The following is a 111665-nucleotide window of genomic DNA, read 5'->3' as shown; positions in this document are numbered from 1 at the left end:
CCCCATCTCTCTTCGTCGATCTTCCTTGACATTGTCATTGGGCTTGAATCTCCAGACACGGTTGTTTTTGTCACGCCCCGTTCCGGAATAGCACCTCATCGGCCTATCTCGATACGACACGCGACAACAGCCCAACAACAACCAGCTACTAGCAATTCCAAGAATAACTAAATATTGAAGTTTAACAGCCACATTTTATTTACATCTCAAAAATGATTGTCATTTACAAACTACAGCGGAAGTCTGTCAAGAAATAAACATAACCAACTATTATCCAAATAAAAAAAAAACTAAACTAGGCAAATATCATCTATGGGCTGGGAGACAAAGACTCTCTCAGGCCTCAACCACGCACTTCTCAAGCGAGTCACAATAACGCAAAATTTGACCTGTAGTGGACACCGACCTATACCTGCAAAACTGGAACCCCAAACGAGTTCCAGGAGTGTAAATGATACATGGATGTTGTTCAATATAGACAATAAATCCAAGTTCATCATTAATTAAGCATTAAGCAAATAATCGACACAAAGTCACTAGCTCGACACAAAGTCATAATTTTGGCATAAAGCCATCGAATCGACACAAAGTCAAAGGCACGACACAAAGTCCGACCGTTGGCCATTGTTGCCCACCGACACGAAGTCACAGTCCAATATTTCAAATTCAATCCAATTGAAGAACATCTATGAATCGAACACTCACCTCGGTCTCCAACAAAAAGAAAACCAACGCAGTCACTCCCTACGTGGAGCTGCGATACTCGTCCTCGTCTCCGAACCTAACAAATATTCCGCACATATGAGATCAAAGTTTAATTCCAAAAGCAAAGAAGTAAATTCACCAATTTGTACCTCAAAGCCAAAAATCTCACAAACACACACTTTCTAGCAGAACCATTGATCGAATTCTGACTATAGCATTCTATTGGTTTAGGATTAGACTTCGAGACTATAACCATTAGAAAATACACTCTCAGAACATCAATCTCAATATAAAATTTGCCCTAATTGGAGTCCGAATGACCAAGATACGTTCAAATGAAGTTACACATCTAAAACAGAAATCACAGTTCCAACAGAACAGTCCGCGATCGAATGCTCATTAAAAATCACATACTCAATCTTTTCCAATAATTCCAACACCAAAACATCACCAATTGATCAATGTGTTTGGAAGCACTAGTTTTTATGAAAACATTGAATTAGAGCTTCCTATTGGCACCCTCTTGCCCTTTTTGGTAGAAGTTTACACTCAAATGCATGAACGATTGCCTATATGGCCAGTATAATGAAGGGGAAATTGCAGAACAGTGGAAAGAGGGGTAAATATTGCCCAAATCATGGACTAGTTTTTAGGAATTGCAAAGTCATGGAAAGGAGAAAATTATTTCCCAATACATGGTCTGGAAAACACATATGGACAAAAATACCCCTCTCCCTCCTTCCCAAAACACGCAACTCTCCCGCCCCCAAATCACATCCAAACCCTAGCTCTGAAACCCCCCCGCCCTCCCTCTCGCTGTTGCTATCTGTAACCCATCCCGTTGCTCCTCTCTATCCATCTCATTACTCCTTTCTCCTCCTCTCTCTCTTGCCAATCGACGACCAGCAATTCCCCCATCTCTTTTCGTCGATCTTCCTTGACATTGTCATTGGGCTTGAATCTCCAGACACGGTTGTTTTTGTCACGCCCCGTTCCGGAATAGCACCTCATCGGCCTATCTCGATACGACACGCGACAACAGCCCAACAACAACCAGCTACTAGCAATTCCAAGAATAACTAAATATTGAAGTTTAACAGCCACATTTTATTTACATCTCAAAAATGATTGTCATTTACAAACTACAGCGGAAGTCTGTCAAGAAATAAACATAACCAACTATTATCCAAATAAAAAAAAAACTAAACTAGGCAAATATCATCTATGGGCTGGGAGACAAAGACTCTCTCAGGCCTCAACCACGCACTTCTCAAGCGAGTCACAATAACGCAAAATTTGACCTGTAGTGGACACCGACCTATACCTGCAAAACTGGAACCCCAAACGAGTTCCAGGAGTGTAAATGATACATGGATGTTGTTCAATATAGACAATAAATCCAAGTTCATCATTAATTAAGCATTAAGCAAATAATCGACACAAAGTCACTAGCTCGACACAAAGTCATAATTTTGGCATAAAGCCATCGAATCGACACAAAGTCAAAGGCACGACACAAAGTCCGACCGTTGGCCATTGTTGCCCACCGACACGAAGTCACAGTCCAATATTTCAAATTCAATCCAATTGAAGAACATCTATGAATCGAACACTCACCTCGGTCTCCAACAAAAAGAAAACCAACGCAGTCACTCCCTACGTGGAGCTGCGATACTCGTCCTCGTCTCCGAACCTAACAAATATTCCGCACATATGAGATCAAAGTTTAATTCCAAAAGCAAAGAAGTAAATTCACCAATTTGTACCTCAAAGCCAAAAATCTCACAAACACACACTTTCTAGCAGAACCATTGATCGAATTCTGACTATAGCATTCTATTGGTTTAGGATTAGACTTCGAGACTATAACCATTAGAAAATACACTCTCAGAACATCAATCTCAATATAAAATTTGCCCTAATTGGAGTCCGAATGACCAAGATACGTTCAAATGAAGTTACACATCTAAAACAGAAATCACAGTTCCAACAGAACAGTCCGCGATCGAATGCTCATTAAAAATCACATACTCAATCTTTTCCAATAATTCCAACACCAAAACATCACCAATTGATCAATGTTTAAGACTCATGTTCACCCATGTTCACCCAGCATCCTAAACTTAAGGAATTTCACGAGGAACACAAATCAAAAGCTGTCCAGAATCCCAGAACTTCCCAAAACCTAAACTTTAACTAAAAAACTGCTATAATCTAGAAAGAGTCACGGCACAATCCATACATTTTCAGAAAGATATACGAGTCTAATTTCGGAATCAAGAAACGGTGCGTAAAACCGATACCCGAGCAAAAAGTTATGCCCGTTTTTCCAACACGTGTCTGTGCTGTCTGCACAGACGCGAATCAGACACCAGTTCAGTCCACGAATTTTATAGGCCAAAATACTTCGAGTTATTTTTTGAAAATTTAGCACGATGCAATAGACTCACAGATGAACATTCAGGATTTATTTCAAGATTTTGAATTGCGAAGGAAATTTGTTTCTAACCTATGAATGCTGATTTTTCTCCTAGATTTTGAGTAATGTATATATCCAGTTGTCCATATAACAACTTTTACCATCATAAGTATTGGCCCAAAGAGAGCACCAAAGAGGGCGTGTCCCTAGTTGTTACTGTTATTTGGTGTGTGGATGCTACTGCTGTCTCTGTTATGGCGGCTGCTGCTGGTGCAATCAGCTGCAAATTGTTGTTCTGCTGTTCTGTATATTCTGTTTTGGCAGCTCCAATCTCCTATTTGCTACAACCTGTTTTGCTATCACGCCGATCATATTTTCTGCTGCTGTTTCTGATCATTTACCTCAGTCGATGCTTATGTTTGCAAATGAAAGTAGTTGATGCCGATGTTCGAAATTGCATTGCATTGTCTTCTTCCATTAACAATGCAATGCAATTTGGCTAAGTCTGCAATAGTTTTGGCTGGCCCTAGGAAACTAAGATGATCTGAAACATATTTTCAAGATTTATACTTCACAGGTTGCTTATTATGGTTTTATGTGTAAACTTCTTTGTTTCATGTGCAGTTATCTCTATGATGGTACGTTCAAAGGCCAAAGCTAGGAAATCAGTAGTACCACCTATGAAAGTGCAGGTCAAGATGGGTGCAAAAGTTCACGAGGGAAGTAGTTCACACCAGAAGCAACGGAAACCTAGTTGTTTCGCTGTTTATGTGTGAGTTTTAATAGATGATATTTCATGTCTTTTGTTATCCCGCTTACGTATTGACCACTGAATCCTTGGTTAAATGCAGGAAGGATTTTACTCGAGGTCTAAAGGCAATATTTGAAGAAGACAATATAATAAAACAAACAGAGGTTAGGATTGAGGGATGGAAATAAATTGTATTTTTTTTATCAGTACCATTTTTAAATCTCGTCTATGATATTCATTTCCTATGTAGGTGATGGCAGCCATGTCGGAATGGTGGCATGAGGGATATTTGCGAAAGAAGTACGACAAAACCTATTCTGGATCAAGCAGTGACGAAGAGAATCATGAGGTCGATGTGAATGATGAGGAATCGAGTGAACAAGAGGGCGACAATTGTCCGCCCCGTCCAAAGAAGAAGAAGAAGAAGAGTACAGGGGAGAGTAAAAAGAAGAAGAAAGTGCCGGTATGTCAATAACTAGCGATGCTTTGTACCGTGCTTCCATCCGTTGAAATGCTTAATCATGGGATTTCACCTTTATGTGCATTTATGTCCATATATAGGTAGTTATGCCTTTCAATATGTATCCTTTTTCATTGTGGTCTTATCCAATTTGAGTTGAGTCCCACTTTAACACAACTACTTAATTCATTACCACAAATCGCTTTTTGATTGTTTTAACATGTACATGTTTCATACTAACAAAATTACCACCCAATACTTGCTATGTGTGCTACCTTTGTGATAATGAAATTACTACCATGCTAATATAATTTTCCGTTTGTTTATACTTACAGCTTATTATAAAGACAAGGTGTTCCCCTAGGAAATTTGTTTCCTTGATTGATCAATTGACTCAAGACCAACGTGATGCAATCAATGCATGTAATCCATTCCATTCATTACTTCATGTGAAGTGTGGCCATATGCATAGAGTTTTTGCTATGCATTTGGTCCAATGTTTCAATCCAGAAACCTGTAGCATCGAATTTAGGAGGGGCCTAATTGTTCATATTACTGAAGAAGATGTTGCAAGAGTTTTAGGGATGCCAATCGGGGACACACCCGTGCCTACGGAATGCCTTGAATTACACAGAACAAAAATTGAAGAGGACTTTAAGGGAGGTTTTAAGGGGATTGAAATCGTGAAATTGGAAAAAGTGATTAAGGAAGGCGCTACTGATGGGAAGTTTCATAGGGCTTACATGCTATTTACATTAGGATGCTTGTTGTGCCCCACCACAAAGGAAGTTGCGGGGAATAGATTGTTCCCTGGGGTGATTGCCGACGACCTTGAAACCTTAAAGACGTATAAGTGGCCGGCCTTTGTGTTGGATTGGTTGGTGAACGAGATTCGAAATTATAAGGTTCGGGTAACCAAAGGTCGTGGACGGAAGGCGGAAGGAGTTGGTGGTAGTCTGTTCCTTTTGATGGTATGTTTACTTAATCTTTTGTAGCATTCTATTTAACACTTTCAATAACAATATTATGGTTTATGTAGGAAGTTAAAATTTATGACTGATTTGTTTTGCAGGTCATATATTTTGACTTACATCCGTTGGATGTTGAAATTGGGGAGGAACCTGAGCCTCCTATTGGCTTATGGACAAAGGAATTGATCGATATTCGCATTTCCAAAGAGGCGGAGGACAAGCCAATTGAGGATTATTTTTTTTCTCAGTTCCCGCCCCATAATTTGAAAAATCAGGTGATGGCATTGGCTTAGTTTAAATATTTCATATATTCATGGTTCTTATAGATTGCCTCAATTAGTTTTCACATATGCTCATATTTTGGTTTATCTTATACCATTTCAGATATGCATTGATATGTACAAAGATTTCATGCGTCAATTTATGAATAACTTTAAAAGGTTGCATGAAATGGATGCTGCTATGGGCGAGCCTGTCGTTGGAAGCCCTGTTCTTCGAAGCCCTCAAGATGGTTCACGGGCAGAACCTGTAGAAGATGAAGGCCATTCGCCACAATTTAGTCCAAATTTTGAACTACATGAATATGAGGACCAGGGGGAGTGGGAGGAGGAGCAGGGGGATCAGATTCATAAGGGGGACAAGGGGGATCATATTCAGGAGCAGGGGGATCATATTCAGGAGAAGGGGGATGAGATTGAGGAGGAAGAGGAGGTGGGCGGGACATCGAAAATCATGGATGGGTCGGCGTCCTGTAAGCGAAAGCAGGAAGCGGTGGCGATCTCAACTGATCCCACAAAGAGAAAACGTCGAAGAAATGTGAAGCCGAGCCCATCTATTAAATCTCCTTTTGTTGCACAACCCTTCGTCAAGACAACAAAATTAAAGGAAGACGAAGAATCAGTCATTAACTATCTTATTAGGGGACCGACAAATGATTTAAGGTACCTTTATCTTTTTCGCGACATACCATATTACTTGTAAGGGACAGACCATCGGTTACATTTCTGAAACCATGCTATCTCTTTCCCGATTTTGGTATACTAACAAAATATTTTGGCATAACAGCGAGGTGTTGATCCGTATTCAAGGGGCAAAGTGGCCTCTTACTCGCAAGGAAGTTGCTCAATCGTTTAAACCGAGGGGCCTTGTGTCTAATATGGTATGTTCCATACTTCAATTTGTGTTATTTGTGTCATAACGTTGAATAACTGTCATACGCTGGACTACACGTAGGTTATGTACACTTTTACGGATTGGCGAATGCTGAAGGAAAGAGCCCATGCGACCAAGGCTCATCCATCACGACACATTTTCTCCCCAGCCTTTGCGGTAACATATCCTTCTTATTATGGTTAAATTTTTTTGTTTTTTGACTTTATTTCTGATGTATTTCAAAAAAAATTTCCCCAGTCCAATCTACTTGCAAGTGAAAGTGACAAGTACAGCAATGTATTGCGGGATGATTGCGACCCTAATAAACTAGGTTATGACTTGTTAAAATGCGACATGGTACGTAACTAATCCCAATATATACCGTATTCCATTGTTTATGATGTGTGCCCCAATGTTATTTTGACTGAATGGTGGCCTATTATTTTACAGCTTTTCTTGCCTGTGCTTGAAAGTGAACATTGGTTTTGCGTTTGCATATCCCTTGTTGAGTCACGCGTTTTTATTCTTGACTCAATGAAAAGCGCGGGACAAAACTTGGATCAATTGGACCAAGTTAAAATTTTAGTAAGTTGTCGCTCGACCTAATGCTTTATATCTTGATTGGCGCATTTTATATTATACTTACAAACTTGTTTTCAATTTCGATTATAGCAAAAGAATCTTTTTGCACTCCTGAAGAAGAGATGTACGCGAAGTTCAAGAAATGATTCCCGCATATTTGAAGTTCAATATGCGGATGTGGCACAACAGACAAACTTGTTAGTCATAACTTCCTTGACTTGTGCAACTTATTTTGTCATTCTTTTGGGCATTGTAGTCATGTCTTTCAATTTTGTTTTTGTAGCCATGATTGTGGAATTTATGTCATGAAGTATGTGGACCGTTGGGATGGTCGAACTTATCCTTCGACTGAACTTCATGGAGGTCAAATTCCAACCATTCGTAAAAGGCTTTTGCTTCATCTTTTCATGGATGAAGCAAATAAGGAAAGAGACTCCATATTAAAACTCATCCCAAGGCGATAAACGTAAGCATATTACTCTTACTTGTGTTTTTATAGTTAATGATATAATTGTTTGTAACTGTGAGTATATTGGGATGCTATTTTATTTCCATTTCTGAGGTCTCGATCTCGACTGGATTAAGAAAGTTGGAAGTCCTTACTGGTTCGAAGAATATGAAAAAAGGGTAATTCAAACAAAAAGGGATCCTGAAGTAAATATGTTATTACCGTATTTGTTTTGAAGATGTTCACATTGTGTTCAAGAACCTCTGCATGGACATCTTATTTCTGCCCTTTTTCTGAATGCATTTTGCATGTTTGAAAGGTTGGAATATATGTGCGGATAGGATTTTTAGCTAGGAAGTACATAGGTTTTGAAACCTTTGAGGTAGCAGATTTCTATGTTGTTTTAAACAGCATATAGGGTTGGGTTTTATATATGACACGCTCCATCAAAGTTGCTTTCTTAACGTGTGTGAAAATTAGAAATAAACTTGGAGGGTACGTAGATTGTCTACTATTCCTCGTAGACAACCGTATCCCTTTGCAGTAGCACTCTGGGTGTCCCTTCCTTAGCTTTACGGTCGAATGGCCATTTACCTTTTATAAAATGATGAATCTAGATGGGATATCCATGTTACGTCGCCCTTTTACCAAACCCCCAATGTCTTAATGAAGATTTGTTTCGGGAGAATGAGCATTCCATTCTTGCTTAGTTCCATTGAACCAAAGGTTGGCAATATTTATGGACCGAGCTAGGACCTATGTTCGGAACTTACATGAATCCCTTAATTAGGTTTACTTGTGAATGATAGTAGTTGCTTTGTACAGCCAATTTGAGTTCAGCGAATGTCTATGCAGATCCTATGCTATACCATTAGTTAAGTGAAGGTTGAGTTCAATTTTCATATTCCTATTGCATGAAACAATAATGGCACTATTCGTTTGTGTCCATCACTTTTCACGGGTTTCTAATTTGTCACACTTTTTATGGTTTTCGTTTTGTGATATGTTATTCGACAATTTTCGTTTATGTTTTTTCTTTGTTTCCCTAGCTACATGGACTCTCAAAGATGTATCATTTAGCCTTGCCAATATGTCATTGTTGGAGATTATGGGGTATTGGTGGTCAAATTCATGTAGTTGATACTCATGTGGATTGTGTGCAGGATACGTTGAAGTGATTTTATGGGTTCGTGGGTTCCTTATTGTCTATATGGTGTAACTGATTTGCTACCCAAACGGAGACTCGGTACTTCTCCTTTGTCAGTTAGGTTAATGCACAAATACAAACCCCCCAAGCAAATGCAACAATTTTTTGAGTTGTAAGGTGGCAATACATGTGGATGTGGATGGGGACAAATACTACAGTTTCATATATTCTTTTGTTATGAATTGCGACATCTTATATAGCTATTGTCCCATTGTCTCTTGTTGCTAAGGTATTGATGGGTAAGTACGGTAAGGGGAAGGAGTTTTTGGAGTGTAAAGCTAGGCCGGGCTGCTCTTGGGGGTGGAGAAGTATTATGTGGGGGCTTGAGCTTATTAGAGATAATATTGCTTGGCGAATTGGGGACGGGGAAAATATAACGGTTTTCGATCACCAATGGATTCTGGGGAGTCATAAACCTTTTATGGAAAGAAGGCATTTGGGCCTTAATAATTTCAAAGTTCGGGAGCTAATTATTTGGGACTGCTTAGAGTGGAGAAAGCCTTTGTTCGAGGTGTTGTTTCCGAAGGAACTGGTTCCTAAGATTTTATCCTTACATATTCCTAAAGTTAAAGAGTTGGACGAAATGTATTGGACGGGTTCCAAAGAGGGGAGTTTTAGTGTTAAATCAGCTTACTTCATGGCTGTTAACCTTAAATGGGGAAACCTAGAAAGGGCGGGAGGGGTTGTGAATTGGAAGAGTATTTGGGGTCTTAATTTGCCTCCCAAGTTTGCACTTTTTATTTGGAAGGTATTGCATAAAATTTTCCCAGTCAGGCAAATACTTGTTCATAGGGGTATAGGCATGAATGCAATGTGTCCGGTTTGTGGTTTGGGGGAGCAATCCATTGAACACTTGTTTTTTATTTGTGAGACATCCAAGAGGTTTTGGAGGGCATCTAATTTGGGGCTAGATTTTTCTATTGGAAACCCTCTACCTTTTCATGTTTGGTTTGACCAATGGTGGAAGAGTGCACCTCATAAATATGTTATTATTGAGTCCATTACTATTATGTGGTTTATTTGGTGCAATCGAAATAATGTGGTTTTTGGACGCAATCAAGATTCATTGCAGCACAGTTTGGGAGAGGTGTATCGAACTATGGCGTTGGTGGAAAGGGCTATGGGTGGTTCAGGGTTCAAGGATGGAATGCGGAGACAGTGGGAACTTAATCTAATAAAAGGGGCATCTCCATATCATAAAAGGGGGAACTTAATCTCATAACAAAGACACATATGTGGATCGATAGAGCGAGGGACACGGTTAAGAAATCAGAGAGGGGATATGACAATTCAATGGGCCACCTTGTCGTGTATATGGTGTAACATTTTTTCCTGACAAGAGGCAACATATTTACCTGACAGGGCAACTTTATTTCATAAAAGGAGCTTTATAATTTCATAAAAGGGGCATCTCCATATCATAAAAGGGGGAACTTAATCTCATAACAAAGACACATATGTGGATCGATAGAGTGAGGGACACGGTTAAGAAAACATAAAGGGGATATGACCATTCAATGGGCCCCATTGTCGTGTATATGGTGTAAATTTTTCCCTGACAAGAGGCAACATATTTACCTGACAGGGCAACTTTATTTCATAAAAGGAGCTTTATAATTTCATAAAAGGGGCATCTCCATATCATAAAAGGGGGAACTTAATCTCATAACAAAGACACATATGTGGATCGATAGAGCGAGGGACACGGTTAAGAAAACATAAAGGGGATATGACCATTCAATGGGCCCCCTTGTCGTGTGTATGGTGTACATTTTTTCCTGACAAGAGGCAACATATTTACCTGACAGGGCAACTTTATTTCATAAAAGGAGCTTTTTTATTTCATAAAAGGGGCATCTCCATATCATAAAAGGGGTATCTTAATCTCATAACCAAGACACATATGTGGATCGATAGAGCGAGGGACACGGTTAAGAAAACATAAAGGGGATATGACCATTCAATGGGCCCCCTTGTCGTGTATATGGTGTAACATTTTTTCCGGACAAGAGGCAACATATTTACCTGACAGGGCAACTTTATTTCACAAAAGGAGCTTTATAATTTCATAAAAGGGGCAACTCCATATCATAAAAGGGGGAACTTAATCTCATAACAAAGACACATATGTGGATCGATAGAGCGAGGGACACGGTTAAGAAATCAGAGAGGGGATATGACAATTCAATGGGCCCCCTTGTCGTGTATATGGTGTAACATTTTTTCCTGACAAGAGGCAACATATTTACCTGACAGGGCAACTTTATTTCATAAAAGAAGCTTTATAATTTCATAAAAGGGGCATCTCCATATCATAAAAGGGGGAACTTAATCTCATAACAAAGACACATATGTGGATCGATAGAGCGAGGGACACGGTTAAGAAAACATAAAGGGGATATGACCATTCAATGGGCCCCCTTGTCGTGTGTATGGTGTAACTTTTTTCCTGACAAGAGGCAACATATTTACCTGACAGGGCAACTTTATTTCATAAAAGGAGCTTTTTAATTTCATAAAAGGGGCATCTCCATATCATAAAAGGGGGAACTTAATCTCATAACAAAGACACATATGTGGATCGATAGAGCGAGGGACACGGTTAAGAAAACATAAAGGGGATATGACCATTCAATGGGCCCCCTTGTCGTGTGTATGGTGTAACTTTTTTCCTGACAAGAGGCAACATATTTACCTGACAGGGCAACTTTATTTCATAAAAGGAGCTTTTTAATTTCATAAAAGGAGCTTTTTAATTTCATAAAAGGGGCATCTCCATATCATAAAAGGGGGAACTTAATCTCATAACCAAGACACATATGTGGATCGATAGAGCGAGGGACACGGTTAAGAAAGCATAAAGGGGATATGACCATTCAATGGGCCCCCTTGTCGTGTATATGGTGTAACATTTTTTCCTGACAAGAGGCAACATATTTACCTGACAGGGCAACTTTATTTCATAAAAGGAGCTTTTTAATTTCATAAAAGGGGCATCTCCATATCATAAAAGGGGGAACTTAATCTCATAACAAAGACACATATGTGGATCGATAGAGTGAGGGACACGGTTAAGAAAACATAAAGGGGATATGACCATTCAATGGGCCCCCTTGTCGTGTGTATGGTGTAACTTTTTTCCTGACAAGAGGCAACATATTGACCTGACAGGGCAACTTTATTTCATAAAAGGAGCTTTATAATTTCATAAAAGGGGCATCTCCATATCATAAAAGGGGGAACTTAATCTCATAACAAAGACACATATGTGGATCGATAGAGCGAGGGACACGGTTAAGAAAACATAAAGGGGATATGACCATTCAATGGGCCCCCTTGTCGTGTGTATGGTGTAACTTTTTTCCTGACAAGAGGCAACATATTTACCTGACAGGGCAACTTTATTTCTTAAAAGGAGCTTTTTAATTTCATAAAAGGGGCATCTCCATATCATAAAAGGGGGAACTTAATCTCATAACAAAGACACATATGTGGATCGATAGAGCGAGGGACACGGTTAAGAAAACATAAAGGGGATATGACCATTCAATGGGCCCCCTTGTCGTGTGTATGGTGTAACTTTTTTCCTAACAAGAGGCAACATATTTACCTGACAGGGCAACTTTATTTCATAAAAGGAGCTTTTTAATTTCATAAAAGGCGCATCTCCATATCATAAAAGGGGTATCTTAATCTCATAACCAAGCCACATATGTGGATCGATAGAGCGAGGGACACTGTTAAGAAAACATAAAGGGGATATGACCATTCAATGGGCCCCCTTGTCGTGTATATGGTGTAACATTTTTTCCTGACAAGAGGCAACATATTTACCTGACAGGGCAACTTTATTTCATAAAAGGAGCTTTATAATTTCATAAAAGGGGCATCTTCATATCATAAAAGGGGGAACTTAATCTCATAACAAAGCCACATATGTGGATCGATAGAGTGAGGGTGGTTGCCATAATAAAGCTTGGTTTAACTACCCTTGGCCAACACCATCCCGAGCAAAATACCAGAGTCAAATTGCCGCACGCTAGCTGAACCAAACATTAACAGCAAAGCTACAAAGAAAGAAATAAAATAAACTACTAAGTTAAGTCCTAATATATTACTACGACTACCACCTCCCTCTCATCTACTCACTCTCACTCTCCTCATCATCCTCCTCTTCCGAGGCCACTCGAACCCATTTCTCTTTCCTTCTATCATCTCTTAGAGGCTCAGTCGACCCAGCGGCCTCCTCATCTTCCTCCGAAGTGGTTGGCTGCTCATCCTCCGCAGTTGGGACATATGGCTCATTGGTGAACACCCCAAGCTTTGCAGCACAGTACTTGAGATACCTCATGAATTTCCCCTCTTTCCTCTTTCTCCGCCGAAGGTCTGCCTTAATCCGAACTTGAGCTGCCCGAATAGCCTCACAGTTGCTCACTATTATTTCATTCCATTGCTCTTTTCGCTCAGCGCCCTCCTTTGCCTTGGGTCGAGATGGTCCAGCTTTCAAAGAAGGACGGGACATTTTGGAACTTTTTCTCTCCGTGACCTTGGAAATGGCTTTAAAGCATCCGTGATGACCCAGATTATCCCCCTTCTCTTCTTTCACTCCAGCTTTCTCACACATCTTAGTTATCATGGCCGGAAACGGAATATTGGCATTTGACGGTCCCTTGTCCTTAAAATCGGCCATGACGTCCCAAATCTGAGCTGCCCAATCTACTTTCTCCTCTGACCGGCTAAACACAAACAACAGAGTTCCATCATTAAGCGAGGGAGTTGGTTCCGAGCCGTGAGGGTTGAGGTTGAAGTGCACAAGCTTGTTAATTAAGCGAAATGCAGGTCTCAATTTACCGGAAACAAACTTATCATTTTTATAGGAGTTAGGTTTATCAGTGAGTGCATCCCTAATTTCCTCAAGAGGGTGAAACCATGCCTGACTTGGGTATGTGACATCTTCGGAGGGTGGGCGTTGGTACTCGCTGCCCATATAAGTGGCTATTGCAACAGGGTTCACGACTATTGTTTTTGAACCAATAGTAGAGGTAATGTGCTTTGATTCCCTATTGACCACCATATTTGCGTAAAAATTTCGAACGACACCATCACGAAAGCCAGCAATAGGTTTAAAGAAAAAGTGAAGGCCTTGAGCTTTAATTACCTCAATGAATGGGTCGCCAGTCAAATCGGCTTTACGAACCCATCGCTCACAAGTTACCCCCTTCTTCTTCACTAATTTCACCCAGTCGCGCTTAGCACTCTCGGCCTCATCTAATTTCTGTTTCTTCTTTCCCTCCGCTACCCGTTCCTCCCGTTCCTCAACCTCACCCGTTGCTGGTTTGAGAATCGTTGGCCGGCTGCCATCCCCTCGATAACTCTTGTGATACCCACGTTTCTTGCCCATGATTGCCTTAACTATAGAAATCACACAAAATGAAACACAACCCAAAACCACGAAATTCCAACACTGGGGGTTTGGGTTTCGAAATTTATGGAGAGAGGTTCTAGTTTACCTTGTTGGGAGAGAGAGAGAGAGAGAGAATTTCGGACTGATTTGAGAAAGCCCAACTCGAATCCTTGCAATTAATGTTTGGAACTTGCTGATTTAGAGTAGGGCTTCCAGATTGATGGGGTTTGGGGTGAGATTTGGAGGATTTTTAGATGAGAGAGAGCAGAGAGAGCAGAGAGATCATTTGGGGTTCCATCGGGTGAAACAGGAAAAAAAAAGAAATAAGGGTTTGTGTTAATAGTGGGGCTGGATCGTGGGTGTTTTTTTTTTTTTTAAAACTTTTCCAGCGGCTACGGGTAGCACATTTTTGGGCTACGGGTAGTAGTACCAAAATTTCCAAAATGCATAGGTTCTAATCCTCGGCTACAGGTAGCACGTTTTTCGGCTACGGGTAGTAGTACCAAATTTTCCAAAATGCATAGGTTCTGATCCTCATCTACAGGTAGCACGTTTTTGGGCTACGGGTAGTGACTGGGCCGATTCTGGCTTTGTTCCTTCATATACCGGATCCACTTCGAACCACTTGTAGCACATTCACAACACTCCCAAATCACCTTACAACATTTAAGCACACCTTTCAACCACCATCCAAACATCCGGTTCCCTAACTTTTTTTGCTGACAAGAGGCAACATATTTACCTGACAGGGCAATGTAATTTCATAAAAGGAGCTTCATAATTTCATAAAAGGGGCATCTTCATATCATAAAAGGGGGAACTTAATCTCATAAAAAAGCCACATATGTGGATCGACAGAGCGAGGGACACGGTTAAGAAATCAGAAAGGGGATATGACCATTCAATGGGCCTGATAACTGTCGTGTATATGGTGTAACTTTTTTCCCTAACAAGAGGCAACATATTTATCTGACAGGGAAACTTAATTTCACAAATAGGGCAAAAAAATTTCATAAAAGGGGCATCTTCATATCAGAAAAGGGGGAACTTAATCTCATAAAAAAGCCACATATGTGGATGGACAGGGCGAGGGACACGGGTAAGAAAATAGAAAGGGGATATGACCATTCAATGGGCCCCCTTGTCGTGTATGTGGTGTAACTTTTTTTCATACAAAAGGCAATATATTTTCCTCACAGGGAAACTTTATTTCATAAAAGGAGCCTTATATGTGGAGTGACAGAGCAAGTGTCACGGGTAAGAAAACATAATGGTGATTTGACCATTCACTGGTCCCAATAAGAGACTTGTAGTAAGATTCTCTGAGACCTATTGAATAGCTGCCACCGACCTTAATCTCATAAAAGGAGCCACATATGCGGAGTGACAGAGCAAGGGTCACGGGTGAGAAAGCAATAAGTTGACATGGCCATTCACTGGCCCACCCTTGTCGTCTATATGGTGTAACTAATTTTCATGCACAGGGCAACATAATTTCCTGACAGGGCCACGTAATCTCATAAGAGGAGTCACATATGCCGAGTGACAGAGCAAGGGTCACGGGTGAGAAAGAAAGCAATAAGATGACATGACCATTCACTGGCCCATCCTTGTCGTCTATATGGTGTAACTAATTTTCATGTACAGGGCAACATAATTTCCTGACAGGGCCACTTAATCTCATAAGAGGAGCCACATATGTGGACAGACAGAGCAAGGGTCACGGGTGAGAAAGCAATAAGCTGAAATGACCATTCACTGGGCCCGATAAGAGAGTTGTAGTCAGATTCTCTGAGACCTATTGAATAGCTGCCAGCGACCTTATTTCTCATAAATTGCAGACCTTGAACACACCAAATTGCAGAGCAATTGTCATGGCCCTAATTCAGAAAAGGGAAAAGGAAAGGACCTTTGACTGCCCCCCTTGTCATGATTATGCTGTAACTCATGGTCATATACAGGGCAAGTTCTTGCCCTGTATGGGCAACGTTATTGAAAAGACAGAGCCACTTAAGTGAATTGACATAGCAACTTTGACGGGCCCCCCTTGTTGTGAAAAGGAACGTTTGAATTATTACAAAATACAAATTAATTATGTTGCCGTATGTCTTCTATAAATGACAATACCACCTGGTTGAGAAGTCCATAGCCCTTTTCTTTACCCACATTATTCACTGGCCCCCCTTGTGGTGTATATTGTGTTAAGTTAATTTCGTACACGTGGCCCAAATATTTTCCAGTTGGGGCAACTTTATTTGACAGATGGGGCAGCTTTATTTCATAAAAGGGGCATGTATTTGCATAAACGGGGCAACTTAATTTCTTAAAAGCAAGCAGACAATTTTCTTCACCTATAAATTCATCACACCTTCTCATAACTCATCAAACAAAGCAATGCCTAGACAAGGAAATCCTCGAATCCTCCAACACGATATTGCTACAAGTGCGCCGTTAGAGTTTGAGGTATTTCCAGGGTGCAATCATGCCCACCTTATTACCTTGAATTACACTTTCAACGAGCTTTACATGGTTCTACAAATTTCCCCGGAATGGAACGGAGCCAGGTGGCATACAATGAAAATGGAGACTCGAAAATCAAAGGAGCAAGCCGATGCTGATGTCCGCTCGATGGTGCAGTGGGGACAACATCACAACTTGCCTGACATTCCAAACGATCCAAGTATGCAAATAATGGTATGGGAATGTTGTGGGAGTACAGAAGAGGAAATCATTCGCACGGTTCGTGCATTTGTAATTGTTCACGACCCAGACATTGTTGTGCTTGTAGGGGCACCTCACATTGAAAACTGCCACAGGAAATTTGGTCCTTCAAGTGAGACGCTATTTACCAACGTTCACTCCATGCGCGGCGAATTCCATGGAGATGTTTTGATCCCCTATAAGAGCTACAAGTTTGAAGTGGAGCCTAATTGGCATGATGGCAATGGGTTCGATGTTGTTGTTAGTCACAAGCGGTACGACTTGTTCATCACCCAAGTGCTATCTTAGGTTGAAAATTGAAAGAGTCATGTCTAGTTATGATTGTAGGTTATGTTAAGTTGTTGTACCTTGTTGTTTTAACCATCGTGGTTCTCAATATAATAGTTGTTGTCTTAAATTGAAAGTTCAATTAAATGTCTGGTTCAAAGTGACAACGCAGTAGAAAACCCAGTTCTCCTTTTCAAATGTTTAGACTTTAAATTTGTGTTCATATGAAGATTGAAGGCCTTCGGCGAAGAGTTCCAGCTTCGATTGAAGGAATGTCTTTACTTTTTTTTTTTAATGGCATTACGTCCTTTTTTGGTAGTTGCAGAAGCCTTCTATATAACTATTATAGGTGTTACTACCAGACCAACAATTGCGGCAGAAACACTCATGGCTTTGCAGTGGAGCACATGCTGTAAGGAATATAGATATAGTCATGCTTGTATATTGTAATTTAAACTTTTTATGCTAATTTAAATCCTTCATCACAGGAATACCAACATGAAACTCCAACTAACAAAACCTAAAGAAAAAACTATTATGAAGAACACTGCACGTTTGGAAAAAATCGAAGGAGAAATCTGGGTCTAGAAATGAACTCCGTGCCAACTTCGCCATCTTTTCCTTCAACCGCCGGCAGCGTAATCGGCTCCAAAAACCCACCACCTCATACAGCAGACTTTGCAGGATAGGTGGAAAGGCGAACATGAGCTGCCTTCATGAAGAATCTGGGGATTGTGATGACAAGTCAATATAATAATGTAGATAGCCACATATAAACAACTTCACCTGAAATTCATACAGAAGGCAACATATTTTCCAGAAGAGGCAATTTAATTTCCAAACAATTTACCACATATGTACACTGACAGAGCAAGTGTCACGGGTAAGAAAGAAAACAAGAAGCTGAAATGACAATTCACTGGTCTGCTTGTCGTGTATATGGTGTTACATATTTTCATAGACAGGGCAACATATGTATCCAACAATCCAGGATCCAGAAACTGAAAAAGTTGCTCCAGTATAATGCTTTCAACACACCAGATAACAAACACCACATATTTATGATCTCGGTGAATGAACAAAATTCCTCAAAACACAATTTCATGGTTTAAAAGAAAGTGTAAGCCGGAGAGTGTTGCTCTGCAAACTATGTTAGGGAGTGTATCATCTATCAGCTCACTCCTGCCCAAAGTCGAATAGAACCTCCTCCGACACATCAAGAAACTCTTCAACCTCGACTTCCTTTGCCTCATTTCTTCGTCACGGGCTTCTCCATCCCTAAGCCACTGCCTATCTGATTTCTCTTCTTCGTGTAATCGCTTCCACTCCAAAACCCATCTCTCCCATTCTTCCTTCAACATCTTCCACTTCTCACGGTCCTGCTTGCTCAACAGCAGCGACACGTCCTCCGCTTCATACTTGTTGCTGTGGTTCTTCAAGTTCTTGGCAATCTCCTCCTCCTTCTCTGGGGTCAAGAAGGATGGTGGCCTTGGACGCCACAGGAACTGCAATGATATTGATATGCAGAGAGAAATAAAGTCTCTTGTAATCCTCGTAAAGTCTCGTTTCATGTAATAAATACAATTTCTTCACCATGTGTGTGCGAAGGAAAGATGGAGGAAGGAATAGATGAAAAAAAGAGTTGCTTGTAACATATTTTGCAACCTATAACTGAATTCCATTTCTAATGTTGAAAAACGTGTTAATTTATAGTGAATAAACATGAAATCGGGTCCAATAGATCAAATAGTGATGGGGGTTTTCAATTGATTACCCTTCATACCAGTATGTTGGAATAGAAATACAAAGCACGAAGCGAAAATCATACATGAGGATATTATATCAGACATCTAACGTGCATATAATGATGAACATGAATTTCCGTTTGACCGGGAAAAAAAAATATAATGATGGACATGAAAAAGAGAAAATCATGCGAATTTCGCAAACAAACGCAGAGGCAAGACAGAAACAATACAACACAAAAGTAAATTTTCCATACACCCAATTAATTCCAAATCCGAAAATCTATAAAACGAACTCAACAGTCAATGTTGCAGTTTGGGCAGTGTAGGTATGGTGGTGTCCGTAAAAGATTAGGAGAAGAAGTAGATATGGAGAAAAAGAGGAGATAGAAGAGTGTTTTGCTAGTCCAATGATAAAAGAAACCAAAGCAAACTACGAAAAATGAAAAGTGAACTTGACATCTAAAATCTCTCAAACAAATGAACCAATTGACTTACCTATTCAATGGTGTCCACACCATTTCTTTCTCCATTTCCTAAAGCATGAGGATTCAAATTCCCATTGTCCTTGCTAAGAGAAGAAAACTGTATGCACAAACTGTCTCCCCCATGACCTCCAGCCAAAATCCATGTTCCCCAATTTTCAAAAATACCAAACTGATGACGTAACCACGTCAGTGATTGTTTTGTTTTCGTCCATTATATAATGAGATCCATTTTTACCTAAGGTAAATCTACAGGGTCATGAAGACATCCAGGACCAATTGATTTTCACAATTAATATGTCATTACAAGCAGCAGCACATGCAACAATTAAATGAAACCATGACATGATAGAATGTTTCTTTCGCTACTGATCAATGTGAGAAGAAAGTAATTCAACCAAAGCCAGCACAAACATTGGGGTTGGCTGCATGATAAAACCTATCAAATCAGCTTGCAAAGCCATATCAGTAAATATGGTAAAGCAATATCCTAGGGAAATCGAAGGCAGTCATGTATTACTAATTACTCTATCTACAACCCCAAAGGATAAACGTTGCACAAGCAGATCACTTTTTTTTCCCCCCAAAAGCTTGAAATCTTACTTGAAAGAAGTGATCCTTTAGTATGCGATATAGAAGCTTTCCATTAAAAGACCGGATGTTGAAACCATTTTCCATCTCGTGAACCGAAGCAACTGAAGTTGCAACATACCTGAAATCACAAGGAGATGACCTTAAAAAAGACAATTAGATGAATTTATTTTAGAAATAAAACAAATATTCTATCTCCACATGTGCGTCAAAAAATAAAGCAAGGATTCTTTGCGCTTCTTTTCACTTCAATTCATAGGCAAGTTTTTTACCAAGCCCGAACTTGCCAATTGACTTTCATCACCTCCAACACAATCGTAACCAAATTGTTCCTAGAAATTACCTTTCAGTTTGATCCCATTCCATATCCGTTGCCATGAAATGCTCAGGTGTTGTCATGGTTTCAAGGTCATCAACATTGTAGAACTCTAACTGTCCATTGAAGTCCTTCAACACTGAAAGTAAGATGAAACGTCCAGCTGGTGGCCAGTATAGACCATTAGCCTCCTTTCCACTAAGAGGAGTCAGCTTTGAAACCTGGCCAGAATTATGAGTGCTACGCATGGAGTAGAAACTAATGTCAGGCTTACGGCTGTCACCGTGAATGACAGCGAATCTGTGGACCTTTGGTTCCCAAGCAAATGCAATAATCTTGTCATTTTTTTTGCTCTAGCTCCAAAACCTCAATGGGTATGTCCTGTTCCTTGATGCGGAAAAGCTCAAAGCCAGTGTATGTGCTCTTCTTAGTTGTTGTATACCGGTCAACCTTCACAGCAAGGTACTCTCCACTGCTTTGCCAATACATTTTGCAATGACTAACACTGAAAAGATTCTTCTTCCTCAACTCCTCTTTGCCAGGGATTTGAAGGACACTCACCTAAGAAAACCATGCCAAGTTAATAAACTTCCAGTATTCAAAGAAAGAAAAAAACAAGAAGAAAGGAATATGGAAATGAAACAGCTCGACTCACCCTTGCAAGTTGGTTTCCTCCTCCAAGTTTAGGAACAAAGAATGCAAGAATTGGAACAGTAGGCGACCAACTAATGTCCATAACGTTTTCAACCTTTATGGATTTCTTGTCAATAAGAGTAAAGGTGTCTGTTGCATATACAGAGATAACACTTTTACCAATTCGGGCAAAATACTTATCCTCTTTTCTGCCACCCCATCTGCAAATGACAGTGATACTCATACATGAGACAAGTATGAATAACAATAGCCACAAAGCATCCATACAAATCAATGAAATTTGGAATGCACCTGAAAATCGACCAGGAAATGCCGCTTACTGCACCTCCAACTGCAAACTCATCTGCACTTCCCTTGAAATCTCTCATAACATTTCCAATTCTCACATCGAAGATATTTATAACCACCCTCTAGAATATGAACTCAGATTAGGGGTGCCTCACGAAAACAATTCTTTGTAAAAATTAAAAAAAGAATAGTAGTGGAGGATAAAAAAATCTTACACGAGTATCAGGAGGATTGCTTGGTTCATGGCTGCCGTAAGTCACAAAAAATTTCTCACAAGTATAGATAAGAAGACAAAACTAAGTGATTATAGCAACTCAGTTGGCATTTGTAGACAGGATCAGGCTTCAAGTGTCTTGCATCATTCCACAAAACTTCAGTGTCTGAACCATAATGAATAACAAACTGCTCTCTAGCCTTCTCATCAGTAAGCCACTGATGCAGATTTTATTGAAAAGCCATACAAGCATAAAAACAAGAGTTAGAAATAGAAAACTCGAAATACATTATGCAGGCCAGTATACAAGGGGAGAAACACAAGTGTGGGCAAGTTTAAGAGAAAATGGTGGATTGTGACTAGTTAGTACGAGTACCATCCGTTCTTCCACTAGTTCGAACATAATTCTAACCAAATTCTTCCTACAAATTACCTTACAATTGGATCCCATTCAATATCCATTGCCATGACATGCTCAGGTGTTGCCATGGTTTCAAGCTCATCGACATTGTAGAACTCCAAATGTCCATTGAAGCCCTTCAACCCTGCAAGTAAGATGAAACATCCAGCTGGCGACCAATACAGAGCATTAGCCTGCTTTCCCTTCAGAGTAGTCAGCTTTGAAACCCGGCCAGATTTATGAGTGCTACGCATGGAATAGAAACTAATGTCAGGCTTAGGGCTGTCGGCGTGAATGACAGCGACTCTGTGGCCCTTCGGTTCCCAAGCAAATGCAATAATCTTGTCATTTTTGTTCTCTAGCTCGAAAACCTCAATGGGTATGTCTCGTTCATTGATGCGGAAAAGCTCAACGGCAGTGTATGTGCTCTTCTTAGTTTTTGTATACCGGTAAACCTTCACAGCAAGGTACTCTCCACTGCTTTGCCAATACATTTTGCAATCACTAACACTGAAAAGATTCTTCTGCCTCAACTCCTCTTTGGTAGGGATTTTCATGAGACTCACCTGAGAAAAGCATGCCAAGTTAATAAACTTCCACTTTTCAAAGAAAGAAATAAAATAAGAAGGGAATATGTAAATGGAACAGCTCGACTCACCCTTGCAGGTTGGTTTCCTCCGCCAAGTTGAGGAACAAAGAGAGCAAGATTGGGAATAGTAGGCGACCAACAAATGTCCATAACGTTTTCAACGTTTATGGATTTCTTGTCAATAAGAGTAAAGGTGTATGTTTCATAGACAGAGATAACACTTTGTGAGAGTGTACCTATCATCCGGGTATTGCAAAGTTGGTATAATATCCAATGAAACAAAGTAAGAGTAGTTAGTAAGGATAAGGAAAAAGAGTTTGACATTTGTGTGAGTGTACCTATCATCCCGGTATTGCGGATTGGCATGTGCTACGGTTGTGCCCTGGTTCGCGACATCGGCTGCAAAAAACTGTGCCCTTTTCTTGTGTTTGTGACTCAATCCTTCTCTTTTTCGGTCGCCCTGCCGGCCTTTTCACAGCGGGGGGATGTAAGAAAGGATCAGTACAAGAAACACCGTTGTTGACGTTATTATCATTCAGCTCGTTCACAGCCAAAAATGATGATGGACTAGGCATGTCATGCAACGGCACTAGGGACATGGTATTATCATATATCGCCATTTGCATCTCCTTTTTGACGAAAGGATCCACCATGTCATAAATACAAAAACCAGAGCTTTGAATAGCACGAGTAGCATGAGCGCAAGGAATTCCGGACATCTGCCAAGCAAGACAACTGCAATGCCGAGGGATCAGCTTGATTGCATAAAGTTTTCTAGTGTCATTTGCGACAATGAACTCGGTAGGCGAAGAGTTTCGATGCGTAAATTTCTGAGCATATTCTTGAGACTTCTTAATTTCCTTCTCAATTTGTTTGCCAACCGGCAATTTCCATTTCCTAACCTCGGTATGCTTACGGAGCAACAATTCAGTGGTCTTCGACACATGTCCCGTCATAAATTGTATGATGTCCAAATCCCTTAATGGCAATATCCAAGAATTGAAACATTCAGCAAGGTTCGTGTACATCTTGTCCCATCTCTTGTAAGGGAAAAAAGCATTAGACCAGTGCTTTGGATTGTTATCTTCCACCCATTTTGATAGATATTCCGAAATTCCATACAACTTGGCTAAATGATACTTGAATGAGTCTTCCGTCCTTGCGTACGCAATATCATTAACCACCTTTAGAGCCGTGTTTCCTCTTTCAGCTTTCAACCCCTTTGAGCTGGCAAACTTGCTAAAGTTTTCCTTTAGGTGACGGAGACACCATGCATTACAATCCCCGCCAAAAACCTTTCTTATACCATTGAGCAAAGAAGTATTCTGATCGGTGACCAAGACGACTTGACATCCTCCAAGAACTTCCTTAAGATTAACCAAGAACCATAACCAGTCTTCATCATTCTCACTAGACACAATGGCATATGCTAGGGGGTACAACCCATCGTCCACATCATGTGCACTAGCCGATAGAACGTGGCCCCGATAGTATCCGGTCAAGAAACATGCATCCAATTTCAAAACTGGCCTTAGATAACCTGATCGGAATGCTGCAATGGAGCAACCATAAGAAACAAAAAGTTGCTTGAACTTGGCTTCATTTGTTGACGTCCATATTGCCCTAGTGTTTGGTATGGCTTGAACAAGCCGCCGACACATCCATGGGACTAGGTGGAAAGTCATCGAAGGAGGTCCTGTGATGGCTTCCTTAGCCTTTTCTTTCGCCCTCCAACCTTGACTGTAATTCAGACGACATTGGAACACATGCTCAAAGTCCTTGCAAATATCCCTCGGCAAATATTCAGGCTTGTCCACAATTCGGTTTTTGAAAAGCAACCCCACTTGTTTACTGCGAAAGGTCAACTTATAATTACTAGCATCTTCTGCATTGTGTAGGTGCTCATTCCTTAACATGATGACACGAACCAAATCACTTGAACCTTCACATTTTGCAGTTAGCTTCCAAGGACACCCTGGTACTTTACATACCAATCGATAGTAGGCTCTACTATTATCCAAATAAGTGAAGCTGAACTTGTTGGATGCAGCAAATAGTAACACTGATTGCTTGAAAAGGTCGGGGCTTTCAAATAGTTGACCCTTCCCAGTTAAAATCTCATTTGCATTGTCCGGCAAGTATGGCACCAACCCCATCTCTTGGCTACAACTATTGGTCACCTGACTGGGAGAAGGTATTGCCAGTATTCCTCCAGGCGAGCTACTATTGTCAGTGACCATCGATTCCCTAACAAAATAAAATATACATGGTTATTCAAATGCACACAGATAAATAATAACTGTAAATTAAAATGAAACATCCCATCTAACCTTGTTGAATTGTAAGCGGTATTGTGGATAGGGTCATTATTCTGGCCTAAATCTTCTACAAATAAGTCGACATCATCTTCGTTCAAGTGGAACAACATTGCAACACCATTGTCGTCATTCAATGTTACATACTTCGTCTTGTCCCTCTTCGTGTTGTAGAAAAACATTTTACCTTCGAAATTAATGTGAAGGGCACCACAAACCTTCTCACGTAACTCATTGAGTTGACTTCCTTCCTCAAGTAGAACTGCTACACACATCCCACCGTTGTACAAGAAGGTGCCATTGGCATTTACCTTCCGTTCTCCGCCCCAATAGCAAAAACTTGTCAATGTTTTATTTTCCCTATTCTCCATACCTAAAAAGACAAAATATAGAGCATACATTCTTAACAGTCTAGGGCATACATTCTTAAATAGAGAGCATCAAAAGTTCTTACAAGGAGTAACATTAGGTGACTTAAAGAGCAACTATTTTATTCCCAGGAAAAAACATGTTACCTAAAATGTAAAGGGACAGCCACATTTCATATAGAAACAAGAACCAGTGAGTTTAAGAAACCAGTGAGTTAACTGCCCTTAAGAAACAAGAACCACATTTCATATAGACCAACACACCCTTGTAAAGGGACAGCCAACCAGTGAGTTAAAATTGAATTAACTGCCCTTAACAGTCTAGGGCATACATTCTTACATAGAGAGCAGCAAAAATTCTTACAAGGAGTAACATTAGGTGACTTAAAGAGCAACTATTTTATTTTCAGGAAAAAACACGTTACATGACTATCACAACAAGAACGAGAAAATACAAAGTACAACAGCAAGAGTACACCACCAGCCTCCATCCATTGCCCTCTCTCCCTTTCTGTGACTTCCCTCCCTTCCTGTGAACTCCCTCCATCCATCTCTAGCCATGCATTCCTCATCCTCATCCTCTTGAAACACTCTAAATGAGTACCCTATTGATCATTTTTTCGTTGACAAGAGTGTAACTGCTAGAAATCTAAAGTATCTACCATGAAGTTGTGTCCATGTTTGAAGTGCTGAAACTGAAGTAATTATTGTGTCCTAAGTTGTGTCTGTGTATAAAATTTGTGGCTTAAATTGCAATGAAATGATTTCACCACTACCTTTCATTTTTTTGTGCAATGAAATGGTTTCAACACTCCAAAATTGGAAACAAAGCTGCATCTAAAAACTGTTACAGTAAAGTGCATCAATCAAAGTGCAGCAAACTATAGCAATCATTGCAAATCAAAGATGAAACTCAAATACAGATTCATAGCCAAATACAGATTCAGTAGCTATCAAACAAAAGTAGGTTCAACTAGTTCAAATTCAACTGTCAATAGCTACAAAAAAACATACCACATTCTGGTTCTGCTATTAGTTACAAACTTCTACATTTGTGTATGTAAGAATGGTGTGGATTCAACTGCCGTTAGCTACAAAAATTGTCCATTGCAGCCAACTCCTCTCTTTAAGCCTTCATCGATCAAAATTCAAGATTTGTGTGTGTAAGAATGGTGTGAATTCAACTGTCATTAGCTACAAAAATCGTCCATTGCAGCCAACTCCTCTCCTTAAGCCTTCATCGATCAAATTTCTGAATTTGTGTTTGTAACAATGCTGTGGACTGTGGAGTTATGAGTATACAGAGTATGACACAGACAGAGAGAGAGAGGGGGGAGGGTTTTGTGCGTGGAATTGTGGATTCAGATTGACCAACACACCTTTGTAAAGGGACAACCATTAAAATATAGGTCACTGCCCTTAACAGTCTAGGGCATACATTCTTACATAGATAGCAACAAAAGTTCTTACAAGGAGTAACATTAGGTAACTTAAAGAGCAACAGTTTTATTTTCAGGAAAAACATGTTACATGAGTTAGAACGAATTATGGATGACAACACATTGTTTTTTTCTGTTGCAGTCATACTATTGTGCCTTGCACATTGTTAGACTTAGAAAGTTCCTAATTTGTTCCATTAGTTGGAACGAATTATGGTGCTAGGACATTGTCAATGGAAAAAATACTTGAGTGAAGGCCCTCAAAATGGTTTGCTTGCGTTGTTTTCACATCACTATAGAAAGGAGAAAACTTATCCCAAAAGCTAACAACTTGAACAAGAACCATATTTCATACAAACCAACACACCTTCGTAAAGGGACAATCATTCAGTGAGCTAAAATATAGGTCATTGCCCATTGCTGATAGGAGAATGAAACACCCACAATATCCTACGTATAAAATATAGGTTATTTCTTTCTCTTCAACAATTTATCGAGCACATGTTATGCATGACAAAATAGGTACCTCCTCAGTCTATCTTTCAGAGAGGCATTTTTCGCTTAAAGAAATTGTACTTTACTTTCTAATGAAATTGTTTCATTAATCCTATCAGTTTGCTGTTGGAAATTGGGGCTGGGCTCTATTTTGAAATTTGAGAAATTCCTCAAAGCCATTTTGGTTGCGTCGTTGTAAACAGGGGAATCTTGTTTCATATGGGTTGTATTTCGCCAGCTTTAGAGTTTATCTTGTTTAAAGACTTGTCTTGAGCAGTTTGTTCGTGTATCGTGACACTTTCCCAAAAAAAAAAAATTGGTTTAATGGAAGAGAATTTGGGTATGAAATGAAGAGTGAAAATTGAAAATGTCAAAGTGTGTGTCATGATTCAGGGAGTATAAGCAATAATGGCTAGGAGAAATATGATGGGGTCCTGTGGGGTTTTAAGGACTCTTCTGATGGTACACTTTTCTCAATTAGGCCACATGGTCTTTGAGTTCTATTTTGTGGCATGGGGGCCAGTTTGACCCACCTGGAACAATCCCCTATCTTTTCTTGGGTCCTTGTAAATTTTACTCGGACGAATATCAACAGAATTTTTATCATGGGTAAAAATTTAAAAATGGCTGCAATTAACCAGACAAATTAACTAGACAAATGAGCATGGAAATTGTTATGTTGTTCCACAGAAAAGAGAGAAAACTGCAAAAATAATTGAAACACCCAAAACATATACGTACTAGATGTGTACGATGTCCCTTGGTCAAGGAGAAGAGATTGCTTCTCTGCGGTGGAATGGAGAGAGTACTGTTGCTACAGAGAGATAAAGTGAGAGAGGAAGAAGAGGTGAGGGAGAACGGTCTTCTTCGGTGGAACGGAACCCTCCCCTGCCGTTCTCTCCTCTTCAGTAGCAGCGTACAAGGGAAGGATGGAATGAGAGAACAGTGGCTGGGATTCAAAATGGGGAAACTTATTAGGGTTTCTTTCATCAGGGGCATATTAGTCATTCTAGGTTGACCTCTCCATGTATGGGAAATTATTTTTGTCCTTCTCATGTCCAGATGAATTCAGCAAGAACTGGTCCATCACTTGGGCAATATTTGCCCTTTTGTCCACTGTCCAGCAATTTCCCCTTAATTCTACTATAGCGTTCCACCCAATTTATCAGACCCACTTCTACGCTTCCCCCTTCTCTCTCTCATCAACAGTGGCAACGGCAATCTCGAAATCAACCACTGCGAAAGACGAAAACCCTAGAAGAACCCCCGACCAGCCACAGCCACCCCGCCCTCAGATCCTCTACCCGCAGACAAGGACGGTGGCGATGAATCGAAGCCCTCGGCCGTGAAGGAAATTGACGAAGCGAAGAAGGACGACGCCGTTTCTTCCGTCCAGAAGAAGATCCGACGAGCCATGTGGTTCGGGATGCCAGTTCAGCTATCTGAGGAAGAGAAGCGTAATTCTTGAGCTGAAAGGTAGTTTCTTTTTAGCTTTTTCATTTTTTTTATAAAATTTCTTCAATTATCTATTTCGCTTTTACTAGGGTTAGGTAGTTTTATGACTCTTTCTTGCTTTTTTGTTAGGCCGTTACTCTTATGAGATTAGCCTAGGGTTTGTGATTGTCTGTGTTGTTGAAATTGAATTCAAATACGCACTAACTGTCTACATGTGTTGGTATTGACTAGGGCAGTAGGGCTACTGCACGAATCGAGCTATTCGCACGCAGCTCGACTCAGTTATGAAATCGGCTCGTTCAGGTTGTTAGTAACCGAGTCGAGCTCGAGTTTTAAGCTTGTTCAGTAAACGAGTCAAGCTCAAGTTTTAAGCTTGGTTAATAAACGAGCCGAGCTTGAGAGGCTTGATTATAAATGCTCAAATCGTTTGTAGCGGCTCAGCTTGGCATGCTTGGCTCGTGTGGTAAACAAACCAAGCTCAAACACCTTGATATTCGATAATACGAGCCAAGCTTAAGCTCGATTATTTGGGCTCGATTCGAGCTCAAGCTTGACTAGTTTTGAACGAGCCGAGATCAAACACGGAAAAGCTCAGCTCGGCTTTTTTGCAGCTATAATTGTCTTACATACACATTTTCAGCTTGTTTGCAACTGTTGCCTTTTGGTTAGGAGATTCGGGATTTATTTTATCCATATGTCTTTAGGATTTGATTCAAGTAGAGAGATGCCTAACTTGGTGAAGGCCCCTTGCGACACTTGGAATGGTGTGTGTCCATTTTTGTGGGAAAAGCAAGAGGAAGGAGTGGTACACAGGTCCTCTATGTATTTTGTGGTGCATTTTCGAGTGGAAGGATCGTGTAGATCTTTTAAAGGGATCAAAAGCTCTTTGACTAATTTGAAAGGAGGCCGATACAAAAAAAAAACTAATTTGAAAGGAATGGTGGTGGTGGCATGGTGTTTAGAGATGATTGTCCATTTGTTTTGGACTCATTTATAGAATTTTGGGGAAACTTGTACATCCCTGTCAATTTTTATGGGCTCTAGTATAGTTGCTTTTGGTTTCGTATGTTAACAAGGTTGCATGGCTTGCGCCCTTCTAGCTGTTTTGATATTTATAAAAGTCTCGCTTATTGGGAAAAAATTAACATAATGTTTGTCAATTAGAAGGAATTCATTCTTGAGGGTTGAGAAGTATGGCCTATGGGTGGCCTTGAGCCTTGTCAAAAAACTGTTGGAATTTAGTATTTTGGGGTTGAAGTTTAAGTGCAAGGATATTTCTTAGTGGAAGAGGGGCGTGCCAAGTAATGTGGACACTAGGCATCAGAGCTGAGCTGTTAATTGTAACACACTTTAGTTAGTTTAAAAGTTTGCAGTTCAATTTACTAATGATCTGATGTATATATTTGTAGGTTTGGAACCATTTCTGCCGTACAAGGATCTGATACATTGAAGCAATCAGAGGAGCACAAGAGAAAGGCTAGAGCAGAGAGGTTTGGTTATGCAATTCCTCGTCGTTTCATTACAGAGGACATTCTTCTTTTTTTTGTCTTTTCTTTTGATGTATATATTACGCTTTTCAGCTGTTTTTTTTATACTGCTTTATGTGTTTAGGTTTGGGCTTGCACAGTCTGTGACTGCTAATGAGGAGGCAAAGAAGAAAGCTAGGCTTTCCAGGTTTGGAGCAGTCCCAGCAGTCCCCAAGGCAAATGCACAGGAAGAGGACAAAAAGAAAGCTAGGGCACTAAGGTGTGCACCACTCTCACATCTCTACTCCTTTTACTAGTATCTCTCTCTCCATTCCTCTTCCCCACTCTGCATCTTCTCATTTCAAAACTCTCTCTCTCTCTCTCTCTCTCTCTCTCTCTCTCCATTTCTCTTCTCATAATCAAAAAATAAAAAATCCATTGGGTTAGATTGTTGATGCGATTTGGTAGCACCATCCATGAACTCTTAATGTTTTCGTGTAACATTGCATTCACTCAGTCACTTCTGCTTTGATTACATCGACACTGGTCATATGGGATTGTACAACTGGAACTCCAATTAGAGAATAGAGAGCTTCCGATTTTGGAGATCAAGAGAGATGAATGGCCCAACTGCATGTCTTGCGCTTGAATTTGAACACCTAATAATAGTTTCTGGGGTTATCAGAATCAAGTTTGTTAGTCTTTGCAGATGCAGTTTCTGGCCTCGAGTGACCACAAACGATCATAGCTACTCAATTTCACATAAGACTTTTTTGTTTTTCTCCATCAGTAGATAAAAGTCTTGAATAATCATGGGAACTATTTTTTTGGCCCCATGTGTACCTCTCGAGTCTTATTTCTCTACCAGGTTAGGCCACCATCTTCTTTCTCCCTGACCCCACACCAAAGGTAGATGAAAAAAGAAAGAAACAAAGATGGAAGAAAATGTTGGTTGGGGTGTTACAGTTTGACTGTTTGTTAAACATAACTATTATCACTCTCAATTGACTTGGATCATAGTTGAGGATATTGTGCATAAATTTGATAAAGTGATGTGGACTTTGTTGAAATGCTTGATATACATTTTAAGCCCTATTTCCTAAAAGCTTAAGATTTTGGACTCCTGGTAACTTAACACAAAGCTCAGGTTGAGAGAGGTTGAGGGTTCAAGTCTTTCTCTTTGTATTTGTTCCCTGTTTACATTCTATTGCTCATGAGGGAGGTGTTGATTAGCTTGATATACAGTAAAAGGATAGATTATGTTTCCCTTTTGGTATCTCCTCAGGCAGTTCTTCAAGGGGCAAATAGTAAAATTAGGCTAAAATAAACACTACAACAAATATGGGTTTTAATAGCATTAATTGCTATAAGTATCGATCGACTGAGTGAACACCTTCAATTGTTTACATTTTCAGTTTCTCCTATTAACGAGTTTGGATTGGAGAGTGGAGCTGGCTTTTCTTCTCAACAGATGGTCGTCTTGTGGGAGTTTCTGTTTCCTCTTTTGAATAATTTGGAAATTAGGTGCCAACACCAAAGAGCTGTGTACTCTTCCAGAAGGTTAGAAGGTCAATTTTTTGATGACTGCTAGGATCAAAGTACTTTTGGTTTCCTGATGAGATTGCAATGATTAATTTAAATGCGTATGATGTGCTCTTTTTTTTTTTTTTGGTCTCTGGTCTAAATGACATTTGGCTTATGCATTCTTTACTGTTGTTAAACTCGGTCTCGGTCTCAGAGTCATACCATTAGTTGGTGTCTAATTTATTCTCAACTTCTCGTTTATCTACACTGATTCTCTGATTACAAATTGTGGTGGAATTTAGTTCTCATATAGTCATATGCTGTAGCATGTCTCAATGATACTGATCTAAGGTTTATTCGGAGTTATAGGGGTCGGGAGTTTCTTTTATATCTATTTATGTATGTTCCTTGTTTGTCAAAGTTTCATGGGAATTAGAATCTTTACATTCGGAGAGAATAATCTTTTATCAGTTTAGTTTTTATCATTCTCGCATCTGAACTGGTACATTCTTGCATGAATCCAAAGCTGAAATGAAAATTGGTTTTACCTACTTTCAAGTAGACTGTGTTATGGTGGCCGAAGTAGTGCTGCTTTTCCAAACAAGAGTCCTGTTTATGCAGTGTCCATTTTGACAATTTCTTGGGAAAAAGCTTTGAAGATGACCTGATGTGGAGAAAGTTAGGAAATTTGTTATTCCTCTTCTATTGTACTTTTAGGAGCTCCCATAGCAAATTATGAAAGAAAGCCAAGCTCAAGAATTTTGGTAGGCCATCAGGCATCAAGTACTAACCTTTATTACAAGGTGACACTGGAAGCTCTGCGATACGGTTGTAATACTAGGTTGAGATGGAATGGAGGTAATCATGTTGTGATGTTTGATTGTGTTCCTTTGAATAGTTTTATCTTGGACTAATTGTTGTTTGGCAGGGGAAGCAAGGTTTCCATTATGCATTGATTCTTCTTATTCTTTAGTACTTTTCTTCTTATTCATGGTTTTCTCACATAAAACAGACTCATTTTCCTTTGTTTTTGTTCCTGATTTCAAAGTTTGGAAGGAGTTATAGTTGAAGATTTAGACAATGGCAGTCAATTGGTACACAACAATGGACAAAGATGGCCTCTTCAGGTAACCAATTTAAATTAATGTCACTCCTAGTATCAGTTTCATGATTATTGTACGTATATGTATGTGTTGTGCATTGTGTTGCTTTAAAATTATTTTTGTAGTTAATAGTTTTTACATTACTATTGTGTTAGTTTGAATATTTCTATACTTGCAGGTATGTGTTCACCTTTGGGAGCAAGCCGGTATAAACTCGGTAAAGAAGTAATCTTCAAGCAAAGAACATCTCCACGGGTGAAGAATTGGGGTACTTGAATGAAATGTCTGACTAGTTTAGGATTTCATTTTATGGAAAGGGAGATTACATTAGTGTTTTTCTAATGAGTAATTATTTTGAATCTTCAATGTAGTTTGTGTTGGAAAATTATTTTCCAATCTTTATTGTAATGAATCTTCATCTAATGGTTGAATTATTTATTTTAAATTGACATCATTTCGCGTTGGATGTTTTTGGTCTTGAATGCAATAGAAAATAATAGTGAATTGGTGTTGAATGTTATAAAAAAAACAATATTGAATGAGTGGCCGGTGCAACGATAAATATGCTATTAAAAGAATCTCAAACTTAGCATGCAAAAAATGTTGTTAAAAGTATTCAAAACATAGCACTTAATGAATGCTATTAAAAGTTTATCGAAGACAGCGTTCAAAAAATGTTATTACAAGTATGTTAAAGACAGTGTTCAAAAAACGCTATAAAAAGGTAGTATACCATAGCATGCAATGAAAGCTGTTGAAAGTCTTGACTTTTCATAGCATCGGCTAATAAGGTGTTCTTCGGAACGCTATCTATGACATTCAATAGCGTTTTTCGCATGCTATAAAATGTGATTTTTGTTGTAGTGGCAGGTCTTAATGTAGCACGTGCAGGTTGGATCAGCATGCAGTGACTTGATCAGTGCATGCTGGTTTCTTCCTGCACACGACACTCCAAGACGAGGGCCTTCTAGTCTGTTTAAACTCCTACAAGAGTCTTTTTTCATCCTATACCAACTGTTTCAATAAGCGAGCATGCCATCTATCGCATCCTACAAATTTATTACAGTTTTAATCCCCTTGAACTGTTCCTCCGCCCTAACTGGCTAAAAATTGATTAGTGAGAGAGCATCGCAAATGTTTTATAAATGCCCGAGTAGAGACCGATCTCCAGATTGGGCGAGAGGGGTGCCTTAAAACGCTTCCTCTCTCGTAACCTGGGTCCCGAACCTCAGATATCAAAGTGACGATGGACCAGTCTACAAGCCTTTTCAAATCAAATAATATACCAAGCGTTTCAAATTCGGTTCCTTGGGTGGCGGACCTTCAAACCCAAGTGGCGACTCTGAATTGAGCGTTTCGCTGTGCTTCCGAAAAGGGGCCCACCCACTTGTCGCGATGCGATTTTTGGGGCGTGTGCCCACAGTGGGGACTCTATTGGGGACTTTCTATATTAGTTTATACTTGAAAATTAATACACTTAAGAAAAATCCCGAAAATCTGTCAAAACAGTGAGCTTCGCGCTGCTGAAGAACTAAATGATTATTGAATAGGATCCTCGTATCCGACCAATCCTAACTAGGACTTTTCCAATTGTTCGCTTGTGTAGTTTTCTCCAAATATCGATTAGTAAAGTGAGCCACATTTTAAATGGCATTTGCAAACATTGCGATTCTTTCTCATTAATTAAACTTTTAGCACCTTCATGTGCATCGATGTTGGGTAGCCGCATTGACATCTCTTAATGTTAGTCGATTCAAATAAAGGATACACCCTCGAAAAGAATTCTGAGGATGGCAGCGTCCGAACATCATGAGACAGACTCGTCTTTAGTTCTAGAGTCTAGGTGGACACTGACGACGATGACATTTTGAGGCCATTTCACCGAGAAGGAAAGTGCTGAAGGGAAAAACCAAACCTACTTGGGAGCATCTATCGGGGCTTTTGCAAAGGCTTGCAAGGCTTGTCACTCAATCAGATACATCGGCATCACTAGTAGGTTCACTGTTACTTTCGAGGCCATATTACCTTCCTTGATCACCTCAAATGGCGGGGCAAACACAGTTGGTTGAGCTAGAAAAGGTTCTACAGGAAATGAGCCAGAAAATGGATAAACAAATGATTATGTTCGAGGAGCTGATTGACCTTTTACCTCCGCTATGTCAAGGCCGGATCTGGGGCTAAATGCCACTGATGCTTGAATTCGAGAACCTCCACAACTCTACCACGCTCTTGCGTTTGGAACCAAGCTGTGCTCAAAAGACATGTTCAAAGATCTGGCTGAATTCCATGAGGCTAGAACTCACCTAAAGGAGGATGCTGGATCCTTGTCCGAAACCAATGCTAAAGGGGAGGACATGCATAGTGATAAGATCAACCCTAAAGGCAAAAGAGTGCATCCTGTTGATGGCGCAATGTTCTGCAGTTGCAAAGCAAGCAAAGGCTGCACCTTGAACCCTCAATCCAGTCGCAGGAACCAACCAAGGATTTTCTCCCACTTCCCGGCACCTTTGTCCTTAGTTTATGAGAAGCTCCTCGAAGCTGGCTTCCTCAAGCCACTCCTTCCATCCCCTTCACCTCGAACATTCCCGACGTCCTACAATCCAAATGCCTATTGTGCTTTCCATCAAATGCCTGGCCATCTCACCAATGCCTGCTTCCGCCTTCGACATGAGATTCAAGATCACATCAATAATGGCACCATTCAAGCTCCACCCCCATCAAAGCCCAATGCCATCTCCAACTTTATGCCTCAACACGATTCTAACCCACATGTTAGCCAGATATCCCTCATCTCCACTCAAATCAAACCTAGCTCTACCATATTCAACCCAACCCTTTACATTATCCTAGAAAATCAATCCAAACCAATCGTGTCTCTCCCGTTCGAACCCGAGGTTAACTTGATGGCCATAGGTGCAATGGAGGACTTCGCTGCCAACACCTGGACTGCCATTGATAAGGAGCCTGCAAAGGAGGAATTCAAGAGGAAGCTTAATCAATCAAAGGAGAAGATTGGTTGGCTGAGATCCCTCAATCATGAGAGCTTGGAGTTGTTGTTCAAGGACTTCTCTCAAGTGGGTTTGGTCGAAGATGCTGAGGAGGCGGAAGTGCCGATGCTTGGACCTGACACCCTTTAGGACCTTACCCCTCTCATTGTGGAAGCTAAAGGTACTTCTATAAAGTGCATTTTCAAGCTGCGTGTAACTTGCATTGACGACACGTCTAACATGGAGTCGTTTGAGTATGTCTAAGTCTAGTTCTGAGTCGGAGTTTGTGCCTCTTGACCCTCCATGTCGTAGCTTCTATTTTAGTTTGCGTATTCAGCTGTACTTGGCAACCCTAAGGGTTTTTTGGGCACACGCCCCTAAAAATCTGAATGTTTGGCGGGGGCCTCCTTTTGGAAAGCTTGGCGAAATGCTCAATTCAGAGTCACCACTTGGGTTTGAAGGTCTGCCACCCAAGGAACCAAACTTGAAATGCTTGCTACGTTTGTTTGATTTTGAAAAGGCGTAGACTGGTCCATCGTCACCTTGAAATTTGAGGTTCGGGAGCCAGTTATGAGAGGGGAAGGGTTTTAAGGCACCCCTCTCGCCCAATCTAGAGATCGGTCTCTACTCGGGCATTTGTAAAACATTTGCGATTCTCTCTCGTTAATTAGTTTTTAGCCAATTAGGGTGGGGGAACAATTTAAGGAATTAAAATTGTAACATGTCGGAAGGATGTGATAGATGGCACGCTCATTTATTGAAATTGTTAGTATAGGATGAAATAGGCTGCTGTGGGAATTTGAACAGACTGGAAGGCCATTGTTTTGGAGTGACGTGCGCTGTAGGGGGATGAAAACAATTAGTACTTTAAACAGAACCTGATCACTTACAGATACTCGTGCCTCTTCACTGCAACCCTAGTTTGCTGTCGGAACCCTAACCTGCAAAACGGACGAGCGATGAGTGCACCTTTGCCTCTCGTGGCAAAGGCCTTCCAATGCCTAAGTTAGAATCACGTACTAGCAGAAAAACCCTAACTATCAGTAGGAAAAATGATGTGAGTGCAACGTATTGCGTACATTTTACTCTAGGTTTAGCTCGCATTTATAGAATTATAGATACTTGCTGCCCAAGTATCCCTGTTGCCCTAGGATTCCTATCGCGTATAGGAAACCCATGATATCTTGGATTCTCATTCCCTTATCAGTTCACTACCTTAGTCCTATTAGGACTCTTTTCTATAACTGGCCGAACATCCTATTCCCTTTTGGTATCTTTCCCAGATCCTACATTCTCGGGATCCCATTCCTTTACGGAACACCACTGTCCTGGAACTTGTTAGAGTATTCCTTCTGCTCCAACACTTTAATTGGAGTTCTTTCCTTGTTCGGCTATCTCATGGCCGAACAGTCTGTTTGGACTAGTCATGTAACGCCCCCAAATTTTGGGTACGTTAATGAGGCATTTATTACATAATAAAGAGAGTCTGGCTCATTATTACATCATAAATACATCATAAGTAAAGGGTACATTTATTCAACAAGGAAGGAAACTAGGGTTCCTAATACTACTCTGCTTGCTCTTCCATCCTAGCAAGCTCCTCTGCTCCAAAAGCTTCCACGGTGAACTGTTTGTCTTGAACATCTACAAGGTCTGACACATTATACCAGCGTCGCCACCAATATAATATGTCAGGGTCACCAAAGGTAACACCATGAGCTACAAAAGCTCAGTAGAACAATCCCATACCCGCTAACCCATAACTTACAAACAAAAGGTTATACAATCATCGATTTCCACATGATACATGTATACACAGCTAACAACGACACACCCATATTCGTTAATCAACTATCGTTGGTGTCCAAGATTTTCTGAGTTTCTCCTACGCGACTCATCGTAGACCGTGTCAACAGTTTCACATACCAATCCATCTTTCAAAATCATTTGTTTAACACACCCAACCTCGGTTCCGCCATTCTGGGTTCCCGAGTATCCTCACAATGGTTCCGCCGCACCGGGTTCCCATTGGCACACAAAATCTTGCATTGGCTTCTCTCTGCAGATAACCAAGTCATACCTCACCATGGTTCCGCTGCTCCGGGTTCCCATGGGAACACACACAACCTCACAATGGTTCCACTTTTCCGGATTCCCATTGGAACACACATTCTCACAATGGTTCCGCTGCTACGGATTCCCATTGGAACACACACACCCAACTCACATTATGCCACCAAAACCGGTCATAATGTAGTTTCAAAATATTTCCTTCCTCGGAAAATATTTCCTTTCATTAATCACACCCTAGGTGCCATGTTTCTACTTTCTCGATTCTCGTGTCTTGTTTACATGCAAAGACTCCGCGGTAGGACAAAAGTAAGCATGAAACATTCTAACAAGATCATCCAACTCTATAATATACCACAAGTAACACAATCAATTCATGTATACAAACTCATACTCCTTGAAATATCAAAATACGATTACTTCGATTCACATGGTAACGTTTTAACTTTCGAAAACCGTTCTTTCTTAGAAATTCAAAACAACAACGTTATACTTGAGTAAGTAAGTAAGTAAGTAAGGATTTCCTTACCGTTCTTCTAGGCGGTAGTAACGGCTTGCGGACGGTAATCGGTGGTCGGACGGAGTAACTTCCTACGGTGGTCTCCGGTAGCTTCGAAAGAGAAAGGTCTCTCTCGAAACCTAAACTTGACTAAACTATTTAAGCTTTTTGGATCGGAGGGTGGTCGAGTGACGGTTTAGTGGCGGCTTTGGATGAGTTTCTTGAAGAACACAAGAAGAACTCAAGAATAAGAAGAACAAAGGATTTCTAGAGAGAGAAGTTGAAGAATGGAAAGGTGTGTGTTGAATGGCATGGAATGGCTTGCTATTTATAGGCAAAACCTTGGCTCTCTCTCCTCTCTCAATGCCGGCCCCCCCTTCTCTCTCCATACCTCAAATTTTGACACTTGTCATGCAATCTTGGAAGATCAAGGCCTAACTCTAGGCTTGCATGGCTAAGATTTGTACCAAAGATTTGATTATGAAAGATTTTGGAAGATTTGATGGAGAGAAAGGATAAATTGTACAAGATTTGGTCTTAAACAATAATAGAAGTACAATGGGGAGATAGATTTTGGCTAGGAAGGAAGATACACACATGGATTTGAAAGATGTAAGAAGATCGATTTGGTCTTAAACAATAATAGAAGTACAATGGGGAGATAGATTTTGGCTAGGAAGGAAGATACACACATGGATTTGAAAGATGTAAGAAGATCATGGTGATCAAAGGTGGTACAACCAAATCTCTCTCTTTCTTCCTTCCTCTCTCTCTCTCTCTCTCTCTCTCTCTCCCTCCTTCTCTCTCTCGGCTACTCTCTCTCTCTCTCAAGTACACTATATATACACATATAATAACATAAAAGTACGAAAGTACTAGATTTTCAAATCCAAATACCCCATTAAAGAAATCTAATTAGGCACATGTTTGATTAAACTAATAGATATTGTACTTTTTCAAATCTAGGGTATTGATACACCTGTACAAATGCCCAATATTTAAATATAAAAGTGGTACCAAGTACCCCAATTAAATAAAAGGCTAGGATTCTCTCTATTAAAATAATAATAAAGTACAAGTACTATTTTATTCAATAAAGTACTTTGGAAATCTAGGGTTTAGATATACCGCAATATTTTAATGCATAAAATCACATGGGAAATCCATACTTAATTATTTAAATAAAACCTTGTACCTTGTTGAAAGATTGGGGCTATTACCCAATGGATAATAATTCCCCTAATGGTTAATAACGAATGGATAATAGAGAGGTGGGAGAATATCCAATAAAAAAAAAGTCCTTTGCACATGTGTTTAAAACATATATAATACTATATCTGTAACGCCCCGAATTTTGGGTACGTTAAAAGGACATTTTATTGATAACATCAAATGGAGTCTGGCTCTTATTACAACAAAACTCCTACAAGAGTTCAATATTTACAAAAAATGAAGGGGGTTCTACGGTTCCTAACTACAGCTCCTCAGCTCCTCCATTCTTGCCAGCTCCTCAGCTCCAAAAGCCTCCACGGTGAACTGCTTACCCTGATCATCTACAAAATCTGACACATTATACCAGCGTCGCCACCGATATAATATGTCAGGGTCACCAAAAAGGCAACACCGTGAGCTACAAAGCTCAGCAGAGTAATCCCATACCCGCTAACCCATAACTTAAAACAACATGAAATAATAACACATCGATTTCCACATGATACATATATACGCAGCTTAACAATGACACATCCACATTCGTTAATCAACTATCGTTGGTGTCCAAGATTTCAGAGTTTCTCCTACGCGACTCATCGTAGACCGTGTCAACATTTTCACTTACAAAACAATCTTTCAAAAATCATTTGTTTAACTCACACAATATTGCATTGGCTCCGTACCGTGGATAACCAAGCTACACACCCAACCTCACAATGGTTCCGTTTTTCCCGGATCCCATTGGAACACACACAAAACACACTCCACACAATGGGCTACCACGTCCGGCCACATTGCGGTTTCCAAAACATTTCCTTTCAAACCAAAATTTGTTTTTAACACACCCAACCTCGGTTCCGCCGCGCCGGTCTCCCGAGTATCCTCACAATGGTTCCGCCGCGCCGGGTTCCCATTGGCACACAATTCCATTGGCTCCTCTCCGCGGATAACCAAGCCATACCTCACCATGGTTCCGCCGGTCCGGGTTCCCATGGGAACGCACACAACCTCACAATGGTTCCGCTATTCCCGGATTCCCATTGGAACACACACACCTCACAATGGTTCCGCTATTCCGGATCTCCATTGGAACACACACAACCCCACAATGGTTCCGCTTTTCCCGGATTCCCATTGGAACACACACAACCCCACAATGGTTCCTCTTTTCCCGGATTCCCATTGGAACACACACAACCTCGGTTCCGCTATTCCGGATCTCCATTGGAACACACACACACCCAACCTCGCAATGGTTCCGCTTTTCCCGGATTCCCATTGGAACACACACACACCTCACACAATGGGCAAGTCCGGCCACATTGCAGATTCCAAAACTTTTCACTCTTTTCAAATATTTCTTTTATACACGCACATACACAACTCACATAATGCCACTCAAAACCGGTCATTATGTTGTTTCAAAATATTTTCTCCTCGAAAAACATTTCCTTTCATTAACCACACCTTAGGTGTCATGTTTTTACTTTCTCGGTTCTTGTGTCTCGTTACATACAAAGACTCCACGGTAGGACAAACGTAAGCAAGAATCATCCTAACAAGATCATCCAATTTCATATTACTCATCACGCTCAATTACTACTTATAGCATAACACCACATGTACGGACGCCTTTGGAGTGTATTACTTATGCTTTATTCAAAGCACAACGCCACATGTACGGACGTTTTTGGAGTGAAATCACTTATGCTTTATCACATACCACAAGTAATACAAGCAACTCATATACGCATACTCATAACTATCTTAAAGATTAAAATACGAATACTTCTAATCAAATGATAAGTACGTAAATAAAGATAACCTACTTTATACTTAGGGAAGTGAGTAGAGGTATTCTACCTTACTTCTTGGCGGTAGGTCGGCTACGGAAAGTACGTCGGTGGTCGGGCGGAGTAACTTCCTACGGTGGTCTCCGGTAGCTTCGAAAGAGAAAGGTTTCTCTCGAAACTTCTACTTGACTATTACTACTACTACTTTCGGATCGAGAGGGTGGTCGAGTGGCGGTCTAGTGGCGGCTTAGGTTGAGTTTCTTGAAGAACTCAAGAACAACTCAAGAACAAAGAAAGAACTAACAAGAACAAAGAAAGAACAAGATTTTTTTCTAGAGAGAGAAGTTGCTAGGTGAAGGTGTGTGTTGAATGGCAAACATGGGGTGCTATTTATAGGCAAAATTCTTGGCTCTCTCCCCTCTCACAAGGCCGGCCCTCTCTCTCTCTCTAAATCCTCCATGGATTTGCTCCATAACTCAATCTTTCACTTGTCAAACTTTGATTGAAAGCTTGATGGGCTAGGATATTAGGCTTGCATGGCTAGGATTTGTACCAAGGATGGGATTATGGAAGATTTGTTGCAAGGAAAGGAGACAAGAGTACAAGATTTTGTGCTAAACAAATATAGAACTACAATGGAGGTTAATGGAGGGCTAGTTTCTTAGCTAGGAAGGAAGATTCACCAAGGATTTGAAAGATGTAGGAAAGTCAAGTCAAGGTACAACCCATCTTCCTCTCTCTCTCTCTCTCTCTCTCTCTCTCTCTCCCTAGTACACACACACACACACACATATATATATATATATATATAACAAGAAAGAATAAGAAAGTACAAAGTACAAAGATTCACAAAATCAAATACCCAATAAGGAAATCCAATTAGGCACATGTTTGAAAATAAATAAACTAGGGTACTTTGTAATCTAGGTAGATCGCACCTCCCATTAAACAAATCCAATTGGGTACAAAACCCCAATACAAAATAATAAAAAGGTACTTAGGAAAATCTTAGGCTTTAAAGGCTACATAATAAAATATGGGTACTTTCAATATTGGTACATCATCACATGGGATTTAAGAAAATATTAGTTTTAATGAACCCATGTACTTGTTGAAAGAATAAACCCTTTACCCAATGGATAATAAAATCCCTAACGGTTAATAACCAAATGATAATAAGGTAAGAGTACTTTAAATATTAAACTAAGTCTTTGAAAAAGACTACATGTCCTTTTTATTATTACACATGCTTATATATAAATGTACTTACCAAATAAAATAAAGGAAAGGCTTTTGTCCAATGGGTAAAGATTACCCTAACGGTTATTGTCCAATGGTCCAAGGTTACTTGGGTACTTTTATTAGAAAAAATAATCAAAAGTACTTTTCAAAATAATTATAAAAGTCTATTCAAGTGCTTTGCTCAAATCTTTCATTAAACCCTTTTAATATAAAGAATTGGGTTTCTATTATCCAATGGATAATAGTTCCCCTAACTTTTATTGTCCAATGGACAAAGAATAAAACCAAATTAATAAAAAGAAATAAATAAGTAATTTCTAGGGTTGAAAAAGGTTGACTAGTCAAATCAACTTTATTGGAAGGTTCCCTAGTCACATCGGTACTTTATTTGGTCAAAAGACTCTATTATCCAAGGGTCACTAACTTCCCTAATGGTTATTACCCAATGGATAATAGTTTCCCTTGCGGTTAATAACCAAAAGGATAAAAGGAGTACAAGTACCTTTTATTTTAAAATATGATTTTTGAAAGACTACATGTACTTTCATAATAAAAAATTTATTATCCAATGGACAAAAAATTACCCTAACCATTATGGACCAATGGGTAAAGGCAAAGGTTCAAAAGTTTCAAAAGGTCCAAAAGGTTCATCTAGTAACTAGGTAAGTCGGTTGCTTGGTTCCTCCAAGTAGTCGGTTGGAAATTAACTAAATTGGTCACGTAGGGTTTCTAGTCGAGACCAAAATCTAACTACAACGAATTTTACAAGATAACATATAGCCACTCAAAAGAAAATAAGTAAATTAAATAAAATTCAAATATTTAACGAAATTTTTATTGACCAAAATTCAGGGTCGTTACAATATCCATGTACTAATCCACATATTTTAATAGGAGGCCTATTGTCCAATGGACAAAGATTACCCTAACATCTATTGACCAATGGGTAAAGGCAAAAGGTTCAAAAAGTTCATCTAGTAACTAGGTGAGTTTGGTTGCTCGGTTTCTCCAAGTAGTCGGTTGGAATCTAATTCGATTGGCCCCGAAGGACTAGAATCTAATTACGACAGATTACTGAAAGTAAAATAAGTAATTCAAATAAAATTCAAATATTTAACAAAATTTTTACCTTCCAAAAATCAGGGCTGTTACAAGTCACTTCATATGTAGTCATTTCATATGTAACTGGTCCTTTATGAACTATTTGGACCAATATCTTCTCAGGAGCTATCCTGCTGTTCGACCCTCTCGTTACTGAACAGACTACTTTGGACCAGTGACTTCTCATGTCACTGCACCTATATCAATCTCTTGATTCAACTTCTCATGTCGCCGGCCATCATTGCCGACCAGATTGCTTTGCACGGTGACTATTCTGTCTTTATTTAAACCATGGTCCCACGTACCACGTGTTCGGTAAAAGATGTGTCTGTCAGAGAATACCTCCCTACAATTGCTCCCCAGCTTTGCCCTTTGCCACTTTTCGGGGGCAACTGGTAAAGCTAGAAATAGACCTTTAAGCCGAACTCCAACTCTTTAGTTCCCGTGTGGATGTAGTATCTAAACCTATTGGTGTTTTCTGGCAGTTTTAGTCATCATTTTCTCAAAGTAGTAATTCCATGTGGCACATTTCGTATTCCTCTCATTAAATGCGAACTGACATTTTAACCAAACGGCGTCAAAACGGCATTCTTTCTGTTACCTTTTCTTGTAACGCCGTCAGATGCGTCGTTTCATCTCCGTTTTTACCTTTATACTCATTCGAGGATCTTTATAGGGTTTTCATCCCTATACTCAAACCCATCGTTTCTCTCTTTAAAAACCAGGCGAAAGCTTTTTTCCTCCTCTGCCACTGCCGCCGTTTGCAACTCGATTGCGTCTCAGGTGACTTCTGCAACAACTTCGTTAGATTCTCATTCTATTTAACCTTACAAATTCCTTTTGAGATCTTGATCTCAAGTTTTATTCTATTAGGGTTTTGTTCAAACCATTTTCCAGATTTCATTATGCTTTGGGAGCTTCAAACTTTACCCATGGCAGATGAGAACGAAAATCCCTTTAAACCTAGTAAGTTTAGGAAGCTTTGTGAAACCCCTTCTGCCATGGTGTCATTTAGGATGGAATACAACATTCCTGACAATGTTGGGCTTGAACTCGCCCCTCTGGGTGCGGATAGGGATGGAGGCTGATGGGATAGGATGTGTATCCCAATCGTGGCTGTTGTTGAGGGTGGAGTTCGCTTCCCCCTTCACCCTTTACTTCGTCAAGTTTTGAATTGGTATCGACTCACACCAATGCAGGTTTCCACCAATTTCTTTAGGTTAGTGATGGGAGTAGTGGCTTTGAATAGGATTCTGGGTACCCAAATAGGCTTATGGGATATCCAATGGTGGTACAGCATCGTGCTTAATCCTGAGTATAATACTTATTACTTCAAGGTTAGAAAGGCAGAAAAGCGCCTCGTGCTAAACCTGCCAGATTCCGCTCGTGATCACGAAATTGATTTCCTCTACGTTACTAGACCATTTGAGCCAATGGGGGAAGATGGCCAAGTGGTGGGCCTCCATTGCCCCCATATTTGGGGCTATCCATGTATGCTCCTAATTTTCTTGGCTCTATTCGTAATTTTTCTTCACTGCTTTTTCTAACCCTTGTTGGCTTATCAATCTGCAGTGGATAATGCTAACAAGCGTCCAAGACGAGAACCCAGCTATGTCCGAACAAAAGAGATCAACAGGATCCTGAAATACACAGGGGAGCCTGGCACTCCGACAGCTGGTAGGGGTCATGACACAAACGTCTTACTAGGCTACGACCCTGCTTACATGGGGTTTATTAATAGAAGGCTTGCCAACCCAAGCACAAGTGCTGCCTCAACCTCAACTGCTCCCCAGCCGAGGAATTCAAGGTCTAGAGCTGGAGTGACATTTGCCGGACAGCCAGGTGAAGGTCCAATTTCCGAAGGCGTTCCACTCCCCTGCGTGGTTCTCAGAATGTAACACCCTTAATATATGAGGTGCTTTTATGTTATATTTTAAATTTAAGGGGCTAAAGTGCATTTTTTGTTAAGAAGATGTGCATGTGTGCCGTGTGTATGTGTGTGTGTCAAAAAAAAGAAGAAGAAAGAAAACCCATCAGGAAGATTTGTTTCAGCGTAGAGAGAGAGAGAGAGAGAGAGAGAGAGAGAGAGAAGAAGAAGAAGAAGAAGAAGAAGAAGAAGGGATTGGTAGATTGAGACGCTAATTTTGGTAGGTAACTTCTAATTCCTTTCTACAGTAGTTAATTTACAGGTTCTTGTATTTGAATTAAGTTGCAGAATCTGTTTTAGGTTGCTGGAAATTGCTGAAACGTGTAGGAAACACATGCTACATGCTGGAACTGTTTTGGAATCGTTGGAAACGGTCGAGAACTCGACTTGCCACGGAATTTTGAAATCTGTTATGCATAATGATAAACTGTCCTGTTTTGACGAATTTTTCTCATCAACGTTCCGATCATGTTATTTTCTGATAACTTTACTGTAGATGCCTCTGTGAGTGTGGTTTATGCTGTAAAAATTTCAGAATTTTCTGAATAGTATGAAAAAAGATAAAAATCATGAACCAAACTAGTGTCTGATTGGCGTCTGTGCTGGCAGCACAGACACGTGTTGGAAAAACGGGCATAACTTCTTGCTCGGGTATCGGTTTCACGCACCGTTTTTTGATTCTGAAACTAGACTTACATATCTTTCTGATTTTTTAAGGAGTGTGCCTTAGTTCGGTCTGAGAAAAATCATTTTTGGTTCCGAAGTTAATAGTTTGGTAATTCTGAAATTCTGGGCAGCTTATGGAGCTGTGTTCTTCATCGATTTTGTCATAGTGAAATGTACTTATTGACTATGGGTTCTCATGAGTCTTAAACATTGATCAGTTGGTGATGTTTGGTGTTAGAAGCATTGGAAATTATTGGGTAGGTGATTTTTAATGAGCTTTCGATCGCAGACTGTTCTGCTGAAACTGGGATTTCTGCCCTAATTATATAACTTCTGTTGAGCGTATCTTGGCCATTCGGACTCCGATTAGGACACATTTTATATTGAGATTGATGTTCTAAGAGTGTACTTTCTAATGGTTACAGTCTCGGAATCTAACTCTAAACCTATAGAATGCTATAGTCAGAAATCTATCAGTGGTTCTGTTAGGTAATGTGTGAAATTGTGGGATTCTTGGTTTTGGGTACAAATTGGTGAATTTACTTTTGTTCGGCTATTGCTATATAGTTGAATTGATGCAGAACATTGTTAATGCATTTGTTAAAGCCTTTCAAATATTTCTATACTAAAATGTTTGGCTTGTGGATAGGTGACGAGTCGGTGAATCAAGGAGCACCGAAATCATAGTTGTACTTTCTTTTGGAGTACGAGGTGAGTGTTTGATTCATAGATGTTGTTCTATATTGAATTGAACTTGAATGTTGGCTTAGTGCCTGGTGATTGGCTTTATGCCAAAAAGGCTTTTATGCCTTAAGTTATTGGCTGTGTGCCCGGTGATTGGCTTTATGCCTTAAACTATTGGCTGTGTGCCCGGTGATTGGCTTAATGCCAAAAGGCTTATGCCTTAAATTATTGGCTGCTTGTCTAGTGTTACTTTTTATTTCTCGATAAACTGTTACAAGTTGAGAATATCTTTTAGCTGTACCTTTGAATATGGAATTGCATCCATGTCTCATAAACACTCCCGGATTTCATTTTGGAATCCAGTTTTGCAAGCGTTGTAGATATCCACTGCTTATCGTCGTGGGGTTGTACCCTTGCTTGGGGTAGCATGTCGGGAAGGCTGGACTAGTTTTGGCAAAATTTTGTAGATAGGGAAGTAGTTGCAGCCTATGTTTATATTTGGTTCATTGTATAGTTTAATGCTTTCTTAAGACTTCCGCTGTGTTTGTAAGAACGATATGTTTTGCATTATCAATAAAATGACTGTTGGTTAACTTAATTGCTAGAACTTGAATAGTAGGGTTGGATTGGTGGTTGATGTTGCACCCCCACGTCGGTTTGGGCTCATTTGAGTGCTGGCCCGGGGTGGAGTGTGACACAGAAGGTCCTCCCAACACCTGGTTACCTCTCAACAACAACCTGAACAACATGCTGCTAATCGTGATACCAGCCAATCCTCCTTTTCCGGTTATTCCCCATCTCCACCAAATTCTGATACGATGTCTCGACAACCCATGGATCTAAGCTCTCTCTTGACTATTTCATCACGAGGACGTGGTACTGGCCGGGTGGCATCTAAGGGGAACGCTCCTCCTGCACCTCATCGCAACAGAGGAGGTTCCATCCACTCCTCTTCATCTCCTCGGGGCTTTGAGACTGTTCTCGATGGCAGTGATGCCCATCGAGAAAAACGTTCTAGGGTCGAGGATCCAACCAGTGCCCCTGCACAGGGTGACGCATCTACTCAGCCGCCCCTATGCCCAAGTCCCCAAATATTACCTCAAACCTGGGCCCCCCAATTCATTTGGGGTGATCGGCCCGTTTACGTTGGTGATAGTGCAAGCTCTTCAGAAACTACACTGGCACTTGCCCAAGGCCTATTGTTGCCTGTTGATATGCAGAAGGAATCTAGATCTCCACCTGATTGGCTTATCACTACTGGTCTCGTCAGTGGGATAAAGGTAAATTATTTTTGATAACTTGTAGTTGAATCCTAACATCTCGTGTTATTATATTAATGCTTCCCTTCATATTTGGTTTTCCTCAGTTTATTCAAAAGATGGTTGCACTAGCCATAAACCTACAAGAGATTGAGCCTGAACGCAATAGGCTTTTGAGAGACAATACCAGGCTATTGCAGACAGTCTCCAGACTCGAACGAGAAAGAGACAAAGCAAAAGCAGAGCTTGAAGGGACAAAAAGCAAGCTTGAGACTGCTGAAGACAACATTAGCCAGGCATTATTAGAAATTGATAGTACAAAAAAGATAGCTTTCGAAGAAGGGTACCAAAAGGGTTTTAATACAGCAATGGCAAGCTACGTGGATCAAATGCCTGCCATTCAAGATCAGATTTGGACTGCGTGCTGGGAGGCATGCTTGACAAAGGTGGGGGTTGCTGAGGATTCTCCTCTCTGGGAGGACAATGATTTGCCGAGCAGCTGTGCCCAGAGAATCCATGAGCAAGTAGAGCATCTAGAAGATGATAATGAGCAACAGATTGAAAATTTTGCTGATGCTAGAGATGATATGCCCACTGGTACTCATGATGCTCATCCCGTTGAATCACCTGCCCGAGATGCAATAAATGAATCTTTTAACCTGGAGAAGAATGTAGCTAGAGGTGGTTCTACTACTGAAGTCAGCACAGGGGTTCCAAACAAAATTTCTTCAGAGGTCCACAACCTGGATTAACAGATAAGTACTTGTTATGAACCATTGATATTTTGAAATTTCAGCTGGTCCTGCGTGATAGTAAGCATTGGCCCTGCGAGGCATCAGTACATTCATACTTTCAATAACATAGGTATTTGGCCCCTTGTGGCATAACTTATGTGTTGGTAGCTTTTTGAAAGTTTTATCGTTGTGCTTGGCCCTTTATGTTTGCATATGTTCGGATGCATATAGGTTTATCTAAGTATTTCATACTTAGTGACATTTCGTTATGTCGTATGTCTTGGCCTAAGTGTTTCATACTTTGTATCACATATAATGCATGTCCTCGTATGCTGCCCAAATTTCTCATATTTGGTTTACTCCTAAGTGTATTCATACTTAGTTTATAATCTTAAGTTTCCCGTACTTAAATAAATTGCATATTCTCGTATGCACTCCAAGTGTCACATACTTGGATACATCCCTTGTATAAAGTTTTCCATATTTTCCCATCTCAGTTAGTTTGCCCAAGTGTCACGTACTTGGATAAACATCCATTAAGCGTACTCGTATTTATGGAAAAATACTCAAGTAATCGTACATGGATTACTATCGAATGTATTCATATTGGGCAGAATCATTGGCATTCTAGGTTTATTCGTACCTAAAAAAAAACTAAGTATATTCGTACTTTGTTAAGTTTAGAAATGCTCGTAATTCATACTACACTTCTCTCCTCTGCTCCCCAATACGAAGCGAGGGAAAGACAATGTATAATTTGCTTGCTTCGTATTTAAACGAAAGGAGGAAGTGGAAATCCAAAACCATAAAAGACCATAAAATTTTGAAAAAGCTCATAATCAAATTTGTTATTCATGATCTGATAACTCAAGGGGGCGTTAGTCGTACCCCTTGCAACTAAAAAGTAAAAACAAGGGAAATATATTCATAATTCCCACATAATCACAATGTGCATCCTAAAGCAGAATAAAAAATAAACTGAAGTCTTTTAAACAAAGAACTTCCTCAAATTATGGACATTCCAAGGTCTGCCAATCTATAAGCCCCTATGCCCACAATTTCAATAACTCGATACGGGCCTTCCCAATTGGCCCCCAACTTGCCCTCGTTTGCCACTTTGGTGTTGCCGAGCACTTTACGAACCACAAGGTCTCCAATACCAAATTCCCGTGGGTGAACGTGTTTGTTGTAGCTTTTCATAAGTTGCTCCTGATATGAGGCCAGATGAACCAGGGCCCGCTCCCTCCTTTCCTCGGCAAGGTCAAGCTCAATTTCAAGGGCCCTGTCATTGCCTCCACTCCCAACCAATGCAGTCCTGTTGGTTGGAAGTCCAACTTCAAGGGGTATAACTGCCTCTATTCCATATGCCAATGAATAGGGGGTCTCTCTCGTAGACCTCCTAGGTGTTGTTCAGTGCGCCCACAATACCAGTGGTAACTCATCAGGCCACTTGCCTTTCGCTTTTTCCAACCTCTTCTTGATCCCATCAAGAATGGTTTTATTGGATGCTTCTGTCTGCCCATTACTCTGAGGGTAGGCTGGGGTTGAGTAATAGTTTCTTATCCCATATTGGGCACATAAAGCCTTAAACTTCTTTTGAAATTGGGACCCGTCATCTATAATCAAAGAATAGGGTACCCTAAAACGAGTAATTATACTCTTCCAAACGAACCTTTCTATCACAGGCTCTGTTATCTTAGCCAACGGCTCTGCGTCGATCCACTTCATGAAATAATCAGTTGCCACCAGCAAAAATTTCCTGTTTCCGATTGCTTTGTGGAGTGGACCCACGATGTCCATCCACCATTGAGCAAACGGCCAAGGACTCGTTAATGGCACCAAATCTTCTGCTGGGGTTCGAATCATAGGTGAAAATTTCTGACCCTTCTCAAAAATTTTCACATACACCTTCGCATCTTCTTGCATGTGTGGCCACCAATAACCTTGGGTAATTGCTCGGTGAGCAATAGACTTGCCCTGAGCGTGACTTCCACACGTCCCCTCGTGGATTTCGTGGAGGAATTTCTGCACCATCTCGGGATGCACACAAAGTAAATATGAACCGGTGAAGGATTTTCTGTACAACTTACCCTTTGGTGACAACCAAAACAGTGCAGATTTGGTTTTTATTTTGTGAGCCTCCTTTTTTTCAGAGGTAAGTGTTTCATCTCGTAAAAAATTCACAATTGGATCCAACCAACTTGGTCCCATGGTTTACGTCCAAGACCATTTCTACTCTCCTTCCAATGCTTGGCTCAACAAGATAATCTACCGCCACCCTTCTCTTGAGTTTCGTTGGTACAACTGCGGCTAACTAGGCTAGTGAATTTGCATGGGCATTCTGTGCTGAGCTTATATGCTCGATGTACACTCTTTCGAAAGTATCAAGCAGTTCCTTGGCTGCTTCTACATAGGCTGCCATCTTTTCATTCCGTTCTTCATACTCCCCGGACAGTTGATTCACCACGAGTTGTGAATCACAATATACCTTGATCCTTGTCACCTTCAATGTCTTCGCACTTCTTAACCCATCTAAGAGTGCCTCGTACTCTGCCACGTTATTTGATGCACTGAAACCAAGCCGAACAGATAGCTCCAACATTACTCCTTCTGGAGAAAAAAGCACAACCCCGATCCTCGAACAAGTATTACATGCTGATTCGTCAACAAAGAGTTTCCATTCAAGGGCTTCCTGTTCGGCTAGTGCTTTCTCCTTCTTGGATGGTGATCCAGCTACCTGTTCCTCTCTCGCAGGAGGCAAGGGTGCTATTGCCGGAGAGAACTCGGCCACAAAGTCTGCCAACACTTGGCCTTTGATTGCCATGCGCGGCTGATAATCAATGTCATATTGGCTTAACTCTACGGACCAAGTTGAAATTCCTCCAACTTTTCGTAGCAGTGAATTTAACGGGAACTCAGTATACACCACAATCCTATGGCTCTAGAAATAATGCGGCAATTTTCTAGTTGCTGTCCTTAATGCCAGGACTAATTTCTCGAGTGGCAGATATCTTGTTTCTGCATCTAGCAATGTTTTGCTCACATAGTAGACTAGGATTTGCTTGGATCCTTTATCTCTCAACAACACTGCACTTACAGCATGTTCAGAAACAGCTAGATACAAAACTAAAGACTCACCTGGCTCTGGAGTTGACAAGAGTGGGGCTTTTGCCAAATACTTCTTCAGGTCCTGGAAGGCCTGCTCGCACTCTGCTCCCCATTCAAATCCTTCCCTTTTCTTTAATAATTGAAAGAAGGGTCTGCACTTGTCACTTGACCAGCTAATGAATCTATTGAGGACTGCAGCCATCCCAGTTAGCCTTTGGACTTCCTTCGTTGTCCTAGGACTCTGTAGCCTTTGTAGGGCCGATATTTGATCAGGGTTTGCCTCAATCCCTTTTATGGTTACGAGGTGACCCAAAAATTTCCCGGAACCAACTCCAAATGCACACTTCGAGGCATTGAGTTTTAATTTGTACTTCCTTAGGATTTCAAAAGCCTCCTTTAAATCTGCTATGTGTCCTTGTTTGGTCTTACTTTTTACCACCATATCGTCTATGTACACCTCCATAGTCTTGCCAATGAGCTTTTTGAACATGATGGTTGCCAGTCTTTGATATGTTGCCACTACATTCCTCAGTCCAAAGGGCATGACACTATAACAGTACAACCCTCATGGTGTAATGAAATACGTCTTCTCCTGATCAGACCCAAACATAGCAATCTGATGATATCCTCGATATGCATCGAGAAAACGCATTCGCTCGTATCCATCAGTTGCATCAACCAAATGGTCAATCCTGGGAAGGGGAAAGCTGTCTTTTGGACATGCGTTGTTCAAGTCTGTGAAATCTACACAGACACGCCATTTTCCATTCTTCTTTTTTACTACTACAGTGTTGGATAGCCACTCTGGATAATAGACCTCTTGTATTGTTTTAGCCTCTAACAAACGATCAACCTCTTCGATGACAGCATCAACATGCTGCACGGCTGCCCTTCTCTTCTTCTGAATGATTGGCTTATGTTGTGGATCAACATTCAAGTGGTGGCAGATAATATCTGCATTAACCCCGGGCATTTCTTTTGGTATCCAAGCAAATACGTTAACATACTTTTTTAGGAAATTTACTAACTCAGCCTCTTCCTTTGCTGGCAGCGATTCCCCAATTAGAAAATACTTATCAGGATCAATCTCGTTGATTTGTATCTTCTTAAAGCCCTCAACTACTCTTTCCGCTGGGTTCTTTTCGACGTCCTCGATAGTCGGTTGATCTAGTACTTCTAACGTGTGAACCTAGTGGGCCTTTTGTATTTTCTTGACGATGGAAATCAAGCACTGTTGAGCCACTTTCTGGTTACCCATAATCTTTTCAATTCCATTGGATCCCGAAAACTTTACCATTTGGTGATAAGTCAAGGAAATTGCTCTCGTCTTATGCAGCCAGGTCCTCCCTATAATCGCATTATAAGAGGAAGGAACATCTACAACCAAAAAGTCAGTCCTTAGTACTACTGACCCCGCCCGAACAGGTAATGTCACCTTTCCAAGGGGCCAAACTGCTCCTACACCAAACCCAACCAAGGGTGTCATTGATTTCTCTAAATCTGTCTGCGCCAGTCCCAACTTTTTAAAGGCGTTATAATAGAGAACCTCTATACAACTCCCTGAATCCATTAGGATCCTCTCAATGTCATACTCCCTAATTCGTAGGGTTACGACCAAAGCATCGTTATGGGGTATTTGAATTCCTCCCAAATCCTCGTCTGTAAAAACTATGCCTTCGTTGCATATGTCATTTTCTCGTCCTCTCTTTTTTCCTAAACGCATAACATGTTGGTTATGTTTGACTTGTCTTTGGCGCAGTCTGACCTCATTCCTTGTCTAAGGCATGGCCAGTCCATGTATCATATGGATTACCCCTTTAGGATTTTGCTCGTAATCCATCTCCATGGCTTGCCCCTTATCTTTAGGGTCCTCCCGAATGAATTCCTTTAGATAGACTCGAGAGACCAGATCATCAAGGTGTCTTTTAAACTTCTCACAGTCCTCAGTCATATGGCCCCAATCCTGATGGTAGCTGAAGTGCTGATTCGTAGCACGTTTTGTATTTTTGTCCCCACAGAGACTCGGGGGCCATTTGAAGTAAGGCTAATTCTTTATTCGATAAAGAATTCTGTAAATGGGCTCCTTCCAAACCTTGGTAATGGAAAAGAAAGATTTGGGATAAGGAGCTTGTTTATCCTTGTATGGCTCTTTCTTAGCCTGCCCATAGTCTTTCTTTTCTCGGTAGGTTTTGGGCTCTCGCTTATCTCCTTTTTTCATAGGCCCTTTAATTTGCTCGGCAACCACCTTGCTGTCTTCCCGAAATATGTCATCTTCATTCCTTGCGTGCTGCTCTATCCGTTCCATTAATTTTGCCAGTGTTCTTACTGGACTCATGTTCAAAGATTCACGCAGCTCCCCCCGAACAGGCAACCCGGTTTTGAACGTGGCTATTGCGTACCCTTCACTGCAACCTCAATCTCATTGAAAGTCTCCCAATATTTTTTCGCGTATTTCCTGATTGGCTCATCCTCTCCTTGCTTCATAAAGGAGAGGCTCTCAAAAGTCTTTGGAGCTCTTCTGCTTGTTAAGAACCGAGCAGTAAATTCTTCGACCAATTGCTCCCATGTTCGGATGGAGCGTGTACCCAACTTATGGAACCAAGACAAAGCTACCTTCCCCAAACTTGATGGGAACATTTTGCACATAATTGCATCATCTCCTTCATGCATAAACATTGCCTACTGATAGTGTTGTATATGAGCCACGGGATAAGCATCTGTCTCGTAGAGGGTAAACATTCCATGCTTCACCCTGCTCGGCAACCTAGCCTCATGTAACTTTTTTGTAAAAGGGGAAGATGCAATATTCTTGAGTGCTTTCCGTGCTGCTTCTCATGCAGTCATGGTTTCATCTTCTTGTCCCTTTGTTTTATTGGGTCTAGTCTTTTCCCAATCGAAATCAGGTCTCTCGTACCTATCCCTATGGTGTTTTCTAGTCCTTTCTTCCTCAGAGGAAGGACTTCGGCTCCTGCTCCTTCTTGAAGAAGCCCTTCGTCGTTCCGGTGTTCGGCTCTTACTTCTTCTCCCCCCTTTTCGTGGAGAAGCTTTATGTCGCCTTGGAGTGGGACTTCTGCTTTTGTTCCTTCTTCCTCGTGAAGCAGCCTTTCTGTATTTTACCATAGCATTCCCATCTCCCCTGTAATTTCTCCATGAAAGTCCAGAGTCCTCTGGGTGTTCTTTGATCCGTTCTAACTCCCGAATTTCATGCTCTTGTTTCTTAATCAGGCGAGCATATTCCTCGATTTCTTGCCTTTTCTTGTCAAGGAGATCTTCACTGTGGGGCACACTTTTTGAATATGCAACTGATTCTTCCCTTCGATGGGATTTACTCCTTGTGGGCCTTAAGGCCATCCTTCCTTCCCTACTCCTGGAGTTGTCATGAATAGTAAGGGGGCGGCCCTTACTTGAGGTCCTCTTATGTCCGCCTTCAGGCTTTCTCGGAGCCCCTGGTTGAGAATTGTTTCAACCTCCATCTAGCAGATTCTTTGGATCGAGTGGCGTCAATGGATCTTCTTCCATTGCGGTCGTTATTCATAAGGAATTCCTCCGTTTCCCACAGACGGCGCCAATTGTAGGGGGATGAAAACAATTAGTACTTTAAACAGCACCTGATCGCTTACAGATACTCATGCCTCTTCACTGCAACCCTAGTTTGCTGTCGGAACCCTAACCTACAAAACGGACTAGGGATGAGCGCACCTTTGCCTCTCCTGGCAAAGGCCCTCCGATGCCTAAGTTAGTATCACGTACTAACAGAAAAACCCTAACTATCAGTAGGAAAAATGATATGAGTGCAACGTATTGCGTACCTTTTACTCTAGGTTTACCTCGTATTTATAGAATTATAGATACTTGCTGCCCAAGTATCCCTGTTGCCCTAGGATTCCTATCTCGTATAGGAAACCCATGATATCTTGGATTCTCGTTCCCTTATCAGTTCACTACCTTAGTCCTTTTAGGACTCTTTCTATAACTGGCCGAACATCCTATTCCCGTTAGGTATCTTTCCCGGATCCTACATTCTTGGGATCCCATTCCTTTACGGAACACCACTATCCTGGAACCTTCTAGAGTATTCCTTCTGCTCCAACACTTTAATTGGAGTTCTTTCCTTGTTTGGCTATCTCATGGTAGAACAGTCTGTTTGGACCAGTCACTTCATATGTAGTCACTTCATATGTAACTGGTCTTTTATCAACTATTTGGACCAATATCTTCTCAGGAGCTATCCTGCTATTAAGCCCTCTCATTGCCGAACAGACTACTTTGGACCAGTGACTTCTCATGTCACTGCACCTATATCAATCTCTTGATTCAATAACTTCTCATGTCGCCTGCCATCATTGCCGACCAGATTGCTTTGCATGGCGACTATTCTATCTTTATTTAAACCATGGTCCCACGTACCATGTGTTCGGTAAAAGATGTGCCTGTCGGAGAATACCTCCCTACAAGCGCAGGAAGAAACCAGCATGTACTGATCAAGTCTTTGCATGCTGATCACACCTGCGCTCGCTACCCCAAGACACTCGCGTGCTAGTAGGTTCAAACCCACAACTCTTATTTTCAAACCCTCTGGGTTCTGGAAGTGAGCAGTGCACACCTAGAACAAACCAAGAAGTTTAGGCAGTTAATAGGCATTTATGGACAGTTTAAAAGGGCTGGAAAGCCACCAAAAGAGTAAGTTACCCCATAAACAGTGTGGGAGATAAAACAGAGGCCAAGGCCAAGTTACCCAATGCAAAGGCCAACCACTGGTCAGAGAGAGACCTGTGCATGCGGGGCGCCCACTGCTGCATGCAAGTTTGATCCATCTAAACAGTGCTTAGTTTTACATGATCTGGGCTCTGGGACATGTCTAGAAAGACCCCAAGGGTTTTCCATAGCAGCATGTAAAAGTATTAACAAAAAAACTAGCAGTTTTAGCAAAGGAAAGCAGTAAACTGGTTTTTAACATGCTTGCAGTGATGTGTATGGAAAGAGAAGCATAAAACAACAAGACACCAGGCTCCACGCAAGATCTGCGAGCGCAGCCAAGGATTGTTGCGCCCGTGCTTATGACCGGCGGACGCTGGTTCTAGTCAGAACGGTTTTTGAAACTTTCCTAGCTTTAGAGCTAGGACTAGTATTGATTACCAGCCTTAACCCTGCCAGCCCCCCTCAGGGATCAGAACAGAAAGCAATGCAAAGGTGTTATACCTTTGGTTTTGGAGTTTGAAAGAGTACTGAGCTTTGAGGTTTGAGGCTTGAGGTTGAGTGAAGGATGATAGAAGCTTGCTGAGTGGTAATAGTAAGAGGGCAAGATGGCTTGTTGCTTGAAAGCTAGGGTTTGAATGGAGAATGATCAAGTGTGTAAATCTCATAACTTGGGGGAACCCTTTGGAAGAGTAATGAAGGGGGTATTTATCGGAGGAGATGGAGTGTGGGAGAGGAGTAAATCAGCGAAGAATGGCTGGCCTTGCTTCTCTCCAAAGGCTTCCCTCTCATTGGATGAGAGAGAATGGTGATGGGAGATGTGTGAGAGTGGGGGGACATCCCCCTATCCAAGGATCACCGAGGAAACTACTCAAGTGAACAATCGAAAAAGTCCCAGTCGGGATTGGTCGGATGCGAGGATCCTATTTAATAACTATTCCATTCTTTAGTAGCGCGAAGCTCAATGTTTTGACAGACTTTTATGGGATTTTTCCCAAGAGTATTAATTTCCAAGTATAGACTAATGCAATAAGTCCCCAGCAGAGTTGCCACTATGGGCACACACCCCTAAAAATTTGAATGTTTGGCGGGTGCGCCCTTTTGGAATGTGCGGCGAAATGCTGAATTCAGAGTCGTCACTTGGGTTTGAAGGTCTACCACCCAAGGAACCGAACTTGAAAATGCTTGCTACGTTTGTTTGATTTTGAAAAGGCATAGACTGGTCCGTCGTCACCTTGAAATCTGAAGTTCGGGAGCCAGGTTACGAGAGGGGAAGAAGGGTTCTAAGGCACCCCTCTTGCCGAATCCGGAGATCAGTCTCTACTTGGGCATTTGTAAAATGTTTGTGATTCTCTCTCGTTAATCAGTTTTTAGCCAATTAGGGTGGGGGATTAGTTTAAGGGATTAAAACTATAACATGTTGGCAGGATGTGATAGATGGCATGCTCACTTATTGAAACAGTTAGTATAGGATGAAAACAAACTGCTGTGGGAATTTGAACAGACTAAAAGGCCATTGTTTTGGAGTGACGTGTGCAGGAAGAAACCAGCATGCACTGATCGAGTCTTTGCATGCTGATCACACCTGTGCGCGCTACACCAAGACACGCGTGCGCTAGTAGGTTCAAACCCACAGCTCTTATTTTCAAACCCTCTAGGCTCTGGAAGTGACTAGCGCACACCCAGGACAAAACCAAGCAGTTTAGGCGGTTATGGACTGTTTAAAAGGGCTTCAAAGCCACCAAAGGAATAAGATACCCCATAAACAGTGTGGGATAAAACAGAGGCCAAGGCCAAGTTACACAAGGCAAAGGCCAGCCACTGGTCAGAGAGAGACTTGCGAGTGCGGGTCACCCATAGCAGTAAACTGGTTTTTAACATACTTGTAGTGATGTGTATGGAAAGAGAAGCATAAAACAACAAGACACCAGGCCCCACGCAAGATCTGCGCGCACAGCCAAGGACTGGCGCACGCGTGCTTATGACTGGCGCATGCTGGTTCTAGTTAGAATGATTTTGAAACCTTGCTAGCTTTAGGGCTAGGACTGGTATTGATTACCAGCCTTGACCCTGCCAGCCCCCCTTAGGGATCAGAACAGAAAGCAGTGCAAATGTGTTACACCTTTGGTTTTGGAGTTTGAAAGAGTATTGAGCTTTGAGGTTGAATGAAGGATATGATAGAAGCTTGTTGAGTGGTAATAGCAAGAGGGCAAGATGGCTTGTAGCTTGGGAGTTAAGGTTTGAATGGAGAATGATCAAGTGTGTAAATCTTGTAACTTGGGGGAACCCTTTGGAAGAGTATTGGAGGGGGTATTTATAGGAGGAGATGGAGTGTGGGAGAGGAGTAAATCAGCCAAGAATGGCAGGCCTTGCTTCCCTCCAAAGGCTTCCCACTCATTGGATGAGAGGGAAAGATGATGGGAGATGTGTGAGAGTGGGGGGACATCCCCCTGTCCAAGGATCACTCCTCACATGAATAAATAGGGTCAAAGGTGCCCCAAAAGTCTTGTGATCATGGCAAGATAAAGGTGATGGGATAGGAGTTTGATCGACGTGCGCAGGTCGTGTACTTGTGTGCGTGGGTCCAAATGTCACCACGTCGGTCAAGGTCGAAGGTAACCGATGTCCAACATGTGGCACTTGGACCAGCACATGCTGGTTTAAGACCAATGCGTGCAGGTACGCTTTTTGGCTTTTTGGCTTGGGCTAGGTTAGGTTAAAAGGGAATCAAACCCTCAAAGCTCAATCATGCTATCATTCACGGGGGTGCTTTTAATCTTTTTCATCTGTACACACCCTTTTCTAGACTGTCCAGATTCGTTAACTTATGGTCTTTGATTCCCCGATGATGAGTAAGATCAAGAACACCCCGAGAATGTTAGTGTGTTTGAGCTTTGAGCATTCCAGAACTCTTTCAAACCCTTTCAAAAACCCTTCAAGCCAGAACCAAAAAGCCTCAACAAAACCCTACCTAAGTATGCTGGTCCCACACCAGCGTGCGCTTGTCCTCTGCTATGTGTCAGTCATCGGTCAGCTTTGGCCATTTGACTAGCGCACGCAGGTACAGTATTGGCGTACACCTATCAAAGGTAGTCCTATCACCTTTATTCAGCCACATGCACGAGACTTTTGGGCCACCCCAGATCACTGTGTAGCCATCTGATGAGTGGCTTCGGACTGGGGGATGTTCTCTTCTCTCACACAACCACCCCATCACCTTGTCTCATGCATTTAATGCATGGGAGACTTCCACTCCATCTCAACCAGCCCCTTGAGCTGGTTATCTCTCCCTCTTTCCCTCTATAAATACCCTCCTTGCATTCATGTGCATGGGGTTACCAACTTGGAAGGCATTAGTTGCATTTCAATCTCTTGTTCATTATTTCCTTGCCAAGGGAAGTGATAAACAAGCTTCACTCATACATCCATACATCACACCCTCCACCCATGTCTCAAGTTCAAAGCACAAATATTCTCTCAAACTCAAAAGCCAAAGGTATACCACCTTTGACAGTACCTTGTTCTGATCCCTGAGGGGGGCTGGCAGGGTCAAGGCTGGTAATCAATACCAGTCCTATCCCTAAAGCTAGCAAAGTTTCAAAACCGTTCATGGCTAGAACTGGCGCACGCTAGTCACAAGTACGCGTACGCCAGTCATGGTTGTATGTGCAGTATTGGCGTGGGGATCAGTGTTTAGCTGTTTTATCCCTATCTTTTCATCACCTTTGAGCATGTAATAACCAGTTTATTGCTTTCCATAGTTAAGTTGCTATCTTTACTTTCTCAAATATTCATATCTGCTGCTTTCGAATGCCTCTGGGGTCTTTCTGAATATGTCTCAAAATCCAGAAAGTGCAAAGCCAAGCACTGGACAAGAGGTTTCAACTGGCGTACGGTAGTCTACTACACACATGCGCCGATTGATCTCGGTCCAATGGCTGGCCATTGCATGGCAACCAGGCCTTGGCCTCTGTTTTATCCCCACACTGTTTATGGGGTGTTCTATTCTTTGGGTGGCTTCTCAGCCTATTTTAAACTGTTAAACTATATATTTCCTATATATAGAACTACTTAGTTTGTCTTGGGTGTGCACTGGTCACTTCCAGAGCCCAGAGGGATGGAAATAAGAATTGTGGGTTTTAGTTTACTAGCGCATGTCATGGAATGGCGTACGCAAGTAGTGTTAGCATGTAGTGACTTGTTCAGTGCATGCTGATTCTTTCCTGCGTATCCATTCTAAGACAGTGTCTTCTAGTCTGTTTAAAACACTCATAACAATCTGTTTTCATCCTATATTAAGTGTTTTAACAAGCTAGCATGCCATTTTATCACATCTTGCCAATGTGTTACAGTTTTAATCCCCTTAAACTGTTCCCTCGCCCTAAATGGCTAAAAGTTGATCAAAAGAGAGAATCAAATGTTTTACAAAATGCCCTAGTATAGACCGATCTCCAGATTGGGCGAGAGGGGTGCCTTAAAACCCTTTCCCTCTCGTAACCTGGCTCCCGAACCTCAGATATCCAGGTGAAGACAGATTAGTTTATGCCTTTTTTCAAAATCAAATAACGTAGCAAACGTTTCAAGTTTGGTTCCTTGGTTGGTTTACCGCAAAACCTGAGTTACGACTCTAACTCGAAGCCTTTCGCCGTGCTTTTCCAAAAAAGGGGCGCACCCGAATTTTCAGGGGCGTGTGCCCACATCATCATCCAGGAATCAAATATCGTAAGTAAATTAATCTGGGATGCCTAGATTGGGGTGTCAACAAGTTTTTATGAAATGCATTATCCTACTCCTAAGTACTTCGCTGACTTTTATATAAACTATGTCGACCCTGATGACAAAGGGACAAATTTCGACAGAAGCATCCCCAAGGAAATGCGTTCCCTCGCCGAAAGGGAAGACGAAAGGCATGCTCAACCTATAAAAGAAATAGTAATTTCAATAAACTTGAAAGATGAGGTAGACCTCCGAATGGCTCAAGTTGGTTCAACACTATCCCCAGAGCAGCATCGCGCCCAGTCAGACTTGCTCAAAAAAGTCATCGATGTCTATGCATGGTCTCATCAAGACATGCCTGGCGTTGATCCTAAGATAGTGGAACATCGAATTCCCCTTGCTATCGGATGCCAAACCAGAAAGCAGAAGCATAAGGCTACAGGCCTCATATCATGTTCAAGGGTATCAATGAAGGATCATCCACGCATTCAATTCAAGGGTGAAGTTTAGAGACTTGGCAGAGGGGGATACTGTTACAAGGAAGATCCACGCTCCAATATTCGATCCACGGGAAGTTTCGACCAAAGCGCTCCGGGCCCTATGTTAGCAAAGCAATTCTATTTGGGGGTGCAGCCAAACTCATCGATCTCGACGACAATGAATTCAATACCTTGGTCAACTTGTATCAACAAAAGTGCTACTTTTCCCTGAGAGAGGCTCGTTGGACCGACAAGCAAAAGTTAGAGCAGCCTGCTAGACCGAAAACCTATAAAGGCAGTTTAGGCAAAAGTAAACAGGCAACAGTCAAAAGCTCGCTATACCGAAAACCTAAGAAGGTGGTAGTAGGTAAAAGTTAGGGCGTAAAAGGTGAGGTACTAAAACACTCGAGTAAATCTTTGCCCGAACTACATTTTGACCTAATTCCTTGAAAAGGGATACGTAGGCAACCTTTCTCGAGGTTCGGTCTCACATCTTTAAACTAGATCCATGATTGACATTTTGGTGCATCGCAAAGGTTGAGAAAGATCGAGAACAAGACAAACTTCATCATAGAATCAGAAGGGGAAACCGTTCGTCTTTCAGTTTTATTGCAAACTACTACTTCTATTACACAAGCTGAGCATAAAAAGCCTTAAAACATTTCAAGCATGAAAAACAGAACAAAATGCTTGCGAGGCCTAATGGCTCACAGCTTATTCTAAGCACAACGAAGTCTACTTGGAAGTCAGTCGATATTTTGTCTTGCTCTGACTTATATTTGCAGCCACAAGGCCTTTTTCCTTCAAAAAGGAGACTTGTCAAACAAAGGCACCTGCTGCAGAATTGCAGCTACGCGCACCAGTACCAGACACATGCGCGCTTGCCTCAAATGTCGTGCTCTGGTTCCAGATCTGCACGTGCTATTGCAATTCCAACAACAGACAATAGAAGTTCGCTACTGCCTTCGAGTGACCGTTTCCAATTCCAAGGCCTGTTTTGCACTTTTATCAGTTCAAGCAAGTCACTATAACTATATGTGACTGTCTCAAAGTGTCGGATCCAAAATGTCGCGCTTAACGAAGATTTTTGACCCTCGGGGGCACATTTCACGTTCAAATCAAGGTTTCGATGCCTCAAAATCCGTTCTAGGGGCTTTTGCCAAGTTTTGTCATACTGTACAGCTCATATGAACCTAATGTGACTGTACAGGGGTGTCGGTTTCAGTCTGGGCCTATACGAGTCATCTTTGGCATCTAATGTCCGTCTTTGCGACTTCTTCAAGTTTTTCAGTTCGGGATGCTTTTCCAGTTTTATTGCTTCGTACAAGTCATTTTACATCTGTTTGACCTTATGCAAGTGTCAGTTTCACCTGTCTAGGGATATTTGAGTCTTGGCTCGTTAACGCCCAAAATTTCGTTATATTACGCGTGTCTAAGAGTCCGTGTCGCATCCGGGGGCTCTTCTTCCTTTCTCATTTGAGCAAGGCAAGACTGTACATGTAGGTGTGTTTGCGTGTCGAATCAGTTCGCTCATCAATGTAAATTGGATATTAGTGGTTAATTAGTTTTTGCATTCTTTTAGACACTTGCAAAGGGAACCAATAAACTGGAAATTGCAAGTTTTGTTTTGCTACCCGAAGTATCCATAGACCAGCAACAAATTGAATATTCAATGCTAGAGGCTCACTATTCAAAAGCAAGCAGATCTACGGGGCACGTCTGCCCAAGAATCGAAAAAGGGCATGCAAGCCCAATGCTATTCTTACTCAAGGTCTAATATCAACTGGGCCACGCCAACCCACTCAACGTCTATCTATTTGGGTGGACATCTCAAAAGTAAAAGACAGTGAAGTAATGATGCTTAGTGGTAACGTCTCCGTGCTATATATCCCCGGCAAGTTCTGGTCATTGAATAAATGAAACTTTGAGGAATAACTAATGGATTTCCTTTCGTTTGGTTATTCTTTTACCCCTCCTTAGTCTATTAATAACAAAACGGATTTTTCCAATGTGTAAAATCAAAATTCCAATGGCGTTGGCTACTCTAACCTTCCCGACCACAATTTTTTCCTTTTTTCAAAGTACAGGTAAAATGCCTAGAAGCCGCCCTTAGCTTGCATCTGCATTTTCAATTTGCTCATTCAATTTAGTACACATATCATTGCATATTGTATATCAAATGTTGAAAGCAAGAAAAGTCTATCAAGTGTCAAAGCATGCCTATCCAGTATCGAAAGCAGCAAGTAAACATGATTTTGGGGATCATACCTGTGGCCTAGTCACTACTAGAATTCAAGCCAGAGCCGTTTCTTTGGGATAGTGCAAATATGGGGGAATGCCACACGCTGCTTTCCTTATCTTGTTCTCCATGACAACCATCAATCGCACGACCACACTGTCCTACTCTGCTGGCACCTAGAATACAATTTAGGGATAAGAATACAATCCCAATCAATGGTCCGATCATCCTCAATGATGGTCCCACAAATTTCAAAGCAGCAATGGCTTGTGCCACCCAAAATCAAAGCAGCGATGGCTTGTGCTACCAAATTTAGAGCAACGATGGTTCGATCATTCTCAATGATGATCCACCCTTCCAACTCCAGTGATGGTCCGATCATTCTCAATGATGATCCACTCATCCAAATCAACCATGGTCCGATCATATCCTCATTGATGATACACTTGTCAAGTCAATCTACAACGATGATCAGAATATCGTCCGATCAATCCACAACAGCAATCAGAATATTGTTCGTTCAATCCACAACGACGATCAGAATATTGTCCAATCAATCCACAACGACGACCAGAATATCTTCCATTCAATCCATCAACGATGATCAAAATATCGTCCATTAATTCCATCAACAATGATCAGAATATCGTCCCATCAATCCACAACGACGATCAGAATAACGTCTGATAAATCCACAACGACGAACAGAATATCGTCCATTCAATACATCAACGGCGATCAGAAATATCGTCCCATCAATCCACAACAGCGATTAGAATATCATTCGTTCAATCCACAACGACGATCAGAATATTGCCCAATCAATCCACAACGACGACCAGAATATCTTCCATTCAATCCATCAACGATGATCAAAATATCGTCCATTAATCCCATCAACAACGATCTGAATATCATCTGATCAATCCACAATGACGATCAGAATAACGTCTGATAAATCCACAATGACGAATAGAATATCGTCCATTCAATACATCAACGACGATCAGAAATATCGTCCGCAACGACGATCAGAATAGCGTTCGTTCGATCCATCAACGGCAATCAGAATATCATCCATTCAATCCACAACGATGATCAAAATATCGTCTGATCAATCCAAAACGACGATCAGAATATCGTCCGTTCAATCCACCAACGGTGATCAGAATATCGCCCATTCAATCCATCAACGGTGATCAGAATATCGTCCGATCAATCCGCAAAGGCGATCCGAATATCATCTGATTCAATCCATCAACGACGATCAGAATATCGTTAATTCAATCCATCAATGGCGATCAGAATATCATCCGATCAGTCCAGAATGACGATCAGAATATCGTCCAATTAATCCATAACGACGATCACAATACCGTGCATTCAATCCATCAACGGCGATCAGCATACTGTCTGATCAATCCACAATGATCAGAATATCGTCCGATCAATCCACACCGACGATCAGAATATTGTTCGTTCAATCCATCAACGGCAATCAGAACATCGTCTATTCAATCCATAAGGACGATCAAAATATCGTCCAATCAATCCAAAATGTCGATCAAAATATCATCCGTTCAATCCACCAATGGTGATTAGAATATCGCCCATTCAATCCATCAACGGCGATCAGAATATCGTTTGATCAATCCGTAAAGGTGATCCGAATATCATCTGATTCAATCCATCAACGGCGATCAAAATATCGTTCATCCAATCCATCAACGGCGATCAGAATATCGTCCGATCAGTCCACAATGATGATCAGAATATCGTCCAATTAATCAATAATAACGATCACAATACCGTGCATTCAATCCATCAACGGCGATCAGCATACTGTCTAATCAATCTACGATGATCAGAATATTGTCCGATCAATCCACAACGACGATCAGAATATCGTCAATTCAATCCATCAACGGCGATCAGAATATTGTCCGATCAATCCACAACGACGATCAGAATATCATCTGATCAATCCACAATGATGATCATAATATCGTCTGTTCGATCGATCAACAGTGATCAGAATATCGTCCATTCAATCCATCAACGGCGATCAAAATATCGTCCAATCAATCTGCAACGGCGATCCGAATATCGTTCGATTCAATCCATCAATAGCGACCAGAATATCATTCATTCAATCCATCCATCAACAGCGATCAGAATATCGTCTGATCTGTCCACAACGACGATTAGAATATTGTCCAATTAATCCATAACGACAATTAGAATATCGTGCATTCAATCCATCTACGGTGATCAGAATACCATCCGATCAATCCACAATGATTAGAATGTCGTTCGATCAATCCACAACGACATTCAGAATATCATCCATTCAATCCATCAACGGTGATCAGAATATTGTTCGATCAATCCACATCGATGATCAGAATATCGTTCGATCAATCCACAACGACGATCATAATATCATCCGTTCGATCCATCAACGACGATCAAAATATCGTCCGTCCGATCCATGAAGGGCGATCAGAATATCGTCCGATCAATCCACAACGACGATCAGAATATCATCCGATCAATCCACAATGACGATTAGAATATTGTCTATTTGATCCATCAACGGTGATCGGAATATCGTCCGTTCAATCCGTCGTCCGTTCAATCCATCAACGGCGATTAGAATTTTGTCCGATTCAATCCATCAACGGCTGAATATCGTCCGATTCATTTCATCAACGGCGTTCAAAATATCGTTCGATCAATCCACAGTGGCGATCAAAATATCATTCGATCAATCCACAATGATGATCAGAATATCGTCCGATTCGATCCACAACGACGATCAGAATATCATTCGATCAATCCAAAACGACGATCAGAATATCGTCCAATCAATCTGCAATGACGGTCTATCCCATCACTGTCTACGATGGTCTAAGCTTTAGTGCATCTTCCAGCAGTCTTATTACTCTGTCTTGGATGGTTTTTGATAAGGAGATTGGCTCTGATTCCTGACAGATGGAATTTAACCTACCTGACACGACCAACCCGTGGTTGAATGGAACTATGGGTGCCATGGCTAGTCTTTATCCCCAACATGTGATGGTCCGCCTGTTTCAACCTACTCAATCCACAACGATGGTCCATTCGTCCTCTTCGATCCATTTGTGAGGTATTCTACTTTGCTTTCGACCTCTGGATAACCTTTGCGGGGTGTCTAGAATCTTTGACGTTACTTGTACCCATTCGATGGTGCTCCAAGTTCCGTCAAAGAGGGGCTACTATAGACAACCCAATCTAGGTTTTTCAAATTGCTTTTTCTTTATTTTCAATTTTTGTTTCCCCAATGATGAAACAGATCGAGAACACCTTGGGAATGTCGAGTGTTTGAACTTTTAGTGTTTGAAAACTTCATAAACCTACCAAAACCCTACTAGCACGCGTTGGTTTAGACCCAGCGCGTACGGGTTAAAGTGTCGGGTATTGGTTAAATGGTCAAGTTTGACCATGGACCAGCTTAGGGTGGCTTGGACTCACTCGCGCTAGTCCACAACTGGTGCCTTGGGTGGCGGACCTTCAAACCCAAATGGCGACTCTAAATTGAGCTCCAAAAAGGGGCACACCTGCTTGTCACGATGCAATTTTCAGGGTATGTGCAAGCGGGTGTGCCCCTTTTTGGAAGCGCGGCAAAACGCTCAATTCAGGGTCGCCATTTGGGTTTGAAGGTCCGCCACCCAAGGAACCGAATTTGAAACGCTTGCTACGTTTTTGATTTGAAAAGGCTTGTATGCTGGTCCGTCATCACCTTGATATCTGAGGTTTAGAAGCCAGGTTACGAGAGTGGAAGGGTTTTAAGGCATCCCTCTCGCCCAATCCAGAGATCGGTCTGTACTCGGGCATTTGTAAAACATTTGCGATTCTCTCTCATTAATCAATTTTTAGCCAGTTAGGGCGGGGGAATAGTTTAAGGGGATTAAAATTGTAACAAATTTGCAGGATGTGATAGATGACATGCTCGCTTATTGAAACAGTTAGTATAGGATGAAAACAGACTCTTGTGGGAGTTTAAACAGATTGGAAGGCCCCGTTTTTGGAGTGTCGTGCGCAGGAAGAAACCAGCATGCACTAATCAAGTCACTGCATGCTGATCCAACCTATGCGTGCTACACCAAGACCTGCACGCGCCAGTAGTTTCAAACCAACATTTCTTATTTTTAACCCTTTGGGCTCTGGAAGGACCAGTGCACACCCAGGACAAACCAAGCAGTTCATATGGTAGTTGATAGGCAGTTTGAATGGGCTCAGAGGCCATCAATGGAATAAGACACCCCATAAAGAGTGTGGGGAAGGAAACTGGGCTCAAAGCCAGTTACCCGTGCAAAGGCCAGCCACTGGTCAAATATGAACCTGCACGTGTGGGTCATCCATTGTTGCTCGCGGGTTAAAGCCCTCTAACCAGTGCTTGGTTTTACATGATCGAGGTTCTAGGACATGTCCAGAAAGCTCCCAGGGGTATTCCAATGCAACAAAAATGAATATTGAAAGACAACTAGCAGTTTTAGCATGGAAAACATCAACTAGTTATTTACATGCTCACAGTGATGATCTATAAAGAAAAAGTCGTAAAAGAACAATACCCCTGTCCCCACACAGTTTTGTGTGTGCAGCCACAAAATGGCGCGTGTGAGCTATGGATCGATGCATGCAGGTCTCATGTCCACATGGTTTTTGTAACTTGCTAGCCTTAGGGCCAAGATTGGTATTGATTATCAGCCTTGACCCTACTAGCCCCCTTTAGGGATCAGAAGAGAAAGCAATACAAAGGTGTTATACCTATGGTTTTTGGGTTTGAAAGAGTGATTGAGGTTGAGTTTTGAGGGATGGATGAAGAGTGGTTTGAGAGATGAAGAACAAGGTAACTTGGTTGCCTTGACTTTAGGCTTGCTTGGAGGGCTTTGGATAATCAAAGTTTGTGACCAAATTTGGGAACCAAATTGCTAACCCTTTTGCAAGGATGGTCAAGGGGGGGTATTTATAGAGGATGGGAGAGAGATACCAGCCAAAGGAAGGCTGGTGTCATAGCCCTTAAGCCTTCCCTTTCATTAGATGAGAGGGAAAATGTGTTTATGTGGGGATGTGGACACCTCCTGTCTGGATACTGCTTTTCAGGCAAAATGGAAGCTTTGAATGTGTTGTACTCCACTGATCATGACTTTTGCTTGTTGAATAAAGCAAGTTTGACCAGATGCTGACCAGCGCGTGCTAGTCTGGGACTTGCGCGCGTGAGTCCAAGCCACCCTGAGCTGGTCCATGGTCAAAACCATTTGACCAATACCTGAAACTTTGACCCGCGCGCGTTGGGTCTCAACCAACGCATGCTAATAGGGTTTTGGTAGGTTTATGAGGTGTTCAAACACTCAAAGTTCAAACACTCGACATTCCCAAGCTGTTCTTGATCCGTTGCATCATTGGGGAAATAAAAATAAAAAATAAAGTAAAGCAATCATAAAAACCCTGGTTAGGGTGTCTACAATTAGACCCAATCAAATATCTTTTTGTGTCACATCCATGATTTTTAACATAATAATGATAATATATGTAAATGAAAAATCCATTGCAAAGTACATACTAATACCCCAAAAGATTTCCCATATTGTTTCATAATAATGCAATCAAGGTTCAAGGATTACAATTTATGGCACATCGGCCCCGAATTTTCTGTAAATGTCAAAAGAAGTATAGTTAAAAGCTTACATGATTTCTGAAGTCAAAAGAGTACAAATTTGAAGTTACAATTACATCTTTCCAAAATATGATTTACATGAGATGCTCAAGTAACTCCCTGAAGTTAGCTTTCAAAAGAATGAAGTCAATTATGCACTTCAAGCATGCCTTATCATGATCCCTGAGGTGTACCCAAAAATAATGATAGGGTGAGCTACACTAGTCCAGTAGAGAAATCTATGCTTATGCTATATGCCAATGAAATGATCAATGCATCAGAAAGAACATAAATGACAATAAGATATCTCAGATAAACAAGAAGCTAGGTAAGAATGGCCGCATTCCATACTAAGTAACTTAAGCAATCACTAAGTTCTCCATGCTCAAAGTTGTATCAAAGTTGTCATTTTCATTATTCCAAGTGTATCTATCTCTGTTTGGGTATTTGGAACCCCGTACGTCCCCTGTCGGCAACTCACCGATTGGCAGTTTCATTCTTTCTGGGTATTTGGACCCCGTACATCCCCTGTCGATCATCGCAATGTTTTGTGGACCTATTCGTGTTCATTATATCAATTCATCATTTATCTTGGAAGTTCTTATTTCGCAATGTATCATGTCACAACTTATGTCATTCATCAAGTCCTATTTATCTAAATAAAGTGCCACAATGTTCCACTTGACAATCCAAAAGCATACATAGCACATATGTTTCGAATCCATCTAACTTAACACTTTAATACCCCACAATGAGCCAAAAAGGAGTGAGGATGATCAACGAGTCATTGGAGGGTGAGTAATCAAGTTTGAAGGTGGTTTGAAGATGTTTAGGAGGTGTTAGAAGTGATCGAAAGTCAAGACAATCGATGTGGGAACAATATGAGCAAAACTGTCCCCTAATTGGTATTGATGCCTATTTGCATAGGTATCGATACCCCAGGTCTGTCTTGTCAAATAATAAATTGGTACCGATACCAGTGCAAAATGGTATTGATACCCTGCAGCAAATTTCTAGATTTTCAGAAAGCGAACACCCAACTTCAACAACACCACAAAGCACAATCCAAGCATGGAATCAACTCATAAACACATAGAACAAGCAAGAAATCCCTACCTCAAAAGTTATAAGCTCAAGCACAAGATCGACGAGCAAGCCCTAGCTCTAAAGGCTCGAACGAATCGAAATACACCTCACAAAGCTCAACCCACAGAGACACGAGTTTAATAATGTGAGTATAAGGCGGATTGGAGGTTGATATTCAAGGGTTTCGGGTTTGGAGTGGGAATTAGGGTGATGGATTGAGAGAGAGGAGAGAGCCATGAGAGAGAGATATGAGAGTCAAGAGAGTAGAGAGAGAAAGGAGTTGGGTTTTTACTCCGCTACACACACACCTATTTATACTAGTATAAGTAGAAATTGCACTTGCACCCTTCCGTTAACAATTCTATCACATAAACCCCAAATCACCTAAACACATTTTTCACTTTTAAATCCACATTTTGCATTGATATAATATTCAGATAATTGAGATTTAATATGGGTCTATACATTTTGAGAAAACTAGCACTTATTGAAAAGCTGGCTAGGTGGTTGCTACTGCTGGCAGAGTTTGATCTCAAGTACATGACGAAGAAATCAGTAAAGAAAAGGGCTGTGGCAGAATTGTTGGCGGACCATCCAGTAACAGAGGCTGAGGTTGAAGATTTTATGGTCCCAGATGAGGATATCCTACTTCTTCTTGACAATACTTGGCAGTTTTATTTCGATGGAGCATCAAATCCATTTGGGTATAGCATAGAGATATTGTTAGTTTCTCCTAATGACTCACATGTCCCTCTGTCATACAAATTGAGATTTGAAGTCACCAATAACCAAGCTAAGTATGAGGTCTCCATTGCTGGGATGGAAGAAGCAATGGAGCTAGGAGCAAAGAGGTTAGAGGTCATTGGGGATTCAAATTTGGCGGTATCTCAAGCAAGGGGAGATTGGAAAGTTAAAGAGGACACATTGAAGTTTTATCATTCTGTGTTGGTTGGCTTGCAACACCCTTTCAACGTTGGCTTCCATGGTAGAAATATTTTGGGATTTAAAATGCGGCCACTGATGATCGAACAAAGGATCAAGCCAACATGTGAATGTGCTTTTATTGAGGAGGATGATGATGAAGGAAAGCCATGGTACAAGGATATGAAGGGGTTCTTAGAAAGAGGAGAGTATCCTCTGGAATCTACTCCAAAGGATAAAATGGCTCGGCGAAAGTTTGCCACTCAGTTTGTCATGGAGCATTATATCGAAGAGCACATTTAGGTCCCAATCAGCTATGTGTCACAAAAGAAGAAAGCCAAAAGATCATGGAAGAAATACATGAAGGGATTTGTGGGCCACATATGAATGGGACAATTATGGCGAAGAAAATCCTATGACAAGGGTACGATTGGACTATGATGGAAGTTGACTGCACTAGTTATATATGTTCGTCGATGTTACAAGTGCCAAACCCATGCTGATCGCTTGCGTAGTCCCCTTACGGAATTGTACAGTATGATTTCTCCATGGCCATTCTCCACCTGGGGGATAGACGTCGTTGGAAGTATAAACTCGAAAGGGAAATACAAGCATCAGTTTATCCTTGTGGGCATTGATTACTTCACCAAATGGGTCGAGGCAGCTTCTTATGCTACTCTCAAAGCTACCCATGTGGCCAAATTCATCCATACCAACATTATTTACCGGTATGGGGTGCCACATGAGATCATCTGTGACAACGGATCACATTTTTACGGAGCAAGTAAGAAGCTTTTCGTCGAGTTCGGAATAAAGAATCACCGGTCATCTATTTACCAACCTGAAACAAATGGAGTAGTTGAAGCCACAAACAAGAATGTCAAGAAGATCCTTAGGAAAACCACCAACACCTACACAAATTGGCCGAAGATGTTACCACTAGCACTATAGGGGTATCGTAGACACAATAATTTGGCCTAACGAGTATTTCAAGTCCCACCTTGAGAACCATCCCGATGATGAAACAGGATAAAGTGATTGTTGATTGACTTCTCGTATGCCTGAGGGACTTTGTGAGTACTTTTAGCCACTTAGAGGACCCAATCCAGAGCCAAAAAGCCTTTCAAGATAGAAATACAGTATTTCTAGGAAAATACATCTGCTAACCGCAATATCAATCTCACAACCCTTACTTTTTTTCTTTTGCCTGTGGAATACAGTGTTTGAAATCTCTCCATGAGAATCATTTCCTCTGCCGCCAGATCATTTTTCACAGCATTTTGGAATGTTCTATCAGTAGTTTTGTCACGCCCTGGATTTTCAACATAATAATAATAATATTTTCAATTAAAATACTTCGCAACAATTCAACGTAATACCCCCAAATACTTTCCATAATCCATCCAAGAGAAAAAATCAAATTTTAAAAGTTTACATTAATGGCACTCCGGCCCCAAATTCTTAAAAAATAATCCCAAGAGAGTAAGGCAAAAGAATATAATTGAAATTACGATTACATCTTCAAAAGGATTTTACAAAAGATGCCATGGTAATTACTCGTTGTTAGCTTTCAAAAGTATGGTCAAATGTACAACACGCACTCCATATCAATGCCCCTGAGAGGTACCTGAAAATAATAATAGGTTGAGCTACACTAGCCCAGCAGAGAAATCTTTGCTCAAATTATATGCATATGAGATGATTTATGCACCGGAAAGAACAATGACAACAGTAAGATTCTCACATGAACCGAAGCAAGGATCTATGACTTGATAACCGACACCGTTTTCACACTTGAAGCTTAACACTCTCTAAGTTCTCCGCTTTCAATATGTCGAATGTTCTCGATTTCTTTTCCGGGCAAATGGGACCCCGTGCATCCCATATTCGTTTCGGCATCACACCGAGCAGTGGATCCGTGGCTTTCTTGTGCACTTCCGGGCATTTGGGACCCCGTGCGTCCCATTTCCGGCATCCCACCTCATAGTGGTTCCGTGGCTTTTTTCGTATCGTTCTATTGTTCTAAAACGCAATTTTTCATTCTACAAGCCTCAATACCGTATAGCATAATCCTTCATAAAATATGCCATAATGCTCACATAATAACCCGAATGCATAAACAAAGGAAACAAGTATCATATTCATTTAGTTTTACGTTTATCCTTATTATAACGAGGTCCAAAAGAGTAGGGACGAACAATGAGTCGTTGGAACACGAGCAACAAAGTTTAGAGATGACTAGAATATGATTGGGGAGTGTTAGAGGTGATCGGGAGCCAATACAATCGAAGAATGATCAATAGAGTTCAAACACAGTTTTCTTAGTCATTGGTACCAATACCTCAAAAAGTAGGTATTGGTACCAAACCAATCCAGAGAGCAATCCGAGATCAAGGTATTGATACCTCAAAAAGTGGGTACTGATACTAAGGTATTGATACCTAAAAAAAATGGTATTGGTACCAAACCAATCTAGAGAGAAATCTGAGATCAAGGTATTGATACCTCAAAAAGTAGGTATTGGTACCACTGCTTGACAGTGGACGACTTGCAGAAAATGAAGAATATGTATAACTTCGATTTCAACCAACTAAAGCACAAATTTGGCACACAATCAACCCATAAACATGTAGAGGAGTAAGAATTTCCTACCTCGCCTTGGAGAACGAAACCCAACGGGATTTGATCGAGCCCTAGCCTTGAAATTCGAAATCCACCGAGAATACTCCTCTCCGAGCTATATCCAACGAGATACGGGCTCAATAACAAGAATGTATGAAGGATTGAAGATTATTTGTCTTGGGTTTTGAGTGAGGGGTGAAGTTTTGGGTGTTGGAGGAGGAGAGAGAGAGAGTGCCGAGAGAAAGGGAGAGATCGGGAGTGAGAGAGAGAAAGTGAGGAGTATTTTACTCCTCTACATACACACCCACACACATATATACTACCCACACGTCAAATTGCACATGCACCCTCCCACAAACAATTCTATCACATTCACCCCAATTCATTTAAACTCAATAAAACCCATATTTTCCTTATTTAAAATACTTAATAAATCTTTTATTAAGTTTTTAAAAAATACGGGTCCTTACACCCTATCCTCCTTAAAGAAATTTCATCCTCGAAATTTATAACCATAATCAACGAGGTATGCAACATTTAGATATGCACCAATAGTATTACTAAATATCATGCAACAATGTCATAATCATAAGTCTCAGTTCGGAAACTCACATTGATTCAAACCGGAAATAAGAGTGGATACTTCTCCCTAACCTCATCTTCTCGTTCCCAAGTCGACTCTTCCTTGCCTTGGTTACTGCACAAGACTCGCACTGTAACGCCCCGAATTTTGGGTACGTTAAGAAAACAATTTATTGATAAAATCTGTAACGCCCTAAATTTTCGGTACGTTAAAAGGACATTTTATTCATAAAATCAAATGGAGTCTGGCTCGTTATTACAACAAAACTCTCTCAAGAGTTCAATATTTACATAAACGGAGGGGGATTCTAGGGTTCCTAACTACAGCTCCTCAGCTCCTCTATTCTTGCCAGCTCCAAAGCCTCCACGGTGATCTGCTTACCCTGATCATCTACAAAGTCTGACACATTATACCAGCGTCGCCACCGATATAATATGTCAGGGTCACCAAAAGGCAACACCGTGAGCTACAAAGCTCAGCAGAGTAATCCCATACCCGCTAACCCATAACTTAAAACAACAGGAAATAATAACACATCGATTTCCACATAATACATATATACGCAGCTTAATCAATGACACACCCACATTCGTTAATCAACTATCGTTGGTGTCCAAGATTTCAGAGTTTCTCCTACGCGACTCATCGTAGACCGTGTCAACATTTTCACTTACAAAACAATCTTTCAAAAACCATTTGTTTAACACAAAACATTCGCATTGGCTCCATACCGCGGATAATCAAGCCACACACTTTCAAAATCATTTGCATTGGCTCCGTACCACGGATAACCAAGCTACACACCCAACCTTGGTTCCGCCGCGCTGGGTTCCCAAGTATCCTCACAATGGTTCCGCCGCGCCGGGTTCCCATTGGCACACAAAAATATTTGCATTGGCTCCGTACCGCGGATAACCAAGCTACACACCCAACCTTGGTTCCGCTACGCCGGGTTCCCAAGTATCCTCACAATGGTTCCGCCGCGCCGGGTTCCCATTGGCACACAAAAATATTTGCATTGGCTCCGTACCGCGGATGACCAAGCTACACACCCAACCTTGGTTCTGCCACGCCGGGTTCCCAAGTATCCTCACAATGGTTCCGCCGCGCCGGGTTCCCAAGTATCCTCACAATGGTTCCGCCGCGCCGGGTTCCCATTGGCACACAAAAATATTTGCATTGGCTCCGTACCGCGGATAACCAAGCATACACACCCAACCTTGGTTCCGCCGCGCCGGGTTCCCAAGTATCCTCACAATGGTTCCGCCGCGCCGGGTTCCCATTGGCACACAAAAATATTTGCATTGGCTCCGTACCACGGATAACCAAGCTATACCTCACCATGGTTCCGCCACTCCGGATTCCCATGGGAACGCACACAATTTAAAACCCTCGGTTCCGCCGCTCCGGGTTCCCGAGTATTCCCACAATGATTCCGCCGCTCCGGGTTCTCATTGGGTTTTTCAACACACACCACACAATGGGCTACCATGTCCGGCCACATTGCGTTTTTCAAAACATTTCAAAAACCTTTTCAAATGTTTCTTTTACACACGCACACAACTCACATAATGCCACCTAAAACCGGTCATTATGTAGTTTCAAAAATATTTCCTTCCTCGGAAAACATTTCTTTTAATTAACCACACCCTAGGTGTCATGTTTCTACTTTCTCGGTTCTCGTGTCTCGTTTACATACAAAGACTCCGCGGTAGGACAAACGTAAGCAAGAATCATCCTAACAAGATCATCCAATTCTATATTACTCATCACGCTTAATTACTACTTATAGCATAACGCCACATATACGGACGCCTTTGGAGTGTATCACTTATGCTTTATTCAAAGCACAACGCCACATGTATGGACGTCTTTGGAGTGAAATCACTTATGCTTAATCACACCACAAGTAATACAAGCAACTTATATATACATACTCATAATCATCTTTAAAGATCAAAATACAAATACTTCTAAACAAACGATAAGTACGTAAATAAAGATAACCTATTTTCTATCATACGGTTCTACACGTAGAGTTAGGGTCAAGGGGTTCTACATATACGTAGGGAAGTGAGTAGAGGTATTCTACCTTACTTCTTGGCGGTAGTCGGCTACGGAAGGTTAGTCGGCTACGGAAAGTACGTCGGTGGTCGGGCGGAGTAACTTCCTACGGTGGTCTCCGGTAGCTTCGAAAGAGAAAGGTTTCTCTCGAAACTTCTACTTGACTATCACTACTCTACTTTATGGATCGAAGGGTGGTCGAGTGGCAGCTTAGTGGCGGCCTAGGTTGAGTTTCTTGAAGAACTCAAGAACTACTCAAGAACATGAAGAACAAAAGAAGAACAAAGAAAGAACAAAGAATTTCTAGAGAGAAGGAAGAGCAAAGCTTGAAGGTGTGAGTTCAATGCTTGGAATGGGGTCCTATTTATAGAAAAACCTTGGCTCTCTCTCCTCTCTTCATGGCCGGCCCCCCTCTCTCTCTCTCATACCTCACACTTTGACACTTGTCATGCACTTATGGAAGGTCAAAGGCTAACCCTAGGCTTGCATGGCTAAATGTTAGGCTTGCATGGCTAAGACTTGTCCTTGGATGGGATTTATGGAAGATTTGATGCAAGGAAAGGAGACAAGAGTACAAGATTTGGTTTTAAACAAAGCATGGAGGTACAAATGGGGAGTTAAGTTTGGTTAGGGAAAAGATTCTCCAAGGATGGAGAAAGATCAAGGAAGGATCATGGAAGGTCAAGAAAGTACAACAAAATCTCTCCCTCTCTCTCTCCTATCTCTCTCTCGGCTCTCTCTCTCCTCTCCCTCTCTCTCGGCCTCTCTCTCCTCTCTCCTTCTCTCGGCCTCTCTCTCCTCTCTCTCTCTCTCTCTCTCTCTCTCTCTCAAGTACACACACACACACACACACATATATATATATATATACACATATAAAAGTACAAGTAACAATAAACAATGGGTACCTTTGGTACTAGGGTCAAGGAAACTTAAAGGCTAAGATTTCCAAATAAATAAGCACATGTCTCTTTAAATAAATAAACTAGGGTACTTTGTAATCTAGGTAGATCACACCTCCCATAAATTAATCCAATTGGGTACAAAACCCCAATACAAAATAATAAAGGAGTACTTTGGAAAATCTTAGGCCTTAAAGGCTACTAAGGCTAATAAGTACTTTCAAATTAAAATATGGGTACTTCATCACATGGGTTTTAAGAAAAAGACTAGTTTAATAGATTCATGTACTTGGTTGAAAGAATAAGGCTATTACCCAATGGATAATAAAATCCCTAACGGTTAATAACCAAAGGATAATAAGGTAAGAGTACTTTAAATATTAAACTAAGTCTTTGAAAAAGACTACATGTCCTTTTTATTATTACACATGCTTATATATAAATGTACTTACCAAATAAAATAAAGGAAAGGCTTTTGTCCAATGGGTAAAGATTACCCTAACGGTTATTGTCCAATGGTCCAAGTTTACTTGGGTACTTTTATTAGAAAAAATAATCAAAAGTACTTTTCAAAATAATTATAAAAGTCTATTCAAGTACTTTGCTCAAAACCCCTTTAATATAAAGAATTGGGTTTCTATTATCCAATGGATAATAGTTCCCCTAACTTTTATTGTCCAATGGACAAAGAATAAAACCAAATTAATAAAAGGAAATAAATAAGTAATTTCTAGGGTTGAAAAAGGTTGACTAGTCAAATCAACTTTATTGGAAGGTTCCCTAGTCACATCGGTACTTTATTTGGTCAAAAGACTTTATTACCCAATGGTTACTAACTTCCCTAGCGGTTATTACCCAATGGATAATAATTTCTCTTGCGGTTAATAACCATTGGACAAAAGAGTACAAGTACCATTTATTTTAAAATAAGATTTTGAAAGACTACATGTACTTTTATAATAAAAAGTTTATTATCCAATGGACAAAAATTACCCTTGTGGTTATCAACCAATGGATAATGGAGGGGTGGGAGAATCCCCAATAAACAAAGAATAAATGTACTTTGCACATGTGTTTATAAACCCATTAAAATACTATATCCTTGTACTTATCAAAATATTTTAAAGGAAAGCCTATTGTCCAATGGACAAAAAATACACTAACCATTATGGACCAATGGGTAAAGGCAAAAGGTTCAAAAGTCTTAAAAGGTCCAAAAGGTTCATCTAGTAACTAGGTAAGTTGGTTGCTTGGTTCTTCCAAGTAGTCGGTTGGAAACTAACCAAATCGGTCACGTAGGGTTTCTAGTCGAGAGTTAATCAACGACCGAAATCTAACTACGACAAAAAATTAACAAGAATCATATAGCCACTTAAGAAAAATAAGTAATTCAAATAAAATTCAAATATTTAACGAAATGTTTATTGACCAAAATTCAAGGTCGTTACACGCACTAATGGTATTGTCTTACCCCTCAACACTTGATCGCGCGAATCTAGGATACGAATTGGTTCCTCTCCATATGATGCATCGGCTTCTAGTTCAAGTTCAGACCATTCTAAGACATGAGATGGATCCGGTTCGTATTTCCTCAACATGGACACGTGAAACACGCCATGCATTCCTGAAAGTTTTGGTGGCAAAGCCAAGCGATATGCTACATCCCCGATCTTTTCAATGATGTCAAACGGCCCAATATAACATGGTGAAAGCTTCCCTTTCTTCCCAAAATGTGACAAACCTCGACGTGGTGATACCTTAAGAAATACATGATCCCCCTCTTCAAACGATAACGGTCGGCGACGACGATCGGCATAATTCTTTTGTCTACTTTGTGCAGTTAACAATCGTTGGCGAATCACCTTAACTTGTTCGGTTGTCCTTTCTTGAGCTTCCAAAAGACGTTGACGAATTGCTTTCATGCTCTCGGATGTCTCTTTAATCATATCCGGCACTACTAACGTAGCCTCGCCCAATTCAGTCCAACACACGGGTGATCTACATGGCCTCCCATACAAAGCCTCGTACGATGCCATCTCGATACTCGATTGATAACTATTATTGTACGCGAACTCGACTAACGGCAAATGATCCTCCCAACTACCCCGAAAAATCCATGACGCAAGCCCGAAGCATATCCTCCAAAATCTAAATCGTTCGCTCGGATTGACCATCAGTTTGAGGATGATACACGGTACTAAACAAAAATTGGTGCCAAGAGCGGCCTGTAAGCTTTGCCAAAAGCGCGTGATAAACCTCGGATCTCAATCGGATACGATAGAAACAGGAATTCCATGGAGACGGATAATCTCTCTAATGTACAATCGGCTAAGCGTGTCAATCGAATCGGTAACTTGGATGGGTAAGAAGTGAGCGATTTTGGTCAAACGGTCCACAATCACCCATATAGCATCGTGTCCCCTCGGCGACTTTGGTAAACCTGAAACAAAATCCATGGTCACGTTCTCCCATTTCCACTCGGCCACTGGCAACGGTTGTAACTCTCCCGCGGGTCGTTGATGTTCGGCTTTCACTTGTTGGCATGTGAGGCACTTAGACACGAAAATAACGACATCCCTCTTCATCCCAGACCACCAAAATTGTCTACTCAAATGGTGATACATTTTCGTCCCTCCTGGATGAACGGCTAACGGAGAATGATGGAACTCTCGCAAAATTTCTTCTCGACACGAAATGGGTACGAACAATTTTCCTTGATAACGTAAGCCTCCATCGGTATGAATCATCCACCCTTCTTGAGCCTTCCCACTTAGGAATTTGGTACGAAGTTCCTCCACTTCCTCGTCGTGTTGTTGTGCTTCAATGACTCGATTCGACAAAGAAGATTGAACGGTCAAATTGCATAAGGTAACCCCATCCTGAACTTCCTCAAAGTGCAACGCGTAGAATCCTAGATCATTCATCATTTTCCACTTGTGAATCGCAAGACTCACACGATGTGTCGGTTTTCTACTCAATGCATCGGCCACTACATTTGCCTTCCCCGGGTGATATTGCAAATCAAAGTCGTAGTCCTCCAAGTGTTCCATCCAACGTCGTTGTCGTAAGTTAAGCTCTTTTTGGGAGAATAGGTATTTCAAACTCTTATGATCAGAAAAGACCTCGAATCTCTCACCGTACAAGTAATGACGCCAACTCTTCAACACAAATACAACGGCCGCAAGTTCTAAGTCATGCGTAGGATAATTCCGCTCGTGAGTTTTCAATTGTCGTGATCCATACGCCACTACTCCCCCCGATTGCATCAAAACGCACCCATGCCCTTCTTTCGAAGCGTCACAATTAACGGAGTAGCCAACTCCACGTTCGGGCACAATTAAAACTAGCACAGTCGTCAATCGCTTCTTTAACTCCTCAAAAGCTGTCTCACACGCGTCACTCCAAACAAAACGTGTCCCTTTCCGTGTCAACCTAGTCATAGGTGCCGCTAGACGCTAAAAGTCTTGGACAAAACGGCGATAATACCCTGCCAAACCCAAGAAACTACGAATCTCGAACACATTTTTCGGTTGCTATCAATTCATAACGGACTCTACCTTTCCCGGATCAACGGACACTCCACCATTTGAGACCACGTGACCCAAAATTTTGACTTCGGATAACCAAAATTCACACTTACTAAGCTTAGCATACAAACGATGCTCTCTCAAGAGTTCAAGGACAATAGTGAGATGAGATTGGTGTTCCTCCACCGAAGGTGAGAATATGAGAATGTCGTCTACAAAAACGACCACGAAGCGATCAAGGTAGACATGGAAGATACGGTTCATTAAGTCCATGAAAGTAGCCGGCGCATTCGTCAACCCAAAAGGCATAACTACAAACTCGTAATGACCATAACGTGTACGAAAGGCGGTTTTCGGAATATCCTCTCTTCGGACTCTTAATTGATGATAACCGGACCTCAAATCGATTTTTGAGAAACAAGTCGCACCCCGAAGTTGATCAAATAAGTCGTCGATTCTAGGCATTGGATACTTATTCTTAATGGTGACACGGTTGAGCTTACGGTAATCAATACACAAACGAAGTGAACCATCTTTCTTCTGCACAAAAAGTGCCGGTGCCCCCAACGGAGATGTGCTCGGACGAATAAACCCTAAATCTTCTAATTCCTGCAACTGGACCTTTAATTCCCTAAGTTCGGCGGGAGCAAAACGATAAGGTGGTACAGAGATTGGTGCGGTACTGGGAAGTAACTTGATAGTAAATTCAACTTCTCTCTCAGGAGGTAGACCGGGTAACTCCTCCGGAAACACATCCGGAAAATCGCAAACAACGAGGGGCAACTCCCCACGCGCGGACACATCCTCATCTAGGGTCAAACTTGCCAACAGAGAATAAATGGACTTCCGCTCTCGAGACCCACACAGATACGGCTCCAACGGTTCCGGACGTTCCCCAAAGAACTCAAAACAAGCACCCTCAGGTGGACAAATACGAACTCGACGCTTGAAACAATCAATGGTGGCATGAAACGTAGATAACCAATCCATTCCTAGAATAAGAGCAAAGCCCGAGATTCCTAACACAATGAAGTCAAAAATGAAGTGGCGATCATGAATAAGGAGTTCACAGTTTCGACAAATACGATCCAAAGGCGTTCTACCCCCTAAGGGTGTTTCGACATACAACGGTGGGCTAAGATTTTCGATTTCCAACTCCAAAGCACATACAAACGATGTAGCAATAAATGAATGAGATGCTCCAGAATCAAAGAGCACTTTTGTAAAGGAATTAAACAAGAGGAATGTACCCCTCACAACAGAAGCCTCTGCAGCATGAAAAGTGACTGGAGGTGGTGGAATAGCAGAAGTGATGGCAAAAGCCCTTCCCTGAGTAGTCTGATTCTGCACAAATCCTCCCCACTGTCCTGAAGCTTGAGAAAGAGAAGAAGAACTCACACCCCTTTCATTTTGAGAGCCCTGAACGATAGTGGTCTGACGGAAATGTGGTTGTTGCTGTCTCTGCGTACCCCTGAATGACTGCTGGCCAAACCCATGCCCTGACCCCGGCTGCAGCACGGAACCTGACTCACTACGAGCACTTCTCACTCTACGAGGACAATCCTTGGCTAGATGGCTAAACTCTCCACACACATAACACTCCTTCGACCGACAATCTGCACGAAAGTGGCCCGGCTGACCACAACGGTGACATGTAACTGCTGGCCTGGAATGAGCTCCTCGAACCCCAGAAGAAACGGTTGTTGCCTTAACACTCGGTTGACTCTGAGTTGCAAAAGATGTTTCCCGTGATCGCTTCCTCCCCTGACTCCCAAAAGTCCCCGAAGAACTAGCAGTAACGGCTGGTTGCCTTGATTCCCAAACTCCTCTATTCCTCTGTGCTTCCCTTGGTATCTCAATACTCCTTGCACACTCAACAACCTCAGCGTACTTTGTCTTCTGTTGCACTGTTACCATCCTCCTCACAGTGTTATGTAACCCCTTCTCAAAACGTCTGCACTTTCTCTCCTTGGTAGCCCCTAACTCTGGAGCGAATCGTGACAAGGATTGGAACTTCATTGTGTATTCAGAAACGGTCATATTACCTTGCTCAAGCTTCTCGAATTGATCCCTCAACTGATCACGGGAGGACTCCGAAAAGTATTGATCCTCAAAAAGTGTTTCAAACTCGGCCCATGTCATATTCTCCACATCCGGCTCAATTACTTGAGCCGTGGTCCTAGCCGCCCTCCTCGCATCCTTCCTACTCTCCAAAATAGACTCCCACCACTCACCGGCCTCTCTGACAAGTTGAACGGCCACGATACTCACCCGTAGGTCATCTTCAATAATCTTAAGAGCGGTGAAGTTCTTACGGATTTGCGCCAACCAGTGGTCGGCCACAAGAGGGTCACTACTAGCCCCGTCAAACGAAGGTGGATTTCGACGACAGAATTCTCGCATAGCTACTAAGGCCCGATTGTCCGCATTTTCCCTAGGAGGAGGTTGCAAAAGGTTAGCGGCTGCAAGTGCCGCGACAATATCCCTAGCAAGAGGGTTCTGAACATTCCGCACCCTCGGATTTGGCCTGGCCCCCAATTCTGCATCCCCATGCAAAGCTTCCCCATGCTGGCTAACCTCGTCTTCTAACGGTTCCTCACGGCCACGGCCACGACCACCCCTATTTCCAGCTCCACCCCGCCTATTGCTGCATTTCGGAGGCATCTAGCTACAAAGGTTAAGAGAGAAAACTATCAATCGCAATATATCAATTATGAGGTCAAACCCCCAACTTCCAAACACGGGTTAACAACTCTGCGCCACTCTACGATAAGGAAAATGTAATGCCACATATTCCATGAATGCCAATCACATAAGCACACGCATGTCATGTAAAATGATGCAATGCTTTTTGAACCCAAGAGACTAAGTCTCCCCACGGTCTCGAGGTATTCTAAAACTATTGCTTTGATACCAAGTTGTCACGCCCTGGATTTTCAACATAATAATAATAATAATATTTTCAATTAAAATACTTCACAACAATTCAACGTAATACCCCCAAATACTTTCCATAATCCATCCAAGAGAAAAAATCAAGTTTTAAAAGTTACATTAATGGCACTCCGGCCCCAAATTCTTAAACAATAATCCCAAGAGAGTAAGGCAAAAGAATATAATTGAAATTACGATTACATCTTCAAAAGGATTTTACAATTACATCTTCAAAAGGATTTTACAATAGATGCCATGGTAATTCCTCGTTGTTAGCTTTCAAAAGTATGGTCAAATGTACAGCACGCGCTCCATATCAATGCCCCTGAGAGGTACCTGAAAATAATAATAGGTTGAGCTACACTAGCCCAGTAGAGAAATCTTTGCTCAAACTATATGCATATGAGATGATTTATGCACCGGAAAGAACAATGACAACAGTAAGATTCTCACATGAACAGAAGCAAGGATCTATGACTTGATAACCGACACCGTTTTCACACTTGAAGCTTAACACTCTCTAAGTTCTCCGCTTTCAATATGTCAAATGTTCTCGATTTCTTTTCCGGGCAAATGGGACCCCGTGCATACCATATTCTTTCCGGCATCACACCGAGCGGTGGATCCGTGGCTTTCTTGTGCACTTCCGGGCATTTGGGACCCCGTGCGTCCCATTTCCGGCATCCCACCTCATAGTGGTTCCATGGCTTTCTTCATATCGTTCTATTGTTCTAAAACGCAATTTTTCATTCTACAAGCCTCAATACCGTATAGCATAATCCTTCATAAAATATGCCACAATGCTCACATAATAACCCGAATGCATAAACAAAGGAAACAAGTATCATATTCATTTAGTTTTACGCTTATCCTTATTATAACGAGGTCCAAAAGAGTAGGGACGAACAACGAGTCGTTGGAACACGAGCAACAAAGTTTAGAGATGACTAGAATATGATTGGGGAGTGTTAGAGGTGATCGGGAGCCAATACAATCGACGAATGATCAATAGAGTTCAAAAATAGTTTTCTTAGTCATTGGTACCAATACCTCAAAAAGTAGGTATTGGTACCAAACCAATCCAGAGAGCAATCCGAGATCAAGGTATTGATACCTCAAAAAGTGGGTATTGATACTAAGGTATTGATACCTAAAAAAAATGGTATTGGTACCAAACCAATCTAGAGAGAAATCCGAGATGAAGGTATTGATACCTTAAAAAGTAGGTATTGGTACCACTGCTTGACAATGGACGATTTGCAGAAAATGAAGAATATGTATAACTTCGATTTCAACCAACTAAAGCACAAATTTGGCACACAATCAACCCATAAACATGTAGAGAGAGTAAGAATTCCCTACCTCGCCTTGGAGAACGAAACCCAATGGGATTTGATCGAGCCCTAGCCTTGAAATTCGAAATCCTCCGAGAATACTCCTCTCCGAGCTATATCCAACAAGATACGGGCTCAATAACAAGAATAGATGAAGGATTGAAGATTATTTGTCTTGGTTTTGAGTGAGGAGTGAAGTTTTGGGTGTTGGAGGAGGAGAGAGAGAGTGTGCCGAGAGAAAGGGAGAGATCGGGAGTGAGAGAGAGAAAGTGAGGAGTATTTTACTCCTCTACATACACACCCACACATATATATACTACCCACACTTCAAATTGCACATGCACCCTCCCACAAACAATTCTATCACATTCACCCCAATTCATTTAAACTCAATAAAACCCATATTTTCCTTATTTAAAATACTTAATAAATCTTTTATTAAGTTTTTCAAAAATACGGGTCCTTACAAGTTTGATCTAAGCACAAACCCTAGCGACCAAATTGTGAGACTTTGGGGCTACGAAAAACACTTTCATGTAGAGATCTTGTTGTCGTATACTTTCATGTTGATTTGTGCATTGTGATAGGCTGGAGTTAGCCACCCATAGCCTATATAAAGAGGCCTTAGGGTTCCAAAATTGATATAGAATTTCTCCATCTCTTGCCACGAAATTTTGCAAAAAAACATTTCTCATATACTCTCTACAAAATCCTAAACCCTAGTAAGCAGCCGCAATCTGAGCGATTAAACCCTGAATACCTAACCTAGTTCTTAGGGTTTCAGGAGAGAAATCAATCAATCACCCTCAATCCGAAGCAATCGAGCACTGAGGGATCAAGGTGGTGAGGTAGAGGGGCTTGTGGTTCAGTTTAATTTATGCGTTGTAATTCTTAATGTTATTTTCTGATTTCTGTCGTGATTGTTCATATTCTAGTGTGAGGAAGAACAACAGCCAGGACTTCGTTCCCACAACCAGTACATTGATGTAGTAGGATCCCTTGGCCGCAACATCAATTCGCTGGCCGAGAGATCCATCGGTTGGGACAGCTTCTGTACTTAGTTTATTTAATTGCATGTGGTTTATTTACTGTCGTGGCTCACCTTATTAACTGTTTAAAGGTTTGATAACCAATTTAATTATGTAGGATTAAATAAGGCAAATATTGATTATATGTTGAATAATTATGGGCCGGTCTTGCGACCAGGCGAAGAGAGGTGGCTAACACCTTCCCCTTATTGTACCTTTGGCTCCCGTACCCAGAATCTCTACTTATTTTCTTAGTTTTTGTAAACTAAGTAGTGACTCAATTTAGCGGTGATTGTTATTGTGTAGAGATGTTCCTAGCTATGGCAATATCTATGATTTCAATTTACAAGGAGGAAACAAGTATAGAGGATATCTGTGTGGTGATGCTCCTCTGGGGAGGTGTCCATAGTTTTGGCAACTCTGCTGGGGACTTGAGAGCCATAATCAAAAAATACAACCTAAAATTAATGTTTGTTTAATTCTTTTATCATATGCATCGAGCGGGCAACCTCGTTGTGGGCACCTCCCCAAAGGGGCGTTGCCACACAGATATCCCCTTTCCTCGTTTCCACTTCATAAACCAGAATCGTGGATATTCCCATGGCTAGGAACATCTCCACACGATAGTGGTTATCATCAAAATAGAGTCGCCACCTAGTCTTTAAAAAGCTAGGAAAAGCAGGTAGAGATTCTAGGTACAAGAGCCAAAAGTATGATAGAGGGAAGGTGTTAGACACCACTCTTCACCCAGTCGTGAAACTGGCCTATAATCGTTCAACATAAGACCAATATCTACTTTATTTAATTCCATACAAATAAATTGGTTATTTAAGCCTTTAAACAGTTAATAAGGTGAGCCAGGACAAGTAAGTAAACTGCATGCATTAGAATAAACCAAACGGGAAATTGTCCCAGCAAATGGATTCCACGGCCGGTGAATGGATTTTACGGCCGTGGGATCCCGCTGGATTGATATACTAGCTGCGGGAATGATGTCCCAGCCGGTGTTCTTCCTCACACCAGAATAAGAACAGTTAATAGAAAGAACTAATTAAAAGCAAGAGACAAAAATTAAATCAAATCATTGGCCCCTGGGCCTCACCACCTTGATCCCTCAGAGATTGATTCCTCGAATTGCAATTGATTGTAGATAATGGTGGTTGATTGTGGTGATTAACTTCACAAAACCCTAGAACAAAGTGGGTTCTTTTGGGGTTTTCACTCTCGGATGCGATTACTCACAAGATATTAGGGCTTTTGTAAGGGATTGATAGGAGATGATTCTTGTAGAATTTGGGGGCGGATGATGAAATGGAGAGATGTGTATTTCCAAGCTCTAGAGGACCCCTATTTATAAGGTTTCGAAGGACTGATCAAACAAACGAGATTAACCCAATTGATATGGAAGTTTAGGGCTTCAAGACCTCGATGGTAAGTGTATTGTAGCCCCGAAGTAATAGTTTGTGGCTGCTAGGGTTTGGACGAATGGATTGAAAAGCTACTGAACATTCCAGAATCTAGAAAACATCGATCTGCCGGTCGTGAAAAGGATTTTCCAGCAGAAGGCCAAAATTTGTAGGCTCGGTCCGAACACTCCCAAACTTGGGTTTGCGTTTTCTTTACACCGTTGGAAAGCTTGTTGAGTCTACTTTCTAACCCAAGTTGTTTGAATAAAAAATATTACGTACATCAAAAGATATGACAATTTTACCCTTAGTGGGTCAGAACATAGATCGCTTTGGTAAAATCCTAGTATCTCCCTCGTTTCAAATCAGTTTAAGGCTATTATATATCAATAAATAGGGTTTTGAAAGTACTACAAGATGCTGGAATCCAACCACAAAAATAAGGAAGTTTAATTTATGAAAAATGAGCTGAAAGTAGACTTAATTGAAGATCGACGATGCTACCAAGGCTAAATCTTGTGTCAACACATTTCTATCCACTCTAGGTGTCGTTTGGCATTCCAATCACTTGTTCCAAAGTTTTCCTTAATCCCTTAAAAGTTCCACAAAGTTCCTAAGGCTTTAATGAAGTCAACCATAACAACCACATATCCTATTCATCATCGGGACGATTCCCAAGGTGGGACCCGAAATACTTGTTTGGCCAAATTGGAGTGTCTACAAATGCCCCTCTTTGAATGAACTTGGATTGACCTCGAGGCGTATTCAAGTAAAAGTCAAAGCCGTAAAGCTACTCAAATTTGGCGAATAACTATCTCTAGAGTTTTCGAAAACATTTTGTGTATGGTCGAGCCGGGTGGCAGCCTACGTATTTCACAGGGGAAATTCAAACCAATCGTAGTTCGGGACAATCAAAAACCAAAAATAAAAGCACAGAGCTTTGAAGGAGAAACTTGCCATTGGGCCATACCAAGCCTTTATGCGATGTACCTGAGATGCGAGCGCGGAGCTCGGGGCGGGGGAATCCTTTCGACTGTTCAAGCTAAGTTACTGTACGGTAAGTCAATCTCACTTTTAGAAAAGAGATAGAGCCAATCACCTTCTTCGACCATCCTTACTTAGACTGAGCAAATTCCGACTCGGCAGCTCATCCTTGCAAATGAGCTTGATGGAATTGATGTGATAGGGGTGGAATCCAAACCATCTACTAGGGATGATCGGATGCCGGCTTGAGAGATAGGGTGGCGAGGAGCCAGTGTTAGGCACCTCGAAGCTGAGTGAATTGAATTTTTCCATCTTCCATCTTCCACTATTCATGGCACAAGGCCAAGGGATCGAGGCAAGGAGCCAATCAATAAGCCAAAGCACAGAGCTGCGACAATTGAATTTTTCCATCTTCCACTATTTTTGGCGTGGGGCAAAAGGATCGAGGCATAGAGCCGATCAATAAATTGAAGCGCGGAGCCGGCTGTATGTAGGAATGACTTGTTTCACGAGAGATGGAAAACATAGTATGCATAAGTGATAATGACAACAACATGTTAAATGCAAGACCGACTTGACAAATGAATCCTAAAAATGTGTGTGCCTACGTGCACGGGCCCATATGTGTATAAGCGCAGAGCTTCTTTCAAGTGCGAAACTTGAGCATTCAGAGCGCTGAGCTCGAGCATTTAGGACATGAGGTCCGAGCATTCAAAGTACAGGCTTTGAGCATCCAGTGCACGGTGGCTGGGCATTCAGGGCGTGGAGCCTAAGCATCTAAAGTATAAAATTTTAGGCATTCAAACATGGAGTTTGAGCATCCAATACGCAGTGGTTGGGCATCCGAAGCGAGGCTGAATCATCCAGTACACAGTGGTTGGGCATTCAGGGCGTGGAGCCGGAGCATTCAAAGTGCGGGACTTTGAGCATTCAAGTGCGGAGCTTGAGAATAGATGAGCGCGGAGCTCAATGAGATTGTAGCTTGGTGATTTGTTCCATCTTCCACTATTATGGCGCAGAGCCAGATTTTGGTATATTTTCATCTTCCATCAATTCTATTTTCCATCCACCATCAAGGTTTGATTATTCTATCTTCCATCCTCCGTCTTGATTTGTTTGATTTTCATCCTCTGTCTTCCATCTAATATTCCTCCTTGCTCATAAATTTTGATAAATGAGCTCCAGCCTTAGAGATATGTCGTGATTCGGGGCCAGCATCAAGCTTAGATATAAAAAGGGGTACCTCTGGGGTACGAGCATCCAAAGTACAACCTTTGGGAATTCCATCTTCTATCTTTTACAGGTGTGATTGTTTCATCTTCCACAGGGTAATTGTTCCATCCTCCGTCTGATATTTGACAATCCTTTTTCATGGGATTTCCTTTTGCCACGTGATATTTGAATTTCCATCTTCCACAGATTGTATTCCATCTTCCACATGATAATCCATCCTCCACAGGATTTTTGATTATTCCTGTTGGAATGAGTGGCCAAATAGCCCTCCATATTTTACATACCTCATTGTAAATTATGTTTGCCTTATTTATTATTGGCTAACGTTTCTTTTTGGTTGAGCCTGAAATTATTCTGTGTGTTTGCACAAGAGAATACAATAGGTGTGATTGGCCAAGTTGGCTAAGAGTTTGATTTGGTCAAACCACTATTAGGTGTATCCCACTTAATAAGAGATGTGCATGTGGATGGGGGTGATATGGTTATATCATGTGATGTGCTCCCTAAATAAAAGGGGTGGTTAGAGAGATATGGGTGAGTGAGATAACCCCCACTATCTAAATAATAGGGAGCAGTTTTCCCTGTAACGTTACATGGGTATATGCCTATAAAAGAAAACCCAGAAGAGGGGAAATCCAATCACAACCCACGCACAAATTTTGCCCTATCTCTATATTGTTTTCTACTGTGCAAACACTTACATTTACAGATATTAGTTGAGAAGGAAAGCTTGGAGATCCACCAATCTTCGGAATTTACGAAGAGAAGTCCGAGCCTCAATTGTTCAACACTGGTATCAAAGCGACGAGGCAACGAGATTTCCTCTGTTCCGTGCATAGCTTTTCCTTGGCTCAGTTTACTGTTTCTATTTTCAAGAAATCAACATTCAAGGGTTTCTGTCTCTACTCCAATTTTGGCGTTGCTCCAAAATTTGCTTCACCAGATTCTTGCATCTATTTGACCCACCAATTGAAGGCTATTCAACAAAGCTTATAAAAGGGGGAGTTACTGGTGAAGAATCGAGAAGAAGGTTTTCAGCAAAAATCAGTATCACAAAAGAATTCGGTACACAGTAATATTTTTGCGTGCTTTCACGGTCAGCCTTCCTAATTCTCTATTTCCTCTAGTAATTCATATCATGGCTAGTAGGGCTGTTAGTCAGGAGCTTAGTAAGACCGAAAAATTGAATGGTGCTAATTTCTCAACTTGGAAGCGTCGTATCCGTCACATACTTTTCCACGACAAGGTTGAATATGTGATCGATATCGACGATGTACCAACTCCACCACCTGAAAATTCTAATGCTGCCAATAGGAGAATGTATGAAAAATTTCTTGAAGATGATAAGACTGCTAGACACATAATGCTCACTTTCATGGAACCGGACATCGAAATTTTATTTGAAGAACATGCGCATGCTAAGACCATGTTTGATGCTATTAGTAATGCCTATCGTGCTTCATCTGAAACATACATTCAATTGTTAATGGAAAGGTTTACTGGCACTGAGATGAAGGAAGATGAAAATGTCATTGATCATGTCAACAAGTTGTTTGTCATTGCTAAAGAATTGGCCACTTTAGACAACCCTCTTCCTGACCGATTGCAAGTGTCTACCATTTTGCAAAGTTTGCCACCTTCTTGGGATTCTGCTGTTGTTGCTCTTAACTTTTCCTCTACCACTTTAACTGTAAAAAATTTACCTATTTTATTGGGTATAGAGGCTGAAAGAAGAGCTAAAAAGAAAAATACAAAATCATTTTTGACCCTTGCTCCTGCTGCCACTTTTGAGCCACCACAGTTTGAAAACAAAAAATTTCATTCTTCTTCCAGATCGTCAAAGTCCGGACAGCAGCAGAAAAATTATTCTAAGAATTTCAAAGGAAAGGGCAAACAGTTTAAGAATGGTGGAAATTTTAAAAAGAAAGGATCTTGCTTTAATTGTGGAAAATTTGGACATTTTCAAGCCGATTGTCGTGGGCCTAAAAACAATAGGAAACCTAATTTTGGAGGCTCCAAAGATATTGTCTGTGTGGTATCTGAATCTCTTTTGGCTGATACTGATGTTGGAGCATGGTGGGTGGATTCTGCTTCCTCTCGCCATGTGGCAAAGAATAAAGAATCTTTTGTGGAATTGAAAGAGGTTAAAGCCGGTGATCATCGCATATACATGGGAAATAACAGTTATTGCGATGTTGTTGGAATTGGCACTGTGAAGGTTATGATACCTGGCGATAAAAACCTCTACTTGACTGATGTTCTGTATTCACCCACCTTGAGGCGCAACCTTATCTCAGTTCCTCGTTTGGATGAGAAGGATTTTGAGGTGCGCTTCCGTTCCGGAAAAGTCTCTATTGGGAAACATGGTAGGATTATGATGTGGGGTAGTAAAGTTGATGGTCTGTACCGTTTGAACATTGTTTCTGATGTTAATAATAATGCATTAGCTGGTTGTTCTGCTTATACCGTTGATTCTACTCATAGTTATGATTCTCTTTATGTTGATGATCCTTATATTTGGCATTTGAGATTAGGACACATAAACAAAGACAAAATGAAAAGAATGATGAATATGGAACTGATTCCTAAGATTGATATTGATTTTTCTATTTGTGAATCATGTTTGTCCGGAAAAATGTCTAGATTACCATTTCCTAAAGGTCAACAAGCAAATGAATTACTAGCTATAATACATTCAGATGTTTGTGGTCCATTAAATATTAAATCTCATAAAGGCATGGAATATTTTGTGACATTCATCGATGACTATTCTAGGTATGGTTATTTGTATTTGATGCGCAAGAAATCTGAAGTATTTGAAAAATTTCAAGAGTTTAAAAAAGTAGTTGAAAAACAACTTGGAAGAGATATTAAGATATTGAGATCCGATAGGGGTGGAGAATATATATCTGATTGGTTTGGTGTTTTCTTCAAAGATAATGGTATTATTCATCAAGTCACAATGAGTTACACACCACAGCAAAATGGTGTTGCTGAACGTCGTAATAGAACATTATTAGACATGGTTAGATCAATGCTTAGTCATTCCTCGCTTGGGTCACAATTTTGGAGTGAGGCTATTGTAACTGCTATGTACCTTCTCAACTTGGTTCCTACTAAAACGATTAATAGAACTCCTCACGAATTATGGACAGGTAGGAAACCTAGCCTAGACCACTTAAAGGTATGGGGTTCTTCTGCTCACATATTAGTTCCGGCTCAACAAAGAGGAAAATTAGATAGCAAAACTATCAAGGGAACATTTGTAGGATATCCTGAAAATTCTAAAGGTTACAGGTTTGTTGTTCATCATAGTAATGGTAGTATTAGTGTCATGGAAAGTAGAGATGCAAGATTTTTGGAAGAAGAAATTGACACTAGAAATCCTAGTAGCCTGGTTGAATTATTTGAGATCTCCAAAGAAAAAGAAAGTTTGAATGAGCCTAGAATTCCTAGTGTAGAAATAATTTCTGAACCTTCTGTTATACCACATGACACTGTTGGAAACATTCAAAGAGAAAGAAATCCATCCTCAAGGTTAAAAGACTATCTTACTTTTATGATAGAAGAAAATATTGATGACCCATCGACTATTCAAGAGGCCTTGTTGTCCCGAGATTCAAAGAAATGGGTAGAAGCAATTCAAGATGAATTAGATTCCATTATTAAAAATGACGTTTGGGAGTTAGTGCATTTACCTAAAGAAAGAAAAGCTATTGGGTGCAAATGGATTCTCAAAAAGAAATACAAGTCTGATGGAACTATCGATAAGTATAAGGCTAGATTAGTTGCCAAAGGCTTTACACAAAAACCCGGAATAGATTATGAAGAAACATATTCTCCTGTTGCTAAATTCAATTCGATAAGGATTTTAATGGCTATTGTGGCATCGTTAGATTTGGAACTCATCCAAATGGATGTAAAAACTGCGTTTTTGAACGGAGAATTAAAAGAAGACATTTATATGCAACAACCTGAAGGGTATATTGTAGAAGGTCATGAAGATAAAGTTTACAAGCTAAAGAAGTCTTTATATGGGCTTAAACAATCATCTAGACAGTGGTACTATACTTTTGATAAGGCTATAACTTCGTATGGATTTACTGCAAATGAATATGATCCTTGTGTATATCAGTGGAACAGTGGGAGTAGCTTTATGATTTTATCATTGTATGTAGATGATATTTTGATTGCTGGCAATGATATTGTGTCAATAGAAGAGATTAAAAATTATCTCAAAAGCCAATTTGAAATGAAAGATATGGGTGAAGCGTCTTATGTATTGGGCATACAAATAATTAGAGATAGAAAAACAAGGATATTAAAGTTATCTCAAGAACAATATTTTGAGAAAATTCTCAAAAGATTCAACATGGAAGGATCTAATCCATTAGATACACCTATTCATAAACAAACTATTCTATCAAAAAGAATGTGCCCAGCTAATGAAGCAGAAAAGATGAAAATGGAAAACAAGCCTTATGCTCAAGCTGTTGGTAGTCTTATGTATGCAATGTTGTGTACTCGACCTGATATTAGTTACGCTGTCAGTGTAGTAAGTAGATATCAAAGTAATCCTGGGGAGCCTCATTGGGCAGCTGTTAAAAGGATACTTAGATACATTCATGGCACTAAAGACTACAAATTGACTTATCATTGTAATGGTGACAACTTAGAAGTTGTTGGATATTCAGATGCAGATTTTTCTGGCGATGTTGATGACGGTAAGTCTACTTCAGCCTATGTATTCCTTCTTGGTGGAGGTGCAATTTCATGGTCTAGTAAAAAATAGTCATGTGTGGCTAAAAGTACCATGGAAGCTGAATATATATCATATAGCGGCGCAGCTTCTGAAGCTGTTTGGATTAAGAGGTTTCTTGAAGATTTGAAAATAAATGAAATAGCTAACAAGCCAATAGCTATTATGTGTGATAACCAAGCTGCTATACAGACCATTAAAAATGGTGAGATTGGATCAAGGGGAAAACATATAGATCGGCAATATCACTATGTTGTTGATGTGCTACAAAGAAATGAGATTTCTATAGATTATCTCTCTTCTAAAGAGATGCTTGCTGATCCTCTTACAAAGCCTATTGCATCTGTTGATTTTAGAAAACATGTACATCTCATGGGAGTGAAAAGTGATTAAAAATATCTCGGTCTATTGGCCAAGTGGGAGATGTTGGAATGAGTGGCCAAATAGCCCTCCATATTTTACATACCTCATTGTAAATTATGTTTGCCTTATTTATTATTGGCTAACGTTTCTTTTTGGTTGAGCCTGAAATTATTCTGTGTGTTTGCACAAGAGAATACAATAGGTGTGATTGGCCAAGTTGGCTAAGAGTTTGATTTGGTCAAACCACTATTAGGTGTATCCCACTTAATAAGAGATGTGCATGTGGATGGGGGTGATATGGTTATATCATGTGATGTGCTCCCTAAATAAAAGGGGTGGTTAGAGAGATATGGGTGAGTGAGATAACCCCCACTATCTAAATAATAGGGAGCAGTTTTCCCTGTAACGTTACATGGGTATATGCCTATAAAAGAAAACCCAGAAGAGGGGAAATCCAATCACAACCCACGCACAAATTTTGCCCTATCTCTATATTGTTTTCTACTGTGCAAACACTTACATTTACAGATATTAGTTGAGAAGGAAAGCTTGGAGATCCACCAATCTTCGGAATTTACAAAGAGAAGTCCGAGCCTCAATTGTTCAACAATTCCATCTTCCACATGTCTGATACTCCGTTTTCATGGAGTTCCATCTTCCAACTGATTTTCTATCTTTTACAGGGTTTTGATTATCCCATTTCCACTTTGGCTCAGAGATATGCAGTTTTCAGTTGTGACATGAGGTGTACTACCAAAGTACGAGCATCTTCCAATAACTTGAGGCATGAAGCTTATAGCAAAGCACCAGAGATTCCTAGACTCGCAAGTGAGAGCTTGAAATTCATAGTCCTCGAGGACTGTTTGATTAGTTGGCTAGAGCCAAGGTTATTCCAACGTCGGTGTTCGGTCACTTCTTATGCCTGGAGATGCTTCTGCAGCTAGTTCCCACATGCTCGGGATGTTAGCTAGTGGATTCCTCATGCATGGGATGTTCCCAAGGCTAGATTGAGTGCATGAGCTTAGATAGTCCTCGCAAGGCTTTTGATTCGCTCTAATGCTGGTGCTCGATATTCCGCATGCTTGGAAATGCCCCTAAAGCTAGATTTGAATCATATTCCGTCACAAATTCTATTGGTCGCTGGCCCAGGATACCAAAAATGCTTTGCTGGTACTTAGATTCAAATGTTTGCCTTTGAAAGGGGAGATTTTTGCTGTCCAGCAGAAAGATGTGGCGGCCGAGAGAATGATTCACCGGTCGCGGGAACGCCACGGTCAGAGGATCGATTTCTTTTAGTAGCACTAGTGTCACCATTCGCGCGTTGCACGAATCGCGTGCTCAGTATAATGTGTCGACTTTGAGTTTTTGCTGTGCGTTCATTAGAAATTTATTAATGGTATAAGAAAGCTAGTATGTTGTAGGGCAAAACTCAGCTCGGAAGCCTAACCCAAAGAACTCTCGATTCCAATCACCTTAATCAAAAACCAAAGATTAAGGTCTTGACTTCTATCTTCCTAATATAAGATTTGTTATAGAGAAAGATACACGACTAAAATAGAACCAATCTCCGAAAAACCAAAATTAAAGAACAAATCTCTATCGCAACCAACGTCATCATCAAAGGTAGAAACCAAGTCTTTGAGCCATGTCTTGCAAGAACAGCTCCCTCGTCTTCAGACACAAAGTATGAACACGCTTGCAAGCATCCTTCGAACAAGTACGACGATGAATAAAACATTCTCGCCCACACCAAAGGACAAATATCACAAGCTTTCTTCATATGGCCATGAACAAAAGAATTCCAGATTTTTTCCTTCAAAAAGAAATAATGTTGCATCAAACACAAGAAGAAGAAAGAAGAAACACAAGAAGAAAGCTAGTTCAAGGATCTTTAGAAAAGAAATACGATTTATATAACAATGGTGAGGTCTAAAGAAAGCTGCTCATTTATTTCACATTATAAACTATCAGGAAGCCAATTATGAACAACATAGGATTCTGAATCTCTGATACAGGTGATTCACAAAAATAGCACCAACCCCTAAAATGAAACTAATGCAAACATAAAGAAATCTCACCAAAATGCTTGCCGACATATGCAGCTCACCAAGTTGCAGCTATTGTCCTTTTCCATTCGTTTGTGACACTTTGGACAATGTATTGTATGTACAGTAATCCAATTAATTGTCTCAGACTCATCATGACACTTCCTGGTCCATAGCTCCGGCATCAAACACGAATAGGGTGAGTGTGCAACTGAAACAGAATTGTAAACCACAAGAACATTCAACCTCGCAAAATTCATCATCTTCAACACGAATCGCATTCCCACAGTGGGAAGTACTTGGGCACCATATAACCATTTTATTATCCTCAATACACAACTCAAGCAGAAAACAATCAAATTTCCCCTCTCAATCAGGATGTCTCATCCTAACAAGATTTCTGATAATAGCTTCATCACAGAATGTTACATTTGTGAGCCATGCACCTAATATGCTTTACTCTAACCCTCATTTATCTTCACAATAAAATGATCCGTCCAACCTAAAAGTAAGAACCCAAATATATGAAAGAAAAAACAAAAACCCCAATATAAATTATAAGATTCAAAATGATTTTTCCCCAATAAGTTATATTTCTAAACAACCTAGTAGTAAATACACTTCCCAACAAGAAGTTAAAAACTCCCGAGGAAGGTAATTCCAAAGTATTGAATAGGTAGAACAGTACCAGGAGCATAAATACAATAACTGGATCCTAAGCGTCATCTAAAATCTGCAAGTTCTGTGGGCCTGTGCATTAAGGTGGCCCATAGGCTAGTCCAAGGTTTCGGAAACTTCCTTAGATAACTACTATAAGGTAATAAAGCTAGCAAGCCAACAGAAAAAAGAACCAAGCTTACAGATGTTGCAAAAGTTGTGGCCACATTCCATTTTTGTCACTACAGTACCAGGTGCATCCTCCATGCAAATATTGCATGCCACAGTGGCAAACGAAGATGAATCAAGATCATGTTTTTCAACTACAGTTGCACCCGCTTCATCAAACAAGAAAGAACTTCCTGTTATTTCCTCATCTTCCTATTTATGACTTCTCCACAAGCACCGCAAACTTCTCCACATCCCAGCGAAAATGAATGAGTAGAGTTCAGGCGTGAAATTCTCCCAGAGACGGCAAATCCTTTACCCTATGCAAATCTTGCCTCTAAAATAATGCACAGGAGCTAAAATTTCAATCTTTCAAGAAAAAGCTGATATATTCACAACAGCAACACAAAAGGTAAATAAAAGGATGTTTCTCTTTTAACTGTGCAGCCAAAAAAGACTCTTTTGTGATTACCTGCAAAAGTTAAAGTACATATATCAATGCTATAAATACAGAACTTTCTTACAAAACTCCCATACAGAATGATATTGCCCTTTGTGATCTCTTTTTTCTTCAAACCAAACCACCTACCACTGTGGCTCATTAGTTAGAAATGCCACAATTGCACAACGATGCTCATATACATACCAAGTATACAGGGTACGCTATAGAGTTTAGATACAAGGATAACAACAAAACACATAACAAACAAATCACACATTAACGGTAGACTAAGTCTGTCTGTGAAGAAAAATTCAAGCATTCTTTGGTACATAATATAAAGAAAACCACGAAACATCGTAGTTTTCTGATGCAAGATTTGAAATTCAGCAATTAACTATTAGCTATGGGTTCAAAGCAAGTTTACTTCTTTATTTTTAATGGGCCGCACAGACAATGCGTTTCCATTGTAAGTCTCAACTGTTCACAGTGAAAGAGTAGAACAATCCACAGCCTTTATTGTGCACTTCTCTTTTCACTTAAGTATTTTATTTAATTGCTCAAATCTAGTTTATTATGCCATCATCTTTTCTAATGCTTTCTATAATCCATGGATGTGGATAAGTGACACATGTATTACACAGTATGGATTCGTTTGCTATGTATCCGATACATAATGGCAACTATATGTAACACAAAAAAACGAGACCAAGGAAAACACGATACCTACACCTATATATATAAACACACGTACATTCCTATCTTTGGAGACAGCTTTAAATTGGTTGAGAGCGAACTCAAATGGGGTAAATCAATTTCCAAATTGGCTCAGTATTCTGGACGATTTCGTGGAGGTTGTGGTTGAGAAACAAAGAGTAACCCAAAACAAAGTGTACCTGAGGGAGTTAATAAGAAACCCCAAAAATTAAGAAAGAACAGACGCATCAAAGCAAGATATTGCAAAACTTATCACAAGATTGTATTCGCCAATGCTGGAACGAGCAGATTTCTCCTCCTTAGTCCTTATCCAGTTCGAAAACCCAAAACCCAACCCACCCTATGTTCGTCCGACCTCAAAAACCCTGCCCCAGTACTCGTCTCCCTCCTAAAACCCTAACCGACCTCTGAGTCCCTCCTCCTCTCTCTCTCTCTCTCTTCTCCACCGATTTCTGCCTGGCGAAGTTTTCGTGCCAAAAACAGAGAGAGAGAGAGAGAGAGAGAGAGAGAGAGCGAGAGAGAGAAAACGTGAATTCCGGTAGCAAAAACAGTGTCTTGAGCAGGCGATTTTACAAAAAAAAAAACCTCTAACCCAACAGCACTAATGGACAAAATAGGATGTAAAAAAAGGATACAGAGGGAAAACATCAAAGTCTGAAAACCCGTTAAAGTAATTTGTAAATAACCTAAATAGTACCTATGGCCCCCCCACTTTTACGCGTAAAATTTCCTAAACGCCTAAAACTAAGAAGGACCAGATTCAGCCCCCAAGTATACGAAGTCAGGGGCATTTTTGTCTGTTTCTACCAAAGTGTAAGCCACACTTTGGTAAGGCATTCCTTTATAGGCGCCTCTGAAAAAGGACATCACGGGCTCACAGCGGTCCATGAAACTATAAAATAGACTTGCTTGTTGTAAAATAGGAATAACAACGAACAAGTTTAAAAGAAGGAACTGTCTTTCCATTCATCAATTAATTCTTCCCGGTGAAACAGAAAAATGAAACCATCTTGTTTATCAACCAAAATTTCACCTTAATTAGTTATTGTTCCAAGTTGGTACAGAGAACTGAATTTTGAACTCTTCTGCCTTAAGAGGTCAGAGTTCTAGTTTTATTACCCTAGAAACATGGTATGGCATGAATGAAATGACTAAAGTACTAAAGTACTCCAATCGATAACCGAAAAGGAAACAAATAAAAAAGGACTCACAGGATTTGGTGAGTTTGAAGGAATTGGCGGCTTTGTCGATCAAAGAAGCAGAGCTTATGCTCAAGGGTCTAAGTTCTAAGTTCACACCACTACCCATGCTAGTATATTCCTTTACCAGCTAAGATATGGGTACGCAGGGCAAGGTGTCACCCAATGCACAAGCCAGCCATTTTACAGCAAGGTCGGGAGATGTAGCAGATACCAGATAGGCAACCTTTAACCCATTTTTCATGAAGGTTACCCCATTTTACGGGGTGGAAAAGCTTTTTTTGGGGACACATATCTGCACCACTCTACTGCAACAATAGTGCTGCCATCGTATTAGGTCACGTGTCACAACCGCTCCCAACAAACTCCTTCCCTTGGGTGCAAGAATCAATGACGGAACTAAAGATTAGAACTTCTATAGTTCTATGTCCTACTTTTAATAACAGAGACTTTTGTTTTCATGTCCCACGCAAATTAAATACTGCAAATTCACTATTTCCTTCTTTATTGAATTTTATCAGCAAGCAAATGAAGCCTTTAACGTAACACCCCATAAACAAATTTCATCTTCACCAATTGAAGCAAGTGAATCAAACTCAATATGTGCACAAAAACAACATATAAAAGAGATACATACTGGCAGTTTTTGTCCTCTAGGTTGATATCCCGGCGTAGTTCGGCTTCTTTGTTTTTGAGCTCGGTAGGGATTGGTTTTCCCTCTGCAAACAGCAAAACACAAGCATAAGAAAGGAATCAAAATAAGTACCGTATTAGAATACACCAATTTTTGACAAAATTCATCTGTTTCTTCGGCTCCAATTGCAAATACAAGGACATGTAGTCTAGTAGCATAGATAAACGACAACTCACTTCGCAGCAAAACAGAAAATTTCAACTTATGTCAAAAGCAAAATCTTCCCACAAGTTGAATGAAAAAATCAAAAGCATGAACTTGCAAAAGATAAAAACCAAAGCAAACCCTATCGCGCGTTCTTGATCCCAATAGCCCCAGCTTCAATGGTTCCAGCAAATTATAAAATCAAAATCCCTAATATTAACCAGGTAGATAAAAAATTAAATCAGACCTTAGAAATGAAAATCTGCACAAAACCCCAGCTGATAATTACCTTGCGCAAGGCATTGGTGAGCTCGCCGTGGGTGAGTTTTGGTAATTTAAAGACGGCAGCAGGTGATTAAGGCAAAATACCCCAAGGAGAAGACGCCTCTGCAACCTCTCGATCTCTGCCCTTACATCAAAATCTACGGCCACCGACACCACCACCGATCACCGGCGATACCACCTCCTTCTTCTCCTTCTCCTTCTCCTTCTCTCTTTCTCTCTCTCTCTCTCTCTCGATTTTCTGGATCTGAACCTAAAGCACGAAGTCTTCGCCCCTCCCTCTCTCACCACCGCCACCACCATTTGTCTCTCTGACCCACTCATCACTCTCTTTCTATCACATAATTTCTCCATCCTTGTTCCTCATGGTATGATTCACGTTGATAATTGAAACCGCTCATCATGTAGATTTCGTCGAGACGAGCCACCACAACAAAAATCAAGTCCATCGAATATGTATTGATAACTGATCGGAACATATAAACTTGCTAAAAACGGGTTATATCCATTGTGCCCAATACCATTTTTATCAAATACATGTGTATTGATCAGGTATCAATTCATATCCGATGGGCTTTGATTTTTGGTATTGTAGTTTGTTTGGACGAGATCTACATGATGAATGATTCCGATTAAAAATTTGGGCCTCAAATGAGCCCAAAAAACGCGAACTGGACAATAGACTGGAGGAAAGACAATGGACTGGCTGATTGAATTGGAGAAACTGGGCTGAATTTCAACTGAAATTTTCGCATGCATAGTATAATAATGATGTGATTTTACCAAAAAGCCCTCAAGCCCAACACTACTAAAGGACGAAATAATGTATAAAAACCGGGACACAGAAGGAAAACATCAAAAGTCCGAAAATCCGTTAAAGTAATCTGTAAATAACCTAAATGGTGTCTATGGCCCACCACTTTTGAGTATGAAATTACTAAAATGCCCAAAACCCAAAAGGAGTAGATTCAACCCGCTAGTTTCCGGACTTGGGGGCATTTTCATCCGGAGCTGGCGAAAGTGTAAGCCTGTCCTTGAATCTATGTTCCTTTATAGGCCCCTTTGTGGAAACACTTTCCACATACCCTTACCTGTACAATATACCTCACTCTCTTCCTCTCATCTTATCGTTCATTTTTCTACTGTGCGTTGCAACCCCTTTAACAAACCATTTTCCCCTCTCCTGAATTCCTCCCTCCCCTTCTCTAACCCAATTTTTTTTATTTCCCACCAGGGAAACTTTTTCCCCCTCTAAATGAAGTGTTAAAGAGTATATAAGGTAAAATCATGCAAAATATCCCACGGCTCACAGCTCACCCTCACCATTAAGTTCCACGTGCACACACTCACCCCCTAAGAAGTCCACGTGCACACCAGCACATACCTCTTTCATTATCTTGCTATCAACTCCCATTATTTAAGGAAATCTCACAGAAGGCCCACATAAAAACAAATCTAACTTTTAATACAATAAATTATTTTCTTCTCTTTTGTTTAAATAAGAGCTAGGTCTTACAAGTTACTTTTCCTTGACGTGAAAAACAAAATTAAAACCAATGAATGGTTGCATGACTAATATCCTGAGAGATGGGACTTGCTTTACACTTCCTGGAGATCCATTTTATCAGGGACCAGCTTTTTATCTTTAAATTCCACCAATTGAAAAGAATGATAGCAAAGCAGGCAAAAAATTGACCTGCATGCTAATTTCTACATCATCTCATTTAAAAAAGAAATCATTTACTTTTAGACATACAACCCATACATTCCTGATCTCTATTATGAATCTTAGGAGCTACCATTCAAGGTAACTGAAAGGATACAATGTGCTTGTTTGCTAAAGTGGCTACAAGTCATGCAAAAATAATAGACTACCAAATACACTAAAAATCTTACCAATCTCCCGAGTCCCGTATTTGGGTAATCGACCAATTTACATTCTAAAACAGTAAGAGGTAACTTTCACATTGATACCAAACCATGTACCTCATGAATCAGTATTACACACATACAAGTTCTAAAGATTATCATACTTATTGTCCTGACCTACAATGGAAAATCTCCCAGCCTCATCCCTTTTGCTAACCCATTCTCTATTCTCTTCTTGAAATTTCCTTTTTGTGTTTGTTGGACTTTAGGATTAGGATTTCTATGCATCTCATTGTTTCACGGTTTCTAAATTCATTAAAATGGTATCGGGTACCACGATAGGGGGAGATAATTCCTCTTCTTACTCAATACTCGGCATCTCCAAGAGAAAATAATATTAGAACAGTATATGAGACAACAATCAAGAAATTCTTTGTATAGAAGTGATTTGAATGAGCAAGAACAATGGTATGCAGGCAAATAACCACAAATCTTTAACGTCTAGCTTGGATTTTTGCAAGTGAATAGATATTAGTTCGATATTCATTCTAGGCTACAAACCGCGAAAAATCATACGATTTTTAGAGAAAAAATTTGGAACAAATCCAAATCTGGGACCAATTTCATGGACCAACAATACCACAAAAAAAGAAGAAGAAGAAGAAGAAGAAGAAGAATAAGAAGGATAAAACCCAACCTAAAATATCAACAAAAATGATTTTTAAAATGCATGCTATTTCTTTTTATTTAACGATTGTTTGCACTGACTTGATTCTCTCTCTCTCTCTCTGGTTAAAGATGATCAAACCCTACCTAGACAAGAACATATGCATACATGAATCAACCGACCAAACCCTAGCAGGTAAGCATAACAAAGCAGAGAGAGAGTTGAGAGGCAGACCAAAGATGTGAAGGCACGGCCGGACTCCTCCGTGCTCGAATTCACTTCTTCTCTTTCGAGATTTGAAGCTTGAACTACGACGGAGCTCTTAAACGCAACCCGCCCCATGTTCGTCCGACCTCAAAAACCCTACCCCAGTATTTGTCTCCCTCCTGAAACCCTAACCGAACTCAGACACTCCTGAATCGTCTCTCTCTCTCTCTCTCCTCCATCGATTTATGCCTTGATTTCTTCGTGCGACCGATTTCTGCCAAACCTTCATGCACTCCTTCGAGAAACCAAATGGAATTCCTCTTTCTCTCCCTCTCTCTGGATGAACTGATTAGAACCCAAGCCCAATCGACAATCTAATCAAGCATCTTTATTGCCGTGGCCGCTGGAATTGAAGAAATCGAATTGTAGGGAGAAGAAAATTGCTGATTTCGTTTGAGAGAGAGAGAAAGAGAGACACTGGTTGATTTTGATGAGAAATTTTTCAGTGCTGGGTGGGCACCGGCCACGTAGTGCTCGTGCACCATCTCGGCCGTCCAATGAAATTTTGGACGGTCCAGATCTGTTCGACTGCCGAGGGGTATTTTAGTCATTTCACACTTTAAAACAGCCGAACACGGCACCACGTGGCCCTTGCCCACCCGGCACTGAAAAATTTCTCAATTTTGAGAGACAATCTTCCTGAATCCTAGCCGAAATTTTCATGGCAACAGTGACATGGGCACACGAATTTACCATAAAGCCCTCTGGCCCAGCAGCACTAAAAGACAAAATAGTGTTAAAAAAAAAGGACGCAGAGGGAAAACATTGAAAGTCCGAAAACCCGTTAAAGTAATCTGTAAATAACCCAAATAGTAGCCATGGCCCACCACTTTTAAGAGCAAAATTACCTAAATGCCCAAAACAAAGAAGTACCGGATTCAACCCCCAAGTATAGGAAGCCAGAGGCATTTTCGTCCTAAAGTGGCAAAGTGTAAGCCACATTTTGAAACTTGGTTCCTTCATAGGCGCCTGGTGGAAATAGCCCAAGCTACTTTTAGTTCTGTTTCCCCACAATTCACGCAATTTTGTTTCTCTCATACATGGCAAGCCCTTTGTTTGAGAGCTCTTATAATGCTATTCAAGGCATGTTGTAAAAGAGATGAGAAAAAATTCAAGGCATGCTGTAAAAGAGATGAGAAAAAGGCCCTCATCAACAATTTGGAATGGGACCATAACAGGAATAGAATTTGGTTCAGCAACTCATGAAAAAATGTGTTTATTCAGAAAGGATTAGCGGAGTTAGTTAGTTAAGCATGCTATACGAGATTGTCCATTGGTTAAGTTTCATCACTCTTTTCTCTTCTCGTTTCTTAAATATGTTCATGCCCTTCAAGCTGAAAGCAGAATCTCGATCTGAACTATTAACTTTTTTGAAAGAAATAGAAAAATGGAATTCATTTCATAGTGAAATAGCCTAAGCTACTTTTAGTTCCATTTCCCCACAATTCACGCAATTTTGTTTCTCTCATACATGGCAAGCCCTTTGTTTGAGTCGCTATACTTCTACTCAAGGCATGCTGTAAAAGAGATGAGAAAAAGGCCCTCATCAACAATTTGGGATGGGACCATAACAGGAATAAAATTTGGTTCAGCAACTCATGAAAAAATGTGTCTATTCAGAAAAGATTAGCGGAGCTAGTTAGCTAAGCCATGCTATATGAGATTGTCCATTGGTTAAGTTTCATCACTCTTTTCTCTCCTCGTTTCTTAAATATGTTCATGCCCTTCAAGCTGAAAGCAGAATCTCGATCTGAACTATTAACTTTTTTGAACGAAACAAAAAAATGGAATTCATTTCATAGTGAAATAGCCTAAGCTACTTTTAGTTCTATTTCCCCACAATTCACGCAATTTTGTTTCTCTCATACATGGCAAGCCCTTTGTTTGAGTCCTTATACTGCTATTCAAGGCATGCTGTAAAAGAGATGAGAAAAAGGCCCTCACCAACAATTTGGGATGGGACCATAACAGGAATAAAATTTGATTAGGCAACTCATGAAAAAATGTGCCTGTTCAAAAAGAATCAGCGGAGTAAGTTAGTTAAGCCATGCTACATGAGAGTGTCAACTGGCAAAGTTTCATTACTCTTTCCTTTCGGGTCATTTCAGGTACATTGAATTACCGATTCCCATATATCATCCTTCCCATGTGAGCGAGCCCCTCATCGTGTTGAAACTGCCTAAAGACAAAGAATAACAAAGTACTCGATATTTTGAATTTCTTTCACCGTACAACTCCTGCACACCATCCAACAACAACTTCCCTATAAGTCATTCTAGTAAGATTACAAATCCATTCCCTAGCTTGCCCCTCTACACCTACGTCCCAAGCTACAAAACTAACGGAAAGCAAAAGAAAAGCTAGCACAATGCGAATGCATTAAGTTTTCACGTTTTCTATTATTTGTTATCGGCAATCTCGCCGAAAAATATGAAAGGAAGGGCCTAGATATTCTGAGCTCCTTTCACTCCAGAGGTAAGGCTTTGTTTGGTTGGGAGTTTAGTTTAGTTTAGTTTTGATAGTGGGTAGAGAGAGAAATAGAGTAATGATTGAAAATAAGGGTAATGATTGGAGAGAGATAGAGAGAGATGAGAAAGTAATAATTGAAAAAATAGGGTAATGATTGGAGAAAGAAGTAGGATAATAATTTGAAAACAAAACTAAAACTAAAATGAAATGGGAACCGAACAAAGCCTTTATTTTTTAACTTACCCTTTTAATCCTCCAATACAAAGCAAAGGGCGGAACCTATCATGTCTAAACTACCTTTCATTCCACAGGTTTTTCCACATCATCCAACAATGACTTCCCTTAAGCCAATCAGCTACAAATCCATTCTTTGGCTTACCCCATTACTAAAGGTATGCTCTAAAAGAGATGGAAAAAATCTCATCATCAACAATTCGGGATAGGACCATACATGCCACATAGGAGCTTTTGGTTAATCAAGCCACGCCACATAAGAATTTTTACTTCCTTTGTTCCAAAAAGTAATTCTTTGCCTTGTTCCTTGCCACGAAGAAGCTACAAGAATTGAATAAAGCTGTCCTTTGCTCCACTTCAGAACCAAAGCTGGAAAATGTGAAAGTATTACGTTTTCACGATTTTTCCTTATTTGGTGTTGGTAACTACGCCTGCTTTCAGCCCGTTATTCTGCGGAGCACTACCAAACTTTCATTACTCTTTCCATTTAGATCATTTTGGGTATATTGAGTCACCGATTCCTACATATGTCATCCTTCCTACGTGAGGGAGTCAAAGGGGCTGCCTAAACTATCGCGCCTAAACCACCTTTCACCCTATAGGTTTTTCCACATCATCCAACAATGACTTCCCCTAAAGCCATGCTAGCCAGGATACAAATCCATCCCTTGGCTTACCCCGCTACATTTTCAGCCCGAGCGAAAGAAAAGGTACTAAAACGCGAACGTATTAAGTTTTCACGGTTTCTGTTGCTCGCTACTGGTAATTAAATTAAAAAATATGAACGAAATGTATTCGCATGCTCTCAACCTATGTTTTCATGCAACACTACAAAAATTTTATTATTGTTTCCTTCCGCGTCAATTCAAGCATATCGAGTTATCAAACAAGCGAACTAAACCGGCTACTTGGCCTATTTTGCCTAGAGTGCCTAAAGATGAACAATAACAAGGGCCTTTTTAAAGATGGATATCATCCTTCTCAAGCGAGTGAACTAAACCAACTACTTGGCTTTTCGTACTTAGAGTGCCTAAAGATGAACAATAACAAGGACCCTTTTAAAGATGGAGAACAAGAACAGCGTTTTTTATCCTTCAATAGTTTTCCCTATTTTGTGCCAGAGAGTACGCCACCACGGCACATTTTCTTGCACCTATCTTTTTAATTCTTGTTGCGCGAAAGACACTACCTGAATTTACAGGAATCATCAAAAATTATTGTCATCACAGAGCACAGAAATCACAAAATTGGCCTTTACACATCCCTCAAATTTTTTTGGGAATCAGATTTCAGCGCTAGAAATACGACCTTTTTGGGGTTTCTCCGAAAACATGAAAACGTTTTGACAGAGAGCAAAAAATCTACAATCAATTAGTAATTGACGCATGATTTTCTCCATCAACCATACCTCAGGATTTGGCACAGTTCCGAAACAATCGACCATGGACCATATTTGCGTCGTCCTCGTATATAATTTTGGAGCCGAAGACAACCCAGCCGATGACCTCCTCCCTACCTTTCCTCTCCAAATCTTCTCCTCCCACAGCTAATCGGCCATCATCTGCTCTAGGAAGCCGGAGTCGCCGTTTGCCACGGAAACTGTGGTAGACAACTGAATGGAAATGGGAAATGGGAAATGGGAAGAAGACGTACAGAAACGAATGGGTGAAAAAGGGAAGAGCAAAAGCCTTGATTCCAGGCAGGATCCACGTGAACACAGTAACCATAGGGTGCAATTTTACCGGAAAGCCCCCAAGGCCAAGATCACTACGTGACAAAATAGTGTAGAAAATCCGGGACGCAAACGAAAAACATCGAAAGTCCGAAAACCCGTTAAAGTAATTCGGAAATAACCCAAATAGTGTTTATGGCCCACCACTTTTGAGCGTAAAATGACGGAAACGCCCAAAACTCCAAAGAAGCAAATTCAATCAGCTAGTTTTCGGAGCGAGGGGCATAATCGTCCGGAGATGGCAAAAAAGTGTAAGCCACTTCTAGGAACTCCATTCCTTTATAGGTGCCTCTGGAAATGCTTCCAAGGCTAAATTCCACATGCTTGGGGTGCCCCCAAGGCTAGATTCCACATGCTCGGGATTGCTGTAGACACCTCCCAAGCGGGGCATCGCCATACAGATGATCCTTTCGTGCTAGATTCCACTTCATAAACCAAGATCGTGAATGTTCCCATGGCTAGGAACATCTCCACACGATAGCGATTATCATCAAAATAGAGTCGCCACCTAGTGTATAAAAACTAGGAAAAACAGATAAAGATTCTGGGTATGGGAGCCAAAAGTACAATAAGGGGAAGGTGTTAGGCACCCCTCTTTGCCAAGTCGTGAGACTAGCCCATAATCATTTAACATATGATTAATACTTGCTTTATTTAATTCTAAACACATAACCTATTTTTATCCTTTAAGCAGCTAATGGTGAGCCAGGACAGTAATTAAAGCATGTATCAAAAATAAGTTGAAAACAAACAGGCTGTCCCAAAGAATGGATCCCATGGCCGGTGAATGGATGTCAGGGCCGAGGGATCCTTTTGGATTAATATACCGGCCGTGGGAACGATGTCCCAGCCAGTGGTCTTCATCACACCAGAACACGAACAGTTAATTAGAAATTCAAGATACTTATGATTAAAATATAGAGACTAAAAGTAATTCAAACCATAGGCCCCTGGGCCTTACCAGCTTGATCCCTCAGTGCATAATTTTTTTGGATTGAGGGTGATTGATTAACCTTCTTCTCGAAACCCTAGGGTTAGGGTTTGTACTTCAGAGTTTGATTACTCGGATTAAGGCTACCTTCGGGATGTTAGGGCTTTTGTAGAGGGAGTATGAGGGAGTATTTCTGCAGGGTTTCGTGGTTGACAAGGGTGAATTGTGTTATGAATTTCAGAACCCTAATGCCCCTTTATATAGGCATGGGGTGACTCACTCCAACCAATCACAATGCATGAATTTATGGGAAGTATATGATCACAAGATCTCTTCTCAAAATCCCCTTTTGTAGCCCTAAAGAATCAGAAAATGGCTGCTAGGGTTTTGAGCATCGGATCAAACGATTGACAAAACATTCCAGAATCTGGGAAAAGGACGATCTAGCGGCCGAGGAATGGTTCTCGTGGGAGAGGAATCAATCTCTTAGGGAGATTTTCAAACATGTTTCACGGGTGAAAGAATGACATGGAGGCCGAGAGATCGATCTTGTGGCCGACAGATGTATTTTCCTAGGATGCTGTATTTCTGTCTGAAATGTTATTTTACTTTGAATTGGGTCCTCTAAGTTGCTAAAAGTACTCACCAAAAGTCCACAGGTTTACTTGAAGTGAGTCAGCAATCACGTGTATCCATTAATCATCGGGATGGTCCCCAAGGTGGGACTTGAAATAATCGATAGGCCAAATTGGGGTGTCTACAGATGCCCCTCTTTGACTGAACTTAGACGGTTCGCGATGTCAAGTAAGAGTTAAAGCCGTAAAACAACTAAATTTGGTCAAACCACTATTTCAAGGGTTTTTGGAAAAGGTTTTAGTTATGGTTTGGCCGGGAGGCTACCTACATATTCCATAAGGGAAATTCAGACCAATCATAGTTCGGGGCAATAAAGAAAAATAAAAAGTTCAGATGGTTGAGGATAGACGTACCTTAGGCTTAAAAGCTGTTGGTACAACGTACTTGCGCTATGCCAGGATTTTGGCGGAGAGTAGTTGAAGGAGTGCAGAGCCACCAGGGAAGTTTTTTTGCGGAGAGCATCCTTAGTATTTTGGGGTAGATCAGGACACAGTAGGTGAGTCGTTTGCTTTTCTTGATCATCCTTATTTTAACTGAGGGGAGCTCGGTTGGGTAGCCTATCCCTACGAATGAGTTTGATGGAATTGATGTAATTGGGGTGGAATCCAAACCATCATCTGGAGACGATCAGACACCAGTTTTTGAGATATGACAGCTATCACGCCCTCGATTTTTAACGTAATTAAATAAAGCTTTTCATAAACAAAATGCTCGCAATATATAACCCAAAGAGTTCATAGTTCCCATACTTCAATTTACAGTCCAACACTTCAGATTTTAAAAGATTACATTGGCGGCACATCGGCCCAAAATAGCATTTGGTCAAGATACATAAATGTTAAGAGCTGAGCAACATTCTTAGTCAAAAGGAATATGAAATTAAGTTACATATACATCTTTGGCAAAAAGGAGATTTTACAAAGATGACTAACTAACTCCTTCATGTTAGCTTTCAAAAAAAAAAAGTTAGTCAGTCCATGCACGCAAGCACTTCATGCTACCACCCCTGAGTAGTACCTGAAAATGAAAGGTTGAGCTACACTAGCCCAGTAGAGAAATCGGCGCTACGTTTATATGAAAATGAGTAAAGTATAATGAATGAATGAGGACAACTCTTTAAGTCACC

The 111665-nt window shown here is 40.9% G+C and overlaps 4 protein-coding genes, 2 long non-coding RNA genes and 2 pseudogenes across 7 annotated transcripts; 3 read left to right on the top strand and 5 right to left on the bottom strand.

The window, feature by feature from the left end:
• Positions 1 to 1794: 1794 nt before the first annotated feature.
• On the bottom strand, positions 1795 to 3181 carry LOC131308175 (uncharacterized). The gene is made up of 2 exons (XR_009194364.1): positions 2323 to 3181; positions 1795 to 2037 (listed from the first exon to the last, which is right to left on the bottom strand). It is a non-coding gene; the product is annotated as an uncharacterized LOC131308175 (long non-coding RNA).
• Positions 3182 to 4817: 1636 nt separating this feature from the next.
• Positions 4818 to 8661, top strand: LOC131306799 (uncharacterized). Its single transcript, XM_058333225.1, has 12 exons — positions 4818 to 5306; positions 5408 to 5581; positions 5691 to 6247; positions 6372 to 6465; positions 6540 to 6635; positions 6717 to 6815; positions 6909 to 7043; positions 7131 to 7237; positions 7324 to 7421; positions 7540 to 7563; positions 8538 to 8601; positions 8652 to 8661. Exons 1-12 carry the CDS (start codon positions 4818 to 4820, stop codon positions 8659 to 8661), a joined length of 1947 nt encoding a protein of 648 aa, XP_058189208.1.
• Positions 8662 to 18081: 9420 nt separating this feature from the next.
• Positions 18082 to 22519, bottom strand: LOC131306798 (eukaryotic translation initiation factor 3 subunit B-like; annotated as a pseudogene).
• A 456-nt stretch (positions 22520 to 22975) lies between these two features.
• On the bottom strand, positions 22976 to 26837 carry LOC131306797 (uncharacterized). The gene is made up of 5 exons (XM_058333224.1): positions 26738 to 26837; positions 25508 to 25657; positions 24700 to 25057; positions 23040 to 24616; positions 22976 to 22998 (listed from the first exon to the last, which is right to left on the bottom strand). Exons 1-5 carry the CDS (start codon positions 26835 to 26837, stop codon positions 22976 to 22978), a joined length of 2208 nt encoding a protein of 735 aa, XP_058189207.1.
• A 557-nt stretch (positions 26838 to 27394) lies between these two features.
• Positions 27395 to 30293, top strand: LOC131306795 (uncharacterized; annotated as a pseudogene).
• Positions 30294 to 54648: 24355 nt separating this feature from the next.
• On the bottom strand, positions 54649 to 56066 carry LOC131306794 (uncharacterized). The gene is made up of 2 exons (XM_058333223.1): positions 55967 to 56066; positions 54649 to 55262 (listed from the first exon to the last, which is right to left on the bottom strand). Exons 1-2 carry the CDS (start codon positions 56064 to 56066, stop codon positions 54649 to 54651), a joined length of 714 nt encoding a protein of 237 aa, XP_058189206.1.
• Positions 56067 to 71182: 15116 nt separating this feature from the next.
• LOC131306793 (uncharacterized) lies at positions 71183 to 71953 on the top strand. The gene has a single exon (XM_058333222.1). It carries the CDS (start codon positions 71183 to 71185, stop codon positions 71951 to 71953), a length of 771 nt encoding a protein of 256 aa, XP_058189205.1.
• A 24873-nt stretch (positions 71954 to 96826) lies between these two features.
• On the bottom strand, positions 96827 to 104962 carry LOC131308174 (uncharacterized). 2 transcript variants are annotated; one of them, XR_009194363.1, is made up of 5 exons: positions 104505 to 104962; positions 101252 to 101333; positions 98295 to 99594; positions 97468 to 97645; positions 96827 to 97202 (listed from the first exon to the last, which is right to left on the bottom strand). It is a non-coding gene; the product is annotated as an uncharacterized LOC131308174 (long non-coding RNA). The 2 variants fall into 2 exon arrangements; XR_009194362.1 differs by lacking the exon at positions 104505 to 104962 and adding an exon at positions 101742 to 104224.
• Between the last annotated feature and the right edge of the window lie 6703 nt (positions 104963 to 111665).

Source organism: Rhododendron vialii, chromosome 11a, assembly GCF_030253575.1.
Source record: "Rhododendron vialii isolate Sample 1 chromosome 11a, ASM3025357v1".
NCBI classification, from domain to species: domain Eukaryota; kingdom Viridiplantae; phylum Streptophyta; class Magnoliopsida; order Ericales; family Ericaceae; genus Rhododendron; species Rhododendron vialii.
This window is presented reverse-complemented; position numbering and strand designations above follow the sequence as displayed.

What these genes read in the sequence shown, in the direction of transcription:
- LOC131306799 (XM_058333225.1), top strand. Translation starts at nt 4,818, where the DNA reads ATGCATTTGGTCCAATGTTTCAATCCAGAAACCTGTAGCATCGAATTT. An exon ending in GGGGCCTTGTGTCTAATATG is followed by an intron (nt 6,466 to 6,539) that starts GTATGTTCCATA and finishes GACTACACGTAG; the next exon opens with GTTATGTACACTTTTACGGA. An exon ending in AGGTCAAATTCCAACCATTC is followed by an intron (nt 7,422 to 7,539) that starts GTAAAAGGCTTT and finishes GTGTTTTTATAG; the next exon opens with TTAATGATATAATTGTTTGT.
- LOC131306797 (XM_058333224.1), bottom strand. Translation starts at nt 26,837, where the DNA reads ATGGTTCTTGTTCAAGTTGTTAGCTTTTGGGATAAGTTTTCTCCTTTC. An exon ending in TTTTGAGGGCCTTCACTCAA is followed by an intron (nt 25,658 to 26,737) that starts GTATTTTTTCCA and finishes AATGATCAATAG; the next exon opens with GGTACTCATTTAGAGTGTTT. An exon ending in ACCGCTTACAATTCAACAAG is followed by an intron (nt 24,617 to 24,699) that starts GTTAGATGGGAT and finishes TTATTTTGTTAG; the next exon opens with GGAATCGATGGTCACTGACA.
- LOC131306794 (XM_058333223.1), bottom strand. Translation starts at nt 56,066, where the DNA reads ATGAGAGGGCTTAATAGCAGGATAGCTCCTGAGAAGATATTGGTCCAA. An exon ending in GACTACATATGAAGTGACTG is followed by an intron (nt 55,263 to 55,966) that starts GTCCAAACAGAC and finishes ATTCTCAACCAG; the next exon opens with GGGCTCCGAGAAAGCCTGAA.
- LOC131306793 (XM_058333222.1), top strand. Translation starts at nt 71,183, where the DNA reads ATGGGTCTATACATTTTGAGAAAACTAGCACTTATTGAAAAGCTGGCT.